Source organism: Salvelinus namaycush, chromosome 9 (assembly GCF_016432855.1).
Source record: "Salvelinus namaycush isolate Seneca chromosome 9, SaNama_1.0, whole genome shotgun sequence".
Classification (NCBI taxonomy): Eukaryota; Metazoa; Chordata; class Actinopteri; order Salmoniformes; family Salmonidae; genus Salvelinus; species Salvelinus namaycush.
Genome location: NC_052315.1, coordinates 54,923,584 through 55,067,762, shown reverse-complemented (window position 1 = coordinate 55,067,762; position 144,179 = coordinate 54,923,584). Strand labels below are relative to the sequence as shown.

Genomic DNA, 144,179 nt, shown 5'->3' with positions numbered 1-144,179 from the left:
AAACTAGGGCCTGTAGGACCTGCCTTGTTGTTAGTGCTGTGAAGAAGGTAGAGCAGCGCCTTATCATGGACATACTTCTCTCCATCTTAGCTACTGATGTTTCAATATGTTTTGACCATGACAGTTTACAATCCAGAGTATCAAGCAGTTTAGTCACCGCCACTTGCTCAATTTCCACATTATTTATTACAAGATATAGTTTAGTAAATCATTTGTCCCAAATACCATGCTTTTGGTTTGAGAAATATTTAGGACTAACTAATTCTTTGCCACCCACTCCTCAAAGCCAGTGGCAATTCATTAGCAAAGATTGACAAAAGTAATGGGCCTAGACAGCTGCCATGGGGAATTCCTGATTCTACCTGGATTATGTTGGAGAGGCTTCCATTAACTTCTTACGGGCAGGTGGGATGGTAGCGTCCCACCTGGCCAACATCCGGTGAAATTGCAGAGCGCGAAACTACAGAATTATAAATAGCGCAAACTACAGAATTATAAATATTTAACTTTCATAAAATCACAAGTGTAAGACATCAAAATAAAGCTTAACTTCTTGTTAATCCAGCCGCTGTGTCAGATTTCAAAAAGTCTTTACGGCGAAAGCACACCATGCGATTATCTGAGGACAGCGCCCTGCACAAAAAAGCATGAAAAACATATTTCAACCAGGCAGGTGCGCCATGAAAGTCAGAAATAGCGATATAAAGCATGCCTTACCTTTGATGATCTTCTTCTGTTGGCACTCCAGAAGGTCCCAGTTACATCACAAATTCTATTTTTGTTCGATAAAGTCCTTCTTTATATCCATAAAAACTCAGTTTAGCTGGCGCGCTTCAGTCAATAATCCACCCAGGGTCTCTCCATCAAAATGCATACAAAATGAATCCCAAACGTTACTAATAAACTTTTTCAAACACGTCAAACAATGTTTATAATCAAACCTTAGGTACCCTAATACGTAAATAAACAATACAATTTAAGACGGAGAATCATTATTGTCTTTACCGGAGAAAAATACCAAAGAACACGCTCTCTTCCATGCACTTGGAAACACTACAGCCAAAATGGGAGCCACCTAGAAAAACTTCAATTTCTGGCTCATTTTTCGAAAAACAAGCCTGAAACTCTTTCTAAAGACGGTTGACATCTAGTGGAAGCCCTAGGAACTGCAATCTGGGAGGATTTCGCCTTATAATAAAAGTGACAGCCATTGAAAACAGTGGTAGGCTGATTTTTTCTTTTTTTTGGGATGGTTTGTCTTCGGGATTTCGCGTGCCATATCAGTTCTGTTATACTCACAGACATTATTTTAACAGTTTTAGAAACTTTAGAGTGTTTTCTATCCAAACACACTTATTTTAACAGTTTTCTATGCATATCCTAGCTTCTGGGCCTGAGTAACAGGCAGTTTACTTTGGGTACGCTTTTCATCTGGACGTCAAAATACTGCACCCTACCCCAAAGAGGTTAAAGCACACCCTCTTTGGTCTGTTAGACAGGTAACTCTTTATCCGTAATATAGCAGGGGATGTAAAGCCACAATGCATACGTTTTGCCAGCAGCAGACTATGATCGATAATGTCAAAAGCTGCACTAAAGTCTAACAAAACAGCCCCTACAATCTTTTTATCATCAATTTCTCTCAGCCAATCATCAGTCATTTGTGTAAGTGCTGTGCTTTTTGAATGTCCTTCTCTATAAGCATGCTGAAATTTTGTTGAGTTGTTTACTGTAAAATAGCTGTAAAATGTATCTGGTCAAACACAATTTTACTAAAATGACAAGTTTACTAAAGGTTGGTAACAGGCTGATTGTTCAGCTATTTGAACCAGTAAAGGGGGCTTTACTATTCTTAGGTAGCAGAATGACTTTTGCTTCCCTGCAGGCCTGGGGGCACACACATTCTAGTAGGCTCAAATTGAAAATATGGCAAATGGGAGTGGCAATATCATCCGCTATTATCCTCAGTAATTTTCCATCCAAGTTGTCAGACCCCGGTGGCTTGTCATTGCTAATAGACAACAATAATTTTTTCACCATTGCTTAGTTAGGATGAAAATTATTATTATTGACCACACCAAGACATACTGTACCTCTCGATGACATTTAGGGTGTGCATGTGTGTGTGCGCCCCAGACTGCCTTATGTTGGCATGGCAACGGCAGCTGTCGAGTAGAGCTCAGGTGAGCGTCTGGTGTCTGACTGACCCGGTCACTGGTGACATATTAATACATATGGAACAGTATCAACAGATATCTCTCAGAAGAAGATGAGGATGTGATCATGCTATAGCTGGGTAACGTGCCTATTAATTTCTACACTCATTCTCCCCTCACCCACACAGAGGGGTATTACTACACTTGTGAGGACTTTTTGAGGAACAACAATTGATTCCCATTCAAAATCCTATTTTTCCCTAACCCTAAAATACTTACATTTTAGTCATTTAGCAGATGCTCTTATCCAGAGCGACTTACAGTATTGAGTCCATAAATGTTTCATACTGGTCCCCCTTCTGAATCCAAACCACAACCATGGCGTTGCAAGAGCTATGCTATAACAACTCAGCTACACAGGACAGCAAAATATATACAGTGTAAAATAGGCAAGCTTAGCTGACGTTTGTATTCAATATGCATTTAAAATATTCCATGCACCAAAACTGCTGAATACAGCACTGAAATAAAATATGTAATAAAATATATGTCACAACCATGCTAGCTAGCATCGACACTTGATTGCAAATGGCTAATGCACATAAGCATTACAAATGAATATACTTTCGGATATAGTAAAAATACGTGCTAAGTAACCATATTAATAATAGCCTTTTTTATAAGTGAGTGTAACGGTTGTTAAAATACTTTGTGAATTTCAGCAGGTTCATATTAATATAGCATGTTGATTTGTTATTATGCATGCCTGCATGCTGGGAATAGAGGAGTGTGTACTTACGTTTTGCCCTGCGTGCTCCTGGGAATAGGGGAGTGTGTATTTACGTTTTGCCCTGCGTGCTCTTGTACTTTTGTACTTTTTAGGATGATATTAACATTCTGAATTCATGTGTGTGAGCGGACCAAGTAATTGGGCATCACTCTAAAGTGGGAAGGTGGAACAAACGAGTCAGGAGTAGGTTTCTTGATTGAACACAGTTCTATATTGAGGGCATTTGGTCAACACAAACACTCCAACATAATCAATGAAAATCTTCTTCTCCAGATCAAACAGGAACACAATACGATTGTCTTTAACTTTTACCGAACCTCAACCCCGTATCCGGGATCACCCCCCACCCCCCACACACTGATTAGCATAGCTAGCATAGCTTCACAAGTAGATAGTAGCATCTAAATATCATTAAATCACAAGTCCAAGACACCAGATGAAAGATACAGATCTTGTGAATAAAGCCACCATTTCAGATTTTTAAAATGTTTTACAGGGAAGACAAAATATGTAAATCTATTAGCTAAACACGTTAGCAAAATACACCACTATTCTAACTCCATCAGTTTCTTACTCCTTCAGGTGCTATCACCAATTCGGCTCAACTAAGATATTGATAGCCAATAACCTATAAAAAAAACCATCAGATGACAGTCTGATAACATATTCATGGTATAGGATAGTTTTTGTTAGAAAAAAGTGCATATTTCAGGTAGAAATCACAGTTTACAATTGCACCGACCATCACAAATCGACTAGAATTACTAGATAGAGCAACGTGTATGACCAATTTACTCATCATAAAACATTTCATAAAAATAGACAAAGCATAGCAATGGAAAGACCCAGTTCTTGTGATTTCAGACCATATTTCAGATTTTCTAAGCGTTTTTCAGCGAAAACACAATAAATCGATAAGTTAGCATACTACATGTGCAAACGTTACCAGAGCATCGATTCCAGCCAAAGAGCGCTATAACGTCAACATCGCCAAAAGATATTAATTTTTTCACTAACCTTCTCAGAATTCTTCCGATGACACTCCTGTAACATCATTTTACAACATACATATACAGTTTGTTCGAAAAGGTGCATATTTAGCCATACAAAACCGTGGTTACACAATAAAAATACTAGGAAATCAAGCCTCAATATGTCTGACGTCATCTATCAGAGTGATCTAGTTTAATTGAAAGCTAATCATATACTTGACTAAAAAATACAGGGTTGACAGGAATCGAAAGACAAATTAGTTCTTAATGCAACCGCTGATTTACATTTGTAAAATTATCCTTACTTTTCAATACAGGGTTCGCCAAGTGAAGCTACACCAAACAAAATGGCGAAATATGCGTTTAAAATATTTCGACAGAACAACAATTTATCATATTAAATATTGCTTACTATGAGCTGTTCTTCCATCATATTCTTGGGCAATGTATCCTTTCTATGTTATAAACGTCTTTTGGTCGATAGATGTCCTCTGTCCTTCGAAATATCCACTAACGATCGAACGGGACCCCAAAACGTGTCCAAAGTTTCAGAGTGCACAACAAAGAAATTCCTCAAAATCGCACTAAACGGATATAATTTCCTATAAAACGGTTTAAATTAACTACCTTATGATGTTTCTAAGTCCTATATCGAATTAAATTACAGACGGATACATTTCAAGTTGATAACCGAGCCTGTGAAAATGGCGTCCGGAGGTCCCTTCCTGCGTAAGGGCGAGCGTCGAAAGGGGGGCTACTCTCACTCCTTGGTCTTTTATAACCTCTGAGAGCTACGGAGAAGGCCCATTCCACTTCTCATTGGTTACTGACATCCAGGGGAAGGCGGGTGCAGTTCGTGTCGTTCCATAGGATAGACAGAGACCTTAAAAACTGATCTGAAACCAGAGCTTCGCTCTCAGACCTTTCACTGTCTGTCATGGATTTCGCTGTAGAAAGAGTTCTGGGTCACCCACAGACATCATTCCAACTTTGTATGAAACTAGAAAGTGTTTTCTTTCCAATAGAATTAATAATATGCATATTGTACGAGCAAGAATTGAGTACTAGGCAGTTTAATTTGGAGACGACAAAATGCTAATTCGGAACAGCACCCCCTGTAGTCGCAAGAAGTTAAACTACCACAAAAAGTCACGACATTGTCACCGTCTTAATGGTCCTTCATAGATAGCTCCTCTCTCTCGGTGGCCATCTTCCAGAGATAGTTCTTCCCCCCTCTCTGCTAGTTCCATACTCTCTCTTATAGGGGAAGGAGAATATCTCATTAGTAGTGTCAGCTGTGCTTAATTGCCTCTGGTTACCTTGTCTCCCATGCCTTGTTGGGCTACCATCTGTGAGCCCAGCCTGCCCTCTGGTGGTCCTTCCACATGTGGTTACTAGCTAACTCAGGTATGTGCGAACGATGACTAGCTCCTCGACTGATCCCAGTCTTTTGTATTGTGCGTCTATTATGTAGAAAGAGGCGACATTTGGCAGAACATATGTGCTCTACAAATGTTTTCTTAAAAAAGAACCTGATCTCCGAAGTCCACGTCTATCGCCTAAATCACACAACAACACAGAGTTACAGCGGTGCAGTGCACATGAGGACTGGCAAAACTCCCTATTCCTTATTTCTCCTCTATTCCTCATGCTGCTGAATCAATCTGCTGTGTGTACATTGACCCATAGCAGGTCCTATTGACTTTCATGACAGAATATCTCATCCATCCCCTTTGCCTGTCTGTGAGCAAGGTCTTCATATTGTGTAATAGAAAAGATGTTGTCTGAGTTGAATGGAGGTGACAACTTAATGACTTTGAATCCAAACATTTCACACTAACGCTGCATTGACAGGTGGCGTCACCATTGCTAGTCCCTCAATTGATAGTAGACGTTGTGCTATATGACGTAATACTATGACCAACCCTTTAATCATTTAGAAATACAGTGCAATCGGAAAGTATTCAGACCCCTTGGCTTTTTAAACATTTTGTTATGTACAGTTGAAGTCGGAAGTTTACATACACCTTAGCCAAATACATTTAAACTCCGTTTTTCACAATTCCTGACATTTAATCCAAGTAAAGATTCCCTATCTTAGGTCAGATAGGATCACCACTTCATTTTAAGAATGTGAAATGTCAGAATAATAGTAGAGAGAATTATTTATTTCAGCTTTTATTTCTTTCATCACATTCCCAGTGGGTCAGAAGGTTGCATACACTCAATTAGTATTTGGTAGCATTGCCTAAAATTGTTTAACTTTGGTCAAATGTTTCGGGTTGCCTTCCACAAGCTTCCCACAATAAGTTGGGTGAATTTTGGCCCATTCCTCCTGACAGAGCTGGTGTAACGGAGTCAGGTTTGTAGGCCTTGCTCGCACACGCTTTTTCAGGGCTTTGTGATGGCCACTACAATACCTTGACTTTATTGTCCTTAAGCCATTTTGCCACAAATTTGGAAGTATCCTTGGGGTTATTGTCCACTTGGAAGACCCATTTGCGACCAAGCTTCCTGACTGAATTCTTGAGATGTTGCTTCAATATATCCACATAATTGTCCTTCCTCATGATGCCATATATTTTGTGAAGTGCACCAGTCCGTCCTGCAGCAAAGCACCCCCACAACATGATGGTGCCACCCCCATGCTTCACGGTTGGGATGGTGTTCTTCGGCTTGCAAGCATCCCTCTTTTTCCTCTAAACATAACGATGGTCATTATGGCTGAGCAGTTCAATTTTTGTTTCATCAGACCAGAGGACATTTCTCCAAAAAGTATGATCTTCGCCAACATGTGCAGTTGCAAACCGTAGTCTGGCTTATTTTATGGCGGTTTTGGAGCAGTGGCTTCTTCCTTGCTGTGCGGCCTTCCAGGTTATGTCGATATTGGACTCGTTTTACTGTGGATATAGATAATTTTGTACCCGTTTTATCCGGCATCTTCACAAGGTCCTTTGCTGTTGCTCTAGGAATGATTTGCACTTTTCTCACCAAAGTACGTTCATCTCTAGGAGACAGAATGCGTCTCCTTCCTGAGCAGTATGACGGCTGTGTGGTCCCATGGCGTTTATACTTGCGTACTAATGTTTGTACAGATGAATGTGGTACTTTCAGGGGTTTGGAAATTGCTCCCAAGGTTGAACCAGACTTTTTTTCTGAGGTCTTGGCTGATTTTCCCATGATGTCAAGCAAAGAGGCACTGATTTTGTAGGTAGGCCTTGAAATACATCCACAGGTACACCTCCAATTGACACAAATGATGTCAATTAGCCTATCAGAAGCTTCTAAATCTATGCCATTTTTCTGGAATTTTCCAAGCGGTTTAAAGGCACAGTCAACTTTGTGTATGTAAACTTCTGACCCACAGGAATTGTGATACAGTGAGTTATTAGTGAAATAATCTCTAAACAATTGTTGGAAAAATCACTTGTGTCATGCACAAAGTAGATGTCCTAACCGACTTTCCAAAACTATAGTTTGTTAACAAGAAATGTGTGGAGTGGTTGAAAAACTAGTTTTAATGACTCTTCTGACTAAACTTCTGACTTCAACTGCAGCAGTCTTTTTCTAAAATGGATGAAATTGCTTTTTACCCTCAATCTACACACAATACCCCATGATGACAAAGCAAAAACTGGTTTTTAGACATTTTTGCAAATTTTCTACAAATTAAAAACTGAATTATTACATTCACATAAGTATTCAAATCCTTTATTCAGTACTTGAAGCAGTGTTGAAGCACCTTTTTCAGCGATTACAGCCTTGTCTTCTTCGGTATGACACTACAAGCTTGGAACACCTGTATTTGGAGAGTTTCTCCCATTCCTCTCTGCAGATCCTCTCAAGCGCCGTTAGGTTGGATGGGGAGCGTCGCTGCACAGATATTTTCAGGTCTCTCTAGAGATGTTCGATCGGTTTCAAGTTCGGGCTCTGGTTAAGGACATTCAGAGACTTGTCCTGAAGCCACTCCTTCATTGTCTTGGCTGTATGCTTAGCGTCGTTGTCCTGTTGGATGGTGAACTTTTGCCCCAGTCTGAGGTCCTGAACGCTCTAGAGCAGGTTTTCATCAAGGATCACTCTGTGATCAAGGATCACTCTTTGCTGCATTCATCTTTCCCTCGATCCTGCTGCAAGCTAGCTTCACTGATAAACACAGGGATGAAATTCTAGCTAGCTAGCTAAGGATGTTGGACACTGCACTGATAAACAGTGTGTAGCTTGTCACTTATCACTTGTGTATAAAGCAGCTTCATTTCATTTTAAACCCCGAATCTATTTTGCATGAAGAAACAACCTGTCATTCATCCCAAACTTTGTGAATATCTGGGTTTTGCCTCTTCACAATGCAGAAAGACTGCATTTAATCAGTGGACACCACTCGTTTTTATTACAACACACCTGTCACAATTGTTTTCTTTACTAAAGTATTTATTATTATTTATTGTTTTTTGCTAAAGGTACTGCATAGGTGTAAACACATTTTTTTAGCAAGAGATGGCACTTGTATAGCCTAAGAAAGTAGCAGAAATGTAGTTTTGAATGCATTTTACTGAAGGGAAAGTCTTGAACTATCTTGGCAACATAGTGATATATTCTTATATACAGTACAATGAGGAATTCAACTACAGAATACTAGTCTTCTCCCATATTTTTTGAACCATTGCCACCACACACAAGGTCTATAAACAATAACAATAAATAAGAATAAAACAAGATAATAGATACAAAACAAAAATGTGAAGAACATAAATCAATCAACTCTAATTAGCACATGTAGGACAGTATGCGACTGTTTGCAGATGTATTTCTCACATGTGCAGCACATAGTATTTGTTTTACAGTCCTTCTTTAGGGGGGCAGAATTGGCATCTCCTCTTGCCTGTCCCAGCTGCAGCCTCAGGTGGATCAGGACAAGATTCAGCCCCCTGAACAGTTTTCAAAGGCGCTGCAGAGGCTGCTGTGCGGGGGAGGAGCTCCCTTCTTTGAATGTGTGGGGTTACAAGTGCCTTTCCCAGCTGCTCCTGGAACACCCTCCTCTTGTTCCGCTTATCAGGCATCCAGGTAGGGTTGATCTTGTTCCATATCACGAAGGCCTTGTATGAGGACACATCAATGATGTTATGGAAGATGACCAGGGTCCAGCGGGCAGTCATCCTCCTGCAGCTGTAAGTTCAAATCACCTTGTTCAGGTTGTCCACGCCTCCTTTGTTGTGGTTGTAGTCCAGGATGATGGCTGGCATCCTGTCCTCACGATCACTGATCTCAGCCGTTTTGTGCAGTGTGCTCAGGAGGACCACATTTCTCGTTCCTCTTTGGGAGGTAAGAAATAGAGTGGTGGTGGGGGTGAAGACAAAATTTGATGAGAAGGCCTCTCTCCCCCTTGTTGCGAGGAGTGCAGGGGGGAACTCAGGCTTGTTCTTTCTAACTGTGCCAGCCATGGTGATCTTCCTCTTCAGGAGCTGCTGGCTGAGTTCATAAGAGGTGAAGAAATTGTCACACTTGACATTGTGCCCCCTCAGGCCATCTGTCACATCAAGCACAACCCGCATCCCCTGGTTCTTCTCCAGGCCTCCACTGGTTGGATTCCCTGTGTAGACTTGCATCTTCCAAGCGTAGCTGGATTGTGCATCACAGGCCACCCATCACAGGCCACCCACCCATCATCTCCGGGATGATTGTTTTCAATGGCTGGTGTGATGAACATGTAGAATGTTAAAAGGCTTTGTCCTGGGCATGGGCAACTGCATGTCTTGTGGGCCTTATGACATTTTGTGCTACCATCCTGCCCTGGTTGTCATATGATGACAAGGACCATATTATTTTAATGTTCTTTGACAAAAATGTCTCTTTCAGCTTGGGGGATTTCTTCCCCATCTTCCTCTTCAGATACCTCCTCTTCTAAATTATTGTTCTCTTGTTCCTCCTGGACATCTGAAAAAATCAGATCTACGACCTGTTGGGCACTGAAACGTGCAGTCATGGCTTCAGCAAAGAGAGAACTGGGGGGACTGTCATCTGCAGCACCTTTTATAGCCTCTGACTGCATTCCCCATTAGTAAACAATGCTTTCAAGAAATGTTTATTTTGTCTGAAAAGTTGTTTGTCTGAAATCATGTTTATTTTGTTTGTAAACTTGAGTCGTGGGGTCGTGGAGGGGAGATGCTGCACGTGCACAAGAAAGTTTTAGTTTTGTCAATCAGTTCAATCAGTAGCACACACAATCTCAATTTCTCATTTTGTGTGTGTGTCTTTGTGGTGTGTAAATGATTTTAAAACTTCCGGGTCAAAAATGACCCTAAGACAATCTTTGTACCCTGGTGGTGTACAGCTTTAAGAGGTAGGTGCACAGGCACCGCACACCCTATCGCTCTGATGCAATACAGTTTAGATGGCAAGCTGCCTGTAACGGTCGTCGTAATCCTCCTCCTCGGACGAGGAGGAGAGGCGAGAAGGATCAGACCAATACGCGGAGTGATTTGTGTCCATGATATTTTAATGACTCGAAACTGAACACGAAACAAAACTAACATAAAACAACCGACAAACAGTCCCGTGTGGCACGAATGCAGACACGCGATACAACCACCCACAAAACACACGTGAAACCCCGGCTGCCTTAGTATGATTCTCAATCAGGAACAAACGATCTACAGCTGCGTCTGATTGAGAATCATACCAGGCCGAACACAAAAACCCCAACATAGAAAAACACACATAGACCAACCCACCCAACTCACGCCCTGACCAACTAAATAAATACAAGAAAAAAGGAAAACAGGTCAGGAACGTGACACTGCCTTTATCAGGGTTCTTCTGAAGATAAAGTACACTCTCTTCCCACATAACAAGCACCCACGCCATCCCTAACCCACATTTCTTGTGTATCACTAAAACCAAATAACAAGTTAAATAAGTGATGGGAGATGCTCATGCAGCTGGCAGTGTGTTCTGTAAATCTCCATTTGTATGCAAACATACTAACTACACAGACATAAACAAAGACTCACAGCATGAAACACACAGACCGTCACTCATTTGAAAATTGAATTTCTAATGAAATAGTAGGTTACTGTTGGGTTTGACATTTTGAACATTGCGATATTAAATACATGATAGAGAAGAAGCATAGAATCAAAGGAGAAAGTTAAGGGTTCTCTGTAGAAAGCCAGAAGGCTTCGGAATGTGTTTGATGGAGGAGAGGAGAGCGATGTGTTGATATAGGGAAGACAGATGGATATCTGTGGATTAGGTGAAGGAGGGGTTGAGGTCAGCAAATGAGGGGTGAGGTCAGTTCCCCCTAAGGGAGTAATCAGGGTTTAGTATCTGGTTACCCTCTTCCTGTTGGGCATAAACTGTAAGGATTGGAGAGAGGGAGTGTCTTAATAAGTGGGATATAAATATCTGGATGGGATAAATGTTGGGTTGTCTGATTACAGCTGTACAGAACCTTTGGGAAGAATTAAACTTGGTTAAAGCTTCTCTAGTGTCCGTGGGTTATTTACTCTGAAAAATAAGAACCTAACAGATGGCGAGCTAGCCAGGAGTTCACCACGATTTGTAGTCAAACCAAAGAGACCAGATCAGTGGAGCAGAGCTGGCAACGAAGAAGGTAGGCTAGTTCCTATATCTGTTTCCACTCATTTTGACAGCTTGGGGAGATGAGAATCGTTGGCTGAACTAATTATGGGATACGGACCTGGAGAGCCTAAGTTTAGTTCTATAGGCCCATTGTGTAAACGACGGGTCATAAATATATGGTGTCGGGTAGGTTCCATAAGGATAGGTCCCAGTGGAGGTTTTTCCTCTGCGAGAACCAGATAAAAATATAAGAGCCAGGCTAACATAAGTGAAGGGTAGGTTCCTTTTAAGGATAGGTCCCAAGTGGAGGTTTTCCTTTGCGAGAGCCAGGCTAACATAAGTGAAGGGTAGGTTCCTTTTAAGGATAGGTCCCAAGTGGAGGTTTTCCGCTGCGAGATCTTTAAAAAGTCCCCGTTGCAGTGAGTTTTAAGACGAGAGTTCTAGAAGATAGTGAGTTAAAAAACGAAAAGAAAACACACTGTTTGATTTACCTGTAGTAGCAGTATCAATATGGAGAGAGGTTGGTTTATGTCCTATGAGGAGAGGGCGCAGTGAGAGATGATGTGGGTTATAAATAATAGTGATATTTGAGGAAGTATTGGAAAAGGACATAATGTTCTGTCCGTATTCTCCAGTAATACATTTGCAGACGCTATGGTATTGGTTCTAATACAAAGTATTAAGTGCCGTGACCAATTAATTATTATCCGGCGAAGTGTGTAGTGTTATCTTAGAAAATAGTTAATAGAAGGTGTGTATTATAGACGGGATTGAAGAAATCTAAAACCCCCTGAACACCGTCGGGAGTGTTTAGGGAATAATAACTAGTGATATGGCGACAAACGGACCCGTTTCTCCCTTTAATATAGAGATAGCGGAATTTAATAAAGCCATGGAGGCACTAAAAGAAGCGCACGAGCATTCTACCGATTCGGCTGAAATATGGGAAAAATGTAGCAAGTAAGACAAAAATGGACAACATTTTCCTGCTGACGGTGAATTCAAATGAAATAAAGAATTCAGGGAGGCAATTATGAATTGGCACAAAGACATGAAACCAGAATCAAAAACTCAATATATCAGCGTTTTGATGTCAGCATTATATCAACAGAAAATGCATAACGATAAACCCAGAAAGTGTTACACCAGTACTTTACTACAGAAGACCTCGAACGGGAGTGTATTGATTTGCGCTTCTGCTTTTGATGACGGGGTTGAACCCTGTAATCAAAACGATAATTGCGGGAGTAGTAGATTTAATTCGAGACAATATTTTGAGAGTGGAATGTGACTCCGTTCGCCTCGCAGATGTGCGAAGGGTTAGTAGAGCCATAGAGGAAATCACTAACTATAGTTTCAATGGCCAGGATAAAACTATGAAACGTTGCAAAAAAATATTAAAAACGTAAGGAGATAGTCCCACATCTAAAACAGGGAGCCATCGGGCAATGGAAGAATGAGTGTAAGGTGATACTGGAACCTAGTGCATTAGCAGGAAATGCAGCTATACAAGAGTTTGCATCTTTTTCAAAAGAGCAACAACTAATCGTTTTGAGGTTAGCAAGAATGGAACTTTCACCTAGCGGTGTATAGTTTCTGTTCAATCGATAAGTGGTTCATAGAGATTACAGTTTCTATGTGATGGAAGACGTATTAGATCACGTTTTACCTGACTTTTAGTAGAGTACCGATGGGATTTACAAATAGTCCCACGTGGTATCATTTTGCATTGAAACAATCGTTAAAAGGGTGTCAATTGTAGGTTCTGTGTTGGTACAATACGTGGAGGATTTGTTATTAGCATCCGGACAACAGGCCCTCCGATTTGACACACTGAACTCTGAGAAGTAGTTGGTGAACCAGGCGAGGCAGTCACTTGAGAAACCAAGGCTGTTGAGTCTGTCGATAAGAATGCGGTGATTGACAGAGTCGGAAGCCTTGGCCAGGTCGATGAATACGGCTGCACAGTATTGTCTTTTATCGATGGCGGTTATGATATCGTTTAGGACCTTGAGCGTGGCTGAGGTGCACCCATGACCAGCTTGGAAGCTAGATTGCATAGCGGAGAAGGTACGGTGGGATTTGAAATGGTTGGTGATCTGTTTGTTAACTTGGCTTTCGAAGACCTTAGAAAGGCAAGGTAGGATAGATATAGGTCTGTAACAGTTGGGGTCTAGAGTGTCTCCCTCTTTGAAGAGGGGGATGACCGCGTCAGCTTTCCCATCTTTGGGGATCTCAGATGATACGAAAGAGTTTGAACAGGCTAGTAATTGCGGTGGACAATTTTAGAAAGAGAGGGTCCAGATTGTCTTGCCCAGCTGATTTTTAGGGGTCCAGATTTTGCTGCTCTTTCAGAACATCAGCTATCTGGATTTGGGTGAAGGAGAAATAGGGAAGGCTTGGGCAAGGTGCTGTGGAGGGTGCAGAGCTGTTGACCAGGGTAGGGGTAGCCAGGTGGAAAGCATGGCCAGCCATAGAAAAATGCTTCATGAAATTCTCGATTATCGTAGATTTATCGGTGGTGACAGTGTTTCTTAGCCTCAGTGCAGTGGGCAGTTAGGAGGAGGTGCTCTTGTTCTCCATGGACTTTACAGTGTCCCAGAACTATTTGAAGTTTGTGCTACAGGATGCAAATTTCAGTTTGAAAAAGCTAGCCTTTGCTTTCCTAACTGCCTGTGTATATTGGTTCCTAACTTCCCTTAAAAGTTGCAGAACACGTGGGCTATTCGATGCTAATATAGTACACCTCAGGATGTTTTTGTGCTGGTCAAGGGCAGTCCGGTCTGGAGTGAACCAAGGGCTATATCTGTTCTTAGTTCTACATTTTTTTGAATGGGTTATGCTTATTTAAGATGGTGAGGAAAGCACTTTTAAAGAATAACCAGACATCCTCTACTGAGGGTATCCTTCCAGGATACCCGGGCCAGGTCGATTAGAAAGGCCTGCTGGCTGAAGTGTTTTAGGGAGCGTTTGACAGTGATGAGGGGTTTTCGTTTGACTGCGGACCCATTACGGACGCAGGCAATGAGGCAGTGATATTTGAGATCCTGGTTGAAGACAGCAGAGGTGTATTTAGAGGGCAGGTTGGTCAGGATAATATCTATGAGGGTGCCCATGTTTATGGATTTAGGGTTGTACCTGGTGGGTTCCATGATAATTTGTGTGAGATTGAGGGCATCTAGCTTAGATTGTAGGACGGCCGGGGTGTTAAGCAAATCCCAGTTTATGTCACCTTATAGTACAAACGTTGAAGAAAATGGGGGGCAATTAATTCACATATGGTGTCCAGGGCACAGCTGGGGGCTGAGGGGGGTCTATAACAAGCGGCAACAGTGAGAGACTTGTTTCTGGAGAGGTGGATTTTTAAAAGTAGAAGCTCAGGCATAGACCTGGACAGCATGACAGAACCCTGCAGGCTGTCTATGCTGTAGATTGTAACTCCACCCCCTTTGGCAGTTATATCTTGGCGGAAAATGTTGTAGTTGGGGATGGAAATTTCAGCATTTTTGGTGGCCTTCCTAAGCCAGGATTCAGACACGGCTAGGACATCAGGTTTGGCGGAGTGTGCTAAAGCAGTGAATTTTTTTTTTTAGGGAAGAGGCTTCTGATGTTAACATGCATGAAACCAAGGCTTTTACGGAAACAGAAGTCAACAAATGATAGCTCCTGGGGAATAAGAGTGGAACTTGGGGCTGCAGGGCCTGCATTAACCTCAACATCACCAGAGGAGGAGTAGGATGAGGGTATGGCTAAAGGCTATAAGAACTGGTTGTCTAGTGCATTTGGGACAAAGAATAAAAGGAGCAGATTTCTGGGCGTGGTAGAATATTTTCAAGGCATAATGTACAGACAAGGGTATGGTAGGATGTGAGTACAGTGGAGGTAAACCTATGCGTTGAGTGACGATGAGAGAGGTTTCGTCTCTGGAGGCATCAGTTGACCTAGGTGTGTCGGGTGGAGCGACAGAGCTATCTAAGGCATTTTGAGCCGGACTGAGGGCTCTACAGTGAAATAAAAAAATAAAAACTAGCCAAGACAGCAGTAGACAAGGCATATTGACATTAGAAAGAGGCATAAAGCAATCACAGGAGAGCTAAGACAACAACGGGTAATTGGGGATGAATGGGCAGAGGGTGTCAGTTAGGTATATACAGGACCTGAGTTCGAGGCTGGGGCCGACATGTAAACAAAATGAGGTACCGTGTTACTGAAACATCAGCTGTGTAGTCGAGTGATCATAGGGTCAAAAGAGCAGGAATAGGGGAGTCAGGGTGCTGTTCGGTAGTCACTACTACGCTAGGCAATCAGGGGACACAGCGTTCAGAAATGCTAGCGGGCCGGTGCTAGTAGATGGTTCTTCGGCGATATCCCAACAGAATAGCCTGTTGAGACCACATCGAGTGATCACATCGGCAGTCCAGTCGTGATGGATCGGCGGGGCTCCGTGTCAACAATAAAGGGTCCAGGCCAATTGGCAAAGGAGGTATTGTAGCCCTATAATTAGCTGGTATATGGGCCTAGCTAGAGACTAGCTCAAGGCTAGCTGGTGCTTGCCACTCGTTTGCAGCTAGCTAGCTGCGATGATCCGGCGTAATGATCCGGTGTAATGATCCAGAGTTGCAGGAATCCGGTGATATGGTAGAGAGAAGCAGTCCGATATGCTCTGGGTTGATATCATGCTGTGCAGATTGGCAGGTGTTGTCTGAGCTAAGGCTGGCTGATGCCGGGGGGGGGAAAAGGCGAGAACCGTTAGCCATGGCTAACAAAGACTAGTAGCTAGTTAGCTGGCTAGCCCCTGATGGAAGTTCCAGTTATAAGGAATAAAAATAGCAGATCCGTACCACATTGGGTGAGGCGTGTTGCAGGAAAGTATATTCAGTTTGGAGATAGAAAGTGAGGTTAAGATATATACGAAAAAATACTATTTACACGGGATAAGACAAAGACAGATATACATGTGCATCTATCTTTCCGATGCACGGAAAACCCAGCCAGCTGTATTTGATCAATGTCGTCGTTCAGCCACGCCTCCGGGAAACATAAGATATTACAGTTTTTAATGTCCCGTTGGTAAGATAGTCTTGATTGGAGCTCGTCTAGTTTTTTTATCAAATGATTTCACGTCGGCTAATAGGACTGATGGTAGAGGCGTGTCACCCACTCGCCGTCGGATCCTTACAAGGCACCCCGACCTACGTCCCCGATATCTCCGACTCGTCTTCATGCGAATGACAGGGATTTGGGCATTGTCCGGTGTCTGAAAAAAATCCTTGCGTCCTACTCGTTAAATAAAAAATCTTCATCCAGTACGAGGTGAGTAATTGCTGTCCTGATATGCAGAAGCTCTTGTTGGTCATAACAGATGGTGGTAAAAACATTATGTACAAAATAAGTTACAAATAACACACACAATAGCACAATTGGTTAGGAGCCCTTAAAACGGCAACCATCTCTTCCAGCGCCATTGAAACCAGGTCTTGTCTCGGTGTCGGATACATTTGTACTCTGTCATGACTCAGTCTCTGACAGTGAGGACTCTAATTTCACCAGCTGAGTAAAGAGCTCTGAATTATCAGCTTACATTCAGTCAGCACATTAAACCGCTTTGCCCGGCCGAATATATACATATACTTCTTTCAAGAAACAATGTCTTAACAGCCTTATCTATTATAGACATGTTTGCGCAGTTGCGAACCTATAGGCCTTCCTGATTCTGAAAGGACAGCAACCGTAATACCAGAGCACTCATGTAGGAGAGTGAACTGTGGTGTATTAGAGGGTATACACAGTGATAAGCCATACACACTTTTTTCCGCGTTGGGCATTGAGTATACTCACTACTTAATCTCTACTGATGAGAATCAAAGTAGTGGAGGTATACGATGATCAATTATGTAGTACAATAGAGAAATCATGCACATAGTAACCTACACAATCGCAAAGCACGTGAAATATATTCACATGCGCACTGCACACACAGCCTAGTTTCAGCAGAATATAATCTGCAGGCAGCAAGAGTGTGCAGCTCTCAACTGGTTTTGGCATGGAGCAGCTCACAGAAGAATGACATCGGTAGCCGGTAGGGTAGGAAAGACGTTTAAACGTATGATATCTACCAGTAAATGCTAATTAAGGCAACAATGGGTATGTAAACCAGGTATTGAAAAAGTACAGTCCGAAGTGTTGGTTAGTAGGCTATTTGATGCACAATTGTCATCATGAGCTGGTTGCATCAGGGGCGTAGACATGGATGGGCCTGGGAGGACAGAGGAGCCAGGCCCTGACAGGCCCACCCAATCAGATTGATGTGATTTAAGCATTGTTGTGGACTTAGACCATCACATTTTTTATTATTTTTCTATTTTAAAAAAGTGTTTTCAGATTTTCACTCTCACAATCAATCTATAGGAAATATGATTATTCATACAGGGTTCCTTTCCTTCGCTAGGCTGGGAACTTTTTGGCAAAATTTGAGTATATTCACTTCTCCAGGCATCACTACACCACTGCATAGGGCCGATGGAAAGACAGCAGTCACATACAGCATGATGTTAAAGTATAAGCAGTCCATAAACTCTGACACAATAAGCCAGTAGGTCCCAATCATGAGAATACAAAAACACAACCATTAAGCATTTCCCTATCGAAATGTACAACTATTACTTCCCATTGCAAAAAAATATTTAACGTTTTGCACACAAAGTAACCGGTGACCTAAAGTTTAAAGTGTAACTGACAGTGTTTTAGCTACTTTGCAGATATGAGACAAACGGCTAATAGGCTAGCGTATCTATTTATGTAGCAAGCAAATTACAGAGCCAAATGTTAGCTGGATAGATGGCTACTGTAGCTGCTTGGAGGATGTCATGCCATTGGTGGAGTGGGTGAGGGATCGTTTTGCACTGGCTATACACAGCTAGAGATGCAGGTGTCATTTGGTTAGCTAGCAAGAACTTGAACGACTGTTACCCAGTTACCATATCTCACATTCACTCTGGCAATCTACTCCGATTTCAGAGCGCTCTCATCTGAGTGTGCCAGAGCGTTTACAAACACACAGCACACGTTGAATATGACCGGTGTCAGTAAACATAGACAAAAAAGTCATAGTTGTAAGAAGGCTCTAGATAACATGTAACCAGCTCTGCTACGACGAGTAAAATGTTCAGAGGTGTTCTCTCATTTGTGTCTGGAAGTATATAGCTAATAAGCTAGCCAACCTTAACCATTTAGCTTCGGTGATTGATTGGGACAGGCAGGCAAGCTGCAGAAGGATGAGGAGGCCCCATCGTTTATCAGTGCAATTTTGACGGCCAACTAGCTGAAAAAGTTGAGAGGGTTTATCTAATGTTCCTTTGTTAGATTTTTGCTCATCTTGCTCTGGCTAGCATCAGTTGTTGATCTTGTTGTTTAAGTGCGGCAGGTAGCCTAGTGGTTAGAGCGACAAAGGTAAAGACAGCTTCAGGTTGGATATTCAACAGATATTCGCGCTTTTAAACCTCAATAGCTTTCAAACCACTTGAATTAGTTAGGGACTTTTTTTAGTTACTTTTTTTACATTCAAATTTCAATAGCTCCTTGGTCATGTGACCTACTGACCTCAAACACGGTTCAGAGTGTACACTCAGTAGGCCTACACACTGCACACCCTTTTGTTTGTCAATTTTCATCTCACACATTTTTACATTGAATTTGTCAAACTTTCTAATTTCAATAGCTTCTTGGTCATGTGAGCTACTGGACTCAAACAAGGTTCAGAATGTCCACTGACTACCCTTCTGTATGCACACCCTTTTGTTTGTCCATTTTCATCTCACACGATTATGCATACATTTTTCAAACTTTCAAATTTCAATAGCTCCTTGGTCATATGGCCTACTGACCTCAAACAAGGTTCAGAATGTACACTCAGTGGACCTACACATTGCACACCCTTTAGTTTGTCAGTTTTCATCTCTCACGATTTTATAATGAGCTATTGAAATGAAAACATTTTAAATAAATAATTTTAAATAGTGTGAGATGTAAATCGACAACAATTGTGTGCAATGTGTGTCTATGCCATCGGGTTTAGCTAGAGACAGTTTTGAACATTTTAGGATTAATGGTTAAAGAGCTATTGAAAATTGAAAAATTTGATTTGTCACTATGTTGACGGTCCCTAACTGCTGTTGGTGGATGTAAGGAAAACTACAGGCGAATATCCATCAAATATCCAACCTGAAACTGTCTTTACCTCGGGATTAGACCACTGTGCCAGTAACCGAAAGGTTGCTGGATCGAATCCCAACGCTGACAAGGTAAAAATCTGTTGTCTGCCCATGAACAAGACAGTTAACCCACTGTTCCCCGGTAGGTCATCACTGTAAATCAAAATTTGTTCTTAACTAACTTGCCTAGTTAAATAAAGGTTACATAAATAACTAAGGGCGAGAGGGCCTACCTTTTCATGGTTGTTTCATCAATAGGATTATAAAGTTACCAAATGTAAGAGGACTCCTGTGGTGTTTACATATTTGCAGAAGTCCATTCAGGTGTATTTTGTGGCTTCTGGCGAATGCGTTCTAATGATCTAAAGTCGCTTGTTTGGATATGTGCCTACTGTAGCTTTGATTGGCTACAGCGCACTGGTCTGTGTAGACTACAGTCCTGGACAAGACAGATGTTTTATGTTTTATTTGCTGTTAATTTATCTGTTAATTGTCCAAATGCACGGCCGCTTTCCTACTCTATATTGCTATAGAATTTTCACATGCCTTACTATATCTAATTCCCAAACATTCTAAGAATTTATGAAACCGTGAAAATTACCATATCTAAGTGGTCACTTGTCAGAAAATGTTTTTAAAAAATTGCCATATTCTTCCTGGGGGGTGTTTATGAACATATTTTAACATGTCATGTTGCTAAGATGCTGTCAGTTCCATTTTAAATGCAACAATGTTTCACAAGTTATTTTCAAAGAGATGGCTAACAATAGCAACGTGATTGGTTGATTCCAAGCTAAAATGTTGCCCTAATACAGTTGAATGTCAGATGCCTTTATCTAGCTTCTGGATATTTTGAACTCTTATTATGGTGGTGATTTGACAAAATTACAATCATGGTCTTGAATTGGACTCACATTTTCCTGGTCTTGACTCGGTCTCGGACCCCCTCTGGCCTTGGTCTTGACTTGGACTCGATTTGCTCCTGTCTTGGTCTTGAATCGGTCACGCTTTAGGTGTTCTCGAACACAACACTGGCTACACACATGTCAAATTTATTCCCTAATAAATAACATAGCAATATGTTTGTATGGCGATTTATGATTTTTTCCCCCCTCAAAATAACAGAGGGCCTATAATTAAAAAATCTAATCTGCAAAGAGTACTCTACATATTACGGTAATGACATCTGCGCTCTGTTGTGCGTACTTTGCATTACTTTAAAGCATAGATTCGTCTGACCTGTGAGAAGAAAGCCACAATAAGGATTAGCCACAATAGTGGAATTTTTGTTTTGCCTGTAAAATAAAAGTCCCCATTGAATGTGACAAAAATGGATATAAACAGTGGAATCTGTTTACAATGCATATACTGTAAGTATGCCCCCAATACAATTCCGAAATCTAATAGTCTTTTGTTAAATCAACATTCCCGACCTTGTTTAGCATGATCTATTGCAGATATGGAAGGATTCCATTTTTGAATACGTTTGAATGACTTTCAATGCGGGACCTTTTATTTTGAAGGCACACCGAAGTTCCACTATTGTGTCTAATACTTATTGCAGCTAGCTTCACACGTCTCATTCTCCACTCCATTGCAAACCTGAACAGTACTGTCGCGATTTGAATATCGTGCTGCTTTTCAAATACAAGTGAAAGGGTAACTACTCTTCGGATTGTGGTCGCTTTTACACTGCCTGTAAGTAGCCAAACACATGAATTGTATTTTTTTATATATCTTTTTTATCCTGCTCAATATTTCTTTGCATTTAGTTTTTTCGGTTTTGAAGAGAAGTCATTTTGTGCGTTGGCATGTGGCTTATTTTTTTATTTATTATTATGCTGGAACTTCTGTGGATAAATAGCCAATACATTGGTAGATTGAGAAAAGTTAATAATGTCTAGCGTGTGGCAGAACTATTGGAATTTAGTCAATGTTTGATACTCATAGAATTTAAAGATCCACGCATATATAAATTCAACAGCGCCGCGCTCCACAACAAACAGCGTGTGCCCATTTGACGCTTCTGTGTAATGTTTATTCCTTGATGCAACGTTTTCACATCTGGGCGGAATGAGTCAACTGCAGCCTAGGCTAATTTTATTGCGTTTACTGTGAAACTTTGCCCAAACAAACTACTTTAGATCGAAAGGATAATCACAACATTGCGAATGTTTCTGTTCATCCTTCATATCTCCTTCAATTTTTTGTCTGGGGCGCTTGCAGCCCACCCAGTTCTACTATACGGGCAGCGTAGTGTAGCCTAAAAGGCAAACGTTTATGGAGTAATTTCATGGAGAGACATACATATTAATTATATGTTTGATTAATCCAGGTGATTAGAGTGGTAATTGTTTTCTATTTCTGTTCTCTTCTGTCCATCTCCGATGCTGTGTGCCCAGTGGTGTTGTGTTGAATGTGTTGCTGTTTTACAGGCTAAAGCACATTTCTCTACTAGATATTTTCTCTCAATGAATGTCTGTCATTCCTCTTCATGCTTCAATACGAACTGTGAGTGTGTGAACTGCAGAGGACCAACCATACGTAAAAGGATAAACCACCTTTTTCACAGATAAGATACAATGAATGCCCTTTTTCCACTATAGGGACAAACTATCACATCTGTTCAATTGAAATAATCCTTTTGAAATGCTTTAAAAGAGCTGGAACCAATCAAATGCACTTAACTTTTGACAGACTTGAGAATACATGGATTAAGGGCCCTTTCAGTTAGAGAGCGAGGGGGACTGAATGAGAAAAGGAGAATTATACTTTTGGCCATGTAGTGTACGTGGACACCCCATCAAATTAGTGGAACCGACTATTTCAGCCACACCCGTTGCTGACAGGTGTATACAATTGAGCACACAGCCATGCAATCTCCGTAGACAAACATTGGCAGTAGAATGGCCCTTACTGAAGAGCTCTGACTTTCAATGTGGCACCGTCATAGGATGCCCCCTTTCCAACAAGTCAGTTTGTCAAATTTCTGCCCTGCTAAAGCTGCCCTGGTCAACGGTAAGTGCTGTTATTGTGAAGTGGAAATGTGACTGACCGACTCGAAATTGGTCTTATGTAGCAAAATGTGAAATTGTGTTTTTACATTGGATAAAAGTAGAGACTCAGAGCTACAAAATGCTATATCATACACTACAGTTGGAACTATGGGAAAGTACTTTTGCTTTGAAAGTTGATTAACTTGTAAACTTACTTTTGCGAAAATTGCCTTTGAGTCTTTTGGTACTACTACTGGAGAGCCTTTTCTTTGTCCCTACCCACTCAACATCGTTCACACCCTCTTAAGCTTTAGCCCCACCCATCTCTTTAAGGGTTGATCTGAGCGTTCTGCTCTAACAAATCAAGCACCCAAATTCACTTTCTAGCTACTTCCAGACACGAATGACAGAATAGCTCACTGAACATTACGCGCCCTGGCAGAGCTGGTTAGACTTTTACATTATCCAGAGTGTTGGTGACTGCAACTGTGCTGTCAGATTGTCGGTTCGTAAATTCACAACGTGTCGCTCTCGGAGCATTCAGCGTGCACACCGATGCTCAATGCTCTGATGAGTAGGGTTGATCCGAACGTTCTGACCTCACAACGGCACTCAGGCACCCAAGCTAACTGGCTAACATTGGCTCGCTTGCTAGCTACTTCCAGACACATAATGAGAGAACACCCCACTCTGACCATTTTACTCACTCTAGCAGAGCTGGTTCGGCTGTTTTCATGTTATCCAGAGTGTTGGTGATGAACTGCTGCTGGCAACAATTTAATTAGGCTTTCTTGCCGACGTTTACTGACATGGGACATATTCAACGGGTGTTGAGTGTTGGTAAATTCATCAGTTATTCTGCACACTCAGATGAGAGTGCTCTGAAATCGGAGTAGATTACCAGACTGAATTTACGAACGCACCCGAAATGGTTACTTGCATAGTGGAGTCTTTTGTTAAGACATGTAGCTAGGTAAACAATGAACCATAATCCCAACTCATGACATTATTACTCTGCATGAATCTGCAGGTACCTAGCCAACCAGGTTCAATGTTAGCTAGCTAACATTAGGCTATAGCTAGCCAAGCAATTGGCTCTTTCTGTCAAAATTAGAAACTTGTAATATCTGAAAATGTAGCTAGCTAAACTATCTTACCGGCATACATCATTCACGGTTGGAAGCATATCCTGTCAGATGCCATGGTTGCCCTTAGTTTGAAGATGTAATCCGAAGACAGGTGTTTTCTCCATCTCCTTAGCTGTCATACTAAAATTCCACTGATTTTAAAACTCAGTCCTCCAGAAAGTGGAGAGCAACACTTCTGCAGCTTTAATACATGATACATTTAAAAAAAAAAGCAGTGTTAGACAGGATTACCTAGAGACATGGTGACCAGATCAAATAGATAGAAACGTGTTATATGGCAGACCAATCCAAACTCGTCTCTCGGCATCATGGCTAGCAGGAAGGTTGCTAACTTTTTCTTTGGCTAAACCAACTAGGCTCGTAATTTAAAAAATAGTATTTGTATTTCCAGACGGCATACAAGTTTGTTAACCTCTAATTCCTCCCAATCCGGGAGCACCCCCATCAGTAAAAAAGCTGACTAGCAAAGCCTAGCATAGCGTCACAAGTAAATACTAGCATCTAAATATCATTAAATCACAAGTCCAAGACACCAGATGAAAGATACACATCTTGTGAATCCAGCCATCATTTCTGATTTTTAAAATGTTTTACAGGGAAGACACTATGTAAATCTATTAGCTAACCACGTTAGCAAAAGACACCACTTTTTTTACTCCACCATTTTTTTCCTGCATAGGTAGCTATCACAAATTCGACCAAATAAAGATATAAATAGCCACTAACCAAGAAACAACTTCATCAGATGACAGTCTGATAACATATTTATTGTATAGCATATGTTTTGTTAGAAAAATGTGCATATTTCAGGTATAAATCATAGTTTACCATTGCAGCCACCATCACAACTCTCACCAAAGCGACTAGAATAACTACAGAGAGCAACGTGAATTACCTAAATACTCATCATAAAACATTTCTGAAAAATACACAGCGTACAGCAAATGAAAGACCAAGATCTTGTGAATCCAGCCGATATTTCAGATTTTTTAAGTGTTTTACAGCGAAAACACAATTTAGCATTATATTAGCTTACCACAATAGCCAGAAACACAAGCCATTTACCAGCAGCAAAGGTTAGCGATCGTAAGAAACAAGCAAAAGATATATAATTTTTGACTAACCTTCATAAACTTCTTCAGATGACAGTCCTGTAACATCATATTACACAATGCATATAGGGTTTGTTCGAAAATGTGCATATGTAGCGGCACAAATCGTGGTTATACAATGTGATTAGTGGCCAAACTTCAAGCAATCTGTCCGGCGCCATCTTGGAGAGGCACCTAATCTAATCATAAACTTGACTAAAAAATACAGGTTGGACAGCAAATGAAAGATACATTAGTTCTTAATGCAACCGCTGTGTTAGATTTTTTAAATTAACGTTACTACTACATACAGCGTGCGCTAAAGCGAGACCGCACTGAAATTCATGGCGGAATTATTGTTTAACATTTTTCAACATAAATACGAATTAACAGCATAAAGACTTCTTACTATTTGACGAGCTTCCATCAGAATCTTGGGCAAGGTGTCCTTTCTCCAGAACAATCGTCTTTTGGTTGAAAGATGTCCTCTTCTCCTGTAGAAATAGCAGCTAACGCTAGCTATGTGCCGGAGAGGTGTCCAACTCGTGATAGCGCGTGACAAAGAAATTCCAGAAAATCGCAATAAACTGATATAAACTGCTATAAGTCGGTTTAAATTAACTACCTTATGATGTCTTTAACTTCTTCTGGCTGCAAGCCCGACGTCGGTACACTTATGACAACAGCCAGCTCAAGTGCAGGGCGCGAAATTCAAAATATATATTTTTTTAAATATTTAACTTTCACACATTAACAAGTCCAATACAGCATATGAAAGGTACACATCTTGTGAATCCAGCCAACATGTCCGATTTGTAAAATGTTTTACAGCGAAAACAGCACGTATATTTATGTTAGCTCACCACCAAATACAAAAAAGGACAGACATTTTTCACAGCACAGGTAGCATGCACAAAACCAACCTAACTAACCAAGAACCAACCAAACTAACCAACAAACAACTTCATCAGATGACAGTCTTATAACATGTTATTCAATAAATCTATGTTTTGTTCGAAAAATGTGCATATTTCAGGTATAAATCATAGTTTACATTGCAGCTACAATCAGAAATTGCACCGAAAGCAGCCATAATAATTAGACACCAACGTCAAATACCTAATTACTCATCATAAAACATTTCTGAAAAATACATAGTGTACAGCAAATGAAAGACAGGCATCTTGTGATTCCAGACAATATTTCCGATTTATCAAGTGTTTTACAGCGAAAACACAATATAGCGTTATATTAGCTTACCACAATAGCCAAAAACACAAGCCCTTCCCCAGCAGTAAAAGTTAGCGATCGTAACAAACCAGTAAAAGATATATAATTTTTGACTAACCTTGATTTTCTTCCTCAGATGACAGTCCTATAACATCAGGTTATACATACACTTATGTTTTGTTCGAAAATGTGCATATTTAGAGCTGAAATCAATGGTTATACATTGTGCTAACTTAGCTACACAACGCCCAGATTTTTTTCGGACACTTTTTCTGACACATATTCTGACCAAATAGCTATTCATAAACATAACTAAAACATACATGTTGTATAGGAAATGATAGATCCATTAGTTCTTAATGAAATCGCAGTGTTAGAATTCTAAAAAATAACTTCATTACGACATCCAGCTTCGGTATAGCTAGAGTACCCAAAAGTTGGGCGCCCACGACTAGTTCACATGTACGACAGATATATGAAATAGCATCATAAAATGTTTCTTACTTTTGCTGATCTTTCATCAGAATGTTGGACAAGGGGTCCTTTGTCGGGAACAATCGTTGTTTGGATTTAGAACGGCCACTTTCCCTCTCGATTTAGCAAGCACACTAGCCAAGTGGCACGGATCTCTCCATCGTCAACAAAGTCAGAGAACGGAACACGGCAAAACTCCCGAAAAAATTTCAATAATCTGATTAAACTATATTGAAAAAACATACTTTACGATGATATGGTCAAATGTATCAAATAAAATCAAAGCCGGAGATAGTAGTCGCCTATAACGGCAGCTAAACAGAAGGCAAATCCAAGTCCCTCTTCGTGCTCTCCAGAAAACCGGAAATGGGGGACACGTCATACAAAGAGCTTGTATTCCACTTCAGACCAAGATAAACACTAAATTTCTTCTCTCACCGCCTCTTGACATCCAGGGGAAGGTCTATGAAGTGCACGTATACTAATACGTATCATGCCCATTTATAGGCAGGCCCTAGAAGAGAGCATCGATTTCAGACTTTCCACTTCCTGGTCAGGAAGTTTGTGCCAAATGAGTTCTGTTTGACTCACAGATATAATTCAAACGGTTTTAGAAACTAGAGAGTGTTTTCTATCCAATAGTAATAATAATATGCATATTGTACGAGCAAGAATTGAGTACGAGGCAGTTTAATTTGGGAACGAAATTATTACAAAGTGCAAATAGCACCCCCTACACATGAACGTTAATTTTGATGAAAAAAAAAGTTTACGTTCAAACGGCTCTCCTGTGAAGTAGTGACCCGTGACATACGCCTAGTTTCCTGAAACGGGTCACAAATGTTTAGGAGCAACAACGGCTCAATCATGTAGTGGTAGGCCACACAAGCGCACAGAATGGGACCACAGAGTGCTGAAGCGTGTAGCGTCTGTCCTTGGTTGCAACACTCACTACTGAGTTCCAAACTGCCTCTGGAAGCAAAGTCAGTACAAGAACTGTTCGTCAGGAGTTTCATGAAATGGGTTTCCATGGCCGACCAGCCGCACACAAGCCTAAGATCACCATGCGCAATGCCAAGCGTTGGCTGGAGTTGTGTTAAGCTCGCCGCCATTGGACTCTGGAGCAGTGGAAATGCATTCTCTAGAGCAGGTATTGCCGTCAAATAATTTGGGGTACGCCAAATAAAAATGTGATTTACATTTAAAAAAAAATAAAAAAAATAGTATAAAAAAATGTTTTAACATCTTCACATTTTCAAATAGTACATTTATATTTTCCAATGGGGCTATCCATTTGGGCGAGGTTTTTTTCTCATCTGAGTAGTCTCGTTTTACTGCCAAAATTAAACAATCTAGTGTTCAGCGAAATAACACAATGTCAAATACAGGTAACCTAGTCAAATAATTAACATCCAATCACATTAACCATTACTCTCTTGCGGGAAACCTTCACTCTTACGCAGACATTTAGAAACGAAACATGACAATTTGAAAAATAAGTCGAGAATAAAGACGACTTTCAAGTAGTAAGACATGTATAAAAGCAGCAGATACCATTTTAATAAGAAGTGGCTAGAAGAGTCTAATATGGTGAGCCACCGAGTGGCTAGGATAGGCAAGCCCCATACTATTGTGGAGGACTTATTTATTCCTGCTGCTGTGGATATGGCTGGGACAATGCTGGGGGATGAGTCAACAGACGTGACGGACCTGGCACAGCTCCTGGTATATGTCTTATGTTTATGGGGGGTCAATTAAGGAAGACATCCTCTTCTGCAAACCACAGGAAACCAGGACAACATGAGAGGATATTTTTAAAGTTCTGGACAGCTTTGTGACATCAAATGGACTTTGGTGGTCAAGATGTGTTGGTATCTGTAGTGATGGCGCAAAAGCCATAATAGGGAGATATAGTGGAGTGGTAACGCGCATGCAAGCAGTTTCTCCTGACGCCACTTGGATACACTGCAGCATCCACCGAGAGGCTTTTGCTTCCAAGGGAATGCCTGACAGCTTGAAAGACGGTTTGGACACTACAGTGAAAATGGTTAACTTTGTAAAGCAAGGTCCCTGAATACACATGTATTTTCTGCATTATGCAATGATATGGGCAGCGACCATGTAACGCTTTTACAACATACAGAAATGCGCTGGTTATCAAGGGGCAAAGTATTGACACGTTTTTTTTAAATTGAGAGACGAGCTTAAAGTTTTCATTTTTTGCAATTACGCAGGTACTTTCCCGAAACGGACGGCACAAACAACTGGATTCATTATCCTTTTCATCCCCTGCCTCCAGTCCACTTACCGATATCTGAACAAGAGAGCCTCATTGAAATTGCAACAAGCGGTTCTGTGAAAATTGAATTTAATCAGAACCTGCGCTCAGAGTTTCTTGCCTTGGCAAATCGCGCTGTTAACAGACTGATGCCCTTTGCAACCACGTACCTATGTGAGCATGGATTCTCAGCCCTCACTAGCATGAAAACTAAATACAGGCACAGACTGTGTGTGGAAAATGTTTTGACAGACTCTCTCCAATACAACCCAACATTGCAGAGTTATGTGCATTATTTCAAGCAAACCCTTTTCATTTATTCACAATTTTTGATTAAGAAATAAGGTTTTATATGTAAGATGGCTAAATAACGAGCAAAAATATTGTTTATTATTTGTGCCTTGGTCCTATAAGAGCTCTGTCACTTCCCACAAGCTGGGTTGCTGGAGGTCATTTTGCAGGGCTCTGGCAGTGCTCCTCCTTGCACAAAGGCGGAGGTAGCGGTCCTGCTGCTGGGTTGTTGCCCTCCTACGGCCTCCTCCACGTCTCCTGATGTACTGGCCTATCTCCTGGTAGCGCCTCCATGCTCTGGACACTACGCTGACAGACACAGCAAACCTTCTTGCCACAGCTCGCATTGATGTGCCATCCTGGATGAGCTGCACTACCTGAGCCACTTGTGTGGGTTGTAGACTCCGTCTCATGCTACCACTAGAGTGAAAGCACCGCCAGCATTCAAAAGTGACCAAAACATCAGCCAGGAAGCATAGGAACTGAGAAGTGGTCTGTGGTCACCACCTGCAGAATCACTCCTTTTTTGGGGGTGTCTTGCTAATTGCCTATAATTTCCACCTTTTGTCTATTCCATTTGCACAACAGCATGTGAAATTTATTGTCAATCAGTGTTGCTTCCTAAGTGGACAGTTTGATTTCACAGAAGTGTGATTGACTTGGAGTTACATTGTGTTGTTTAAGTGTTCCCTTTATTTTTTTGAGCAGTGTATATATAATATAATTCATGCCTTACCTTTGAAGAGCTTCTGTTGTTGGCACTCCAATATGTTCCATAAACATCACAATGGTCCTTTTGTTCGATTAATTCCGTCTATATATATATCCAAAATGTCCATTTATTTGGCGCGTTTGATCCAGAAAAACACCGGTTCCAACTTGCTCAAACATGACGACAAAATATCTCAAAGGTTACCTGTAAACTTTGCCAAAAAATGTCAAACTACTTTTGTAATATAACTTTAGGTATTTTTTTACGTTAATAATCGATAAAATTGAAGACGGGATGATCTGTGTTCAATACAGGACTAAAACGAAATGTTGCATGCCTTCTGTTTGATTGAAGCGCATGTACAGGACACCTGGAGTGCCTTGACTTCAAGATGGCCGTATTTCTTCATTACACAAAGGAATAACCTCAATCTATTTCTCATGACTGTTGATATCTAGTGGAATCCGTAGGAACTGCAAGCAATTTCTTTAGAAATCTGGTTTCCCAATGAAAACTAATTGAAAAGACAGTGACCTAAAAAAATAAAAAAATCTGAATGGTTTGTCCTCGGGGTTTCGCCAGCTAAATAAGTTATGTTATACTCACAGACATGATTCAAATAGTTTTAGAAACTTCAGACTGTTTTCTATCCAAATCTACTAATAATATGCATATCTTATCTCCTGGGGATGAGTAACTGGCAGTTGAATTTGGGTATGCTTTTCATCCAAACGTGAAAATGCTGCCCCCTACCCTAGAGAAGTTAATGCAACTGCTCTGTCAGATTTCAAAAACTTTACGGAAAAAGCAAACCATGCAATAATCTGAGACGGAGCTCAGAACAATAGTCAAATTAGCCGCCATGTTGGAGTCAACAGAAATTACATGATAAATATTCCCTTACCTTTGATGATCTTCATCACAATGCACTCCCAGGAATCCCAGGTCCACAATAAATGCTTGATTTGTTCGATAATGTCCGTTATTTATGTCCAATTAGCTACTTTGGTTAACGCGTTTGGTAAACAATTCCAAAGTCACAAAGCGCATTCACTAAAATGTGACAATGTCCAAAAGTTCCGTAACAGTCAGTAGAAACATGTCAAACGATGTATTGAATCAATCTTTAGAATGTTGTTAACATACATCTTGAATAACGTTCCAACCGGAGAATTACATTGACTTCAGTTGAGCGATGGAACGGAGCTGCCTCTCACGTGAATGCGCGTGGTCACCTCATGGCAGTGGTTACTCATTCCTGTCTCCTTCGGCCCCCCTTCAAAGTAGAGTCATCAGACAAAGTTATATTGACTGTTGACATCTAGTGGAAGCCGTAGGAAGTGAAAACTCATCCATATCTCACTGTAATTTCAATGGGAGCTTGGTTGAAAATCTACCAGCCTCAGAAAAAAATCCAAACAGGAAGTGGAACTTAGGTTTTTGCCTGCCATATGAGTTCTGTTATACTTACAGACATAATTCAAACAGTTTTAGAAACTTCGGAGTGTTTTCTATCCAATACTAATAATCATATGCATATATTAGCAACTATGACTGAGGAGCAGGCCGTTTACTCTGGGCACCTCTGTGCACCTTTCATCCAAGCTACTCAATACTGCCCCTGCAGCCATAAGAAGTTAATAAATGTATCGTATAGAGTGTGTGTGTGGCAGGCTTACAATGATGGCAAAAAAACAACATTTGAGTGCGCTGATCCTGGTGCTAGAGGGGGTACGCAGCTGGAGGTTGAATGTTTTGAAGGGGTACGGGACTAACACAATTGGGAACCATTGCAGAGTGATGAATCATGCTTCACCATCTGGCATGTAGTGTAAGAGGTTTGGCCAATTATAGTAGTCCTCCAGGCTCTTTCATGGGCAGAATGGTCCAAAATGTGCCTGGCATAATGTTGTGGTCTCTCCTGCAGAAGGAGGAAGAGGAGAAGGCAGTGTGTGTTGTGTGTTGAGAAAGAGAGGGAGTGTGTAGGTCCATGTTTGTACTTGGAGAGTTTTTGACTCTGAAGTCAGGATTATTTGAGGACATTTGGATGGATACCATGCATGAGAAGAAAGGTTCTACAAAGGGCTTCTTCCTGTCCCTTCCTTTAAATTAAGCTAATTGATTGCACCCAAATTGTCAATTTTTAAATGATAGGATAAATATAATCTGCTGCTTGGAGTATTGCTTCTTCTTTTGTGCTGTATTCCCTGTGAATTTGGTGATTGTTTTTTCCCCCCCTGTTCAGAGAAATCCATGTTTATTGCAAAGAAAATGTTGTGATTAATTTATGTAGTGGGCAAAACCTTGTATTTTCACACTAATTTATGCTATTGACTTCAATGGCAAATGTCTCTGAACAAGGTGTGGGGAAACTATCACCTGAATACAGGGAATACATAAAAAATGGTGAAGAAACAGTATTGCAAGCCGCAGCTCCATACTAATTGTCAGACATAGAGAACTGATACAGTAGACTGGTTGTTAGGGTGGGATTGGTGTGGAGGGTTCGTGGGTGGCTTTGTACCATTTTATTGGATTCCTCATGTCTTGTGCAATGGCAGGAAGAATTTCGGTCCAAATCGGCTGTTGAGTACTATATTTGTTGAATCTTATAAAAGGGTGAATTTGGATTAAATCAATTTGCTTAATTTCTGAGATTACATTTCAACATATTTCAGGAATGGTGATCTGTTTCAAACTCCAGAAATTATTTAAACAAAACAATTAATGAACATGCACCTGTGGAAGGGACGTTAAGACACTAACAGCTTACAGACGGTAGGCAACTAAGGTCACAGTTATGAAAACTTAGGACACTAAAGAGGCCTTTCTACTGACTCTGACAAACACCAAAAGAAAGATGCCAGGGCAATAAATTGCAATGTCCATACTGTGAGACGCCTAAGACAGCGCTACAGGGAGACAGGACGGACAGCTGATCATCCTCGCGGTGGCAGACCACATGTAACAACACCTGCACAGGATCGGTACACCCGAACATCACACCTGCGGGACAGGTACAGAATGGCAACAACAACTGTGCGAGTTACACCGGGAACGCAGAATCCCTCCGTCAGTGCTCAGACTGTCCGCAATAGGCTGAGAGAGGCTGGACTGAGGGCTTGTAGGTCCTCACCAGACATTACCAGCAACAACGTCGCCTATGGGCACAAACCCACCGTCGCTAGACCAGACAGGACTGACATGAAGTGCTCTTCACTGGCGAGTCACGGTTTTGTCTCACCAGGGGTGATGGTCAGATGCGCGTTTATCGTAGAGGGAATGAGCGTTACACCGAGGCCTGTATTCTAGAGCGGGATCGAGGTGGAGGGTCCGTCATGATCTGTGCGGTGTGTCACAGCATCATCGGACTGAGCTTGTTGTCATTGCAGGCAATCTCAATGCTGTGCGTTACAGGGAAGACATCCTCCTCCCTCATTTGGTACCCTTCCTGCAGGCTCATCCTGACATGACCCTCCAGCATAACAATGCCACCAGCCATACTGCTCGTTCTGTGCATGATTTCCTGCAAGACAGGAATGTCAGTGTTATGCCATGGCCAGCGAAGAAGCCGGATCTCAATCCCATTGAGCACGTCTGGGACCTGTTGGATCGGAGGGTGAGGGCTAGGGCCATTCTCCCCCCCTTACAGAAATGTCCGCGAACTTGCAGGTGCCTTGGTGGAAACATCTCACAAAAAGAACTGGCAAATCCGGTGCAGTCCATGAGGAGATGCACAGCAGTACTTAATGCATCTGGTGGCCACACCAGATACTAACTTATTTTGACCGCCCCTTTCTTCAGGGAACAACTTAATACATTTCTGTTAGTCACATGTCTGTGGAACTTGTTCAGTTCATGTCTCAGTAAATATATGTTCATACAAATATTTACACATGTTCATTTTGCTGAAAATAATGCCGTTGGCCGTTAGAGGGCGTCTCTTTTTTTTTGCTGAGATAGATAGATATATACAGTTGAAGTCGGAAGTTTACATACACTTAGGTTGGAGTCATTAACTTCTTATGGCTGCAAGGGGCAGTATTGAGTAGCCAGTTAAATCGTGCCCATTTCAAACGGCCTCGTAGTCAATTCTTGCTCGTACAATATGCATATTATTATTACTATTGGATAGAAAACACTCTCGTTTCTAAAACCGTTTGAATTATTTCTCTGAGTGAAACAGAACTCATTCTGCAGCACATTTCCTGACCAGGAAGTGGAATGTCAGAAATCGATGCTCTGTTCTTCTTCATGCCTATACATGGGCACAAGACCTATTAGTATACATACACGTCATACACCTTCCTCTGGTTGTCAAGAGGCTGTGAGAGAAGAAATGAGGGGATTATCTCGATCTGAGTTGGAACACATCATCTTGGAATCTCGTGTCCACCATTTTCGGTACTCTGAATAGCACGAGCTGGACAGTGTGATTGCCTTTTGTTTAGCTTCCGTTATAGGCGACTACAATCTCCGGCTTTGATTTTATTTGATACATGTCACCATATCATCGTAGAGTATGTTTTTTCAATATGGTTTCATCAGATTATTGAAATTTTTTCGGGAGTTTTGCTGTGTTCCATTCTCTTCCGTTTGTTGACATGGAGAGTGTCGTGGCACCCGGCTAGCGCGCTTGCTAAATGAAGAGGGGAAAGTGTCCGTTCTGAATCCAAACAACGACTGTTCTGGACAAAGGACACCTTGTTCAACATTCTGATGAAAGATCAGCAAAAGTAAGACCCATTTTATGATGTTATTTCATATATCTGCCGTAGTCGCCGGCGCCCAAGTGTTTCTGGCTATTGTGCTAAGCTAATATAACGCTACATTTTGTTTTCGCTGTAAAACACTTGATAAATCGGAAATATTGTCTGGAATCACAAGATGCCTGTCTTTCAATTGCTGTACACTATGTATTTTTCAGAAATGTTTTATGATGAGTATTTAGTTATTTGGCGTTGGTGTCTGTAATTTTTCTGTCTGCTTTCGGTGCAATTTCTGACTGTAGCTGCAATGTAAACTATGATTTATACCTGAAATATGCACATTTTTCTAACAAAACATATGCTATACAATAAATATGTTATCAGACTGTCATCTGATGAATTTGTTTCTTGGTTAGTGGCTATTTATATCTTTATTTGGTCGAATTTGTGATAGCTACTGATGGAGTAAATAACTGGTGGAGTAATGAAAAATGGTGTCTTTTGCTAACGTGGTTAGCTAATAGATTTACATATTGTGTCTTCCCTGTAAAACATTTTAAAAATCGGACATGTTGGCTTGATTCACAAGATGTGTACCTTTCATCTGGTGTCTTGGACTTGTTAATGTGTGAAAGTTAAATATTTAAAAAAAATATCTTTTGAATTTCGCGCCCTGCACTTTGAGCTGGCTGTTGTCATAAGTGTACCGACGTCGGGCTTGCACGCCAAACAGGTTAACACTAGTTTTTCAACCACTCCACAAATTTATTATGAACAAACTATAGTTTTGGCAAGTAGGTTAGGACATCTACTTAATTTTTCCAACATTTGTTTACAGATTATTTAACTTATAACTCGGCTTTAGAAACTTCTGATAGGCTAATTGACATCGTTTGAGTCAATTGGAGGTGTACCTGTGGATGTATTTCAAGGCCTACCTTCAGACTCAGTTCCTCTTTGCTTGACATCATGCAAAAGCAAAATAAATCAGCCAAGACCTCCAAGTCTGGTTCATCCTTGGGAGCAATTTACAAATGCCTGAAGGTACCACGTTCATCTGTACAAACAATAGTACGCAAGTATAAACACCATGGGACCATGGAGCCGTCATACCGCTCAGGAAAGAGATGCCTTTTGTCTCCTAGAGATGAACGTACTTTGGTGCAAAAAGTGCAAGTCATTCCCAGAACAACAGCAAAGGACCTTGTGAAGATGCTGGAGGAAACAGGTACAAAATGATCTATATCCACAGTAAAATTAGTCCTATATCAACATAACCTGAAAGCCCGCTCAGCAAGGAAGAAGCCACTGCTCCAAAACCACCATAAAAAAGTTAGACTACGGTTTACAACTGCACATGGGTACAAAGATTGTACTTTTTGGAGAAATGTCCTCTGGTCTGATGAAACAAAAATAGAACTGTTGGCCATAATGACCATCGTTATGTTTGGAGGAAAAAGGGGGAGGCTTGCAAGCCGAAGAACATCAAACGTGAAGCACGGGGGTGGCAGCATCATGTTGTGGGGGTGCTTTGCTGCGGGATTGACTAGTGCACTTCACAAAATAGATGGCAACATGAGGCAGGAAAATTATGTGGATATATTGAAGCAACATCTCAAGACATTAGTCAGGAAGTTAAAGCTTGGTTGCAAATGGGTCTTCCAAATGGACAATGACCCCAAGCAGACTTCCAAAGTTGTGGCAAAATGGCTGTAGGACAACAAAACCAAGGTATTGGAGTGGCCATCACAAAGCCCTGACCTCAATCATATGGAAAATTTGTGGGCAGAACTGAAAAAGCATGTCCGAGCAAGAAGCCATACAAACCTGACTCAGTTACACCAGCTCTGTCAGGAGGAATGGGCCAAAATTCACCCAACTTATTGTGGGAAGCTTGTGGAAGGCTACCCAAAACGTTTGACCAGAGTTAAACAATTTAAGGCAATGCTACCAAATACTATTTGAATGTATGTAATCTTCTGAACCACTGGGAATGTGATGAAAGAAATAAAAGCTGAAATAAATGACTCTCTACTATTATTCTGACATTTCACATTCTTAAAATAAAGTGGTTATCCTATTTTACCTAAAACAGGGAATTTTTACGAGGATTAAATGTCAGCATTTGTGAAAAACTGAGTTTAAATGTATTTGGCTAATGTGTATGTAAACTTCCGACTTCAACTGTATTTCAATATTTGGTTTGTTAAATGTGATTCGCCTCTCCGCCGTGTGTAAAGTCTGTTTTTCTAGTTTACTCCCTTGAGTCATCTCTCTCCTTCTACATGCCATGTTCCACCACACACAGCAATCCCCGCCCCCTGTCATTCAGCCATAACCATGGCCTAATGATGGATTGTGTTGAGGACCAATGATGTCTTTGATAACATTGCCTACCAAGGAGTCAATCCTGCTACAATGGGAATGCGATTCAATGTGCTTACTCACCTAAGTGGCACCTATGATAAGTTATATATCCTAAGAATTGCTGTCCTCGTCTGTTTCAGCTTGGTAGACAAGGTTACCAATGTGTCACAATAGGATGTGTTTTACGCGCTACCTTCTTGTATGAATGAGGTAACCATGGCCTTCTTAATGATGGATTCATTGTGTCCCTCTTCTCCTGAGTGCTTCTGTCTCTCTGAAAGCACGATCCAGCCACCTCAACCAACCCAGTAATTACCAATTAGACACTTGTGCTTAAAGTGGTTGTCCTTCGAGCTCATCACAATCTACCTAATGGGTTACATTTAGCATTTAAGGCATGGGCAACAATGGGCATGATATTATTGTGGCCTTAGGCAGCACAGAATAATCAATAGGTCTGACTGCACAGAGGTGCTGGCAAAATAGGTTACAGCGGGAGACCAGCGTATGTGTGTTGGGGGAAATCCAAGCTCCATCAGCTAGGACTAGGTATCGGTTAATCAAATCTTCCCATTCCTGCTCAATTTGGCATGCCTCCCTAAACAGCCAAACTGTATACGGATTCAGTATTCTCTCTAGTTGGGCTCGGTGATGGAATAACTACAGAATATTTTTGCTTTTGATTGTGTGGGGTGAGTCTATGCATTCCAGTTCTGTTGACAAACATGTAGATTTTTTTTCTTCTACTGCCAGTCCGTGTTATAGGTAACAATCCTTATAGGTAACAAGTGCTTATATTACTGTGCATATTTTTTGACAATTGTGGGAATAAATGAAGATCTAAATCCCTGACCTAAAACAGGGATTTTTTAACTAGGATTAAATGTCACGAATTGTGAAAATGAGTTTAAATGTGTTTGGCTAAGGTGTATGTAAACGTCCGACTTCAACTATATTTGTGGAAAAACCTCCCTGATTAATTCTTTAGTCATTTTCCGGTTTACCGATTTACTTATGGTCAAGTTTACAGTGAACGCTGAGGCTGTACCCTTACAGTTTTAGACGGTAGCCAATAGGCTATTGTGGCTATTTGAGCATAATGTAAGGCATGACAACTTTCTTACTTGGTCTGTAACACCATGGGCCAAATAAGTCACTGTAAATTGTGTTGAATGATGCAAGAAACTACTTTCCAAAGAATTTGAAAATGTAGGCTAGTCGTCTGCCTACTGGATTATTTGTATATTCAAGCCGGTCTCAAAACACAACACTGGCCCTTTAATTAAGACCTAAGCTTTTTACCTGACTGGCTTTTCAAAGACAACTTGAAATGTAGCCTACATATTTTGTCCTCTTGTAGGAAGCAGTAACTCCCCATTGCTTGCCTATACTTAGCCCAGTTATAGATAACTAGCGAAGAATATCAACAAATGTGTAAACGCGCAGCTCTGAACTGATCTGAAAAGCGCATTTACTTGTGTGTAAGTGAAAGACCACTTGTGGGCTACCCCTGACAATAGAATTGTCATTGAAAAGGAGTTAATATCATGTGGATTCCATCATAGAAAAAACATTGATCTATATACAAAGAAACTAATACTTTAAAACAAAAATAAATTATATAAAAAATGATAGTAAAAAGCTTTGGAGCATTTCAAATTAAGTTTAAGGGGAAAAAAGCTAACTCTGCTCCATCGTTCATTGAATCAGATGGCTCATTCATCACAAAACCCACTGATATTGCCAACTACTTTAATTACTTTTTCATTGGCAAGATAACCAAACTTTGGTATGACATGCCAGCAACAAACGCTGACACAACACATCCAAATACACTACAGGTCAAAAGTTTCAGAACACCTACGCATTCATTGTAGAATAATTGAAGACATCAAAACTATGAAATAACACATGGAATCATGTAGTAATCAAAAAAAGTGTTAAACAAAACAAAATATATTTGAGATTCTTCAAACTTTGCCTTGATGACTTTGCCAAGCTTTGCCAAGCTTTGCACACCCTTGGCATTCTCTCAACCAGCTTCACCTGGAATGCTTTTCCAACATTCTTGAAGGAGTTCCCACATTCTGAGCACTTGTTGGCTGCTTTTCCATCACTCTGGTCTGACTCATCCTTAACCATCTCAATTTGGTTGAGGTCGGGGGATTGTGGAAGCCAGGTCATATGATGCAACACTCCATCACGCTCCTTGGTAAAATAGCCCTTACGCAGCTTGGAGATTTCCAATTCTAATAATATTACTAAACAGATAATAGTGAGCCGGCAAGATGATGTTCACTAGCTGGTGAACAGGACACTTTAACTTGCAATGAAAACACTCCAATTTGCTTACCGCCCCAATAGGTCCACAGACGACGCAATCGCAATCACACTGCACACTGCCCTAACCCATCTGGACTACAGGGAGGAGGTGAGGGCCCTTGGAGTGTGGTGTCAGGAAAATAACCTAACACTCAACGTCAACAAAACAAAGGAGTTGATCGTGGACTTCAGGAAACAGCAGAGGCAGCACCCCCCGATCCACATCGATGGGACAGTAGTGGAGAAGGTGGAAAGTTTTAAGTTCCTCGGCGTACACGTCACGGACAAACTGAAATGGTCCACACAGACAGCGTGGTAAAGAAGGAGCAACAGCGCCTCTTCAACCTCAGGAGGCTGAAGAAATTCAGCTTGTCACCAAAAACACTCAAACTTTTACAGATGCACAATCGAGAGCATCCTGTCGGGCTATATCACCGCCTGGTACGGCAAATGCTCCGCCCACAACCGTAAAGCTCTCCAGATGGTAGTGAGGTCTGCACAACGCATCCCGGGGGCAAACTACCTGCCCTCCATGACACCTACACCACCCGATGTCACAGGAAGGCCAAAAAGGATCCTGAAAAAAAGAGAAGTCAATATTTGTACAGTCTTTGCTGCTATACTTGCAGAATCAGATGTGCAAACAGTGCCGGCTCTGGATGTTCTGCCGCCCTAGGCAAGACAAAAATATGCCTAACAGCAGCCCAATTAATAGGCCTGTGCTGCAAATTAAACACAATTTAACACATCTGGTTAGTAGGCTATATAATCAGTTCAATCTGATTACATTGATAAAATCACCAATGCCCTGGAACAGCAACAAAGTGCTTCCCTAAAAGCTGCCTGGGTTTAAACAAACATCTCTTTTCAGAAAGAGAAAGCTCAAATTATGGGCACAGAATAAATAGCAAAGTCAAATTTTTTTTTTTTTTTATCTCCTCGAATATTATAGGCTGCAGTTTGGCTTCAGATTGTCATAGAGGAATCAATATATCCCCATATGCATCGGAGTCACATCTTTTTCGCGGGCATTTTAGAGCGTGTTTCTACCACAAGGCATCACCGAGTTAAGCATTGTTATAGAATGCTTGATATAATCTGGATACGTTTTATGTATTTATTTCAAAATCAATTGTTATTTGTCACATACACATGGTGAGCAGATGTTAATGCTTGTGCTTCAAGTTCCAACAGTGCAGTAACTTCTAACAAGTAATCTAACAATTCCCCAACTACCTAATACACACATCTGAAGGGATGAATGAGAATATGTACATGTAAGTATATGGATGTGCGATGGCCGAGCGGCATAGGCAAGGTAAAATAATGGTATAAAATACAGTATGTACATGTAATGTAAGATATGTAAACATTATTAAAGTGGCATTATTTAGAGTGCATTGTATAAAGTGACTAGTGATCCATGTATTAAAGTGGCCAGTGATTGGGTCTCAGTGCAGGCAGCAGCCTCTCTGAGTTAGTGATTGCTGTTCAGCAGTCTGATGGCCTTGAAATAGAAGCTGTTTTTCAGTCTCTCGGTCCCCGCTTTGATGCACCTGTACTGACCTTATCTTCAAGATGGTAGTGGTGTGAACAGGCAGTGGCTCGGGTGGTTGATGTCCTTGATCTTTTTGGACTTCCTGTGACATCGGGTGCTGTTGGTGTCATGGAGGGCACGTAGTTTGCCCCGGTGATGCGTTGTGCAGATCGCACCACCCTCTGCACAGTTTCCTAAGGACTCGAAGCAAAGCTGGCATCTCTATCGGTGCCATCTTGCTTACATCAATCTGTTACCGACCGGCTCGATTCGGTCTTATGTAGCAAAATTTGACATGTTGCCTTTTACATTGGATGAAAGTAGAGACTCAGAATTAGAAAATGCTATATTATACACTGCACGTGAGAAACAATGGGAAAGTAATTCTGCTTTGAAAGTTGATAAACTTGTAATCTCACTTTTGAGAAAATGGCCCATGAATGTTTTGGTAAAAATACTGCAGAGCACTTTGTCTACACCCATTCAGCCTGGTTCATACCCTCTTAAGCCTTAGCCCTACCCATCTCTTTAAGGATTCACATGTGAGGTTGTGCTAAACAACAGAAGATTTATGACTAAAGGCTGGTTTAGACTAAAGGCTAAAGGCTGGTTTAGACTAAAGGCTAAAGGCTGGTTCAGTTGTCGCAGTGACATCATGAACATTCTATTGTCGTCTGACATCAAACTTGTTGTCGTTTAAAAAAAAGTACAAACACAAAAACTACAGGCTGCATGACATCAGCAGCATGGCGGTCCAAAATAGCATAACCAGTGTATTTTAACACCAATAAACCCGTTTTAAAAATGAATTTAGTATATGTCAATCTACTCTTAGTTGCCTGGTTTGCTAGCTTTCTAAACAATGTTTTGGTTTGTTTCTAACTTGTTAGCTAGCTAATGTTAAACTTTTTCACACTTGAGTTCCAAATATCTCTAATGGTCGCCCCAGTGTGTTTTTTTAATTTTTTTATGCACGTGATCTCAGAATGCACTCACTGTTCCAAAATGTCATTGTTACACAACAGGACAGTTAACATGCACTGCCTGCTAATTATCTATAGGCTATGTTTCAACTTGTCAATTTCAAATTCTTTCCAACAAGTTTTATTTTCTAACAACAGTTTGAATTGAGGTGTGTTCCACCACCTCATTAATTCACATAGAAGTAGCCCATTTCAGTGTTACGGACAATTTATGTTTGAGGCTTTACTGAGCAGGACAAACTTTTCTCTTCGAGGACAGCCCAAGCACTTCGCCAATGTTTCCACAGATCAAGTATGCAGACATTTGTGGAGTCTTGCATGAATTGGCACATTTTCTGGCTGGCGCTCGCATTGCCTTGTTGTTTTCCTTACAAATATTTACTATTGGACGTGTGCGTTCCTATCAAAGTAAATGGCTTATTTTCTGTATATAGTGTTGTCGTTTCTACTGTAGCATACATGTATGTATGGAGCATAATTTATTTAGTTTTATTCACATTTTTTTCAAGTTCTGGTGACAAATAATGCATTCCAATTATTGCATAGATTGTAATGGACACCTATGATGTGTGTAAAATACTTTTTGGAAGGTTGTACTGATAATAATGAGCTAATGCTAAGCTATTTACCAGATGTGTGTGGCGCCATGTTTGTTGACATTATATAATGCGTTCTGGTTGTCACGTAAATGTCTGTCAGACCAAAGATGTTATTATGAAGTGAAATGAAGGGACGTGAATGATCGTAGACGACATATAAATAGTAATTGCTATTTGCTAATTCATATTGTGGTTTCTTAAAGCCAAGCGTTATCTAAATATGACCGCTTTTGTTACGTCAATATTTCCTCAGTTGGCGCTAGGACTAATGTAGCCTACATTTTCCGGTTTGGATGATAGTGTATGCTGTCACTACTTCTGTGAATGTCGTAACATTGCATCCAAAAATGAACTGGTCACATTCAGGACATAACTTTGTAAGGACTGTGTTTGTAAAAAATGTCAATCGAAACTGGACGTTCTAAAAAAGTGTTATAATCACACCGTTTTGAATGTATGCTGCAGGGACCACTGTAGAATGATCACACATGTTTGTTGGTACGTGTGATAAGGTTCAGTTAGCTGCTTAGCCAGCTCAAATAAGGACCATATCATATAGTTGACAACGTCTTCACTTTAGCTCATTTGACTTAGTTATTACAGGAATATAAACTCACAAGATCATTATTTACAAGTTAATGGCGAGCCAATTACAGAAAAGAGTTTACGGTTGTGAGTGTGAGTGACGAAATAAAAGCAGGGCTAACGTTATCCTAATTTGCTAACGTTAAAATCATTGGCCTAACGTTATCCTAATTTGATTATTATCTTATTATTATTATCCTAAGTCTCTGGTAAACACATACTATATCAAATTAAAATCAAAGTTTATTTGTCACATGTACAGGATACAGAAGGTGTAGTGAAACAGTTACTTGCATAGTGGAGTCTTCTTTCGCTACAAGTCTAAACATCTAGCTAAGCAATGAACCATAATCCCAACTCATAACGTTACTTACCTGCAGGTAGCTAACCAACCAGGTTCAATGTTAGCTAGTTAGCTAACATTAGGATATAACTAGCAATGCAAATGGCTCTGAGATACGAATAATATTACTACACAGATCATACACGTAATGTTAGCTAGCGAGCCAGCCAGCTAACGTTAGCTAGCTAGCTAACAGTACGCTTTAACTTAAAATGAAAACGACTTTCTGACAAAATTAGGAAACAAATATCTGATACATGGGATGGATGCTTCTCGCTCTCTGTCACAGATGCCATGGTTGCCCTTAGTTTGAAGATGTAATCCGGAGACCAGTGTTTTATACAACAGGATTCTGTGTGTTCTCTTTCCAACTCTCGCTGCATGTTTGCTAGCAAATGGCAGAATTTTCTCCATCTCCTTAGCTATCATACTCGAATTCCACAGGGCATAACACTGATTTCCAAACGCAGTCCTCCAGAAATTGGAGAGCAACACGTTTGCAGTTCTACTACGTGATATCTTTTTTTTAAAAAGCACTGTTAGAAATGCTACATGGCAGACCAATCCGAACTCATCACCCGGCATGTCCAGCCCTTCCATTATCGCAGCCATTCATGGCTAGCGGGAAGGTTCCTGGCTTTTTCGATGGCTAAACCAACTAGGCTCGTATTTGAACAACTGTATTTACAGATAGACATCATTCTGGGCCCTCGTTTCCTGCGCCAGTGAACTCCAGACAAACACAGCTGTAGGCTATTATAAGGGATAGTAAGTAATCAAGTAGGCTTTTTTTTATGACGTTTCCACTAGATCTGAGCATTACATTTTTTTGCCTTTAAAACTTCTTGCGGATTAGTGGGATGCTAGCGTCCCAAATTAAATTACTATAAATATGAATCATTCATGAAATCACAAGTGCAATACATCAAAATAAAGCTAAACTTGTTGTTAATCCAGCCACCGTGTCAGATTTCAAAAAGGTTTTACGGCGAAAGCAAACCATGCGATTATCTGAGGACAGCGCCCAGCACACACATGCATAACAAATCATTTTCAACCAGGGAGTTGCGACACGAAAGTCAGAAATGGCGATATAATATATGCCTTTGAAAATCTTCTTCTGTTGGCACTCCAAAAGGTCCCAGTTACATTACAAATGGTCCTTTTGTTCGATTAAAGTCATTCTTTATATCCATAAAAACTCAGTTTAGCTGGCGCGTTTCAGTCAATAATCCACTCGGTTTCCCTCCTTCAAAATGCATACAAAATGAATCCCAAACGTTACCAATAAATTTATCCAAACAAGTCAATCAACGTTTATAATCAAACCTTAGGTACCCTAATATGCAAATAAACTCTAAAATTTAAGACGGAGAATCGTTATTGTTTTTCTGGAGAAAAATACCAAAACGCGCTCTCATTTACGCGCTTGGAAACACTACAGCCAAAATGGGAAAACTACAATTTCTGGCTAATTTTTCCAAAAACCAGCCTGAAACTCTTTCTAAAGACTGTTGACATCTAGTGAAAGCCCTAGGAACTGCAATCGGGCACTATTTTGCCCTATTATAAAAGTGCCAGCCATTGAAATCAGTGGTAGGATGATTTTATTTGGGGGGGGGGTTGTCCTCTGGGTTTTGCCTGCTATTTCAGTTCTGTTATACTCGCAGACATTATTTTAACAGTTTTAGAAACTTTAGAGTGTTTCCTATCCAAATCCACCAATTATATGCATATCCTAGCTTCCGGGCCTGAGTAGCAGGCAGTTTTACTTTGAGAACGCTTTTCATCCGGACGTCAAAATACCGCCCCCTATCCCAAAGAAGTTTATGCTGAGTGGTTATTGAAAGGGAGAGAGCTGCAAATATTTTTCAAGTAGGCAACGTTGAGGAACTATTGTCATTCTCAATGGATATAAAAAATACTTTGAAGTGATGGTGAGTTAAGACTCAGCAATAGTATCAGATACCAAAATAGGCACATTTTATAAGCCTACATTTGTGTGCAGGCAAAGTAGCCTAGGCCTGCTTCCTATGCGTAATCAAGTGCATTTCCTTACTCAAGATTGACAGGAGCGCTCCAAATAACAGACAATGAATACATTGACAACTCGTAAATGGACTGAAATAAACCCAAATATTTTTCTCGATAATGTAGCCTTGGTTTTGTGCTCTGAAAAAAAACAGGTCCACTCCTACAATGACAATGGTAAGACTGTAATAATATACTGATCGCATTAACATAAATTACCGTATCCAAACAAACATTGTACATGACAAATTAAGGTAATTAACGGTAAATGTACTACTGGTGATACTGGTGTGCCATCCCCATGGCCTCCGCAATTGATTAGTCCACTCAGATTGGCTTGACTCAAACAGGTCTTTTTAAATATTTGGCACTTCTCGTCTAAAAAATCTTGATCGACCAGTCGACTAAATGGAGTCATCCCTAGTAATGACCCTATGGATTTTAATGTGATGTTCCCACCATTGATTTGCTGTCTACCGGTGCCTTTAGTATTTGCTCTCTGCACTTAGTGGAGAATGATTGAGAAACCAATCAGAGAGACTGAATTGGAACAAGACGTGTGTGTGTGTGTCGTTTTTTTGTTGTTGCCTTCTGTAGAATGAATTCTGCCCGGTGACGGCCAATGACTTGAACAACTAATGACCGCCTCGGGCAACATGAAAACAACAACAATGAAACACTCCGATGAGATGAATTCTAGGAATGAGGTGCCATAATAGCTGAAAAGGAATCTAACAAATTGTCTTGCAAGGAAGCCATTCAAATCGCTAGACTGAAAGTTGTTTGAAAGAAAGCAGTAAAGTTGGTGTTGCCGGAAGAAAGATAGCCGAGTGAAACCGGAAACATGGGTCAAGTTCATCAGGTCACGCAACGGAAAACATGAAACATTTGGTCCTTTTTCCATCATTTGGTGCCTAATGAACACTATCCTTGCATTTCCGGATAAATCCCATTGTCCTGGTGCCATCACATGTGAACAGCTCACTAAACCAACAGCAAACACTTAACACTGATTTTATAGGGCATAAACTTGATTTGGACCATCTGTTTCTCGCCTTATTAACGTTATGGGTAGTAGAACCGAGTATTGGGAAATACACTACCGGTCGAAGGGTTTTGAACACCTACTCATTCAAGGGTTTTTATTTTATTTTATATATTGTAGAATAAAAGTGAAGACATCACAACTATGAAATAACACATATGGAATCATGTAGTAACCAATAAAGTGTTAAACAAATATGTATTTGAGATTCTTCAAATAGCCATCTGTTGCCTTGCTGACAGCTTTGCACACTCTTGGCATTCTCTCAACCAGATTCATGAGTAGTCACCTGGAATGCATTTCAATTTCAATTAACAGGTGTGCCTTGTTAATTTGTGGAATTGCATTTGAGCCCATCAGTTGTGTTGTGACAAGGTAGGGGGGTACACAGAAGATGGCCCTATTTGGTAAAAGACCAAGTCCATATCAGCTCAAATAAGCAAAGAGAAATTACAGTCCATCATTACTTTAAGTCAGTCAATACGGATTTTTTTTAAGTGTAGTCACGAATGCCATCAAGCGCTATGATGAAACTGGCTCTCATGAGGACCGCCACAGGAAAGGAAGACCCATAGTTGCCTCTGCTGCGGAGGATAAGTTCATTAGAGTTTCCAGCCTCAGAAATTGCAGCCTAAATAAATGCTTCAGAGTTCAAGTAACAGACACATCTCAACGTCAACTGCTCAGAGGAGACTGTGTGAATCAGTCCTTCATGGTCGAATTGCTGAAAAGAAACCACTAATGAAGTACACCAAAAAGAAAAAGAGACTTGCTTGGGCCAAGAAACACGAGCAATGGACATTAGACCAGTGGAAATGTCTCCTTTGGTCTGGATTCCAAATTGGAGATTTTTGGTTCCAACCGCTGTGTCTTTGTCAGACGCGGTGTGGGTGAACGGATGATCTCCGCATGTGTATTACCCATCATAAATCATGGAGGAGGTGGTGTTATGGTAGGGGGTGCTTTGCTGGTGACACTGTCTGTGACTTATTTAGAACTCAAGGTACACTTAACCAGCATGGCTACCACAGCATTCTTCAGCGATATGCCATGCCATCTGGTTTGGGATTAATCCCACTATTATTGTTTTTTCGACAGAACAATGACCCAACACACCTTCTGTCTGTGTAAGGGCAATTTTACCAAGAAGGAGAGTGATGGAGTGCTGCATCAGATGACCTGGCCTCCGTAATCCCCCGACCTCAACCAAATTGAGATGATTTGGGATGAGTCGGACCGCAGAGTGATCATGAGCACAGATTATTTTATTTTTTAATATTTGTATTTATTTAACCAGTGAAGTTGCATTGAAATTGACATGCTCTAACCAAAGGAAGGATATTTTACTAAAGCCCTAAGGCTCACTTTGTGTTCCCCTCTTCTTTTAATGAAAATTCAGATCAGGGTTAGTGACAATTGATTGAATTTTCCAAGGCTAGTAGTGTGACACAATTTTAAGGATAGGGGGCAGCATTTTCACTTTGGATGAATAGCGTGCCCAGAGTGAATTGCCTCCTACTCTGTCCCAGATGCTAATATATGCATATTATTATTACTATTGGATAGAAAACACTCTGAAGTTTCTAAAACTGTTTGAATGACGTTTGTGAGTATAACAGAACTCATATGGCAGGCAAAAAACCTGAGAAAAAATCCAAACAGGAAGTGGGAATTCTGAGGCTGGTCGATTTTCAACTCATCACCTACTGAAATTCCAGTGGGGTATGGATCTGTTTGCACTTCCTACGGTTTCCACTAGATGTCAACAGTCTGTAGAACGTTGAATGAAGCTCCTACTGTGATGTTGAGCCGGATGGGAGCTGTTTGAGTCAGTGGTCTGGCAGAGAGCCAGGTCCTGGTCATGCGCATTCCACATGATATCGACTTGCGTTCCATTACTTCTATAGACACAAAGGAATTCTCCGGTTGGAACGTTATTGAATTTTTATGATAACAACATCCTAAAGATTGATTCTATACTTAGTTTGACAAGTTTCTTCGACCTGTAATATAACTTTTTGAAGTTTTCGTCCGAAGTTCGCCTGGACCTGCACGAGCGTTTGGATATGTGTACTAAACGTGCTAACAAAAGTAGCTACTTGGACATAAATAATGGACATTATCGAACAAAATAACAATTTATTGTGGAACTGGGATTCCTGGGAGTGCATTCTGATGAAGATCATCAAAGGTAAGGGAATATTTATGATGTAATTTCGTATTTCTGTTGACTCCAACATGGCGGAGAAATGTTGTTTCTATCTGAACGCCGTCCCAGATTATTGCATGGTTTGCTTTTTCGTAAAGTTTTTTTGAAATCTGACACAGCGGTTGCATTAAGAACAAGTGTATCTTTAATTCTATGTACAACATGTATCTTTCATCAAAGTTTATGATGAGTATTTCTGTTATTTGATGTGGCTCTCTGCAATTTCTCCGGATATTTTGGAGGCATTTCTGAACATGGTGCCAGTGTAAACTGAGATTTTTGGATATAAATATGCACATTATCGAACAAAACTCACATGTATTGTGTAACATGATGTCCTATGAGTGTCATCTGATGGAGATCATCAAAGGTTAGTGATTAATTTTCTCTATGTTCCTGCTTTTTGTGACTCCTATCTTTGGCTGGGAAAACGGTTGTGTGTTTTTTGGACTTGGCGGTGATCTAACAATAATCATATGTTGTGTTTTCGCTGTAAAGCATTTTTTAAATCGGACACGATGGGTAGATTAACAAGATGTTTATCTTTCATTTGCTGTATTACACTTGTTAATGTGTGAAAGTTACATATTTCAAAAAAAGATGTTTGAATTTCCCGCGCTGCCTTTTCAGCGGAATGTTGTCGAGGGGTTCCGCTAGCGGAACGTGTGTCCTAGAAAGGTTAAAGATAATCTGTGCGCAGCAGTCGGGGACAAGATGCTTTGATGCCTTTGCTTTTCACACTTTCAGATGTATTAGTAGGAACTGAAGCTCAATGAGCTGTCAACAAGCTGCTAGGGCTGTGGCGGGCTGGCAGCAGCACACTTCCTCCTCAGGGGCTGGATGCCAACATATTTGTTGAGACTGTGGCTGCAGCTACAATCATTCCCATGGAAGTCTAGGTTTTTTAAAAACAGGAAAGATACAGCGGGGGCTCCTCCGCCATGACCCCCAGTCCTGTCAAAATTGACATGGCCGTGGATGTGAAACAAGTCATCCTCTCCCTGCCTCTTGGACTCGGTCTCTCTCAAATTAAAATTGTATATGTTTTGATGGTATAAATGACAAGGTCTGTGTTGCCAAATCGAAGTGATACATATACAAATTCTGAAAACAATAGCAAAAGCAATAAGACGAAGATATAATCCTAAATAATGTAATAAAATACAACAAAAAAATATATATACAGTGTTACTGCCAGGATTTAAAATTTATGAAATTGAGATTGTGGCACTGACCTACACACATACCACATAATGTTAAAGTAGATTTTTTTTCAAATTAATTAGAAATTTAAAGCTGAAATGCCTTGAATCAATAAGTATTCAACCCCTTTGTTATGGCAATCCTAAAACAGTTCAGGAAGGAACATTTGCTTAACATTGCATGTACTCACTATGTGTGCAATAATAGTGTTATAAGATGAATGACTACCTCATATCTGTACCCCACACATACAATTGTGGTGGGGGGGGGGAGCTTACATTGAATATCCCTTTGAGCATGGTGACATTATTAATTACACTTTGGATGGTGCAGGCATCCTTCCTAACTCAGTTGCTGGAGAGGAAGGAAACCGCTCAGGTATTTCACAATGAGGCCAATGGTGACTTTAAAAAGGTTACAGAGTTTAATGGTTGTGATTGGAGAACAATGAGGATGGATCATCAACATTGTAGGTACTCCACAATGCTAACCTAAATGACCAAGTGAAATGAAGGAAGCCTGTATAGAATACAAATATTATGAAACATGCATTCTGTTTGCAATAAGGCACTAAAATATAGCTGCAAAGAATGTGGTAAAGAAATTAACTTTATGTCCTGAATACAAAGCATTCTGCTTGGGGCAATTCCAATACAACACATTACTATGTACCACTCTCCATATTTTAAAGCATGGTGGTGGCTGCATCATGTTATGGTTATGCTTGTAATCGTTAAGGACTGGGTAATTTTTCAGGATAAAAAAGAAATGAAGTGTAGCTAAGCACAGGCAAAATCCTTGAGGAAAACCTGGTTGTTTGCTTCCCACCAGACACTGAGAGATTAATTCACCTTTTAGCAGGACAAAAACCTAAAACACAAAGCCAAATCTATACTCAAGTTGCTTAACCAGAAGTGAATGTTTCTGTTTTGACTTGAAAATATATGTCAAGACCTGTAAATGGTTGTCTAGCAATGATCAACAACCAATTTTGACAGAGCTTGAATTTTTAAAAGAATCAGGGGCAAATGTTGCACAATCCAGGTATGGAAAGCTCTTAGAGACTTACCCAGAAAGACTCGTATCTGTAATTGCTACCAAAGGTTATTCTGATGTGTAGTGACTCATGGGTGTGAATACTAATGTGAATTAGATATTTCTGTATTTAATTTTCAATATATTAGTAAACATTTCTAAAAACATGTTTTCAATTTGTCATTATGGGTTATTGTGTATAGACAGGTGTGAAAAATATATTTAATCAATTTCGAATTCAGGCTGTATCACAAGAAAATAAATTTGTTTAAATTCAGGACAGCACTTTTTCAGTTCTTCATGATACAGTATCTTTAAAAAAAACACATACTGAGCAACTCATGTTATAGACAGAAGCAAGCTACATGGCAGACCAATCCGAATTCATCTCTCAGCATGTCCAGCCCAGCCATTATCACAGCCAGTCATGGCTATAGGGAAGGTTCCTGTCTTTTTCCGTGGCTACACCAACTAGGCTTGTAATTAAAATGATATTTGTATTGTTAGGTAAAAACTAACGGACAACTACAAAAGCTCAAACCAAGTTTTCACCCAAAGGGTCAGACAGCTGAACAGACCAAGATATATTCACCTATGGCAAGTCTCCTCCTTACACCTCTGTATCTAGACAGAACTTTAGGAATATATGTTCTTCCTCAATTCATCTGACCTGACCTCTGCCCAAATTCCTCACTCCTCCCCAACTCATGGCTGTCATGTTGACTTGTACCAGACTGTGGCCCTAATCCTTCCCATAGGATTCCTGATGTCTAACAATATCATATTCTAACAGAATGTAAATGTTCTACATTTCCCCCTCTCCCTCAGTGACATGAGTAAGGATATTTCATATTTCACAGTCAGAATCCATCAGTCCCCCATTTTGAACATTACATCCATACTGTTTGTTCAACGTTATATCAACTTGGAAATTATTTATCAATTAACAAAGAATGATAATAAAACATGAACAAAAAATAAAACATGGTTAACATTCGCAGTTGATTATTATGTTTACAAATCCAAGACTTATGGCCTCTGTTCTATAATCACACTATGCACACTCTTATTTCCATTTCTCGCCGGAAAGCAGAATTACATTTCAGCTGGAGCTTTTGCCTTCTTCCATTTCAGCTTCTGGTTTGTAAGAGTAGTAGCACAAGACTTGATAAGCAAAAGTAAACACAAAACATAACAGTATTAATAATGTGTTTAAACTATGCATAATTATATGCAAAGACAAAACCAAAATTTGATAACATAATAACAATTCCCACTCTCTCTTTGCCTGACTCTATGCCTTCAGGATACTTTTGTGCTGGGTTCCACAAATGAAGGCCCTAAAAAACCTACTCCTTTCAGCCAGTCTTCCCCGTTCAGACCACAGGCTCCAAGAGGTGTTCCCAGGCCAGGTCATTTTCACTTTACTCTCCATCTTCTCCTTCCTCCATAGCCACCCGATATACACGTGCGGTGGCCTTAATCAACTTTACCTCATCTTGAGGTAACTCAGCACTGTATATACCTTTCAACATCAATGCATTAGTCTTTCCCCTGCTTCCAGGGAGTGGCCCTATAATGTCTATCTGTAATGATGTAAATCGTCCATCCGGCATGGGTTGCTGTCGGGCAGGAGTAGGCATTGTAGGTGCAATATTGTGTTGAGCACATATCACACCGAAATGTTCCTAACACCCCCTGTCCCCATCATGTCGCCTTGAATTGAGAGTACATGTTCACAGCCGATTGATGTTGTTGGCCCGTGATACATTTCAGAAAGAGTAACATGTATCACTACTTGGTGCCACGGGCCTCCCAGTGGTAGTATTATACCACAACCCCTCAGTGTCTACTTGTCACCCCTGCTCTAACCACTCCCACATTTCTTTATTGTTAATTTGCTGCTTTAAATCTTTTAGACTTAGAATCCCAGCCCTGGTATTCACAATATTTACATGTGGTTCCTTCACACCTTCTTTGACTAAGGCTGCCACCTTAGCCGTTTCGTCTGCTCGGCGAATCCCTATGTCTATTTTATCTGTATGACTAGTATGAGCTTCACATTTCACCACTGCTAATTTACTGGGTAGCTGACACGCTTCTAATAATGCATCTACCTCCTATTTATTATTGGTGTTCCTGTCACGGTTAACATGCCCTGTTGGGACCATACTGTAAATCATGCACTACCCCAAATGCATATCGAGAATCAGTGTATATTGTTACATTCTCCCCTTCAGAAAACCTACAGGCCTCGGCTAATGCATATAACTCCGCTCCCTAGGCTGACACAGAGGCTAGCAGTGGGTCAGCCTTTACCACACACCTGTCATCACACACAGTGTACCCCGTTACTCTCTTCCCTTTTATGGTCATGTAACTAGAGCCATCTGTATACAATAATTGTCCTAATTCCAATGCTGTCTCTTCCAAATCAGGCCTAGGCTTTGGCGTAATTTGATCTGGGTCACATGTATGCGATTCACCCTCGACAGGCAACGGCGTTAATGACGCAGGATTCAAAGCACCAACCTTATGGAATTGTAGACTTTCCCCATTTTAACATGAACTCCCATTTTGTCCATCTTGCGCTTTTGTCCTGTAACAATGGTTGCTACTGCGTGGAACATACAAATCCACTTTTTCCCTCATTGTAATCGAAGCTGTGTTATGCAACACCATTTCTGTCGCTTGTACCACTCTCACGCATGGTGGCATTCCTCTCGCAACCGAGTACTCCAGTACATTACTGGTCTCTCTCTTCCCCCATGATTTTGCGTAACCAGCACGCTACAATGTCCTTCATGTTCATGAAAAAACCCCAATGCTGTTGCTTGACAAAGACTCCAGCCAACCGAGTCCTTGACTGTTCTCTCTGATACTGCAAGGCAAGCGGTACCGGAGCGCCAAGTCTAGGTCCAAGAGGCTTCTAAACAGCTTCTACCCCCAGGCCATAAGAATCCTGAAAATCTAATCAAATGGCTACCCAGACTATTTGCAGTGCCCCCCCATCTACGCTGCTGTTACACTCTGTTATTATCTATGCATAGTCACTTTAATAACTCTACCTATATGTACATTTTAACTTAGTTAACCCGACACCGGTGCCCCCGCACATTGACTCTTTACCGGTACCCCCTGTATATAGCCCCGCTATTGTTATTTACTGCTGCTCTTCAATTATTTGTTATTCTTTTTTTTTGGGGGGGGGGGGGGGGTATTTTCTTAACTGCATTGTTGGTTAAGAGCTTGTAAGTCAGCATTTCACAGTAAGGTCTACACCTGTTGTATTCGGCATATGTGACAAATACGATTTGATTTGACACAATTGCTTCTTTAGCTCAACAGAAGCTTCCGCGCACTTGACTCCTCTATCCTTTCATGGGGACACTCCCCCCATTGGTGCCCACGTATACTGCTCCCCCTGGCAACAAAACCCAAACCAGTGTCGTGACTCCTCAGCTACCGGCACTGACAAATTCATTTTTCATGTCTAGCACACTGTACCATTCTGAGTCTGAGGGAATAGATGCCAATAGGTCTGCCAAATCCGCTACCACTGGTGTGATTTTCACTGCATGTTTGTTTACAGTGGTGTAAAGTACTTAAGTAAAAATACTTAGTTGTTTTTGGGGGTATCTACTTTATTATTTATATTTTTTTACAACTTTTACGTTACTACATTCCCAAAGAAGATAAGGTACTTTTTACTTCATACATTTTCCCTGACATCCAAAAGTACTTGTTGAATGCTTAGCAGGACAGGAAAATGGTCTAATTCACACACTTATCAAGAGAACATACCTGGTCATCCCTACTGCCTCATCTGTCAGACTCGCTAAACATTGTGAGTGTAGCAGTGTGCCCCTGGCTATCTGTAAATACATTTTTTTTTTAAATAAGAAAATGGTACCGTCTGGTTTGCTTAATGTAAGGAATTTTAAATGATTTATATTTGTACTTTTACTTTTGATACTTAAGTATATTTGAGCAATTACGTTTACTTTTGATACTTAAGTATATTTAAAACCAAATACTTTTTGACTTTTACTCAAGTAGGATTTAACTGGGTGACTTTTCTTGAGTCATTTTCTATTAAGGTATCTCTTTTACTCAAGAATGACTTTTAGGTACTTTTTCCACCACTGTTTGTTTGTTTATGCTGCGAAAATCCACATAATACGTCATTAGAGTCCCTTTTTCACTGGGAATAAAGGGCTGTTGCATCGAGCTGGTCCACGTACCACTATGCTGCGATTAAGTAATATTTGAAGATCCTCCAACACAGATATCTCAGCCTCCGGTTTAATAGGATATTGTCTCATTGGTGGTGGCGGTTCTTTCTCCACCACAACAACCTTTGATCAGACCACAATCTAATGCTGATTTTGCCCATAGTGGATGATCCTGAAACAGCAATTGTTCAGCTTTCGCCGTTCTTACTACCAATTTTAATTTGTTACCTTTCAGAATCCACTCTCCTGGCATCTTGCAAAGACTATCCAACCCAAAAATCGGTTCTACTCGCGTCGCCATATAAAATGATCCTGGTATTGTTACCCAACGACATGGGTAATAGCTGTATCACCTTAGATTGTGCCCGTGTTACCCGTTAAATGTGATACTTTATCCTGTCGCAAATTTAGCCCTATGAACCCCTATTGATCGAACCAAGGCCATACACAGCTATGTAAATGTTTCCTGCCCCGCTGATTTCAAGAGGTTTTGTTGCTGTTGTTTTGACAAAGAGTCAAAAGTTTGCATCGCAGCATTCCCTCCGAATACAGCAGGCTCCATTACCACTCTACACTCATTTTTCCAATGACCAACGGCCCCACATCTAAAAACAGGAATCTATTTCCCCACGCTTAGATTTTTTGTTGTTGTTGCTACGCTTCCCTCCCTGTTTATTTGTCTTTCTTGAGCCATTTAACCACTGTTAGTGACTTTCACTGTGGTGTCAGATTAGTACGCAACGCGTCATCCATCCGATCCACATAGTCGTGTATTCCTTAGTAATCCCAATTACAAATTTTACTCGCATCTGGTCGAAACAATACATTTCCAACTGTAGTTAAGAATCCCTCAAGTTCGTCGTTTGCTGTCGCTGGGTCACACACTTCGTGTCCCGAGGACCAAGCCAACGTTCGATATCCATGTGCGAGTGTTGGCAACATGGCCCTTGGCAAAAGCGAGCGTACAATATGATCAGAGTCACCAGCACGGAACCTAAAAATTCTATCCTGTCTCCTCAAGAAACTGATAAATTCCTGTCTCTCCCTTACTGGATCCAGTGCCTCTTTTCATAATACTACGCATTTGGCTGATGGTGATGCTGAATTTTTATCCGTACTTGGGGCTGTGCGTCATCTGGAATAGGGTTGTCCTCCCCTGGTATTATTTTGTCCCGGATAATATGTAACCGGGGTTGCATGTGTTCGTACTGGTTGCACATCTCTATGATTACCTGGATCATGCTGATCCACTATCCAGTCCGGCACTACTATGTTGGGACTCGTAATGTGCCTGTCCTCTTCCTCTCGCAACCCATATCTCTTTTTTTCCTCTTTAAGAGGGGGGTATAATGGTGGCCCACCAGATGTGAACTGTTTCACCTTATAGCATGTGTGCTTCTGTTAATCTAATCTATGCGCATGCCCTACGGATATGCCTAGTTTCTTATTTGCCGCTTATTGTCTACTGCCTGCTCCATTTTACCTCACAGGTCTCCATTTTTCTCTTTTTACAGTTTTATCCGCTGCTGATTTAAACTGCAGTGGTTAGAATGCCTACGTATTTTGGTCTAGATTAAATAGTACCCTCAAAACACCAGTCTCAACATCAACAGTGAAGAGGCGACTCCGGGATACTGGCCTTCTAGGAAGGAGAATTGAAGGTCCCCAAAAACACAGTGGCCTCCATCATTCTTACATGGATGAAGTTGAAGCAGCAAGACTCTTCCTAGAGCTGGCCTCCCGGCCAAACTGAGCAATCGGGGGAGAAGTTTCTTGGTCAGGGAGGTGACCAAGAACCCAATGGTTACTCTGACAGAGCTCCAGAGTTCCTCTGTGGAGATTGGAGAACCTTCCAGAAGGACAACCATCTCTGCAGCACCACTAATCAGGCCTTTATGGTAGAGTGGATGAAGCCACTACTCAGTAAAAGGCACATGACAGCCCTCTTGGAGTTTGCCAAAAGGCACCTAAAGGACTTTGACCATGAGAAACAAGATTCTCTGGTCTTTTGAAACCAAGATTGAACTCTTTGGCCTGAATGCCAAGCGTCACGTCTGGAGGAAACCTGGCACCATCCCTACGGTGAAGCATGGTGGTGGCAGCATCATGCTGTGGGGATGTTTTTCAGCGACAGGGACTGGGAGACTAGTCAGGATCAATGGAAAGATGAACGGAGAAAAGTACAGATCCTTGATGAAAACCTTCTACCGAGCACTCAGGACCTCCGACTGAGGCGACGGTTCACCTTCAAAAAAGGACAGTGACCGAAGCATACAGCCAAGACAACGTAGGAGTAGCTTCGGGACAAGTCTCTGAATGTCCTTGAGTGGCCCAGCCAGAGCCTTGAACCCGATCTAACAGCTCTGGCGAGACTTTAAATTATCTGTGCAGCAATGCTCCCCATCCAACCTGACAGGGCTTGAGAGGATCTACAGAGATTACTACCCCAAATACAGGTGTGCCAAACTTGTAGTGTCATGCCCAAGAAGACTCGAGGCTGTAATCTCTGCCAGAGGTGCTTCAACAAAGTAAAGGGTCTGAATACCTAACTTCTCTAGGGTATGTGGGACGGTAGCGTCCCACCTCATCAACAGCCAGTGAAACTGCAGGGCGCCAAATTCAAAACAACAGAAATCCCATAATTTAAATTCCTCAAACATACAAGTATTTTACTCCATTTTAAAGCTACACTTGTTGTAAATCCAGCCAAAGTGTCCGATTTCAAAAAGGTTTTACGACGAAAGCACACCAAACGATTATGTTAGGTATGAGCCAAGTCACAGAAAAAGACAGCCATTTTTCCAGCCAAAGAGAGGAGTAATAAAAAGCAGAAAAAGAGATAAAATGAATCACTAAACTTTGATCTTCATCAGATGACACTCATAGGACTTCATATTACACAATACATGCATGTTTTGTTCAGTAAAGTTCATATTTATATCCAAAAATCTGAGTTTAGGCGGGATGCTACTGTCTCACTTGGCAAAAAGCCTGAGAAAATACAGAGCGCCGAATTCAAATGAATTATTATAAATATTACTATAAATATCAAACTTTCATTAAATCACACATGAAAGATACCAAATTAAAGCTACACTGGTTGTGAATCCAGCCAACATGTCAGAATTCAAATAGGCTTTTCGGCGAAAGCAAACGATGCTTTATATGAGGATAGCACCATTGTAAACAAAGAGAGAAGAATATTTCAACCCTGCAGGCGCGACACAACACGCAGAGATAAAAACGAGCTTCTGTTGTTGGCACTCCAATATGTCCCATAAACATCACCAATGATCCTTTTGTTCGATTTAATTCTGTCGATATATATCCAAAATGTCCATTTATTTGACGCGTTTGTTCCAGAAAAACACCGGTTCCAACTTGCTCAAACGTGACTACAAAATATCTCAAAGGTTACCTGTAAACTTTGCCAAAAAATGTCAAACTACTTTTGTAATACAACTTTAGGTATTTTTTTTACGTTAATAATCGATAAAATTGAAGACGGGATGATCTGTGTTCAATACAGGATTAAAACCAACTATAGCTAGCTTTCTGGTCACGCTCTTCTATCTAACAGGACACCTCGAGTGACTCTCCTTCAAGATGGCCGTACTTCTTCATTACACAAAGGAATAACCTCAACCAATTTCTCAAGACTGTTGACATCCATTGGAAGCGGTAGGAACTGCAAGCAGGTCCCTTAGAAATCTGGTTTCCCAATGAAACCTCATTGAAAAGAGTGACCTCAAAAAACAAAACAAAATCTGAATGGTTTGTCCTCGGGGTTTCGCCTGCTAAATAAGTTCTGTTATACTCACAGAAATGATTCAAACAGTTTTAGAAACTTCAGAGTGTTTTCTATCGAAATCTACTAATAGTATGCGTATCTTATCTTCTGGGGATGAGTAGCTGGCAGTTGAATTTGGGTTTGCTTTTCATCCAAAATCCCGAATGCTGCCCCCTACCCTAGAGAAGTTAAGTATATGTGATATTTTCGTATTTTTTTGTTGCAAAAAGAAATCTAAAGTTTTTTTGATTTGTCATTATGGGATATTGTGTGTAGACTGAGGGGGAAAAAAACAATTTAATCAATTGTAGAATAAGGCTACAACGTAACAAAATGTGGAAAAAGTTGAGGGGTCTGAATACTTTCCGAATACACTGTATATTGTATATATCCCAAAATCAGCTGAAACTGTCAATAGTAAAACAAAGCTTAACTGTTTTAAGTGAACCCTGAATACAGAAAATGAATGGTGAAGTCCCTTCCGGACACAGTAGACGACTCTTCCTCACCACTCTTGGGATTGAGCCCTGGTGTTGGCTTTATGTAGACGGAGACTGAGCCTTGCTGCTCTGTGGGTTTTGAACAGTGGTCCAGTCATGTTGTTATAATGCAGGTTTAGTTAACAGGAGGTGTCTTCTGTCTGCTCATTGCGAGGCTCTGCTGAACTCCCGGGGTGCGTCCCAAATGGCACCCTATTCCCAAGGCCTGGTCAAAAGTAGTGCACTATATAAGGAATAGGGTTCCGTTTGGAGGTACTGAACTGTCTGCTCTGGGTTTTACTGTGTGTCTCCTGCAGTGAGATGATTCACACACAGTGTGGGCAGAGAGGGAAAGTGTGAGCTCTGTTTTCCTCATCCTGTTCCTGCTGCTCCTGTATAATCATTCCCACTGAGCCATAGACAGATCCGACCACATAGACATCACACTGAACCCCAGCCCCCCATACCAGTACAGACCATTCCCCACCCCAGTACCTGGACAGTAGTCAGTCAGTGTGCTAGTCATTCACCACTTACTGCCATGTGACTGAAGTTTTGGGAAGAGAGTGTGTGCAGGTTGCTATGGTACAAAGTGTATGTGTGTGGTACAAAGTGTATGTCTGTGGTACACACACAGTGAGCCACTACAAAACAGTGTGACTGCGTGAAGGAACATTTAGCCCTTCCTGTACACTTCCTGTAAATATAATATTCACTGTGTACAAAACATTAAGAACACCTGCTCTTTCTGTGACAAACTGACCAGGTGAAAGCTATGATCCCTTATTGATGTCACCTGTTAATTCCACTTCAATCAGTGTAGAAGGGGAGGAGACAAGTTTAAAGAAGGAGTTTTAAGCCTCGAATGGGCAAGACTAAAGTGCCTTTGACCGGGGTATGGTAGTAGGTGCCATGCACACCGGTTTGTGTCAAAAAACTGCAATGCTGCTGGGTTTTTCACGCTCAACAGTTTCCTGTGTGTGTCAAGAATGGTCCACCACCCAAAGGACATTCAGCCAACTTGACAACTGTGCCCCACAAAAAATTAAGTGGACAGGGGGGCTCGCTTCACACCATATGGTGTACAGTGTTCCTGTCTCAGTGTTGTGTGCAGAGCATGGTTGCCAGGGCTCGTACCTGTGAGCTGCAATGTGCTGTAGCCTGGTCAGACTGAGGGAATCCTCTGCCTTCCCCTTTGACCTTTGTTGATAAGGAGCTGTCATAGCACTGAGCATTGTGTGTCGGTTTTCTACTGTTTTCACTGGTGGAGCTCAAACACTAAGCTGTCTGTAAAGAGGTAGCCTGGTACCAGGTCTGTTTGTGCTGTATAGCCAACTCCTATGGTCGTTGTCATGACAAGACAGCACAGACTGGCCGACAGATATAAAAGGGATGCTGATGGTGGTGAGAGGAGCCGTGGAGCTTAAGGAAACCCTGATAGAGGCAGCTTGCTGTCGAAACGTTGCTGTCAAAAGAAATGTATGTAGTAGCTAGTCGGCTACTTTATTTTTCTTCGTGTTTTATTCTGCTGGCTGATTTACATTATGAAATATAATTTGTTGTTCAACCTTGCCTGCACCTCGTTAACCCAGGTGTGAAAATGTTCCCTTCATCCAGAGAACTGTGAAGCTTTAACACAAACGGGCTGTAATCAGATGGGGCGATTCTGTGCTTCCTGTCGATAATGAAGGTGTTCATTTATCACCTCTGATTTTGAAATCAGTAGTGCTGTGACTGCAGCACTCACTTTGTGTGTGTGTGTGTAAAATAAATACAAGCCACTTCAACCCAGTACCCCTTAGTCACAGTTCCTGTCCACGGCCACAGCCTCCAGGGCTTGCATTAACAGAAGCACAGTCAGCCTCTTTATACTAGCCAGCTCTCTAAACACTATGCTCCTAATGCAGCTTCTAACTCGGCCTTAAACACAGACAGCTCCTCCTAACCTGGTTAGGTCAGCTGGAATTTAATTCAGCTCCTAGGATGGCTGCTGTAATTCCATCAGTTCACATGAGTGTAGCTTCCTGTCACTCATCTACCCTCAGTACAGGCGCTACTGCTGGGAAAACGTACCAACAACCCACGTTGCCCCTTTAATCGTGTTGGCTCAAACATTAGCCAAGCGGCTAACTCTAACCATGACAGTTAATGTGTTCGCTAGACTAAATACACCCACTATCGGCTAACTAATCTGTCACTAGTCTAGCTACACCCCCAAGATTGGGCATCAACCAGACAAGATTTACAGAGACTGTGTGTGTCTTTGACTGTGTGCCTTTCTGTGGAGTGTGACGAGACGCTCAGTCGGTGAGTACGTTTACATGCACAGTAATAATTCGATATCAAACTGTCAGTAGGAAGATTATGCAATAGTCATGTAAACACCTTACTCTGCTTATCTTAATCGGCCTATGGTCAAAATCGAAGTAAGAATATGCAGATTAAAACATCTGGTTTTCTGAGCCATCTTTAGAATGATTAGGACATGTAAATACTTTAGTCGGTGTTCCAGCAGTGTATATTGATCTGCGCATGTGCTTGCACCAGACGAGCAAGCCTCCCTTTTTAGCGCGAGTGAAGTGAGTCTGAATGTATGCATCTTAGAAGTAGTTTTCGCATACAACCGTTATGTCTGAACTCCGAATAAAACATGCTTCCCAAAAATAACATGGTCACTGTGGTAGAACGTTTATTTTGATTGGGGATCTTCTGCATTTATCAGAGTGCCATCAGGTAGACTGATTTCAGATGAGATCTTTATTCTTGCAAAGCTTGTAAACATTTGAATCAAACTGTTATATTAATCTGATTATCCACAATAATCACATTATTTTGTGCATGTAACCGTATTCAGTAGCGCAGAGACTTTAATCTGGTTTTGGCACAGAGCAGCAATGCCAGAAGTCCCCAGCTGTGAGGGTGATGATTGGGGAAGTCAACAGAACAGTCGCTCTGCCTCTGAGACTAGACTAGTAGCTGGTTCCCCCGAGCTCAACTGAGGGTGCATCCCAAATGGCACCCTATTCTCTTTATAATGCAGGGCCCTGGTCAAAAGTAGTGCACTATGTAGGGAATAAGGTGTTTTTTGGTATGCAGACTTGAGACCAGTAGCTGGTTCCCTCAGACTCAACTGAGCGTGTAGGAGTTAGTGTACCGTGTGTTGGACCTTGCACACAGACACATGCCCACACACACAGATCTGAGTGAGAGATTTATTTATCAGCTGTCAAAAACAAGGATGGCGTTCCATCTCTGAACCCCTGAGTAAGAGTAGCCTTACAGAGAGGGTGGAGCGAGGGGGGAAGAAAGGGCTTTAGAGATAAAAAATAAATAGCTTGAGAGAGAGAGTGAGCGAGCTGAAGAGAGAATCTACTGTATTGTTTTCCCTTCACTCTTTCCCCATAATGACCTTACTATTCCCAGGTTCCACCAGTGTGATTTATGTTCGTCTCACAGTAGGCTTATTATGTTACGTTATCACAGTAGAGTGTATTAGAGCTCTCTCTCTTTCTCTCTGTCCATTATCTCCCTATCTCTTTCTTATTATAGTAGATCTTATTATGTTTTCTCCCTTGTGGTGTTTATTCATAGTCATGTATTTCTCCTTGATAGAGTCCCCCCCCCCCACACACACACCTTTGCTTACTTTCCCCTGGGATATGAAAATGTATTGCCTCTTTGCCAGGAGAGGGGAAATGTGTTTTGTCTCTTTAGGCTCTTTATATTAATAGTTGGATTTGGACTGGCTGTTCGAACCCTAAGGACAAATGAATACTTTTTCATTATCTTTGTAAAGCCTTCTAATCCCACTCTATGGATCAATGTTGTATCCCTACGCTATGACAGCAAACCTCTCGATTGGTTTGGGCTCTCCTCTCCATTGCATTCTGCTTCAGGTGAATTAGACTATCACTTTCTAAGAAAGTGTCATATCTACCAATTGAGTGCAGATATCCTATGTCTCTCATAGAAAGCCATACTCAGGACCAACTGAATGACGAAATCGAGAGAGCACTGCTCTCATAGCATAGTGATAAAATATTGATCATTGTAGAACGCTCTGAGATGCTTCCAGCTATAGGAACACATAAGATACCAGGACTCATACATTATGGGTTTCTTTAGCTGGGAGGGGAGCATTTAAAAAAATAAGTAATGTATATATGTATTGTGGCGTACAGCAGGTCAGGCACCAGGGGGAGACTCGTCGAGGCCTGGTGGCAGACTGAGTCTACATCACGAGGCGATGGCTCCCTCTGCTGGATGTGCCTGGTCTCGACGGGCTCTCCGGCCAGGACTAATTGGGGCTGATTGTGGTTGGTGGGTAATCAAGGGCTGATTTCTCACCAGCTGTTTCTCAGAGCTGCCAGAAGGGCAGCACCCAAGGAGAGGGACTGGGGGAAGAAAGGTGACTTCCGTATAGTTGGAGACGGTGCCCGAGCTAAAAGGAGGGAGTTCAGTTTTTGTGCCCGACAGGATACAGCAAGACCCGGAGCCCAGAAGACGGTATCCCGGAGAGGGTCTCATGGGGGAGACCTATCCTTTTCTTTTGATTTATTATTTAAATAAATACCCTTGAAACCGAGCTAATCCTTCTCTGTCCGTGTCTGATCTGTGTAAACGTATTGACCAAACCAGGCATTCTGATAACATAGTCAGATTAGGGTTGACGTTTACACAGCATCAGCATGGATGAGTTGATAGCTCAGTTCGTCCGGGCCCAACAAGCACAACAGACGGTTCAGGAACGAACGCTGGAGGTGACTACAAAACGTCTGCCTCGTTGAGGAAATCAGGAAGCTGCAAGAAGGAGCATCTCCTGAATCACATCCCAACCCGTTTTTAATCAAGCTAACGGAAGACGATGACATCGAAACATATCTCTGTACATTTGAATGGACAGCACTACGGGAAGGATGGCCAAGGCCGAAGTGGGCAAGTCTCCTGGCCCCATTCCCCTCTGGGAATGCCCAAAAGGCGTATTGGGACCTGAATGACGAACAGGCGGCTAACTACGATGGACTCAAACGGGAGATACTCAGCCACTACGGGTACAGCCTGGCCCATCAGGCTCAACTGTACCCGACACATCCCCCCGAGCCCAGATGAGCAACCTACTCCGCGTCACCAGGGCATGGCTCCTAACCGATGTATCCACCCTCTCCATCCTCGACAAAGTGGTCCTGGATCGCTTCTTACGGGCGCTACCCCACGACATGAATGCAGCGAGTCAATGCGCACCCCAGACCTTGGAGGGCCTCCTGGAAGCAGCGGAGACGCATCAGAACACTCAGGCCCTGCTGAGTGGGAGCCGGAGACCCGTTCGAGGGGACGGAAGGACAGCCCCACCGCTGTGTACCCCGAACCGACAGTCGACAGGGCCAAAGGACCGCAAACCCGTGGAGAGACGGCTGGGGTAGGGCAGACCCGCTACCGGCGACCCCAGGTAGATGGAGACCAAAGGAGGTGTTTTGAGTGTGGTGCCCGGGGGCACATTGCCTGGAATTGCCTGGCTCGAGAGGAGTCGATGCCATCAGCAAGCCCTGGAGGCGAGGTGGGTCACGCCGTGAACTATGTCACCTCCTGTTGGGCGCACCATGAATCAACTGCACCCATGGTCCCGGTGAAGGTTGACGGACACGACACGGAAGCTCTATTAGACTCCGGAAGTATGGTTACGCTCGTAACCACAAGCCTGCTGAACCAGGAGACCGAACGTGGTAGGGAGATGTCCATTTCCTGTGTTCACAGGGACACAAAGCGGTATCCAACCGTATGGACCAACATCGTGACGCCACAAGGGCGCTGCCAGATGATGGTGGGTGCAGTACCAGAGTTGCATATACCTCTCCTAGTGGGACGGCATTGTCCATTGTTCGCGGCCCTATGGGGGCACGAGCTGAAGAAAAAAAGATACGAGCCGTCCGAAGAAGAGAGCGGGGACGACCCATCGCCTGTGTGGCCCAGAAGCAACCGATTGACCAACCCGTGTCTACGGAGTCGGAGGTTGTGCCGGAACCCCCCCCCCCCGGGGAACCACTGGAGGAGCCGCCCAGCCTCCCCCTCCTCGATTTCGAGGGGCCAATCAAGACACCCGCTTGGGGCCAACTGAGGGGACAATTCGGGATGGCCCAGTGGGAGGATCCGAACTTGAAAGCTGCCGCCGCAACCAAAGTGATAGCGGTGGATGGACAGCTACTTTCAGGGATGAGTGACTGGCGATGCCTCCATTTCCAAATCAGGAATATCCTTTTGTATCAGGTGTTACCCCAACAGGGGGAACATCAAGAGGCATTGTTGCTGCCCCGACGGTACGTGGGAACCGTTCTTCAGCTGGCCCACACCCACCTGTTGGGGGTGCACCTGGAAATGGAGAAGACCCGGTAACGGATTGCCGCCCGGTTCCACTGGCCCGGGATGAGGAGAGCCGTGGAAGACTACTGTGGCAGCTGCCCGAAATGTGTCAACTCACTGCCCCAAAAGCACACATCCGAAACCCACTGGTCCCCCTAACAATCATCGGGGTGCCCTTTGAACGCATCGCCATGGACATCGTGGGACCCCTGGTAAAAACAACACGAGGACACCGGTACATCCTGGTGATAGTAGATTATGCCACCCGGTATCCTGAGGCCATTCCCCTACGGGCGGCGGTATCCAAGGGAATCGCCCGGGAGCTGTTCCACCTCTTTAGCGGGTGGGCATCCCAAACGAGATCCTGACAGACCAAGGTACTGAGTTTGTCCCGCCTAATGAAAGATTTGTGTGCTCTCCTGCAGATCAAGCAGATCCGGACCTCCGTCTTTCACCCGCAGACGGATGGGCTCGTCGAGTGATTCAATAAAACGCTCAAACAAATGCTGCGGAAGGTCATCAAGCAGGACGGGAAGAACTGGGACACTGCAGCAAATAAAACAGAATAAAAACAGCTGTCTTGTTCAGGACTGGCCTCTACACAGACGCGCTATAGCCAATCATAGTTTCAGTAGGCCTTTATACGAACAAGCCTTTTGCCTCATGGGCCTGCCATCATTCACTTTGTACTGGATTTGTGTTTACAGGTAGTTGCAACAGCACGACTTTAGATCATTAGAATGCATTCGCCAAAAGCCACAAATACACCAATGGATTTCTGCAAATATTTAAATACCACGGGAGTCCTCTCACATTTGAGAACTTTGCATTCCTATTGATCAAACAACCATGAAAAGGTAGGCTCTCCCTCCCTAAGTTTTGCACATCAACAACTGTTTGCCAGAGCAAGATTAGCAAAAATCTAACGAAGGAACATTCGATTAAGGCTCAACTTTTTCAGCTAGTTGGCCGTCAAAACACTGATAAACGATGGGGAATTATAGCCTCCTCATCCTTCTGCAGCTTGCCTGCCAATGCATGCTTGTCCCAACCAAGCACCCAAGCTAACTGGTTAAAGTTACTTCCAGACACAAATGGGAGAACACCTCACTCTGACCATTTTACTCGCCGTTGCAGAGCTAGTTAGGCTGTTTACATGTTATCTAGAGCGTTCCTGACTAAATCAAACTTTTTTTGGTCTACGTTTATTGACACCGGTCATATTCAGCGGGTGTTGTGCATTCATAGATTCACTCTGGCACACTCAGAAGAGAGTGCTCTGAAATCTGGGTAGATAGCCAGAGTGAATTTGCGAACGCAAGAGATAAGCTAACTGGATAACAGTCATTCAAGTTCTTGCTAGCAAACCATATGACACCTGCATTTCTAGCTGTGTATAGCCACCGAGGTGATAAAATCAGTCACTCAACCACTCCTCCAATGGCATGACATGACAACCATTGAAACTGAAACATCCTGCATCCTGAATGGAGGCAGCAAACAATGTAACAGGCCAGCTGTGATTTTACAACCTGATAGCAAATAAATTGGACTAGCAAGAAATGAATTGAATTATAGTAATTATGCATTGAACTGCATCCATCTATTCTGCCAACAATCCCTTAGTTGTAGTCATGGAATGTTGAGTCAAATTGAACATATTTTGAAAGTTTGTAGCATAATCTGGGAATTTTATATTTTTACTGATATTATGATGATCTGTTTGTTTTATATCTGCAAAGTAGTTAAAATGCTGTCAGTTCCAATTTTAAACTAGGTCACTGGTTACTTTGTGTGCTTAACTTAAAATATTTTTGGGAATGTGAAGTAATAGTTGTACATTTCGATTGGGAAATGCTTAAATCTCTCTGGTACAACAACAGCCAGTGAAATTGCAGGACGCCAACTTCAAAACAACAGAAATCCCATAATTAAAATTCCTCAAACATACAAGTATTATCAGCCATTTTAAAGATAAACTTCTTGTAAATCCAACCACAGTGTCCGATTTCAAAAAGGCTACTGCTAAAGCACACTGCTAAAGCACACCATGCGATTATGTTAGGTCAGCACCTAGTCACAGAAAACCATACAGCCATTTTTCCAGCCAAAGAGTGTCACAAAAAGCAGAAAGAGATACAATTAATCATTAACCTTTGATCTTCATCAGATGGCACTCATAGGACTTCATGTTACACAATACATGTATGTTTTGTTCGATAAAGTTCATATTTATATCCAAAAATCTCAGTTTACATTGGCGCGTAATGGTCAGAAATGCATTGTCTCAAACAAACATCCGGTGCAAGTGCAGAGAGCCACATCAAATTACAGAAATATTCATCATAAATATTGATAAACGATACAAGTGTTAAACATACGAATAAAGATAAACTTCTCAATGCAACGGCTGTGTCAGATTTCAAAAAGGCTTTACGGAGAAAGCACATTTTGCGATTATGTTAGGTCAGCACCTAGCTACAGAAACTCATACAGCCACTTTCCAGCCAAGGAGAGTGTCACAAAAGTCAGAAATAGCATTAAAATGAATCACTTACCTTTGATCTTCATCTGGTGGCACTCCCAGGTCTCCATGTTAGACAATAAATGTTTGTTTTGTTCGATAATGTCCCTCTTTATGACCAAATACCTCCTTTTTGTTTGCGCGTTTTGTCCAGTAATCCGAATGCTTAAGGCGCGTGCACTAATAAGTGCAGACGAAATGTTTTAAAAAATGTACAAGAAAAGTTAGTAGAAACATGCCAAACTATGTTTAAAATCAATCCTCCGGTTGTTTTTGTCATAAATAATCAATAATATTTCAACCGGACAAAAGCTTCGTCAATAGGAAAGGAGAAACAAAGGCGCGTTCCCGATCAGGCGCACGGCTGATGAATGGAAATTTCCACTGGCCACTGATTTGAAAGTGCTGTATCTCCCTCATTTTTCAGAGTAAAAGCCTGAAACAATGCCTAAAGACTGACCACATGTAGAGGAAGCCACAGAGCTTGTGAACTGGGTCCTAAGTCTTTGTATAGGCTTTCAATGGAAAAACAGCCTTTCAAAATAATAGTACTTCCTGGTTGGATTTTCCTCTGATTTTCGCCTGCCATATCAGTTCTGTTATACCCACAGACATTATTTTAACAGTTTTGGAAACTTGAGTGTTTTCCATCCAAATCTACTAATTATATGCATATCCTATCTTCTGGGCCTGAGTAGCAGGCAGTTTAATTTGGGCACGCTTTTCATCCAAAATTCCAAATGCATCTCCCTACCCTAGTTCAAATAAATTCTGTCTTTTGTAATTTGCATGAAATAATCTCAAACTTCATTTAAATTGCTTTTATAAAAAGTAGATGTCAATTATTTCATTCATGATTTGATTTAAGGCAGACACTGTAGAAATGTGAGATTAGATGCCAGTGTTTCAATTAAAATATTAGGACATAATTGGGATATCCATGAACCACTGTTATTACCCGATAATATGCTATTTCTGCTGTTAAGGCAATATTTACTGTAATCACTGCAATCCAGTCTCATTTATTGGTGATTAGTGTTGCACTGTATACTGTGACTTTGGTACTTTATGGATAGTAGAACATGGAAAACAGTTCTGTAGTTGAATTGTTTTTACTTTTGGTACTTCTGTCAAATGTGTCTCATGGATCAAACCTGTCTATATCAGCGCAGCCAACCCCTTATAGCGCTCACCGTGCCTGATCAATTTACTCATTGCTAGCCTGCACTGGGACTCTGGGCAGCATATTGTTAGCTCCCCACTCATGCTACACAGAAGTTAACACAATTGTATAATGCAACACGGCATGTAGGAATGTTGAAAGTGTTCATTACTGTTCACAAAACAATGTCCATACAGGCTAGAACTTTCCAATGCAAGAAGATACTGGTAGCTTCCGGCTATTGTAGGCTAACTTTCCTTGCTAGCTGACAGCTAAAAATAACAACATAAATTCACTCCCCAAGTACTTTGTTTATGATACCATAAAGCAAAGTATGCTGACTTCAAAGTTGTTTGCAACCAATGGGGGAAAAGCAGGGTGGTCACCGGAGTGGTCTGATAACTCGCTAAATATAGCGACAATGTCGCTAAATTGTCAACACTGCCCTTCTTGCCTTGACATCATTACTGGTTAAAAGGTACAGCGCACATTTGTTCTATGCAAATGTTGTTCATCAGTACAATAAGTCCCAAATGGAAGGGAAACAGTCAATCAATATCTTTAGTCAATCAATGCACACTTTCTTTTCCCTGTTGCAGGTCAAATGGCTCGGCAATTGAAGGTGTCCTCAGACCTTTTGCTTAAACCATGTTTCAGTCAGGCCAATCACATCAAGATTATCATCAGTGATTAGTTCATTGACTATAACTGCCTTTGAAGTGAGGGATCTAACATTAAGTAGCCCTATTTTGAGATGTGAGGTATCACGATCTCTTTCAATAATGGCAGGAATGGAGGAGGTCTTTATCCTAGTGAGATTGCTAAGGCGAACACCGCCATGTTTAGTTTTGCCCAACCTAGGTCGAGGCACAGACACAGTCTCAATGGGGATAGCTGAGCTGACTACACTGACTATGCTAGTGGCAGACTCCACTAAGCTGGCAGGCTGGCTAACAGCCTGCTGCCTGACCTGCGCCCTATTTCATTGTGGAGCTAGAGGAGTTAGAGCCCTGTCTATGTTGGTAGATAAGATGAGAGCACTCCTCCAGCTAGGATGGAGTCCGTCACTCCTCAGCAGGCCAGGCTTGGTCCTGTTTGTGGGTGCGTCCCAGAAAGAGGGCCAATTATCTACATATTCTATCTTTTGGGAGGGGCAGAAAACAGTTTTCAACCAGCGATTGAGTTGTGATACTCTGCTGTAGAGCTTATCACTCCCCCTAACTGGGAGGGGGCCAGAGACAATTACTCGATGCCGACACATCTTTCTAGCTGATTTACACGCTGAAGCTATGTTGCGCTTGGTGACCTCTGACTGTTTCATCCTAACATCGTTGGTGCCGACGTGGATAACAATATCTCTATACTCTCTACACTCGCCAGTTTTAGCTTTAGCCAGCACCATCTTCAGATTAGCCTTAACGTCGGTAGCCCTGCCCCCTGGTAAACAGTGTATGATCGCTGGATGATTCGTTTTAAGTCTAATACTGCGGGTAATGGAGTCGCCAATGACTAGGGTTTTCAATTTTCAGAGCTAATGGTGGGTAGCTTTGGCGTCTCAGACCCCGTAACGGGAGGAGTAGAGACAAGAGAAGGCTCGGCCTCAGACTCCGACTCGCTGCTTAATGGGAAAAACCGGTTGAAAGTTTCTGTCGGCTGAATGACCGACACCGGTTGAGCATTCCTACAGCATTTCCCTCCAGAAGCCATGAGAAAGTTGTCCGGCTGCGGGGACTGTGCGAGGGGATTTATACTACTATCTGTACTTACTGGTGGCACAGACGCTGTTTCATCCTTTCCTATACTGAAATTACCCTTGCCTAACGATTGCGTCTGAAGCTGGGCTTGCAGCACAGCTATCCTCGCCGTAAGGCGATCGTTCTCCTGTATATTATGAGTACAGCGACTGCAATTAGAAGGCATCATGTTAATGTTACTACTTAGCTTCGGCTGTTGAAGGTGCTGACGAACCATGTCCAGATAAAGCGTCCGGAGTGAAAAAGTCAAATGAAAAAAAAGTTGAGGGCAAAACTAAAAATATAAACGGTAATTAAAACGTAAAAACCGTAAAGTTGTCAGGTAGCAAAGTAAGGTTGGCAACAAAACGCACAGCAACACGTCTGCAACTTTCAAGTTCAAGCTAATGAGCTCTTTGCAAACATTTTATACAGTCTGACAAACTATATACTGAAAAAAAATATAAATGCAACACCTAAAGTGGGGACAATAAAAGGCCACTTCAAAATATGCAGTTTTGTCACAACAAAATGACAGAAGTTATTCAATATTTATATTTTTCTCCCCAATTTCATGGTATACAATTGGTAGTTAGTCTTGTCTGCAACTCCCATACGGACTCGGGAGAGGTGAAGGTCGAGAGCTGTGCGTCCTCCGAAACACAACCCATCCAAGCCGCACTGCTTCTTACCACAATGCCCACTTAACCCAGAAGCCAGCCGCACCAATGTGTCGGAGGAAACACCGTACAACTGGCGACCGTGTCAGCGTGCTTTGCGAGTCACTAGTGCGCGACGGGACAAGGACTCCGACAGGCAGCCAAATTACTAGCTTGTGGCTCAGTAAATCTGTGTAGAAACAAAATAATCTGTGTGCAGGTAGATAGATAACACTCCTCCTTTATTCATCCCTCTTCATCAAATCAAATGTTACTTGTCACATATGCCGAATACAACAGGTGTAAAACTTAGTGAAATGGTTACTTGCAAGCCCTTAGCCAACAATGCAGTTAAGAAAATACCCTTAAAAAAGAAAATAATAATAATTAAAGAGCAGCAGTAAATAACAATAGCGGGGCTCTATACAGGGGGTACCGCTACAGAGTCTATGTGCGGGGGCAAAGGTGTCGAGGTAATTATGTACATGCAGGTAGGGTTATTAAAGTGGCTATGCATAGATAATAACAGAGTAGCAGCAGTGTGGTGGGAGGGGGTGGGGGTTGCAAATAGTCTGGGTAGCCATTTGTTCAGGAGTCTTATGGCTTAGGGTTAGAAGCTGTTTAGAAGCCTCTTGGACATAGACTTGGCGCTCCGGTACCGCTTGCCATGCGGTAGCAGAGAGAACAGTCTATGGCTAGGGTGGCTGGAGTCTATGACAATTTTTCGTCCCATCCTCTGACACCGCCTGGTATAGAGTTCCTGGATGGCAGGAAGCTTGATCCTGGTGATGTACTGGGCTGTACGCACTACCCTCTGTAGTGCCTTGCGGTCGGAGGCCGAGCAGTTGCCATACCAGGCAGTGATGCAACCCGTCAGGATGCTCTCAATGGTGCAGCTGTAAAACCTTTTGAGGTTCTGAGGACCCATGACAAATATTTTCAGTCACCTGAGGGGGAATAGGTTTTGTCGTGCCCTCTTCACGACTGTCTTGGTGTGCTTGGACCATGTTAGTTTGTTGGTGATGTGGACGCCAAGGAACTTGAAGCTCTCAACCTGCTCCACTACAGCCCCGTCATTGAGAATGGGGGCGTGCTCAATCCTCATTTTCTGTTGTCCACAATCATCTCCTTTGTCTTGATCACGTTGAGGGAGAGGTTGTTGTCCTTGTACCACACAGTCAGGTCTCTGACCTCCCCCTATAGGCTGTCTCATCGTTGTCGGTGATCAGGCCTACCACTGTTTTGTCATCAGCAAATTTAATGATGGTGTTGGAGTTGTGCCTGGCCATGCAGTCATGAGTGAACAAAGAGTACAGGAGGGGACTGGGCACACACCCCTGAGGGGCACCCATGTTGAGGATCAGCGTGGCTGGGGGTGACCCATCAGGAAGTCTAGGATCAAGTTGCAGGGGGAGATGTTTAGTCCCAAGGTCCTTAGCTTAGTGATGAGCTTTGAGGGCACTATGGTGTTGAACGCTGAGCTGTAGTCAATGAATGGCATTCTCACATTGGTGTTTCTTTTGTCCAGGTGGGAAAGGGCCGTGTGGAGTGCAATAGAGATTGCATTCTGTGGATCTGTTGGTGCGGTATGCAAATTGGAGTGGGTCTAGGATCCATGGCTTCTGGTTGGGGTATGTACGTACAGTCACTGTGGGGACGACTTCCTCAATGCACTTTTTGATAAAGCCGGTGACTGATGTGGGGTACTCCTCAATGCCATCGGAAGAATCCCAGAACATATTCCAGTCTGTGCTAGCAAAACAGTCCTGTAGTTTAGCAGCTGCCTCATCTGACCACTTTTTTTTTATTGACCTAGTCACTGGTGCTTCCTGCTTTAATTTTTGCTTGTAAATCAAATCCAATCAAATCAATTTTTATTTGTCAGATACACATGGTTAGCAGATGTTAATGTGGGTGTAGCGAAATGCTTGTGCTTCTACTTCCGACCATGCAGTAATATCTAACAAGTATTCGAACAATTTCACAACAACTACCTTATACACACAAGTGTAAAGGAATGAATAAGAATATGTACATAAAAATATATATGGATGAGCGATGGCCGAACAGCATAGGCAAGACGCAGTAGATGGTAGAGTACACTATATACATATGAGATGAGTAGTGTAGGGTATGTAAACCTTGTATAAAGTGACATTGTTTAAAGTGACTAGTAATACATTTATTACATCCAGTTTTTAATTATTAAAGTGGCTAGAGATTGAGTCAGTATGTTGGCGATGGCTGATGGCCTTGAGATAGAAGCTGTTTTTCAGTCTCTCAGTCCCAGCTTTGATGCACCTGTACTGACCTCGCCTTCTGGATGATAGCGGGGTGAACAGGCAGTGGCTTGATGATCTGAGCAGGAATCAGAGTTATGGTCAGATTTTCCAAATGGATGGCGAGGGAGAGCTTTGTACACGTCTCTGTGTGTGGAGTAAAGGTGGTCTAGAATTTTGTTCCCTCTGGCTGCACATTTAACATGCTGATAGAAATGAGGTAAAACTGATTTAAGTTTCCCTGTATTAAAGTCACCGGTCACTATGAGCGCCGCCTCTGGTTGAGCTGTTTTCCGCTTATTGCGGAATACAGCTAATTTAGTGCGGTTTTAGTGCCAACCTCGCACTCTGGTGGAATGTAGACAGCTACGAAAAATACAGATCAAAACTCTCTAGGTAGATAGTGCGGTCTACAGCTTATCATGAGATACTCTACCTTAGGCGAGCAAAACCTTGAGACTTCTTTAGATATCGTGCATCAGCTGTTGTTTACATAAATGCATAGGCCGCCGCCCCGTGTCTTACGGGGCGGCTGCTGTCCCTCTCGCACTCTTTCGTTTCTCTCCCTGTAATAAAACCCAGCTGGGCAATTTGGCTTATGAATGAATCAAAAGTTTTTTTGCTTTCACTTACGGATATTTGTGTGTGTCTAACTGGGTTGATACACTTTCAATTGGACAAATGAAGCCCCTCTGATTCACTCACAATGCTTTGCTTTTTACGTTCTTCAATAGCAAATGGATCCTCTTTATGTGCCTAGCCAAGAGTTCGTTTTTTTTCTCGCAATTTCCTGTAGGGAAATCATTATTTTAAGAGGAAGAGAACATTCATTTCCCTCGCTTGTTGTTCATTTTCTTTGTCTGTCCGAAACGATTTGTTCTTATAGACAAATGGCAGCAGGGTGTTACAGAGAATATCAGACTTCAGTTCCATTGTCTGGAGGGCCGCATTGTATCTGTCCCTAAAGATAATCCACGCACTACTTGTCCCAGATTACTTGTCTGGAGGGTGACAATGTTGTCTCTGTCACAACGTTGGTTTGGAGGGTCACACTTGTCTCTGTCATCCCAGAGCGTTGGTCTGGAGGGTGACACTGAGTCTGATTCCCCCTTCATTACTCTGTTCTGATAATAGCCTGGTTCCATTCGGGCCTCAGTTGGGCCTCTAGCTCTATTCATTAGCCCTGATCAATAGGATCCCTACAGTGTGTCCTGTTCCTCTCATCAATGGTCCTTATGGATAGACGACTGACAGACAAGCAAGCAGGCAGACAGATAAACAGCCATCCATAGTCCTTATTCTCTGCATTGAGGGGTCCTCATAATGGACAGATATCCAGACAGGCAGGCAGAAGTGGCGAGCCTTTGTTGCTGCCGGCACAATGTGGGTGAGTGAGTGAGGTGTGATATGATACAGATTATAAAAGGTGATTTATGGATGATCAATTGATTTATTTAGTTCGCCAACGTGTTGAACAAGAGTCATGTTCATGTAAGAATGATGTGAATCTCACCTTTTACCTATATTTCGCACTAATCCACATTAGGACTCTCTCTGAACTAGGGATGGGCAGGAGTAATCGAATGGACGTCAAAACTTAGTCTTTAACCAGAGATAAAAATGTCTTGAAGACCACGTTCAGTTGCTTGGACTCTCATGTTCCATTTGTACATGTGCATTTGAAGGGCACAACAAAAAAGAAACCAAGCCAACCATCACAGTTCTCCCTAAAATCCTTTTCCCATCCATGTCTCACTCACTCAATTGCGTTCCGACCGCTCCCTCTGCACACGCGTGCCGAGTGTGCACACAAGCTCCCGTTAGGCCTACAGAAATAAATGCCTATAAGAATGTATCTAACTGATGGGGTACACAAGCTACACAGTTTGATCACAAATTCAAAATGGAATGGTTGACTGAAGTAGGGAAATGTGTTCCAACAATGAGCTGCAGTTTTGGAATAAATGCGTCCCGTCTATTTTCCGCTTAGGTTACCTGGTGAACTGCTAATGCCATTTTGGTTAGACTAGGCAAAAATCCACGTAAACAAAGACAGTGAAAATATTCAAATACTTTAGTTTGATAAAGACAAGTTTATTTTCATCAGAATCATTCAGCCTCGGCCTACTCACCAAACGTGTCGTGGCAGAAATTCATCCCCATGTAGTATTCAATGTGGAGTTGTTAATCCCATCACTTCTGATGTTGACAGTGGAACCTAATCGATCTAGACAGAGACACTTCTGCCTCCAGAGAGACAATGACAGACGGCTCCACTTCAAGGTGTGTTCAAATACTTTCTGACGAGCCGCCACCAGGTGGTAAGGTAGGCAACAACACATCTGCCATGCTGATCCTCAACACTGCGGCCCCTCAGAGGTGCGTGCTTAGTTCCCTCCTGTACTCCCTGTTCACCCACAACTGCGTGGCCAAGCACGACTCCAACACCATCATTAAGTTTGCTGACGACGCAACAGTAGTGGAGCGGTCAAGAGTTTCAAGCTCTTTGGTGTCCACATCAGCAACAAACTATCATGGTCCAAACACACCAAGAGAGTTGTGAAGAGGGCATAACAACACCCCTCAGGAGACTGAAAATATTTTGCACGGTTCCCCAGATCCTCAAAAAGTTCTACAGCTGCACCATCGAGAGCATCCTGACCGGTTGCATCACTGCCTGGTGTGCAACTGCTCAGCATCCGACCATAAGGCGCTAAAGAGGGTAGTGCGTACGGCCCAGTACATCATCCCTGGTGACAAGCTTCCTGCCATCCAGGACTTATATACTATGAGTGTCAGAGGAAGGTCCCAAAAATTGTGTAAGACTCTAGTCACCCAAGTCATAGACTGTGGTCTCTGGTACCGGTGCGTCAAGTCTAATTCCAAAGGCTCCTTAACAGCTTCCACCCCCAAGCCATAAGACTGCTGAACAATTAATCAAATGCCCCCCCCCTGTTTTTACGCTGCTGCTACTCGCCATTTATTATCTATGCATAGTCACTTTACCCCTACCTACATGTACAAATACTTTACCCCTACCTACATGTACCTCAACTAACCTGTACCCCTGCACATTGACTCGGTACCGGTACCCCTTGTATATAGCCTCGTTATTGTTATTCTGTGTTGCTTTTATTACATTTATTTGCTTTAGTGTATTCAGTAAATATTTTCTTAGCTCTATTTCCTGAACTGCATTGTTGGTTAAGGGCTTGTATGTCATTTCACGTTAAGCTCTGCACCTGTTGTATTTGGCGCATGTGACAAATACCATTTGATTGAGCTTGCCTGTTGCAAAGGAATCAATAGAATAGTCACAAAAAGTCCAAACCCTGCCCATCTGGCACTCCAGGCAGGGTAAAGCAAATGCTCAACCTATTTGAAAGATTTCAAAGACTATTTGTCATCGATACAGTGTTGAGTACTACCTGTATCTGCAGTATAGAGATACTGTACAGGTACTGACTGTATTGTATGGGCTCTACTGTAGGTTACCCTATGGTTGCTTGTCCTCATCTGTCCTATCTTACATAATGCTGGTGTTGCATAAGATACTGTACTCTCCACCTAGTGTTATTGGTACAGTATGGTTGTATTTTTGTCTGTGATATCTAAAGGCAGGAGAATGACATTACAAGGTTTTCTGAACACTATCTCACTCTCTCTTCGTCTCTCCCTATCCCTCTTTCCTCTCTCTGCCCTCTCCTCTCTCTCTCTCTTCCGTTTCTCTCTCTGCTTCATCTGTGCCCCCCCTTCACTCTCTCTCTTTCTCTCCCCTAAATTTCTCACTCTTGCCCCTCTTTCCTGTTGATCTTTTTACATGATTGTTCTGAATCGAAGGGCCATGCAAGCTCTGTATTATCCCCTTAAGTGCTAAGATGTGTGTTAAAACTCTCTCCCACTCTATCCAGGTTAGTGTACCATGGCTTCTAAGCCCCGTCCTCCTTTGATGAAGAAACACAGTCAGTCAGACCTGGTGAGCCGGCTGAAGACCAGGAAGATACTTGGGGTTGGAGGAGAGGACGACGATGGAGAGGTGCATAGGTCAAAGGTCAGTATAATTGATCTCCCAAATATACAGTAAGTGTGCACTAGCTCATTCTCCATCACGGTGAATCAATCCTTGACTTTGTGCAAGCATTGACTAGAGGGAGATTCTACCATGATTTAATTCAATAAAAGTAGTGTGGATAGAATGGAAAGTTCAAAGTAGGGTGACCCAAGTATGAACATTGACTGTAGCTGGTACATTGATAAAGTTTGATCATAAAGTTACTGGTCCCCTCCCCCCCGTGTCAAACACTTGGAGGCAGGCATTACCAAAGATTTACTTCTGGCCTTATGCAACGTCACATAAAGCCGGAAAAGTCATTAAAATGTCTTATCATCTTTACTAATTTAAATATGCACCACCTTAAAATCATCATCATGTGCGCTTACGCCTTTTTTGTAAACAAAGCCAAAACATGTGGACACTTGCTTGTTGACCATTGCATTCCAAAATCATAGGCATTAATATGGAATGGGTCCCCCCTTTGCTGCTATAACAGCCGCCAATCTTCTGGCAAGGCTTTCCACTAGATGTTGGAACATTGCTGCGGGGACTTGCTTCCATTCAGTCAAAAGAGCATTAGTGAGGTTGGACACTGATGTTGGGTGATTAGGCATGGCTCGCGGTCGGCGTTCCAATTCATCCCAAAGGTGTTCAATGGGGTTGAGGTCAGGGCTCTGTGCAGGCCTGTCAAAATTTTCCACACAGATCTCAACAAACCATTTCTGTATGGACCTTGTTTGTGCATCGGGGCACTGTCATGCTCTAACAGGAAAGGCCTTTCCCCAAACTGTTGCCACAAAGTTGGAAGCACAGAATCATCTAGAATGTCATTGTATGCTGTAGCGTTAAGATTTCCCTTCACTGGAACTAAGGGACCGAGACCGAACCATGAAAAACAGCCCCAGACCATTATTCCGCCTCCACCAAACTTTACAGTTTGCACTATGCATTCGGGCAGGTAGCATTCTCCTGGCATCCGCCAAACCCAGATTCGTCCTTTCGACTGCCAGAATGTGAAGCATGATTCATCACTCCAGAGAACGAGTTTCCACTGCTCCAGAGTCCAATGGCGGCAAGCTTTACACCACTCCAGCCAACGCTTGGCATTGCGCATATCGATCTTAGGCTTGTGTGCGGCTGCTCGGCCAAGGAAACCCATTTCATGAAGCTCCCAACAAACAGTTATTGTGCTGACTTTGCTTCCAGAGGCAGCTTGGAACTCAGTAGTGAGTGTTGCAACCGAGGACAGACTATTTTTACGCACCTAGGCACTCGGCGGTCCCGTTCTGTGAGGTTGTGTGGCCTTCCACTTCGCGGCTGAGCCGCTGTTGCTCCTAAACGTTTCTACTTCACAATAACAGCACTTAATATTTGACCAGGGAAGCTATAGCAGGGCAGAAATGTGACTTAATGACTTGTTGGAAAGGTGGCATCCTATGACGGTGCCACGTTGAAAGTCACTGAGCTCTTCAGTAAGGCCATTCTACTGCCAATGTTTGTCTATGGAGATTGCATGTCTGTGTGCTTGATTTTATACACATGTCAGCAACATGTGTGGCTGAGATTAGTCAAATACACTAATGGTGTGTGGATGTATGTGTGTGTGTGTGTGTATGTGTACATATATTATTATTATTAGTGTAGCTAGCTCAAGGAGAACGTACAACCGAAGATAGTGGTAGACTTTCATCTGTTGTGTGACTGTTGTGACTGGATGCCATAGTGTAAATTGAACGCTAATCCTGAAGACGGATGCTGTACCATTGTTGACAGTGTATCTTGCAAGCGCTGACCATAACGTAAGTATCAGAGTTGGATGAGTCTGACACTGCATTTTGGGGGAATCGGGGTGCTAACGTAAGATAATCTTGCTGTCGCTGCTTGGACGTTATATTTTCTGTGACACACCTAAACCCCCTACATTGAGTCTGAGAACTGGCAACACACAGCTGGCATGAAGGAATATTGTCCAGAAAATGAGTTTTTGATAGACATTTTCGGAAATTCAACATCTGCTCTGTCTGCAAAGCTTCCCAGATGCCCACCGCAGCAGGAATGCTGTGAGACAAAATCAGCATTCCCAAAGGCAAAGAAGGGGGAATATGCTGTGAAGACAAACCCAAGATGCTGTAAATCATAGTTAGTTATTAATTTAAAATCTGCATCAATTGAGCATTTCAGGCACACAAACATTTCCAAATACGAACATTGAAAAGTTTCACAAAAAAGTGCAGGACCAAATATTGCATATTTCAAATTGAGTACTTCAAAAACACAAGAAAACACATTGTAGAATGAGTAGATCACTAAATCAACGAATTGATAGCATCATAACTCAGAACAATAAATACACTGAACAAAAATATAAATGCAACACCATACACCTGCCGACCTAGTCACTGCGCCCGGCCCACCACAGGAGTCGCTAGTGCGCGATGAGACAAGGATATCCCTGCCGGCCAAGCCCTCCCTAACCCGGACGACACTGGGCCAATTATGTGCTGCCCCATAGCCTCCAGGTCGCGGCCGGCTGCGACAGAGCCTGGGCTCAAACCCAGAATCTCTGGTGGCACAGCTAGCACTGCGATGCAGTGCCTTAGACCACTGCACCACCCGGTGGTAAAACATTTCCCTTTTCAGTAACATTACAGGCTACTTAGACAGGATCCTGGATCACCTCTTCAATGAGGTCACCCTTTATCCAGCACCGTATGAGGGAAAGCTGTGCTTGCTCTCCATCCCAGGACTCCTGTCTGCCCAGTGTGAGAGCCTGACAAGGAGGCCATAGCTGGATTTGTCTCTCGCTTCAGTCTTGGGGGTGACTGAAGCCTGCTTGATGGTACATGGGTCTCACTCCTTTCCCGCTCCCCTCCCCATCAATCTCTGTAGTTGTTTGCATTTCTTAAAGCCTAAGTATTTAACTTTTACATGATATTTTGTTTCTTTGTATTGTTTTTTCAAGCATTCTGACGGGAGATGAGTGTTACAAAATGTATCACTCAATGGGTCCTGTGCACGGCTGCCAGGTGCCTATGTAACGGATGTGAAATGGCTAGCTAGTTAGCGGGTACGCGCTAATAGCGTTTCAATCAGTTACGTCACTTGCTCTGAAACCTAGAAGTAGTGTTGCCCCTTGCTCTGCAAGGGCCGCGGCTTTTGTGGAGCGATGGGTAACGACGCTTCGTGGGTGACTGTTGTTGATGTGTGCAGAGGGTCCCTGGTTCGCGCCCGAGGTCGGGGCAAGGGGACGTACTAAAGTTATACTGTTACACCTATATTAGGCTTATGGCTCTAATTATAATAAGAAGTGTATCAGTGAACAGTATTCTGTAATTAGTTACAAAACAATAGAAATGCAATTGTGTATTGCTGCTGTTTGTCTGATATCCAACAGTCCATGATCAACTCTGTTGACCACGAGTGCAATTTTCAGAGAAAATTGGGTTGAGGCATTTTATTTAGGCTTGGAATGACATGCTGTCCATTGTTTACCTTGTCATCAACGACATGTGGCCATTGTTTACCTTGTTACCTGGCAACGACCACAAGGGTGTTTCAAAGAGCTGTCAGTCAAGGCAAACTGTTTTGGTTTTTAGGGGTGTGACAGAATCTAGGGTATTACGCAAGGTTACATTTAGTTCCTCGGTTAGGTGGTTAACCGATTTTTGTACTCCAACGTCCTTGGGTAGGTGGAGGGAGTCTTGAAGGTCATTTAGGAATCTTTGTGTTATCTGAAAATGTATAGCACGGATTTTGATAATCCTTGGTTGGGGTCTGAGCAGATTAATTGTTGCAATTGCAAATGTAAAATGGTGGTCCGATAGTCCAGGATTATGAGGAAAAACAGATCCACAATATTTATTCCACGGGACAAAACTAGATCTAGGGTATGACTGTGGCAATGCATAGGTCCGGGGACGTGTTTGACAAAACTCACTTTGTCGATGATGGCTCCGAAAGCCTTTTTGGAGTGCGTCTGTGGACTTTTCCATGTGAATATTAAAGTCATCAAAAATGTGAATTATCTGCTATGACTACAAGGTCCGATAGGAATTTAGGGAACTCAGTGAGGAAGACTATATACTGCTCAGGATGTCTGTAAACAGTAGCTATAAAAAGTGATTGAGTAGGCTGCATCGATCATGACTCGAAGCTCAAAAGACAGTCTTTTTTTATTTTTTACTATTGAAATTTGCTGTCGTAAATGTTAGCAGCACCTCTGGTCACTATTGTAAACAGGAGGAGAGGCCTCGTTTACCACAGTAAATTAATCAGGCTTGAGCAATGTTTCAGTCACGCCACTCACATCAAGGTTATGAACCGTGGCTCACGGTTTGTTTGTTCATCACTTGTTGAGGCGTCTGTTCTTGCAGCGACAGTCATTTGTCCTCATGATTTTTTGTTGTTTTAAAGTTGCAATCTACCTCAACCAACCAAGGTTTTAGTGGTATTAAATTGAATTGATAATGAGGCAAATAGCAGTACTTTGGCTGTTAATTTTAATCCGTATTTGTGTAAAACGCACCAAACAAGCTGTCGACCTAACCTTCAATGGATACAGCGAGCCACAACTGCAGATATCATACACAAGCGATGTCCTGCTCAATCTCCGACCCTTTGCTGCAAGTCTACACTGCAATGGAATACCACCATTAATACAATGAACATGTTCCCAAGGAAAGGCTTCTAAACCAAGGAAACGTGGCAGTAGAAGAGGAATTCGGATTAAAAAACAGCCCTTCAGAACACCTCTTCCATCTATTATACATGGTGATGTACAAAGTATAAGGAATAAGACTGATGAGCCATGTGCTTGTACCCAATACCTCTGAGTACCGACAATCCTGCTTGATCTGTCTGAGACCTGGCATACGGAACAATAAATCAAGTCCGACTATTGTTTACATAGCCCCATCCGCTGACACCAAAATAGCTGCCGACTTAATCCATGACCTTCTTTCCAAGGCTGAGACAGTCACCTGAAGCAGTAAAGCTGAACATGGGAGAATTTAACATGTGCAATCTATCTGAACATTTAGAGAGAAGCATAAAATGGTGGAGATTTAAAAGAGGGACTCCTGAAGCCTTTCAGGACTGTTTTGAGTCCACTGACCGGGCGACCTTGACGGACAGCGCGGATGACCTGGAAGAGGCAGCGGATACCGTCTCCTGAGTACATCTGTTTCTGTGAGGATCTCATTAATCCCAAAAAGAAAGTCAACATCTTCCCCAATATTAAACCATGGGAAACTCGTGAATTAAGAGCTTCTCAGACAGAAAAGAATAGTGTTTTTAAATCATGTGGCAGTAAAGAGGGAAGGAAACATATTCAGAGGCGACTTTAAAGGAAAATCAAGGAGTGCAAGGCAGCATACAAAGACAAATTTAGAAAACCTTTTCAAGGACAGTAGTAAAGCCTGGCAAGGGCTACAAACCATCACAGACTACAAACCAAAGAGACATTGTATGACTGTCAAATGACCTTGCTTTTGCAAGTGATTTGAACGGTTTCTATTGTAGGTTTGAAGTGTGATTTTACGTCGCAGCAGAAAGTGGCCTTGGACAGTATAGACAGCATACCAACTGTTGATATACAGATCTCTGTGAATGACTTCAAGCAAAACATTCAACGTGTCAACCCACGAAAATCATATGGTCCAGACGGTGTCAGCAGCAAGGCACTTCAAGCATGCACAGACCAGCTCACATTACCGTTCCAGAAGCTGTTCCAGCTGTCACTGAACAGTGGGATAATTCCAGACTTATGGAAGAAGTTTCTAATTGTCGCAATACCTAAAAACAACAGGCCAAAAGAAAATAATGCTTTATGCCCTGTAGCCATGACATCTATACCTAATGCAATGTTTTGAAAAAATAATTCAAAAACAACTACTCTCTGGTCTCTCATCCCAATTAGCCTCAAACCAATTTTCCTGCTGTGCCTCCAAGGGTGTTGATGATGCGTTACTTGTGGATAAGCTGGTCAACTTGGGGGTTAACTCTCTACTGATCAAGTGGATTAATAGTTTATTTATGAACCGTACTCAACAAGTGAAGTTTAACTCTGCCATCTCTACATCTAGAACGGTGAATACGGGAGCCACTAAAAAAATCAAACGGCCTATGCACCCATGCTCCTCTTGCGAACGGTGGATAAAGAGTAACAGCAAAGCTTTGAAATGTGCGCAGTGGATTCATTTAAAATGCAGCGATTCTAGCTTTGGACATGGGGTCAATGAAGCCTACCGTTGCTGTCGGTGTGCTGTACCCACGGGGTGTGTGAGTACTGAAGGTGGAGTGGGACCAGAGGACTTACCGAGGGTGGAGAGTGCACCGGAGGAGGGGGGGGGGTTCACAGCGGAGCGGAGGCAACCAGAGGCGAGTGACGGGGGACACGGTGGTGAGGACAATGGAGGGGTGCTCCATGGCGACAGAGGCCACCGGAGGCAGGGCAGTGGGAAGATGGCAGCGCAGTGGGAGGCGAGTTACAAATGGATCGGGAATTCAATGAGGCCTTTGGGAAGAAGGGCTTACATTTTGTGCACCTACTACCGAAGATCGATGAGATACGCCTGTTGGTTTGCAAATCAGAGGTGGGTTTCTTATGTTTTACTGAGACATGGTTGGATTCATCTGTTTGTGACTCAGAAATTAAGTTAGGTAATTACTCTGTCATGAAGGATCGGAATCGGAACGGTAGGGGAATATGTGCATTTGTAAGATCAGACATTGCTTTTAACTTCAGATCGGATTTAAATGCTGATCTGGAGATTGTCTGTCTGGATATCTGCCTTCCCATGGATGGATGAAGCTAAGAGGGGTTACTTGGCTGAGAAAATAATTGAAAACAAAAATGACCCTAAAAAGCTTTGGAAATCATTTAAGGAACTAGGCTGTAGTAGTACCACCAAAAACAAACTAAACAGTATTGGACTGAACATCAAAGGGGAGATGGTATATGAAAAAGCAGAGGTTGCCAATGAATTCAACTCATTTTTTACTTTTTTTACTAGTATTATGTAGAGTTAGGGGTTCAGCCAAACTCTTTTTATTTTGCAAAGGTAGCAACAGCCAAAATAGGCAGTATGCTGGCAGAGCTTAAATGCTCCAAAGCCACAGGCCTGGATAATATTCCTGCAAGGTTTCTAATAGATTCTGCTGAGCAAATTGGCCCTTGTATTACGCATATTGTTAATCTCTTTCTTGAGCAAGGCACCTTTCCCAGGGACATGAAACAAGCTAAAGTTATATCTCTGTATAAGAAGGGGATAAAGTCTGACCCTGGGAATTATAGGCCTGTATCTATCCTCTGTGTAACATCAACGATCCTGGAGAGAATTGTACATGAGTAAATGTATGAATATGTTAACAAACAGGGTCTAATGTATGATTTTCAGTCGGGTTTTAGAAAAACATACTCCACTGATTCATTTCTACTTTACTTGACTGACTTCATCAGGAAAGAGATTGATGAGGGAAATCTGTGTGGAATGGTACTGCTTGACCTACAGAAGGCCTTTGATACAGATACTCCTAATTTCCAAACTGGAGGCACTGGGGTTAAGCAGTATCCCTCTAGGCTGGGTAAAGTCCTATTTATCAGGAAGGGAGCAAGTAGTAGAGGATAATGGTTCACTGTCTCAGGCAAAACCAATGAGTTGTGGCGTTCCGCAGGGGCTCGTGCTTGGGCCTCTGCTGTTTTTATTGTATATTAATTAAATGAAAGATGCTTGTTCTTGCCGTCTTTTTCTTTATGCGGATGACTCTACACTTCTGGTGTCTCACAAAAGTAAAACTATATTGGAGATCATACTTAGCACAGAGCTTACTAACATTAGCAAATGGCTTGGAGATAATAAGCTATCTCTGCACTTAGGGAAAACTGAAGCAATTATTTTGGGATCCAGACCTAAATTGTGTAGGTTGTCTGAAATCAGAGTGGAGTTAGGGGGTGAGGTGCTGACTACTAAAACCTCTGTTAGCTACTTGGGATGTATCCTTGATGGAAGCTCGGGAGGTGTGAGCATGGCCAATAAGGTGCTAGGGAAGGTTAATGCCAGGACTAAGTTTTGGGCTGGAAAGTCCAAGCTGCTTGATAAGGACTCCATGAAAGTGCTAGCTATTGCCCTCATTCAATGCCATTTTGACTATGCTAGTACTTCCTGGTTTGGGGGCTTATCGAAACATATGAAGGGGAAGCTCCAGATAGCCCAGAATAAGTTGATCATGGTAGTATTGAAGGTGAGTCCACGTACTCACATAGGCAGGAGCTGCTTTCAGGAACTAAACTGGCTGCCTGTTGAGGCTAGGGTGTCCCAGATTAGACTAGGTTTGGTTTACAGGAGTATTTATGGTCCTGCGCCCAGATATCTAAGTGATTACTTTCCTCGTGTTAGGGATGCACACAATCACAGCACCAGATCAGGTGTTGCTGATGTGTGCTTATACAGGTTCAGGAGTAATGTTGGGAAAGGTACTTTCTTGTATACTGGAGCCTCAGAATGGAATGAGTTGCCTCTGCCTATAAAAACAACGACCTCTCTGGACAGCTTTAAAAAATAAAGTAAAAATATGTTTGATGTCCTCTGTGCCGATATGATTAACCCCTATGATGTAACTGGAATGGTGAGATAGATGTTCTTCTTTTATGTTTTTGTTTTATTATTTCACTGCCATACTGTGTTCGATCTTGTCCAGCCATCTTGTCTCAAGAGGACCACAATAGAAATAAGTCTCAGACTTTATTGTGTGTTATCCTCAATGATTTTATTCATGTGCAGATATGGCTTTTAAGTTTTGTGTGCTTGTTTTTTAAAAATGGTTGAATTAATAAACTAAACTTAAAAGTTGCATACTTTCACCGATACTATACACACTGTACACAAACAATTGTCAAGCCTCTGACGCAGCCCACAAATTCTTTAAATATGCAAATGACACTGCTGTTGTGAGTTTCCTCCACTCAGACCAAGCCTCTCCAAGGTTTTGACAGAGAAATGGCTAAATTCATCCAGTGGTGCGCAGATAACTTTCTTGAAAAATATAGTAAGAGATTGATTTCAGAAGGAACATATTTCACCTTCACTTTAAATGTGTAGCTATAGCACTTTGAATTAAATCTATTGTGGCGTTTCTGTGTTATGTACTGTATTTTTAAACACATGACCAAATGAATTTCCCCCTGGTGGGATAATAAAGTTGATCTGAAGTTCTGAAATTTGTGGAATTTCTTTTATTAATGCGTTTGAGCCAATCAGTTGTTTTGTGACAAGGTCGGGGGGGGAGTATACAGAAGATAGCCCTATTTGTTAAAACACCAAGTCCATATTATGGCAAGAACGGCTCAAATAAGCAAAGAGAAACGACAATCCATCATTACTTCAATACGGAAGATTTCATTCAAGTGCAGTCACAAAAACTATCAAGCACTATGATGAAACTGGGTCTCATGACGACCACCACAGAAAAGGAAGACCCAGAGTTGCCTCTGCTGCAGAGGATACGTTCATTAGAGTTTCGAGCCTCAGAAATTGCAGCCCAAATAAATGCTTCACAGAGTTAAAATAACAGACACATCTCAAAGTCAACTGTTCAGAGGAGACTGTGTGAATCAGGCCTTCATGATCGAATTTCTGCAAAGAAACCATTACTAAAGGACACCAATAAGAAGAAGAGACTTGCTCGTGCCAAGAAACACGAGCAATGGACCATAAACCGTTGGAATCTGGAAGTGTAATGGTGTGGTGGTGCTTTGCTGGTGACACTGTGACTTATTTAGAATTCAAGGTACACTTAACCAGCATGGCTACCACAGCATTCTGCAGCAATAGTCCCACTAAGCCCAAACCAGAATGGAATTTTTTAACAGGACAATGACCCAACACACCTCCAGGTTGTGTAATGGCTATTTGACCAAGGAGAGTGATGCAGTGCTGCATCAGATGACCTGGTCTCCAAAATCACCCGACCTCAACCAAATTGAGAGAGTTTGGGATGAGTCGGACCGCTAACATACCGGTACATACGAACCACATAGCATATCATTACAGCAGTAAGGACAGCGTAGCTAACAAATTGTCAGCCAACATAACATGTAAGGTAACATATTTGAAAAGTTATAACTTTATAACATTGAGGAGCAAGCTACCCCTTGGTCGTTAGGGCAAATCTGGTCTGTGATAGGAGGGTGGGATTTCACACCTAGCTCGGCTATTAGACTAAACAATAGTACGAAGGTATAAACCGCTCAGGAAGAAGACGCCTTCTGTCTCCTAGAGATGAACGTACTTTGGTGAGAGAAGTGCAAATCAAACCTAGAACAACAGCAAAGGACCTTGTGAAGATGCCGGATAAAACGGGTACAAAATTATCTATATCCACAGTAAAACGAGTCCAATATCGACATAACCTGGAAGGCCGCTCAGCAAGGAAGAAGCCACTGCTCCAAAACCGCCATAAAATAAGCCAGACTACGGTTTGCAACTGCACATGTTGACAAAGATAATTTTTGGAGAAATGTCCTCTGGTCTGATGAAACAAAAATTTAACTGGTTGGCCTGTACTTGAATTGTAATGACCATCGTTATGTTTGGAGGGAAAAGGGGGAGGCTTGCAAGCCAAAGAACACCATCCCAACTGTGAAACACGGGGCTGGAAGCAGCATGTTGTGGGGGTGCTTTGCTGCAGGAGGGGCTGGTGCACTTCACAAAATAGATGGCATCATGGGGGGGGGGGGGGAATATGTGGATATATTGAAGCAACATCTCAAGACGTCAGTCAGGAAGTTAAAGCTTGGTCATAAATGGGTCTTCCAAATGGACAATGACCCCAAGCATAAAAAGTTGTCAAGTTGTGGCAAAATGGCTTAAGGACAACAAAGTCAAGGTATTGGAGTGGCCATCACAAAGCCCTGACCTCCATCCTATAGAAAATTTGTGGGCAGAACTGAAAAAGCTTTTGTGAGCAAGGAGGCCTACAAACCTGAATCAGTTACACCAGCTCTGTCAGGAGGAATGGGCCAAAATTCACCCAACTTATTGTGGGAAGCTTGTGGAAGACTACCCTAAAACAGGGGATTTTTACAAGGATTAAATGTCAGGAATTGTGAAACTGCATTTAAAAGTATTTGGCTAATGTTTATGTACACTTCTGACTTCAACTGTAAATATATGGATGAGTGATGGCATACGGCATAGACAAGATGCAGTAGATGGTATAGAATACAGTATATACATAAACTCAGCAAAAAAAGAAACATCTTTTTTTCAGGACCCTGTCTTTCAAAGATAATTAGTAAAAATCCAAATAACTTCACAGATCTTCATTGTAAAGGGTTTACAAATTCATTCCCCTGTCGTAACACTAGCTAGCTAGCTGGCTAATGTTAGCTAGTCAGATAACTTGCTAAATAACGATTTTTGTAAACTAACTTTATGACTAAAAAATATGCACAAACGTTTCTCTACACTAGCTAACATATTCCTCTCAATTGTACATTTTTTGCTTGACTCGTTATGACGTTATAACTACTTACATTTGGTTCCACCGTAAGGCTTTGTTAGCCATGTTTGTTGAAGAAAGCCACCAGGAACGGGTGGCTCGCGTCAAATTCATCATTGGAACCACTCGATATGATTGGTCATGTAAAAACCTTGGGACCCAAATGCATAATGAGTGCTATAACTTGTGGCGAAATCCTGCACGTAGCCTTCACCGTGCGCTGCCACTTTAAGAGCGCATCAGCAGTAAGGAAGGAGGAAATAAAGACGGCTCGTTCAGCTCTCTGGGGAGGAGCTCTTGGGTGGCGCGACAGTTTGATTGTGTGTGCTATGCTGCAGAAGTTTTGTTTGTTTTCAGCGTGTGTATATTATAAAGTTTTTAACTCAATCTACGGCGTGGTTGTTTTCGTTTGGGACCGCGCCGGTTATGGATCGCATGGATTAGTAGCAAACATTGTTGTGAAGCTTTGACATACAATCCATCGGACGGTCAGACAGTACACCGGCACGCCTGAAGACCACAGCTAAGATCTCTCTTGTTCTCTTTCTCTTCCCTCTATCGTTCCAGTGCTTTACCCTGCAACAGACTTTCTATTTTTCAGTTCATTAGAGCTGGACTATTATTCCCCTGCCAGAAGTATTTGGATGGACATTTTAGTTAAAAGGGAGGTTGCTTGCAAGTTGTGTATTGTTATTTGAACTGTATTGAGGTGGGGTGTACTAATGACATGTGGCCGAGAAGATTGTGGACATTTTTAAGGCCTTTGTTGTATCTATGAACACCCCCCACATTCATACCCTCTGCACTCCTCCACTGGAAGATAATACATATTACTGCAAATCCTCTGTTGATGACTGGGTTCTTTTTTGTATGAAGTTGCTGTTAAATTGCTCTGCCATTATTATTATTATTATTATTATTATTATTATTATTATTGTATGAGGTATTCTTGTTGGGGTTACCCCTGTGCTGTGATGTGGGTTTTATAGGGTGTGTATTCTCTTTTCTCTCCACTGGCTATCTGGTAAACAGGCTCCACTCTAGGCAGTCTCTTCTGCTGATGTGTGTGGGTCTGGTAATGGTACTCTATTCTACTCTTTTCCTTTCAGCATGGTTAATACCTGCCTGGCGCCGGAACAAAATCTTTATATTTACCCCTCTCTAATAAATACCGCTGCAAACTCCCCCTTGTGGTGGTCTGGAGCAATGAAGCCATGACGCTGGGTACCTCTAAGTCCCGCGGTGCAAGCTCGCAATTTTTAAAGGAGGAACCACTGTAGGTATAAGTCTACGAACCTAATTCATACAGTTTACAAAGCATTAAGAGCACCTACTCCTTCCATGACATGGACTGACCAGGTGAAAGCTATGATCTCTTATTGATGTCACTTGTTAAATCCACTTCAATCAGTGGAGAAGAAGGGGATTTTTAAGCCTTGAGACAATTAAGAAATGAATTGTGTTTGTGAATGGGCAAGACAAAAGATTTAAGTCCCTTTTGAACGGGGTATGGTAGGAGGTGCCAGGCGCACCGGTTTGTGTCAGAACTGCAACGCTGCTGGGTTTTTCACGTTCAACAGTTTCCCGTGTGTATCAAGAATGGTCCACCACCCAAAGGACATCCAGCCAGCTTTCCACACCTTGAGAGTCCATGCCTGACGAATTGAGGCCGTTTTGAGGGCAAAAGGGGGTGGGGGGTGCAACTCAATATTAGGTGTTCCTAATATTTGGTATACCTAGTGTATAATGCATGTCATAACAAGATGCTCATCAGCTTCAAGCCTCCTCTTCAACTCTATCTCGCTCTCTGCCACCACAACATTTTTGTGGCATCTTGCGCCATATAGGCTACACTTCTGTCCATCACGCATGTAAAACAAACTAGCTTGCCTGCTCTATCTGCACTGATTGGTGACATCATTTAATGAGCTAAATGTAAAAAACAGTATTTCATAAGTTAAAAAAGGAACAGAAAGTAACTATATAAATAGGTCATTTTGTTTGGGTTCGAACCGGTTCAGAACTTTAATTTGCTGGTTGGAACAGTGGAACGGGAAAAAAAAAGTGGTTCTGTAACGGTGTTCCTCCTCCTCTTCATACGAAGAGGAGGAGTAGTGATTGGACCAACGTGCAGCGGGGTGTGAATACATAATGATTTATTAAACAAGACACAAAACGAACTATACTTGATAACCTACAAAACAAATAAACGATGTAGACAGACCTGGACACGAACTTACATATAACACGAAGAACGCATAAACAGGAAACAGACTACATACAAACCGAACGAACGAACGATACCGAAACAGTCCCGTGTGGCGTAACATACAGACACTGACACAGGAGACAATCACCCACAAACAAACAGTGAGAACAACCTACCTTAATATGACTCTCAATCAGAGGAAACGTCAAACACCTGCCTCTAATTGAGAGCCATACCAGGCAACCCCAAAACCAACATAGAAACAGAAAACATAGACTGCCCACCCAAAACTCACGCCCTGACCAATAAACACATACCAAACAACAGAAAACAGGTCAGGAACGTGACAGGTTCTGTTCAGAGCGAACCGGTTGAGTCAGTATTGGTTTCTTAATTACTTGCTGACTGCGGCGCAATGCACTGAATGATTGCATTTTCTTCATGTTGGCTTGGTATTGGGTCCATTGACCCATCTTTCTCGATTTGTTCTATTGCGTTTATCCCCCATCACATCTGGATCACTTAATCATACCATAGTAGATATTGTATTGCATGCTGAGACTCTCCGCTGCATAATTCCTCTGTGATCCTCTCTCTCCTCGCTCACTGCTCACTCTGCACTTCCCTCATGTTCCCTCACATATGACGGATGCACACATGCATTCTCACGTGTGAGCTTACACACACATGCACCAATGAAGACAGGCACTGATGTACAACGCATACAAAGACACGTAGATCCTCACATAAAGAGGCATGCACACATTTGTTGGACTCATAAATACAGGATTATCTTTGTATTTCATCAAATGGCATTAGACACACAGACCAAAGTCTGGTCAGAGATGAAATAATAATCAGAAAGCAGGAGACCGGCATATAAGGTGAAGGTTGGCTTGTGATGAAACATCAGTCTGCATCCCCATCTTTCTCTTCCTCCAGTGTATGTGTTCTCTCCTGATGTTTTAGCAGATAGGCAGCTCTGATCTTTCTCTCCCTCATCTCTCTCTTTCTCCCTCCCTTCATCTCATCCCTGTCTCCTTACTGTTAGTGTTTTCGCTGGGAGGCAGCTCCCATATCTCTCTCTCCCATCTCTCTCTGCCTACCAAATCCTTTTCTCCCTTATCTCTCCATCCTCAGTGTTATAGTTTTAGCAAGGAGGGAGCTGAACACAATCTGCCGTATTTGATCCGTATTTGTTTAGTCTCTGGCCGCTTCCGAAATCTCTTGCCTAATACTTAAACCGCATACCGTGTACTCATCGTACTACATACTATTTAGAATGTACTGGTTAGTAAAAAGGTATGTAGTAAGCAACAAATCAGCATACTACTCATCCATACTGAGGAGTCATCGTCGATGCGTAATATTATTTGTTCCCCGCCATTCGTTCAATTATCAGCTGTTGTCAAACACAGGTGGGTGTGAAAAGACGATTCTCTTCCACAATCGTGTGCAGCGAATTCGACTAGATGAAAAGCCTAAATTAGTATGAAATCCTGACTTTTAAAGCATACACAATTTGTTTTATTTAACACTCAGGAGGAAGGGATGAGTTGAGGGAAGGGAGGGCGAGATATAGATGGGAGCGTCCTCTGCTAAAACGTCAGGTGAGAAAACATATACACATGAGCGGATTGTCAGGGGGCTGGAATATATTTACAAATATTTTGTAGATTGCAAATTGACCGCAAGAATCCAAAATATTTGACTAAAACATAATAAATTCCAACCTAACTTACTGTACATTTCCCTTACGATCACATACATCTCTCTACTATGCGTGGCAATACTTTGGAACATATTTCCTGAATTAAAATCCCTTGGAAGCATATTTGCTTGTGTTTTTACAGTCTCCAACAATTTATTATTATTATTTTGCTCCAAACACTGCAGGGCAAATAAAATCACCCGCGGTCAGTGGGCAACCTTGCCCAATTAGATAATGGAGATAAAGGAGAAACGCATACATTCATAATCACTCACTCTAGTCTTCTAATTAATTATTCTTTACCTCACATTTGTCTCATTCCAAACGTCGTAAATTGTTCGTTATCTGCACGAACCCAGTCTTTACTATGAATCATCCACACACCAATTGTCTTAATAATTTATTTACTAACTAACCAAGTAATCACATAAATGCATAAACACACAAACAGTAGATATGGTTACAAGGAAATGATAGGGGAGGTTCCCTAGTGGGCTCAGCCGGTATGACGACTTGGTGGACAAAGGGAAGTGGGTGTGGACTGAAAAAGGCGGGAAAGAAAAAAGGAGTCACTACACAATTAAAAATTATATTATTGAAATCCTAATCCTTCGGACATGAACGCTCACTCATTCTGGAATAATTGCAATCAATATATATATTTACGCCCAGTTTGTCGTCGTGATCTCTGTTGGAATCGTCCGTCCTTCTGTTGGAGAGTCAGTTCACCATCTCTCGCTCTGCCTCCCTGAAGATCAAGTCTTCCGTGGTTAGAATGAATACTTCAGAGTACCATTCAGAAATGTTCTCATAGAATCGATGTTTCAGCGGTTGTCGGTCTTCACATCCCAGGTTGACATAATTTCTAGCTGCAGACTAGTAACTACTATCGAAGATTTCCTCTTATTCTGTTGGGATCGATACTCTGAGTTTAACCATTTCCACCCGTGTAGCCAATGCTCCACGTGGTATGGTTAGGAATTCAACAACCATTGTAATCTTAGCGAACACTGAGGTTTTTGTGGTCTCTACTCAAACCTTTGCCCCCTTAGCTGACCGAGGTGCGCATGGTCTGAAGAGGATTTCCTCAGGAGGGGTTTTTATTCGTAACAGTAGAAAAGGGCTGTTCCATGATGCCCGATCGTGTCTGTGCTCACGGGGGCGGGCCAATGAATTGGTTAAACTTTAAAGGGAATAGAATTCTCTTTCCTTAAAGTTGTAACATCACCTTATATCATTTCACAAATAGTTTCATCTTTACTCATTCATTTTATACATTAATTAGATGCAAACCCCATAATTGAGAAATGTACAAATTCAGAGATAGTCATGTGTGTTTCCTGTCCTCTCTGAGGTCACCAAATGAAACACACTCATCATACCTGTCCCTTAAGTGTCCACTGACCATTCCCACAAGTGGACATTTTGTTTCATATTCTCATTTTGGGGATTTAGGAGTTCGCCATGTGAAATCCTTTGTTCTCTCTATGTGTCTCTTTCTGCATGGCCAGGGGGAAATAGTCTCCTCCAGGAATTTACAAACTGAGATAACAGAACCTGGGTGTAGGAGAGTGTTGATGGAATTTATAGCTTTAAAGGAATGATTAGAATACTCCACTCTGAAACCATATACTTGTAGAAATGGACTAGAATCATAAAGTTATAATTAATGCTGTGTGTAGTTTTAGTCAGTCAAACAATATGTCTATTATAGTGTCTTGAGCACAGACTGTCTGAGCAAGATTCGGGGCCGACCTTGGCTAGGGGCCACAGAGATTGGGGAGAGGACAGGGAGTGATTCTTGCGGTGTTCTCACGGTCCCTAATCTTTGTCGGCTGGGTAGCAGGACAGTGTGGGCGTAAGATACCTACTGTTTGTGTGCAAATGTATGTGCGTAGCTATAAAATGGATGTCTTTGTATTCTTGACTTTAGAGCGTTCCCGTGAATAAACCTTATTGAATATTTCAGCTGGGCCTCTCTCTGCTTCATTTCAATCAGTATCTTACAAATCCTGATCTAGCAGACTGAGTAGTTTGATTGAATTGATTTATGAACATTGAGAACATACTTCTCTTCACAATTGGTCCTTCGAGCCGGATCTCAATACCTGCCTCTGTCGTCCCATGGAACTGCTGAAAACCGTGCACGGGTGGATCCAGGATCTGTAAGACAAAGACCTGACCTCTGAAATTGAGGGTTTATTTCAGGCCAGTGGTGAACTGGTACACGACAGAGGTGGTGACGGGATCCAACCAACATTGCTTTTCCCAGTCTTCAAGACGAAGGTCAGTAATCTTTATTCATGAATTTGGGGGAATGATTTAACTTCTCTGGGATATGTGGGACGGTAGCGTCCCACTTGGCCAAAAGCCAGAAAAAATGTAGCGCGCCAAATTCAAATATATTACTATAAAAATCAATCTTTCATGAAATCACACATGAAAGACACCAAATTAAAGCTACACATGTTGTGAATCCAGCCAACATGTCTGATTTCAAAAAGGATTTACGGCGAAAGCACACCAAACGATTATGTTAGCTCAGTACATAGCCACAGAAAAACACAGCCATTTTCCCAGCAAAAGATAGTAGTCACAAAAAGCAGAAATAGAGATAAAATTAATCACTAACCTTTGATGATCTTCATCAGATGACACTCATAGGACATCATGTTACACAATACATTTATATTTTGTTCGATAATGTGTATATTTATATCCACAAATCTCGGTTTACATTGGCGCCATGTTCAGAAATGCCTCCAAAATATCCGGAGAAATTGCAGAGAGCCACGTCAAATAACAGAAATACTCATCATAAACTTTGATGAAAGATACTTGTTTTACATAGAATTAAAGATACACTTGTTCTTAATGCAACCGCTGTGTCAGATTTAAAAAAAACTTTACGTAAAAAGCACACCATGCAATAATCTGAGACGCCGCTCAAAAATAACAACGAAATTACATCATAAATATTCCCTTACCTTTGATGATCTTCAACAGAATGCACTCCCGGGAATCCTAGTTCCACAATAAATCGTTGTTTTGTCCATTACTTATGTCTAAGTAGCTACTTTTGCTAGCATGTTTAATGCACATGTCCAAACGCTCGCGCAGATGCAGGTGAACTCGGACGAAAACTTCAAAAAGTTATATAACAGGTCGAATAAACTGGTCAAACTAAGTAGAGAATCAATCTTCAGGATGTTGTTATCATAACTATCCAATAACGTTCCAACTGGGGAATTCCTTTGTGTCTCTAGAAGTTATGGAAAGCAAGACGATATCGTTTGGAACGCGCGTGACCAGGAACTGGCATTCTGCCAGACCAATGACTGAAACACCTCCCATCCGGCCCCACATCACACTAGAGGCTTCATTCCATGTTCTACAGACTGTTGACATCTAGTGGAAGGCGTAGGAAGTGCAAACAGATCCATATCTTACAGGGAATTGAATAGGCGATGAGTTGAACATTGACCAGTCTCAGAATTCTCACTTCCTGTTTGGATTTTTTCTCAGGTTTTTGCCTTCCATATGAGTTCTGTTATACTCACAGACATCATTGAAACAGTTTTAGAAACTTCAGAGTGTTTTCTATCCGTAATAATAATAGTAATAACAGTAATAATAATATGCATATATTAGCATCTGGGACAGAGTAGGAGGCAGTTCACTATGGGCACGCAATTCATCCAAAAGTGAAAATGCTGCCCCCTATCACAAAGAAGTTAATATATAGGAGACTTTAACTTTGTATTAGCAAAAGATCGATTGAGGGAGTAGGTCCGCAATGACCTGAGGTACATGTGCACTACCATAAATAAAAATAGCTTAATAATTGAGGTCTGTGAGGAATAGCCGAGAGGTTATTAGGTTATTAGCCAGGGATATAAATAGGTGCAGTGAGAGGACGGGGAGTTTGTGCAAATAGAACTTAAATGGTTAATTAACATGTGGTAAATTAGCCATAGATCCAACTCAAAAGACATACCTAAATAAAATCCTAAAGTGTGAGGATATTGCTAAGGTTTGTGTGAGAGGACGGTAATTCTATGCGAACAAATAACTTAAATGGCCAATTAACAAAAGTGAATTAGCCATAGATCCGATTCAAAAGACAATACTGAAATAAAGTACCCCAAACGAGATATTAACGTCAAAAGAACAAGGAACAACAGAAAAATAGGCTGCTGACTAGGGATTTATGACCTCTGGAAAATAGCTTATGGGTTGTAAACAGTGAGACCTAATGTCCGATCGAAAGACACCTCTATAGATAAAGTTTCAAGAAAGGAAAAGCACACATAGGTTAAGAGCGAGCGAAATACACAGACGGCATAGTGACATACACATCAATAGTGAGACACATAGGAAGAATTTTATCAGAATTTTAAAAGCACACGCAATAGTAAAGGAAGATAGCAATTGAGTAAGAGATTAAAGAGACACACACATAGATTGTGCAGGAGAGCAGATATAGTAATTGGATAACGGGGAAAAGAGCACAGTCGCATAACCAGAGCCCAGGGAGGAGAGGAGTAGCGGCTCTGGTTATGTGTGGCTGGAAGATGAAAGGGAGGCTAGTCAGTATCCTCTAATTGCCTTGCCCAACCCACGGGCTGGGGGCGCAGGACAGGATTTAGCAAACTTATTGAGAAAAGTGGATAGAGACAGTCAAAAGAAAGGAGGAGGCCTTAAAGGGAAGGGACCTAAGAGAGAAGGGAAAAAATGGATAGGAACCGAGAACAGAAAATGTTACAACTGTAGCAAGCCAGGACATTTGGCTAAGGAGTGTGAGGAACCATGCATGCACTGCGATACGGTGGGCCACAATCACCGAGACTGTAGAAAGGACAGAAAGGATAGGAGAGAGGGTCAAAGGCAAGAACAGAGAGAAAAAGGTCAGGCGCCTACAGCCGGACTCAGAGGAGGAATAGAAAAGAAGATCAGTAACTATCGGGGTAATTTTAGAGAAGCAGAAAGGGGGAATCCACTAGCTATACCCAAAAAGGGCCACGCCATGACACCTCTTATGTCCCCATTTGAAAGATCGAAATGTATTTTCAGGACAATCAGCTACTATATAAGAATGTGAGATAAGAAAGAAGGATGAGTTCCTGAAAGCAATTTCCTGCTTGTCTGCCAGCGTTACTATTCCATCTCCCCGGAGGAGAAAATAAAATGGTATTGCAATTACAAGTAATTGCTTTATTGAATGGCAAACACAAATTAAATGGTGTTGTTTTTGTTTCAGTTGAATTGTCCTCTTGCCGTATGTACCTCAGCAGTTAGTCCAACTCAGACAAAGAGACCCCTGGGATATTTTCATCAGGTTGCAAAAAGAGAGCAGAGTGGGAGTCAGAGGTTTGTGTGGAGGGAAGTGTTGTCTCAGGACACACACACAAACACATACTTCGTCACTGTAAACAATGTTTAATCATCCGTTTGTCATTCTGTTCTCCTGCCCTTCCATGGTCGGAAGAAAACATCCCTCGGTGAGGGACAGCAGTCTTTCCTGTGCTACGTGCCAAGCAGGGGCATAGGGTAGGTAGACTTGTGCCAACCAGAAGCATTGGGTGAGGGTGGGTGGACGTGCCAACCAGGATTTTGTACCCCGGCCTTTAGACATGTAGTCTACTATAGCACACTCCCCCAAAAATATATATTTCAAATGATATGTTTTATTGTCACATGCACTGGATATGTGCAGTGAAATGTGTTGTTTTACAGGTTCAGTCTTAGTAGTACGGCGCCCCTGGAGAAAATGAGGGTTAAGTGCCTTGCTCAACTGTACGTTGACAGATTTTTCACCTTGTCGGCTCGGGTATTCGAACCAGCGACTTTTTGGTTACTGCTAGGTTACCTGCCACCTTGTATGCAGGAAGTAAGAGGTCATTTTGTGAGCCATTGGAGCCAATGCTAACTACCGTTAGCGCAATGGCTGGAAGTCTACAAGAACATCCCATAGACATTTAGCGATTGCATAAAAACACTAGAAAGCAACTTCCTGTAAGCTGTACGCAGAGAAATAAAAATGAGTTCATCTGACTCTGGGGAAGTAAATAAAGGGCCTCATTGACAAAATCTCGAACTCCTGTTATATATTTATCAAGTCATACTGTTAAAATAACAACACAGGCATGTGTCATGTATGCTTAGGCTCCTACCAAGTTAGGGATACTGTTTTGGAGCCTAGTTCCTGTCTTTAAAGTTGTACCTGCTCAGTCAGGTTAAGACCAGTGAATTCCAGATACCCCAAAGCTGTCACAGACCGAGCCAACCAGACAGAGGAAAAGCTTCAGTTTCGCTAGACAGTGAAATACTGTGGGCTGGGCTGGCACAACAGATGGAGCTTAGAGACTCCATGCTGTACATAAGCTCATTTAGTATTTTCCGTCTTTCCACTGCAATTTAGACTCCTCATTTTTCCACTTCCTCCCTCTATTACATTGTGATTTGGACATCCTTAACATCCCAAATTGGATGGCTATAAAGCCATTTCAGCCTTTCTCTTCCTCATTAGATTGTTCGGTGTGTGTATGTGCCTTAGGTTGTGCCCCCACTGAGGTTCTGATGGTGGGGAGTCTGGGTACCTAATTCTCTGCTTGAAGCCATCTCCAGGCTCTAGAAACCATGGGCAGCCATGTGAAATGTTAATCTCATTATTTTATGCAAACAGTTAAAGGTCGGCATGTGTACTGTGACCTTCTCTCATGATGTCCTCCTGCCTTGAGCCAGTTATGACATACAGTAGGTGGAACATCTCCATTATATTTCCTTGATTCCTTGGCATTGCATACTTCTCTCTCCTTGCAGTCTTCTCTTAACGCATTAGAGGAGAAGGCCCGAGGGGAGGAACCTGAGATCTTCTCCTCCAATTTGATTTTGAGAAGGATGCGAAGATAGAGGAGTATGAATCTAATCAAGGATAAACAATTGAGGTTCACCCATAGACAGAAGGGTAAGTGCATGTGAAGAAAGGATCTTGGGAGAAATTAGGCTTGTGCTATTTCAGGGAAGAATCAATATGCCCAAAGAGAAACAGGATATAGAGAGGTGTGAGGTGATATTACCCATTTGAACTTGAAGTGTTAGTTTGAGGTTGTCTGTACGGTGTGGAAACTGCCCGGAACAGACAAGGGTTCAATGGAAAATCCCTTCTAGCCTTGTTCTAGGTTGTCTGTACGGTGAGACAAGGTTCACTGGAAATGCCCTTTTCTTCTAGCCTGGTACTAGGTTATACAGTTGAAGTCGGAAGTTTACATACACTTCGGATGGAGTCATTAAAACTCGTTTTTCAACCACTCCACAAATTTCATGTTAACAAACTATAGTTTTGGCAAGTCGGTTAGGACATCTACTTTGTGCATGACACAAGTAATTTTTCCAACAAGTGTTTACAGACAGATTATTTCACTGATAATTCACTGTATCACAATAGCAGTGCGTCAGAAGTTTAAATACACTAAGTTGACTGTGCCTTTAAACAGCTTGGGAAATTCCAGAAAATGAAGTCATGGCGTTAGAAGCTTCTGATAGGCTAATTGACATAATTTGAGTCAATTGGAGGTGTACCAGTGGATGTATTTCAAGTCCTACCTTCAAACTCAGTGCCTCTGTGCTTGACATCATGGGAAAATCAAAACAAATCAGCCAAGACCTCAGCAAAAAAAAATTTGACCTCCAATTGTAGACCTCTGGTTCATCATTGGGAGCAATTTCCAAACGCCTGAAGGTACTGTGTTCATCTGTACAGTCGTGGCCAAAAGTTTTGAGAATGACACAAATATAAATTTTCACAAAGTCTGCTGCCTCAGTTTATATGATGGCAATTTGCATATCCTCCAGAATGTTATGAAGAGAGATCAGATGAATTGCAATTAATTGCAAAGTCCCTCTTTGCCATGCAAATGAACTGAATCCCCCCAAAACATTTCCACTGCATTTCAGCCCTGCCACAAAAGGACCAGCTGACATCATGTCAGTGATTCTCTCGTTAACACAGGTGTGAGTGTTGACGAGGACAAGGCTGGAGATCACTCTGTCATGCTGATTGAGTTCGAATAACAGACTGGAAGCTTCAAAAGGAGGGTGGTGCGTGGAATCATTGTTCTTCCTCTGTCAATCATGATTACCTGCAAGGAAACTTGTGCCGTCATCATTGCTTTGCACAAAAAGGGCTTCACAGGCAAGGATATTGCTGCCAGTAAGATTGCACCTAAATCAACCATTTATCGAATCATCAAGAACTTCAAGGAGAGTGGTTCAATTGTTGTGAAGAAGGCTTCAGGGTGCCCAAGAAAGTCCAGCAAGCGCCAGGACCGTCTCCTAAAGTTGATTCAACTGCGGGATCGGGGCACCACCAGTACAGAGCTTGCTCAGGAATGGCAGCAGGCAGGTGTGAGTGCATCTGCATGCACAGTGAGGCGAATACTTTTGGAGGATGGCCTGGTGTCAAGAAGGGCAGCAAAGAAGCCACTTCTCTCCAGGAAAAATATCAGGGACAGACTGATATTCTGCAAAAAAAGTACAGGGATTGGACTGCTGAGGACTGGGGTAAAGCCATTTTCTCTGATGAATCCCCTTTCCGATTGTTTGGGGCATCCGGAAAAAAGGTTGTCCGGAGAAGGCAAGGTGAGCGCTACCATCAATCCTGTGTCATGCCAACAGTAAAGCATCCTGAGACCATTCATGTGTGGGGTTGCTTCTCAGCCAAGCGAATTGGCTCACTTAGAATTTTGCCTAAGAACACAGCCATGAATAAAGAATGGTACCAACACATCCTCCTAGAGCAACTTCTCCCAGCCATCCAGGAACAGTTTGGTGACAAACAATGCCTTTCCAGCATGATGGAGCACCTTGCCATAAGGCAAAAGTGATAACTAAGTGGCTCGGGGGAACAAAACATCGATATTTTGGGTCCATGGTCAGGACACTCCCCAGACCTTAATCCCATTGAGAACTTGTGGTGAATCCTTAAAGAGGCGGGTGGACAAACTAAAACCCACAAATTCTGACAAACTCCAAGCATTGATTATGCAAGAATGGGCTGCCATCAGTCAGGATGTGGCCCAGAAGTTAATTGACAGCATGCCAAGGCGGATTGCAGAGGTCTTGAAAAAGAAGGGTCAACACTGCAAATATTGACTCATTGCATCAACTTCATGTAATTGTCAATAAAAGCCTTTGACACTTATGAAATGCTTGTAATTATACTTCAGTATTCCATAGTAACATCTGACAAAAATTATCTAAAGACACTGAGGCAGCAAACTTTGTGAAAATGTAAATTTGTTTCATTCTCAAAACTTTTGACCACGACTGTACAAACAATAGTACGCAAGTATAAACACCATGGGTCCACGCAGCCATCATACCGCTCAGGAAGGAGATACATTCTGTCTCCTAGAGATGAACGTACTTTGGTGCGAAAAGTGCAAGTCAATCCCAGAACAACAGCAAAGGACCTTGTGAAGATGCTGGAGGAAACAGGTACAAAAGTATCTATATCCACAGTAAAACGAGTCCTATATCGACATAACCTGAAAGGCCGCTCAGCAAGGAAGAAGCCACTGCTCCAAAACCACCATAAAAAAGCCAGACTACTGTTTGCAACTGCACATGGGTACAAAGATTGTACTTTTTGGAGCCCCGCCCACATTCCAAGGACTGATGAACAGAGTGCTTCGACCCCACCAGCAGTACGCAGCGGCATATCTGGATGATATCATCATCCACAGCAAAGGTTGGGAAGAGCACCTGACACTCCTCCAGGCGGTGCTGGACGCGCTCAGACAAGCCGGGTTGACCGCAAACCCCAAGAAATGCAAGCTATCGTTCGAGGAGGTGGAGTACCTGGGGTATTTGATCGGACGGGGGAACATCAAGCCCCAGGAGAGGAACGTTCATGCGGTGCGTGACTGGCCCGTTCCATGCACCAAGACACAGGTCAAGTCCTTCCTGGGACTGGCAGGATACTATAGCCGGTTTATCCCCAACTTTGCGGCTATTGCTTCCCTCACCGATCTAACCAGGGCCCGCCTACAGAACACAGTGAAATGGACGGATGAGACAGAATCGGCATTCAACAGACTGAAGGAAGCGCTGTGCTCCCATCCGATTCTTGTAACACCCAATTTCCAGGTGCCGATGGTGGTCTAGATGGACGCATGTGATACGGGACTAGGGGCCATTCTGTCCCAGGTACACAAGGGGGAGGAGCACCCCATCATGTACATCAGCCGAAAGCTGATGCCTAGGGAAAATAAATACTCTATCGTTGAGAAAGAGTGTCTAGCGGTAAAGTGGGCGCTAGACACACTCAAGTATTATCTGCTAGGTATCCACTTCACCCTGGTCACGGACCATGCTCCCCTGGTCTGACCAGGGGAAAGAGCAGGGGAAAGGGGAAAGGACACGGGGAAAGGACACGAACGATCAGGTCACCAGGTGGTTCTTGTCCCTTCAACGCTTCTCTTTCTCTGTTGTGCACAGGTCAGGGGCGAAGCATGGAAACGCGGATCCCCTATCGAGAAGGGAGAACTACGTTGCACTGATGACAGTCCCCTCCCCGACAGAGCTAAGGGGGGGGGGGGGAAATGTGTGGCGTACAGCGGGTCAGCCACCAGGGGGAGACTCGTCGAGGCCTGGTAGCAGATGGCGTGTACATCACGAGGCGATGGCTCCATCTGCTGGACGTGCCAGGTCTCGAGGGCTCCCCAGCCATGACTAATTGGGGCTGATTGGGAGCTGGTGAGTAATCAAGGGTGGATTGCTCACCAGCTGTGCAAGGCCCATAAAGCTGCCAGAAGGGCAGCACACAAGGGGGACGGGGGGAAGTCAGGTGACCTCCGTGTAGTTGGAGACGGTGCCCGAGCGGAAACGAGGGAGTTTGTGTGCCAAACAGGATACAGCAAGACCCGGAGCCCAGAAGAAGGTATCCCGGAGAGGGTCTCATGGGGGAGATCTATCCTTTTCTTTTTTGAACTATTATTTAAATAAACACCCCTGAAACTGAGCTAATCCTTCTCTGTCTGTGTCTGATCTGGGTAAACGTCTTGACCATAGTGAATATATTGAAGCAACATCTCAAGACATCGGTCAGGAAGTTATAGCTTGGTCACAAATGGGTCTTCCAAATGAACAATGACCCCAACCATACTTCCGAAGTTGTGGCAAAATGGCTTAAGGAGAACAAAGGCATTGGAGCGGCCATCACAAAGCCCTGACCTCAATCATGTAGAACATTTGTGGGCAGAACTGAAAAAGCGTATGCGAGCAAGGAATCCACAAACCTCACTCAGTTACACCAGCTCTATCAGCAGGAATGGGCCAAAATTCACCCAACTTATTGTGGGAGGCTACCCGAAACGTTTGACCCAAGTTAAACAATTTAAAGGCAATGCTACACTCAACTAGGCATTAAAAGCAATAAGTCAAATGAGGACAATGTGTGAATAATCTTTGTCTTGGTCTCTCTAATGCTTTCTGTCTTTTTGTCTAGTGCCTCTTCTGTTTGTGACCATGGATACATTTAAACATACAATTGAGAGACTGGATTTAATTTTTTCCTTTTGAGTTGGATCAGATTAGGTTATGACATGGTGACTGGGCCAGGACACATCCAAGGCTAATGTCAGGATAATGTAAACAGAAAACGTTGCAAGTCTGATGTTGAAGAAAAGGCAGCTTTTCAGTTTGTTAGTGTAAATGTCGCAGGGTGACTGACCCAGGGTAATGTAAGGATATTGTAAGCCTATACGTTGCAGATCTGATGTCAAAGAAGTTAGGACTTATTGCACCAATATTTCAAAAAAACAAACTCATTTCACTCTTTCATGGGTCTGTCTTTTAAAGTCAACATCCGCTTTCTGCGTTCTGAATCCTAAACATCTATCCACAATGAATCATTCCAGGTTTATTTTTCAAATCCCAGATTTATAGGGTCAAGAATAGCCTGAGTGCCAGTCTGTTTGTGCTATCATCTCAACTCATTGTCACTCATTGGCAAGGCTTGACAATGAGCAATGGAGTAAGAGCACAAACAGATCTGGGACAAGGCTGCCAGTGTTGTGTTAAATAGCCTGTTGTAAAATGAAAGTTAAGCCGAAGACAGCCTAGCCTCTGTTTTAACTGTTCCAGAAAAACAAATGAATTAGGAATGATTCTGTTTCATTCACTTTGACATTTCACGGGCTTTTCATGCAGAAAACGACTTTGCGATTGATAGTGACTTCCTTCTCAACACCACCAACCATAAAATGATTAGAATCTTCCTCCTTGCAGATTCTTTATGCTCCCACTATCCTTCAGTTACATAACCACACACCTTGACAACCACAATTTGTGTGTGTTTGTGTGTTCTAGACCTGTTGTGAAGCATTGTGAAGCGTATAGCAATAAGACCTAGGAGAAAAGAATGGAACATGAAAGACTTTAACAAATCCACAAATTGTCTACAAACACACACAAATTGTGTTTCTGTTTGTTTTGCTCTCCACCGATGTGGAAAATGTTGTAAAAAGAAAACGACACAAAAAAACCCCAGAAGGAACAGAGTACTGAACACAGAAATAAATCACAGAAATCTTCTCATCCTCGAACAATACACCCCAGTGAGGCCAGACCATGTGTGTTCCAAATGGCACCCTATTCCCTATGTAGTGCACACATTTGAACCAGACCCTGGTCAAAAGTAGTCAACTATTAAGGTAAAAGGGTGCCATTTGTGACGTTGCCCAATATCAAAGGCCTTCATTGAGTCGACTCCTTGAAAATTCGGTCACAACATTAAATTATTTTTGGCCTTGGAATGCAGCTAAACTAACCTGCCACGCAGGACTCCCAGGGCAGTCATTATAGCTACAGTACAGTGTATGTGCGTGTGTGTATTTGTGTGCGCCTGTGTGTGTGTGTGTGACTCCCCTGGCTGCAGGGGACTGATATGGCCTTGGGGTGAGCCATGAAGAATTCACTGACTGGCTACAATGACATCTATCCAGGTAGCTCAGGCAAGTGATTCAATAATAGTGTGGGAGTTAAAGGTATGGGTTGTGTCTCAAATGGCACCCTATTCCCTATCAATTACATCCCTTTTAACCAGGGTCCATAGTGCCCCAGAGGCTGGTATTTTGTACTTCAGCCTGGTTGGGATTCACCCAGTTAATTGCATTATGAATTATCATGTTATATACACACAGAATATTATAAAGACTAATAAACAGACTAATATAATACCAATTCGTTTTCCACAGTGAAGTCACAAATAATGCTATGTTTACGTTTTTAAGAGATACTGTGAATTTAATTAGACACTCAAAAACATTGCATTTTAGATACTAACACATTTTTGCAGGGATGATACTAATATATAATATGCCATTCAGCATGACTTACATATTGGTGGTCCCGGGAATCAAACCCACTACCCTGGCATTACAAGCACCATGCTCTACCACCTGAGCTACAAAGGACCACACTGTATGATAATGTATAATATAATGATGATGATTTATATGGCATGCGTCTTCAGTTTTGAGGCACTGTAAGGTATGTGTGGTGTGGCATTAGTTCTGTGAATGTTGTTAGATATTAACTGTACTCAAATGGTGTTATTTATTGTATTGCACCATCTGTGTTGACACGCTGGGTTCTAGAATGCTGCACAGAATTGAGTTGATGGTTTATATACAGTGACACGTTGAATAAGCAATCATCTGATGTATTGCGCCATAGTGTGTATACTGTAACTCACACTAATTTTGCCGTGCATCATTCAGGTGGGCGCCGCACATTGGTGGTAGATGAGGTGAGTTTCCTCCCGTACTATGCAAAGTGCTTTGAATACCTCAGCTGGTAGAAATGCGCTATATAAAACCAATCCATTATTATTCTTAGGGGTTCATAGCTTAGACCGTTAAACTTCACTGCTCTGAAACCGAAGTTGGTTGGAAATTGACATTATCAGTGACTGAAAAGAGGGTGTTTCCAATGCTAAAATGTGAGCGACACTAACTTCAAGCCCAAAAACCTTCAGGCTTCCATCTACGGAATATCTGCCATATTTTGCATTGTGACCAATGGCAGAGAAGGAAAAATGCTTTCCATCAACATTCCATTTTCAGAAATAGACTGAGACAGCACTTTGTAGTGTGTGAAGTTGCTCATCGTCCGTCACCACCCAGACAGATTGTTCCCTTGATGTTACTAAGAAGATGGGCTTGTTACCAACACAACACTCGCCTTACTGCAGGAACAAGATAGGAAGATAGCAGCAGGTTATAGGTCGGAGTGGCGATGGTCGGAATTCCCATGATTGCAACCATGTTCAGGAAATTCGTTGGACTCCCTCCAATGAACAAGATGAAACTTGTGTTCATGAGGTTACCTAATGTCATAGTGTCATGGGTTGGCTGGCTTTTCCAGGTACTGGTGTGTCCTTAGGGAAAAGTTGGTCCAAAACAATGAGGGTGCCGATGCACCGGCACAGGATGACGCAACATGGCTGGGCACCGCAAACCATGTACCTCCAAAAGAAGGAAAGACAGGCTGCTCTCAAAGACCAGGGATGATCTTTGTTTTCCTGGTCTATGGTCTGCTCTCTGCTCTTCATCAACTCTGATATCCGGATCATCTTCCTCTGAATCCTCATCTGATGTCATCTCCCAGGTGGGATCTTCATCACCTGCATCTTCATCTACTCCACAACACTCAGCCAACTCTTCTACCGGAAGTTTCCTCTTAGGGGTGTCGATCTGGAGATTTACCTGGATTCCCCTAGACTATGTAGATCTTCTCCCAGGGGCCTGGCAGGATTGTATTACTACTGGTCATTTTGTGTCCCTTGGGTTCTGTGTTTTTGCTCAACCATATTATCATCCAAAGCAACATCCACTGTGTCATCCACAGCATTGTCTTGCCCAAATGCATTTGGAAAGTCTGGAATAGTAAAACATAGAAATGTGTAGTAGGATTCGTATGCACACAAGAAAACTGATTAGACTACACATTTTGTCTGACTATAGGCACCATTCCAGCTTTGCATTACGTTTTTGATTTGATTCATAAACTCAGCAAAAAAGAAACGGCCCTTTTTCAGGGCCCTGTCTTTCAAAGATAATTAGTAAAAATCCAAATAACTTCACAGATCTTCATTGTAAAGGGTTTAAACACTATTTCCCATGCGTGTTCAATGCATCATAAACCATTAATGAACATACACCTGTGGAACGGTCGTTAGGACACTAACAGCTTACAGACGGTAGGCAAGTAAGGTCACAGTTATGAAAACATAGGACACTAAAGAGGCCTTTCTACTAACTCTGGAAAAACACCAAAAGAAAGATGCCCAGGGTCCCTGCTCATCTGCGTGATGGTGCCTTAGGCATGCTGCAATGAGGCATGAGGACTGCAGATGTGGACAGGGCAATAAATTGCAATGTCCGTACTGTGAGACGCCTAAGACAGCGCTACAGGGAGACAGGACGGACAGCTGATCGTCCTCGCAGTGGCAGACCACGTGTAACAACACCTGCACAGGATAGGTACATCCGAACATCACACCTAGGAGACAGGTACAGGATGGCAACAACAACTACCCGAATTATACCAGGAATGCACAATCCCTCTATCAGTGCTCAGACTGTCCGCAATAGGCTGAGAGAGGCTGGACTGAGGGCTTGTAGGCCTGTTGTAAGGCAGGTCCTCACCAGACATCACCGGCAACAACGTCGCCTATGGGCACAAACCCACCGTCGCTGGACCAGACAGGACTGGCAAAAAGTGCTCTTCACTGACGAGTTGCGGTTTTGTCTCACCAGGGGTGATGATCAGATTTGCGTTTTATCGTTGAAGGAATGAGCGTATTCTGGAGCGGGATCGATTTGGAGGTGGAGGGTCCGTCATGGTCTGGGGCGGTGTGTCACAGCATCATCGGACTGAGCTTGTTGTCATTGCAGGCAATCTCAACGCTGTGCGTTACAGGGAAGACATCCTCCTCCCTCATGTGGTACCCTTCCTGCAGGCTCATCCTGACATGGCCCTCCAGCATGACAATGCCACCAGCCATACTGCTCGTTCTGTGCGTGATTTCCTGCAAGACAGGAATGTCAGTGTTCTGCCATGGCCAGCGAAGAGCCCGGATCTCAATCGCACTAAGCATGTCCGACCCCTTGGATCGGAGGTTGAGGGCTAGGGCCATTCCCCCCAGAAATGTCTGGGAACTTGCAGGTGCCTTGGTGGAAGAATGGGGTAACATTTCACAGCAAGAAATGGCAAATCTGGTGCAGTCCATGAGGAGGAGATGCACTGCAGTACTTAACTTCTTTGGGCTGCAAGCCCGAAGCCGGGCACAATATGACAACAGCCAAGTGCAGGGCGCGAAATTCAAAATATATTTTTTTGAAATATTTAACTTTCACACATTAACAAGTCCAATACAGCATATGAAAGATAAACATCTTGTGAATCCAGCCAACCTGTCCGATTTTTAAAATGTTTTACAGCGAAAACACCACATATATTTATGTTAGCTCACCACCAAATACAAAAAAGGACAGACATTTTTCACAGCACAGGTAGCATGCACAAAGCCAACCTAACTAACCAAGAACCAACCAAACTAACCAAGAAACAACTTCATCAGATGACAGTCTTATAACATGTTATACAATAAATCTATGTTTTGTTCGAAAAATGTGCATATTTGAGGTATAAATCAGTTTTACATTGCAGCTACCATCACAGCTACCGTCACAAATAGGACCGAAGCAGCCAGAGTAATTACAGACACCAACGTCAAATACCTAAATACTCATCATAAAACATTTCTGAAAAATCGATGGTGTATAGCAAATTAAAGACAAACATCTTGTGAATCCAGCCAATATTTCCGATTTTTTAAAGTGTTTTACAGCGCAAACACAATATAGCATTATATTAGCTTACTACAATAGCCTACCACACTACCGCATTCATTCATCAAGGCACGTTAGCGATAGCAATAGGCACGTTAGCGATAGCGAATAAACCAGCAAAAGATATAATAAGATATAATTTTTGACTAACCTTGATAAGCTTCATCAGATGACAGTCCTATAACATCAGGTTATACATACACTTATGTTTTGTTCGAAAATGTGCATATTTAGAGCTGAAATCAGTGGTTATACATTGTGCTAACGTAGCAACTTTTTCCCAGAATGTGCGGATATTTTTATGGCACTCAACTATTCTGACCAAATAACTATACATAAACGTTACTAAAAAATACATGTTGTATAGGAAATGATAGATAGATACACTAGTTCTTAATGCAATCGCCGTGTTAGAATTCTAAAAATAACTTCATTACGATATGCAGTTTACGTTATGGCGAGAGTGTGCCCAAAACCTGGCCGCAAACTACTAGTACACATGTACGACAGATATATGAAATAACATCAAAAAATGGGTCCTACTTTTGATGATCTTCCATCAGAATGTTGTACAAGGGGTCCTTTGTCCAGAACAATCATTGTTTGGATTTAGAATGTCCTCTTCTCCAGTCAATTAGCACGGAAAGCTAGCAAAGTAGCGCGAAGCTCTCCTTCCTGAACAAAGGCACACAACGCAACACGCCTAACGTCCCGAATAAATTTCAATAATCTAATAAAACTATATTGAAAAAACATACTTTACGATGATATTGTCACATGTATCAAATAAAATCAAAGCCGGAGATATTAGTCGTCTATAACGACAGCTTATCAGAAGGCAAAACCAGGTCCCTTCACGCGCTCTCCAGAAAACAGGAAACTGGTGACACGTCATGCCGAGAGCTTTTATTCGACCCCAGATCAAGTTATACACTCCATTTCTTCTCTCACTGCCTGTCGACATCTAGTGGAAGACGTATCTATACTAATAAATATCAAGGACATTTATAGGCAGGGCCTAGAACACAGCATCGATTTCAGATTTTCCACTTCCTGTCAGGAAGTTTGCTGCAAAATGAGTTCTGTTTTACTCACAGTATAATTCAAACGGTTTTAGAAACTAGAGAGTGTTTTCTATCCAATAGTAATAATAATATGCATATTGTACGAGCAAGAATTGAGTATGAGGCCGTTTGAAATGGGCATCTTTTATCCAGGCTACTCAATACTGCCCCTGCAGCCCAAACAGGTTAATGCAGCTGGTGGCCACACCAGATACTGACTTTTACTTCTGTTAGTCACATGTCTGTGGAACTTGTTCAGTTTATGTCTCAGTTGTTGAATCTGTTATGTTCATTCAAATATTTACACATGTTAAGTTTGCTGAAAATGAACGCAGTTGAACGTGAGAGGACGTTTCTTTTTTTGCTGAGTTTATCTGCATCATAGTATGCTTCTGAACAAAATCCAAATTCACTTGACTGTCTTGCCAAGAGAATAACCCCCCCCCCCCCCCCCCCCCCGGGAACGCTGTGCATCACGGACCTGCTTCTCTAGTCCCCAGATGAGGGTAGCCACCAGGCACGAGGTAGGAAGAATGGTCTCGGGGTCCGACGGAGTAGAAGCAGGGCATTGGTGGCGTGAAAGCACGTCCGGCTTAACATTCTTAGACACCGAGCGGTAAGAGATTGTGAAGTTGAACCAGGTGAACAACAGAGTTGAGACGCTTAGTGTTGTAGAGATATTCCAGGTTCTTGTGATCCGTCCACACTATGAATGGAAGTTCTGCCCCCTTTAACCAGTGTCTCCACTCCTCCAAGGCCAACTTCACTGCGAGTAGTTCTCGATTCCCCACATAATTCCTCTCAGTGGCGTTAAGGCATTGGGAGAAGGCGGCGCAGGGATGCAGCTTAAGGTTCAGGGCAGAATGCTTGGAGAGCATGGCCCCCACTCTGACATCCGAAGCGTCTACCTCCACCACGAACTGACGGGACGGGTCCAGATGGATCAATATGAGAGCTGTAGTGAAGTGGTGCTTAAGGTCCAGGAACGACCGGTCAGCAGCTGGGGACCACGTGAACAGGACCTTGGGAGAGGTGAGTGCTGACGGGGGAAGCCAGGGTGCTGTAACTCTGGATAAAACAGCGATAGAAATTGGCAAATCCTAATAAATGTTGCATTCTGGAAGGGGTTTGGGGCCAATCCACCACCGCTCTCACCTTTCCCGGATCCATCTGCACATTCCAAGCAGCGATGATGTATCCAAGGAAGGAGATGGTGGAGTGATGGAACTCCGATTTTTTGGAGTGGCTCGAAAGCGGGTAGCGTTTCTCAACCATGATGTCATTGAGGCTCTGGTAGTCGATGCGCGGTGGAGGCAGAAGGACGGATACCCCCTGCAGTCCTCAATGTATGTCTCCATAACCTTGGTCTCCAGACCCAACAGTGAATACAGCTGTCCCCGGGGTGGTGTAGTACCCGGGAGAAGGTCGATGCGAAGGAAGCCTCCCGGAGATCCTGGTACTCCGTGAGAACGGCGGAGAGGTTTGAAGCTTCTTCCAACCCCACAGGAAGATGTTCCGGGGCAGGCTGCGCTGACTTCAGGCAACAGGCATGGCAGAACGGGCTCCAGCCCACGATAGTACCAGCATTCCAGTTGATAAGGAGATGTGGCTAACATTTACGATAGCAAATTTCAAATTACAAAAAAAAAAGAAGTTTTCGTCTTTTGAGCTTCTAGTCATGAAATCTATGCAGCCTACTCAATCACTTTTTTTAGCTACTGTTTACAGGCCTCCTGGGCCATATACAGCGTCCCTCACTGAGTTCCCTGAATTCCAATCGGACCTTGTAGTCATAGCAGATAATATTCACATTTTTGGTGACTTTAATATTCACATGGAAAAGTCCACAGACCCATTCCAAAAGGCTTTCGGAGCCATCATCGACTCAGTGGGTTTTGTACAACATGTCTCCGGACCTACTCACTGCCACAGTCATACTCTGGACCTAGTTTTGTCCCGTGGAATAAATGTTGTGGATCTTAATGTTTTTTCTCATAATCCTGGACTATCGGACCACCATTTTATTACGTTTGCAATCGCAACAAATAATCTGCTCAGACTCCAACCAAGGAGCATCAAAAGTCGTGCTATAAATTCTCAGACAACCGAAATATTCCTTGATGCCCTTCCAGACTCCCTCTGCCTACCCAAGGACATCAGAGGACAAAAATCAGTTAACCACCTAACTGAGGAACTCAATTTAACCTTGCGCAACACCCTAGATGCAGTTGCACCCCTAAAAACTAAAAACATTTGTCATAAGAAACTAGCTCCCTGATATACAGAAAATACCCGAGCTCTGAAGCAAGCTTCCAGAAAATTGGAACGGAAATGGCGCCACACCAACCTGGAAGTCTTCCGACTAGCTTGGAAAGACAGCACCGTGCAGTTTCGAAGAGCCCTCACTGCTGCTCGATCATCCTATTTTTCCAACTTAATTGAGGAAAATAAGAACAATCAGAAAAAATGTTTTGAGACTGTCGCAAAGCTAACTAAAAAGCAGCATTCCCCAAGAGAGGATGGCTTTCACTTCATGAACTTCTTTGAGGAAAAGATCATGATCATTAGAAAGCAAATTACGGACTCCTCTTTAAATCTGTGTATTCCTCCAAAGCTCAGTTGTCCTGAGTCTGCACAACTCTGCCAGGACCTAGGATCAAGGGAGACACTCAAGTGTTTAAGTACTATATCTCTTGACACAATGATGAAAATAATCATGGCCTCTAAACCTTCAAGCTGCATACTGGACCCTATTCCAACTTAACTACTGAAAGAGCTGCTTCCTGTGCTTGGCCCTCCTATGTTGAACATAATAAACGTCTCTCTATCCACCGGATGTGTACCAAACTCACTAAAAGTGGCAGTAATATAGCCTCTCTTGAAAAAGCCAAACCTTGACCCTGAAAATATTTAAAAACTATTGGCCTATATCGAATCTCCCATTCCTCTCAAAAATTGTAGAAAAAGCTGTTGCGCAGCAACTCACTGCCTTCCTGAAGACAAACAATATATACGAAATGCTTCAGTCTGGTTTATGACCCTATCATAGCACTGAGACTGCATTTGTGAAGATGGTAAATTACCTTTTAATGGCGTCAGACTGAGGTTCTGCATCTGTCCTCGTGCTCCTAGACCTTAGTGCTGCTTTTGATACCATCGGTCACCACATTCTTTTGGAGAGATTGGAAACCCAAATTGGTCTACATGGACAAGTTCTGGCCTGGTTTAGATCTTATCTGTTGGAAAGATATCAGTTTCTCTGTGAATGGTTTGTACAAATCAACTGTAAATTTCGGTGTTCCTCAAGGTTCTGTTGTAGGACCACTATTGTTTTCACTATATATTTAACCTCTTGGGGATGTTATTCGAAAACATAATGTTAACTTTCACTGCTATGCGGATGACACACAGCTGTACATTTCAATGAAACATGGTGAAGCCCCAAAATTGCCCTCGCTGGAAGCCTGTGTTTCAGACATAAGGAAGTGGATGGCTGAAAACGTTCTACTTTTAAACTCGGACAAAACAGAGATGCTTGTTCTAGGTCCCAAGAAACAAAGAGATCTTCTGTTGAATCTGACAATTAATCTTGATGGTTGTACAGTTGTCTCAAATTTAACTGTGAAGGACCTCGGCGTTACTCTGGACCCTGATCTCTCTTTTGACGAACATATCAAGACTGTTTCAAGGACGGCTTTTTTCCATTTACGTAACATTGCAAAAATCTGACATTTTCTGTCCAAATATGATGCAGAAAAATGTATCCATGCTTTTGTTAGGTTAGGTTAGACTACTGCAATGATCTACTTTCCGGCTACCCGGATAAAGCACTAAATAAACTTCAGTTAGTGCTAAATACGGCTGCTAGAATCCTGACTAGAACCCCAAAATTGTATCTTATTACTCCAGTGCTAGCCTCCCTACACTGGCTTCCTGTTAAGGCAAGGGCTGATTTCAAGGTTTTACTGCTAACCTACAAAGCATTACATTGGCTTGCTCCTACCTATCTTTCCGATTTGGTCCTGCCGTACATACAAGACGCAGGCCTCCTAATTGTCCCTATAATTTCTAAGCAAACAGCTGGAGGCAGGGCTTTCTCCTATAGAGCTCCTATTGAGCTCCATTTTTATGGAATGGTCTGCCTACCCATGTGAGAGACGTAGACTCGGTCTCAACCTTTAAGTCTTTATTGAAGACTCGTCTCTTCAGTAGGTCCTATGATTGAGTGTCGTCTGGCCCAGGAGTGTGAAGGTGAACAGAAAGGCACTGGAGCAACGAACCGCCCTTGCTGTCTCTGCCTGGCCGGTTCCCCTCTCTCCACTGGGATTCTCTGCCTCTAACCCTATTACAGGGGCTGAGTCACTGGCTTACTGGTGCTCTTCCATGCCGTCCCTAGGAGGGAGGCGTCACTTGAGTGGGTTGAGTCACTGACGTCATCTTCCTGTTTGGATTGGCGCCCCCTTTGGGTTGTGCCGTGGCAGAGATCTTTGTGGGCTATACTCGGCCTTGTCTCAGGATGGTAAATTGGTGGTTGAAGATATCCCTCTAGGTGTGTGGGGGCTGTGCTTTGGCAAAGTGGGTGTGGTTGTATCCTGCCAGTTTGGCCCTGTCCGGGGGTATCATCAGATGGGGCCACAGTGTCTCCTGACCCCTCCTGTCTCAGCCTACAGTATTTATGCTGCAGTAGTGTCGGGGGGCTAGGGTCAGTCTGTTATATCTGTAGTATTTCTCCTGCCTTATCCGGTGTCCTATAAGAATTTAAGTATGCTCTCTCTAATTCTCTCTTTCTTTCTTTCTCTCTCTCGGAGGACCTGAGCCCTAGGACCATGCCTCAGGATTACCTGGCATGATGACTTCTTGTTGTTCCCAGTCCGCCTGGCCGTGCTGCTGCTCCAGTTTCAACTGTTCTGCCTGCGGCTATGGAACACTGACCTGTTCACTGTGAATACTATTATTTGACCATGCTGGTCATTTATGAACATATGAACATCTTGGCCATGTTCTGTTATAATCTCCACCCGGCACAGCCAGAAGAGGACTGGCCACCCCTCATAGCCTGGTTTCTTCCTAGGTTTTGGCCTTTCTAGGGAGTTTTTCCTAGCCACCGTGCTTCTACACCTGCATTGCTTGCTGTTTGGGGTTTCAGGCTGGGTTTCTGTACAGCACTTTGATATATCAGCTGATGTAAGAAGGGCTGGAGCCAAGAACCTCAATACCACGGGAACCTGAGGAGACTTGATGAGCATAAACTGTATAACTGTATTGACTCACTGTGGTTCCCGGACACACGCAGGTGGATAGGGCTAGTATTGTGGGTAAGCCTGCCTATAGAGCGCCCATCCAGTGCTTTAACGTCCAGGATACTGGAGAGTGGCAGAGTGGGGATACCTAGCTCAGACACCAGGGTGGCGTCCATGAAATTCTCGGCGACCTAGAGTCAATGAGAACCCAGAGAGATGTAGACTGGTCGCCCCACAGCAGGATGGCATAAAGAGGGGTGCAAGTAAGGGGAGAAGAAAAACTCTCCGTATGGCCCACCAGAGTACTCATACCTACTGATGAGCCTGGTCAATTTAAAGGACAGGTAGGCACATAATGACCAGCAGTTCCGCAATACAGACAACTCTTGGTTTTAAGTCTGCGTAATCGTTCGGCTGGAGACAGACTAGCTCTGCCGAGTTGCATCGGCTCCAATAAAGGCGAATCGGTAGACTTCGGGGGAACTCTGGTGAGCTCGGATCCTCTCGGGGACATCCGGAGTTCACCGGGGGCAAGCAATTGGGACTGGAATCAGACCTCCTCTCCCCCCTAAGTTCCCGTAGCCGCCTATTGATCCAGATGGTCAAGGCGATGAGCGAATCGAGATCTGTAGGCAGTTCCCGGGCTGCGAGCTCGTCCTTAACCTCCTCCGATAATCCATGAAGGAATGTGTCGAACAGGGAAATCCGTATTCCTGGCACTCTCAGCAGCTAACGTGCGGAAATCACCCGCATAGTCCGGCACACTGCGGGAGTTTTGGCGAAGCTGGTGTAACTTCCGGACAGCTTCTCTCCCAGACAACGTAAAATCTAAAACCTTTTTTACCTCAGCCACAAATTCCTCCAAGCTGAGAAACACGGCAGATTGTTGTTCCCACACCGCGGTAGCCCAGGCGAGAGTCCTCCCGGTCTGGAATCCGTCCATAAGACCTCGGAGTAACTCCTCGTGTCTCCCAATGGTGGCTAAGGAGATGGCGTTGCGGACCTGGTCCGAGTCTGCTGGGTCAGTCATGGCCAGTTCGTACGATCAGACCTCAGAATAAGACCCAGATGCAGGCAGTCGAAGTAACACAAGTTTATTACAAAAACAGGGGGCAGGCATACAACAGGTCAAGGGCAGGCAGAGGTCAGTAATCCAGAGCAGAGTCAGAAAGGTAAAGAACGGCAGGCAGGGTCAGGGCAGGCAGAATGGTCAAAACCGGGAAAACTAGAAAACAGGGACTAGAGAGAAAAACAGCAGTACAGGAAAAACTCTGGTAGGCTTGATGAGACAAGATGAACTGGCAACTGACAAACAGAAAACACAGGTATAAAAGCACAGGGGATAATGGGGGAAATGGGCGACACCTGAAGGGGGTTGGAGACAAGAACAAGACAGAAAGTATTCATACCCCTTGACGTATTCCACATTTATTTTTTCAGCCTGATTTAAAAATGAATTAAATCAAATTTCTCACCAGTCTACACACAATACCCCATAATAACAAAGTGAAAACATGTTTTTAGAAATGTTCTCTAATTTATTGAAAATTAAATACAGAAATATCTCCTAATCATAAGTATTCACACCACTGAGTCAATACTTTGTAGAAGCACCTTTGGCAGCGATAACAGCTGCGAGACTTTCTCGGTAAGTCTCTAAGAGCTTTCCACACCTGAATTGTACAACATTTGCCAATTATTATTTTCAAAATTCTTCCGGGTCTGTCAAATTGGTTGTTGATCATTGCTAGACAATCATTTTCAGGTCTTGCCATAGATTTTCAAGCAGATTTAAGTCAAAACTGTAACTCGGCCACTTAGGACCATTCATTGTCTACTTGGTTAGCAACTCTAGTGTGGATTTGGCCTTGTGTTTTAGGATATTGTCCTGCTGAAAGGTGAATTAATCTCCAAATGTCTGGTGGAAAGCAGACTGAACCACGTTTTCCTCTAGGATTTTGCCTTTACTTAGCTCCGTGCTGTTTCTTTTTTTGATCCAGAAAAACTCCCCAATCCTTAATGATAACAAGCATACACATAACATGATGCAGTCACCATTCTGCTTGTAAATATGGAGAGTGGTACTCAGTAATGTGTTGTATTAGATTTTTCCAGACATAACACTTTGTATTCAGGACAAAGTTAAAAATGTTTGTAGTAGTACTTTAGTGCAGAGGTCTCCAACAGGTAAAAAGTACAAACAATTTTCACGTGTTCCACTGCGAAATGTCATAAACAAATCTCACAAGTATAACAAGCACCCAGCTACCACCATGCTTCACTGTAGGGATGGTGCCAGGTTTCCTCCAGATGTGATGCTTGGCATTCAGGTCAAAGAGTTCAAACTTGGTTTCATCAGACAAGAGAATATTGTTTCTCATGGTCTGAGAGTCTTTAGGTGCCTTTGTGCAAACTCCAAGCTGGCTGTCATGTGCCTTTTATTGACGAGTGGCTTCCGTCTGGCTACTCCTCCCATAAAGGCCTGATTGCTGGAGTGCTGCAGAGATGGTTGTCCTGCTGGAAGCTTATCCCATCTCCACAGAGGAACTCTAGATCTCTGTCAGAGTGCCCATCGGGTTCTTGTTCACCTTCCTGACCAAGGCCCTTCTCCCCCAATTGTTCAGTTTGGTCGGGCGGCCAGCTCTTGGAAGAGTCTTGGTGGATCAAAACTTCTTCCATTTAAGAATGATGGAGGTCAATATGTTCTTGGGGACCTTCAATGCTGCAGACATTTTTTTTGTACCCTTCCCCAGGTCTGTGCCTCGACACAATCGTGTCTCGGAGCTCTATGGACAAATTCCTTCAACCTCATGGCTTGGTTTTTGCTCTGACATGCACTTTCAACTGTGGGACCTTATATAGACCGGTGTGTGCCTTTCCAAATCATGTCCAATCAATTGAATTTACCCCAGGTGGACTCCAATCAAGTTGTAGAAAAAAGTCAAGGATGATCAATGGAAACAGGATGCACCTGAGCTCAATTTCATGTCTCATAGCAAAGGGTCTGAATATTTATGTAAATGAGGGAATTTCTGTTTATTTTTAATCAATTTGCTAAAATGTCAGATCTGTTTTTGCTTTCTCATTATGGGGTATTGTGTGTAGATTGCTGAGGATTTTTATTTATTTAATCAATTTTAGAATAAGGCTGTAATGTAAAAAAATGTGGAACAAGTGAAGGGGTCTGAATACTTTCCGAAGGCACTGTATATTGACAGAAAAAAAAAGTGCTCTACTTTCTCTTATAGGGACCCAGGGGAGAGGAGAAGAATATGCTTTTTTAAGAAAGCTAAAAAAACATTTATTGCATTTAAGAAGCTCTCATGCCTTGTTGCAAACAGGATGCATGTTTTGGAATATTTTTATTCTGTATTCTTCCTTCGCTTCACTCTGTGGAGTAACTACAATGTTGATCCATCCTCAGTTTTCTACTATCACAGCAATTAAACTCTAACTGTTTTAATGACACCATTTCCTCATGGTAAAATCCCTGAGCGGTTTCCTGACTCTCCGGCAATAGACATTAACTAGCTCTAATTAGAAAATGTCTTCATGATGTTCTTTCCTTCCTCGTCATCTCTCTCTCTGTCTCTCTCCCTGTGTGTGTCTCTTTCTCACACACACACACACACACACACACAGCTCAGTCAGATGTTGGGGAATGACATCAAGTATCAGGTGCGAGAGCCTGTTGGACTGAGGGTCTGGATCCTCATCTCTGCAGTAGCCTTCACAGTCATGGCCTTGATGGTGAGTTGATAGAGTCTGAATGACACACAGTCACAACACACACATACAGGTAACTGCCAAAATAAAGGAAACAGCAACATAGTGTCTTAATAGGGCATTGGGCAACTGCGAGCTGCCGGAACAGCGACAAAGCGCCTTGGGGTGTATTCTACAAGTGTCTGTATCCGTTTTGGAGGGACGCAACACCATTCTTCCACAAGAATTTCCATCATTTGGTGTTTTGTTGATGGTGGTGGAAATAGGGCTGTGTGGCGGTCATGAAATGTTGTCAGCCGGTAACTGTCATGCAAATAACTGCCGGTCTCATGGTTGTTGACTGTTAATTACACATAGCATACAAGCCACTGATGCTGACCTTTGGAACATCAACATTTTAAAAAGCCAAAATCCATTTAATATAGCCTACACCAGGGGTAGGCAACCCTGTTCCTGGAGTGCCACAGATACTGCAAGATTATGTTCCAACTAGGCACCACACCTGACCAACTGAGCTAATTGATCAATTCAGTGATTGCCTGGTTAAATCGAAAACATGAACTGGCTGTGGCACTCTAGGACCAGGGTTGCCTGCACCATCCAAATAAATCGAAAGAAAAATTATAATATGAAGAAAATATTGCCTATTTCAGAACGACAGAATTGCAAATGAAATACTTCCTGTGGCATTATTGTATATTATTTAAAAGTAACAAGAATAGAATTGAACATAGCTGAATAAAATGGAAAGGATATTTTCCCCAAACAATTTCTGAGGTAGTGTGCACTATTCTGTGTTGAGCAGTTAACAAAGTGATCATTTCAAACGGGTCCTCCTACATGCTTATTTTAGAGTTATGTATGCTGCTTTAGTTGTGATAAAAAAAAACTTATGTTGAATGTTTTGATTTCTAATGCTTTCTCAGGCTGTATGATGTGACTAATGATGATTTGAAAAAAGTAGTTTGAAAAGCATGGACTCAGCTCTGGTTTTTGAGCACTTCCTCAGTCTCTTATTCACAAAATCCCATACCTTTAACTAGGCTATGGGCTCTCCAACCTTGTTCCAGGGGTCCTAGGCCTATAGGCTACTCTTAGATTTATTTGGCCACTTTAGTTGTGATACAAACCTTATCAAAACATATAGGCCTATGGGCTAGGCTACATTTTTACATATACTAAATCATGTACAGTACCAGTGAAAAGTTTGGACACTCCTACTCATTCAAGGGTTTTTCTTTATTTTTACTATTTTCTACATTGTAGAATACTAGTGAAGACGTCGACACTATGAAATAACACATATGGAATCATGTAGTAACCAAAAAAGTGTTAAACAACTCAAAATATATTTTACATTTGAGGTTCTTCAAAGTAGCCACCATTTGCCTTGATGACAGCTTTGCACACTCTTGGCATTCTCTCAACCAGCTTCATGAGGAATGCTTTTCCAACAGTCTTGAAGGAGTTCCCACATCTGATGCACCACTCCATCACTCTCCTTCGTAGTAAAATAGCCCATACACAGCCTGGAGGTGCGTTTTGGGTCATTGTTCTGTTGAAAAACAAATTATAGTCCCACTAAGTGCAAACCAGATGGGATGGTGTATCGCTGCAGAATGCTGTGGTAGCCATGCTGGTAAATTGTGCCTTGAATTCTAAATAAATCACACACAAGCAAAGCACCCCCACACCATAACACCTCCTCCTCCATGCTTCACGGTGGGAACCACACATGCGGAGATCATCTGTTCAACTACTCTGTGTCTCACAAAGACACAGCGATTGGAATCCAAAAATCTCAAATTTGGACTCATCTGACCAAAGGACAGATTTCGTGTTTCTGGCCCAAGCAAGTATCTTCTTATTATTGGTGTCCTTTAGTAGTGGTTTCTTTGCAGCATTTTGACCATGAAGGCCTGATTCACACAGTCTCCTCTGAACAGTTGATGTTGATATGTCTCTTACTTGAACTCTGTGAATAATTTATTTGGGCTGCAATCTGAGGTGCAGTTAACTCTAATGAACTTATCCTTTGTAGCAGAGATAACTCTGGGTCTTCCTTTCCTGTGGTGGTCCTCATGAGAGCCAGTTTCATTATAGCACTTGATGGTTTTTGCGACTGCACTTGAATAAACTTTCAAAGTTCTTGAAATTTTCCGGATTGACTGACCTTCATGTCTTAAAGTAATGAAGGACTGTCGTTTATCTTTGCTTATTTGAGCTGTTCTTGACATAATATGGACTTGGTCTTTTACCAAATAGGGCTATCTTCTGTATACCACCCCTACCTTGTCACAACACAACTGATTGGCTCAAACGCATTAAGAATGAAAGAAATGCCACTAATTACTTTTAACAAGGCACACCTTTTTAATTGAAATGCATTCCAGGTGACTACCTCATGAAGCTGGTTGAGAGAATGCCAAGAGTGTGCAAAGCTGTCATCAAGGCAAAGGGTGGCTGCATTGAATAATATAAAATATAAAATATATTTTGATTTGTTTTAAGACTTTTTTGGTTACTACATGATTTCAATTGTGTTATTTCATAATTTTTATGTCTTCACTATTAATCTACAATGTAGAAATTAGTAAAATAAAGAAAAACCTTTGAATGAGTAGGTGTGTACAAACTTTTGACTGATACTGCATGTGAAATTAGTTGATTTAGAATGGAACAGGGGCTGGGGAAAAAGGTGCCATCCATATTGCACTTGAATAGCGAATGGAGGGCGCTTTTCCTGCAGTTAATTTTTATGCCAGCCAGGTAGACTACCTTGGTTGTAAAGCAAAGCAATGTGCTTAATATTAGGAAATGTGAGAAGTAAATATAGTATGCCTAACCTATAGGAAGCTGATGGGATCCTCGTCTTTTTAAGAGGTCATTAAAACTCTGTTTTCTCACCCAATTTCATATCATAGCCTATAGAAATGTTGCGCCCCGTGGGCTCATAGGAACACTTATTTCATTCCATGCATCAACCAGCTATGAGGAGCTGGCTTTCGCTGCTCAAAAGATTATCCTATTCTGCGTAAACTCTGAATGCCAGGGCTCTCATGAAGTGTTTGATTTGATTTTCGATCGCATTTGCATTTATTAAGAGGGACAATAGAGCGCTGAGTACCAGGCCATTAGCACGTTTGGTAGGCTACTAATGACCATCGGCGACATCAAAGCGCAGTTTTGGAGAAGCCTAGTTACTGTGACTCAACTGTCATGTGGAATTTGACTGCGGTCACTACTCGTGACTGCCGGTGTGGCGGTAATACGGTCACCGTAACAGGTGACCGTATTAGGTGGAAAGGGAGAAAGCACTGTCTCAGGCGCCGCTCCAGCATCTCACATAAGTGTTCAATTGGGTTGAGATCTGATGAATGAGACACACACTCCTTTTAAGAGACCCATTTTTCAAAGTCATTGAGATCTCTTCTTCTAGCCATGGTAGAAAATAATGGGCAGCAGGGTATCTTTATACATGGCCCTAAGCATGATGGGTTGTTAATTGCGTAATTAACTCGAGAACCACACCTGTGTGGAAGCATCTTCTTTCAATATACTTTCTATCCCTCACTTATTCAAATATTTCCTTTATTTTGGCATTTACCTGTAGTAAAACATGATCCAGACCTCTGTAACCACGACTCACCTGAAGTGTTTCTATTCTCTGGCTTGACAGTAGGGTTATCTTTCACCGTTTAGAACTTTCGCAAGTGGTTTAGAACTGTACTGTACCAAAATATTTCACTAGGAGTTAAGGAAGCAGTTTGTCCACTCTTTCAGTCTCCCCTCTCTTTAGTGAACAAAGTCCCATACAGTTAGTCTTCACTACACTATCTCTATGGGACATCTGGGAGGAACAGCTCAGCCTTTGTCTGCCCCTAAATTTACTGTGTAGCTGAATGACCTTAGACCCTGTTACTATGTCTGTGAATGGTTTTACTGCGGGGGTACAGGAAGCCACATTGTTTATTGGTAAATTAAGTTATGCTCTGTCGAATGCTCTATTTGAGGAGCAACTGCCTGGTGATTTTGTCACAAACAGACCTAGCTTTCTTGGAGCAGTAGTTAGAACCGCTGCCCATGGTTGATCGAGCTATGCTCCGGGACCTCAAACTATCCCCCGAAGTATTGCTACAATGGTGCGTGTTGTGATTAAGATGATGAGTGTGCTGTGTTGTGTTCCCTCTGCAGGCCCTGGTGTTGCCCAAGCAGCTGTATGACATAGTGTTTGAAGAGGAGATCAACAACACCAGTGTCTCCATCAGACTCTATGGGGGAGCACTGCTCAGTGAGTGCACACATATTCTGGATGTACAGTTGAAGTCGGAAGTTTACATACACCTTAGCCAAGTACATTTAAAATACGTTTTCACAATTTCTGACATTCAATCCTAGTAAGACTTCCCCGTCTTAGGTCAGTTGGGATCACCACTTTATTTTAAGAATGTGAAATGTCAGAATAATAGAAGAGAGAACGATTTATTTCAGCTTTTATTTCTTTCATCACATTCCCAGTGGGTCAGAAGTTTACATGCACTCAATTAGTATTTGGTAGCATTGCCTTTAATTTGTTTAACTTGGGCCAAACGTTTTGGGTAGCCTTCTACAAGCTTCCCACAATAAGTTGGGTGAATTTTGGCTCATTCCTCCTGACAGAGCTGGTGTAACTGAGTCAGGTTTGTAGGCCTCTTTGCTCGAACACATGTTCTATAGGATTGAGGTCAGGGCTTTGGGATGGCCACTCCAATACCTTGATTTTGTTGTCCTTAAGCCATTTTGCCACAATTTTGGAAGTATGGTTGGGGTCATTGTTCATTTGGAAGACGCAATTGCGACCAAGCTTTAACTTCCTGGCTGATGTCTTGAGATGTCAATATATCCACATAACTTTCATCCCTCATGATGCAATCTATTTTGTGAAGTGCACCAGTCCCTCCTGCAGCAAAGCACCCCGAAAACATGATGCTGTCACCCCCGTGCTTCACGGTTGGGATGGTATTCTTCGGCTTGCAATCCTCCCCCTTTTTCCTCCAAACATAACGATGGTCATTATGGCCAAACAGTTCTATTTTTGTTTCATCAGACCAGAGGACATTTCTCCAAAAAGTACAATCTTTGTCCCCATGTGCAGTTGCAAACCATAGTCTGGCTTTTTTATGGCGGTTTTGGAGCAGTGGCTTCTTCCTTGCTGAGCGAACTTTCAGGTTATGACGATATAGATACTTTTGTACCTGTTTCCTCCAGCATCTTCACAAGGTCCTTTGCTGTTGTTCTCAGATTGATTTGCACTTTTCGCACCAAAGTACGTTCATCTCTAGCAGACAGAACGCGTCTCCTTCCTGAGCAGTATGACGGCTGTGTGGTCCTATGGTGTTTATACTTGTGTACTATTGTTTGTACAGATGAACGTGGTACCTTCAGGCATTTGAAAATTGTTCCCAAGGATGAACCAGACTTGTGGAGGTCTACAATTTTTTTTCTGAGGTCTTGGCTGATTTCTTTTGATTTTCCCATGATGTCAAGCAAAGAGGCACTGAGTTTGAAGGTTGTCATTTAAGCCAATCAGAAGCTTCTAAAATTTAAAGGCACAGTCCACTTAATGTATGTAAACTTCTGACCCACTGGAATTGTGATACAGTGAATGATAATTGAAATAATTTGTCTGTAAACAATTGTTGGAAAATTACTTGTCATGCACAAAGTAGATGTCCTAACCGACTTGCCAAAAACTATAGTTTGTTAACAAGAAATTTGCGGAGTGGTTGAAAAATGAGCTTTAATGATCCTAAGTGTATGTAAACTTCAGATTTCAACTGTATAGGCATACAGTACCAGTCAAAAGTTTGGACACACCTACTCATTCAAGGGTTTTTCTTTATTTTTACTATTTTCTACATTGTAGATTAATAGCGAAGACATCAAAACTATAAAATAACACATATGGAATCATGTAGTAACCAAAAAAGTCTTAAACAAATCTAAATATATTTTATATTTGAGATTCTTCAAAGTAGCCACCCTTTGCCTTGATGACAGCTTTGCACACTTTTGGCATTCTCTCATCCAGCTTCATGAGGTAGTCACCTGGAATGCATTTCAATTAAACAGGTGTGCCTTGTTAAAGTTCATTTGTGGAATTTATTTCATTCTTAATGCGTTTGAGCCAATCAGTTGTGTTGTGACAAGGTAGGAGTGGTATACAGAAGATAGCCCTATTTGGTAAAAGGCAAAGTCCATATTATGTCAAGAACAGCTCAAATAAGCAAAGATAAACGACAGTCCTTCATTACTTTAAGACATGAAGGTCAGTCAATCCGGAAAATTTCAAGAACTTTGAAAGTTTATTCACGTGCAGTCGCAAAAAACATAAAGCGCTCTAATGAAACTGGCTCTCATGAGGACCACCACAAGAAAGGAAGACCCAGAGTTACCTCTGCTGCAGAGGATAAGTTCATTCGAGTTAACTGCACCTCAGATTGCAGCCCAAATAAATGCTTCAGAGTTAAAGTAAGACACATCTCAACATCAACTGTTCAGAGGAGACTGTGTGAATCAGGCCTTCATGGTCGAAATGCTGCAAATAAACCACTACTAAAGGACACCAATAAGAAGAAGAGACTTGCTTGTGCTCCGACGCTGGCAAACTATTACAGATTACAAAGGGAAGCACAGCCGCGAGCTGCCCAGTGACACAAGCCTACCAGATGAGCTAAATTCTATGCTCTCTTCGGGGCTAGTAACATTGAAACATGCATGAGAGCATTAGCTGTTCCGGATGACTGTGTGATCACGCTCTCCGTAGCCGATGTGAGTAAGACCTTTAAACAGGTCAACATTCACAAGGCCGCAGGGCCAGATGGATTACCAGGATGTGTACTCCGAGCTTGAGTTTGTAATACCAACATGTTTCAAGCAGACCACCATAGTCCCTGAACCAAGAATACTAAGGTAACCTGCCTAAATTACTACCGACCTGTTGCACTCACGTCTGTAGCCATGAAATGATCCACTCCAATTTGCATACCGCCCAAAATGATCCACAGATGATGCAATCTATTGCACTCAACAATGCCCTTTCCCACCTGGACAAAAGGAACACCTATGTGAAAATGCTATTCATTGACTACAGCTCTGCGTTCAACACCATAGTGCCCTCAAAGTTCATCACTGAGCTAAGGACCCTGGGACTAAACACCTCCCTCTGCAACTGGATCCTGGACTTGCTGACGGGCCGCCCTCTGGTGGTAAGGGTAGGTAACAACACATCCGCCACGCTGATCCTCAACACGGGGGCCCAGCAGGGGTGCGTGCTCAGTCCCCTCCTGTACTCCCTGTTCACTCATGACTGCATGGCCAGGCAAGACTCCACCATCATCAAATTTACCGATAACACAACAGTGGTAGGCCTGATCACCGACAACGATGAGACAGCCTATAGGGAGGAGGTCAGAGACCTGGTCGTGTGTTGCCAGAACAACCTCCTCTCCCTCATGGTGATCAATACAAAGGAGATTATTGTGGACTACAGGAAAAGGAGGACCGAGCACGCCCCCAATCTCATCAAGGGGGCTGTAGTGGAGCAGGTTGAGTTCTTCAAGTTCCTTGGTGTCCACATCATTAACAAACTATTATGGTCCAAACACACTAAGACAGTTGTGAAGAGTGCAGGACAAAGCCTATTCCCCCTCAGGATACTGAAAAGGTTTGGCATGGGTCCTCAGATCCTCAAAAAGTTCTACAGCTGCATCATCAAGATCATCCTGACTGGTTGCGTCATTGCCTGGTATGGCAACTGCTCAGCCTCCGACCGCAAGGCACTACGAGGGTAGTGCGTACGGCCCAGTACATCACTGGGGCTAAGCATAACACCAAATTGATCAGAAATACAGTGTAGACATTGTTAATGTTGTCAATGACTATTGTAGCTGGAAACGTCAGATTTTTTATGGAATATCTATACATAGGCGTACTAAAAAAGGCAAATATTTCTGTTATGTTATTTTAATGGACAATAAAAAGTGCTTTTCTTTCAAAAACAAGGACATTTCTACGTGACCCCAAACTTTTGAACGGTAGTGTATATACAGTACCAGTCAAAAATTGACACATCTACTCATTTCAGGGTTTTCCTTTATTTTTACTATTTTCTACATTGTAGAATAAGAGTTTAGACATCAAAACTGTGAAATAACACATATGAAATCATGTACTAACCTAAAAAGTGTTAAATCAATCAGATTCTTCAAAGTAACCACCCTTTGCCTTTATGACAGCTTTGCACACTGCCAAGCCCAAAACACACTTTGGTGATAAATTGTCACTTCCTTATGTTATAAAATACATTTTACTAAGCCAAATATGATTATTCATGTTCTGATTCGTTCAGTGGTGTCTATCTAACATTTCATTAAAGATACACTGGTTCTTAACTTCTTATGGCTGCAAGCCCGACGTCGGTACACTTATGACAACAGCCAGCTCAAGTGCAGGGCGCGAAATTCGAAATATATATTTTTTAAATATTTAATTAACTTTCACACATTAACAAGTCCAATACAGCAAATGAAAGGTACACATCTTGTGAATCCAGCCAACATGTCCGATTTCTAAAATGTTTTACAGCGAAAACAGCACGTATATTTATGTTAGCTCACCATCAAATACAAAAAAAGGACAGACATTTTTCACAGCACAGGTAGCATGCACAAAGCCAACCTAACTAACCAAGAACCAACCAAACTAACCAACAAACAACTTCATCAGATGACAGTCTTATAACATGTTATTCAATAAATCTATGTTTTGTTCGAAAAATGTGCATATTTCAGGTATAAATCATAGTTTACATTGCAGCTACAATCAGAAATTGCACCGAAAGCAGCCATAATAATTAGACACCAACGTCAAATACCTAATTACTCATCATAAAACATTTCTGAAAAATACATAGTGTACAGCAAATGAAAGACAGGCATCTTGTGATTCCAGCCAATATTTCCGATTTATTAAGTGTTTTACAGCGAAAACACAATATAGCGTTATATTAGCTTACCACAATAGCCAGAAAGACAAGCCATTTCCCAGTAGCAAAAGTTAGCGATCGTAACAAACCAGTAAAATATATATATTTTTTGACTAACCTTGATATTCTTCATCAGATGACAGTCCTATAACATCAGGTTATACATACACTTATGTTTTGTTCGAAAATGTGCATATTTAGAGCTGAAATCAGTGGTTACACATTGTGCTAACTTAGCTACTTTTTCCACAACGTCTAAACAGCAACGATATTTTTCTGACACGTTTTCTGACACACATATTCTGACCAAATAGCTATTCATAAACATAACTAAAAAATACATGTTGTATAGGAAATGATAGATCCATTAGTTCTTAATGAAATCACAGTGTTAGAATTCTAAAAAATAACTTCATTACGACATCCAGCTTCGGTATAGCTGAGTACCCCAAAGTTGGGCGCCGGCGACTAGTTCACATGCACGACAGATATATGAAATAGCATCATAAAATGTTTCTTACTTTTGGGGATCTTCCATCAGAATGTTGGACAAGGTGTCCTTTGTCAAGAACAATCGTTGTTTGGATTTAGAACGTTCATTTTCCCTCTTGATTTAGCAAGCGCACTTGCCAAGTGGCACAAAGCTCTCCATGTCAACAAACGGAAGAGAACGGAACACGGCAAAACTCCCGAAAAATTTTCAATAATCTGATGAAACTATATTGAAAAAACATACTTTACGATGATATGGTCACATGTATCAAATAAAATCAAAGCCGGAGATATTAGTCGCCTATAACGGCAGCTAAACAGAAGGCAAATCCATGTCCCCTTTCGCGCTCTCCAGAAAACAGGAAATGGGCGGACACGTCATACAAAGAGCTTGTATTCCACTTCAGACCAAGATAAACACGAAATTTCTTCTTTCACCGCCTCTTGACATCCAGGGGAAGGTGTATGAAGTGCACGTATACTAATACGTATCATGCCCATGTATAGGCAGGAAGTAGAACAGAGCATCGATTTCAGACTTTCCACTTCCTGGTCAGGAAGTTTGTGCCAAATGAGTTCTGTTTGACTCACAGATATAATTCAAACGGTTTTAGAAACTAGAGAGTGTTTTCTATCCAATAGTAATAATAATATGCATATTGTACGAGCAAGAATTGAGTACGAGGCCGTTTGAAATGGGCACCTTTAATCAGAGCTACTCAATACTGCCCCTGCAGCCATAAAAAGTTAATGCAACCGCTGTGTTAGTTTTTTTTTAAATGCTGTGCTTTAGTAAAAAGCACAGCATGCAATAATCTGAGACAGCGCTCAGCCATTCTCCGCCATGTTGGAGTCAACAGAAATACGAAATTACATCATAAATATTCCCTTTGATGATCTTTCATCAGAATGCAGTGCCAGGAATCCTAGTTCCACAATAAATAGTTTTTTTGTTTTATAATGTCCATTACTTCTGTCGAATTAGCAACTTTGGCTAGCATGTGTCGTTCACGTGTTCATAGAACTTTACGCTAATGAACGAAAACTTCAAAAAGTTATATTACAAATCGAATAAACTGGTCAAACTCAGTTGAGAATCAATCTTCAGGATGTTTTTCTCATATATATCCAATAACGTCCCAGACGGAGCATTTCTTCATGTCTATCTAATGCATTGCAGACAAGGACATCACATGCGTAGTGTGCGTGGCCAAGAACTGGCAATATGCCTGACCAGTCACTCCAAAGACTCTCATTCGGTCCCACATCAGGCTAGACGCTTCATTCCACGTTCTACTGCCTGTTGACATCTAGCGGAAGGCGTATGAAGTGCATACAGATCCATAAATATAAGGCAATTGAATAGGCGATGCCTTTCACAGCGACCCATTTCAGAATTTTCACTTCCTGTTTGGAAGTTTGCCTGCCGTATGAGTTCTGTTTTACTCACAGATATAATTCAAACAGTTTTAGAAACTTCAGAGTGTTTTCTATCCAATAGTAATAATAATATGCATATCATATGATCTTGGACAGAGTATGAGGCCGTTTAATTTGGGCACCAATTCATCCAAAAGTGAAAATGTCGCCCCCTAGTCTTAAGAAGTTTTAACAGTCAAATAAGCACCTACAGTGCCCTCCACTAATATTGACACCCTTGGTAAATATGAGCAAAACAGGCTGTAAAAACAAGTATTTATTGTTTATTCTCTTGGTCTTTCATTCAAAATATTTACAAAAATCGAAAGAATTTTATCTGTGTGCCACAATTATTGGCACCCCTTCATTCATTACTCACTGATTCCAAGATGGCGTAGCAGTCAGACGTCTTTGTATTTGTCCCATCGTGTCCCTTGTATATATATTTTTATATATTTTTCTTCTCATATCTTTTAAATACATTTTCCGAAACGTCAACTTCTAAATACTCTCCCGCAACCCGCCTCACCCAATGTGGCGTGGATCAGTTTTTTTCTGAAGTAGTTCTATTTACTTCGGATCTGGAATCCCTCAACTGAAGCTAGCCAGCTAACTAGCTACCAGCTATCAGTCAGAAAACCACTGCTAGCGGTCATCAGCTAAACTTTAGCTCGGAAAGCTCTCACCAGTTCGTACAACGTGACTTAAACCAGAGCATAACGGACCTGTTTTTCTCTCCATATCCCCGGATTCCTATCGCAAACTCTGAACCTTTTCATCACAACTAGCTAACCGAAATCCCGGGTGACTACTCCTGGCTAGCGTTTCCATCCTGGAGCAAGCACCAATTATTCTGAAGCTAGCCCGGCTACTGCTCCAGGGATACCACCGAAGCCCACACCTGGGCTACAATATCCGGAGCCCTTCTACTGCCGGTACGGGGCACGGAACCCCGCCGATCCTCTATGACTGGAATACCGACATAATCTGCCCGAGGATTCCAACAGGCCCCTCAGGCGCGATTTCCGCTGAAGGCCCGTTCTGCTAACCGCGGCCTGCTAGCTATCTAGAGCAACATGGAACCCTACTAATTCACGACTGGTCTATCGACGTCACCGCATGAGGAGGCAAACAGACTTTCCTCCATCGCGACGTCCCCCAAAGGCCCTTCTGCTTACGTGCTAGTGCCGGTCTGCTAACTGCTAACTTGCTAGCCCCGGTCTGCTAGCTTGCTAGCCCCGGTCTGCTAACTGTCTGAATCGCCGTGTCCCCAGCCAGTCCAACCACTCACTGGACCCATATGATCACTTGGCTACGCATGCCTCTCTCTAATATCAATATGCCTCATCCATTACTGTCCTGGTTAGTGATTACTGTCTTATTTCACTGTAGAGCCTCTAGCCCTGCTCAATATGCCTTATATTTCAATATGCCTTTCACTGTAGAGCCTCTAGATGGCCAGGTCGTATAGCCTTTAGCCGTACCCTTATCCTACTTCTCCTCTGGTGATGTAGAAGGTAATCCAGGTCCTGCAGTGCCTAGCTCCACTCCCACTCCCCAGGTGCTCCCATTTGTTGACTTCTGTAAAAGTAAAAGCCTTGGTTTCATGCATGTTAACATTAGAAGCCTACTCCCTAAGATTGTTTTACTCACTGCTTTAGCACACTCTGCCAACCCGGATGTCTTAATCCTGGTTTAGGAAAACCACCAAAAACCCTGAAATCTCTATCCCTAACTATAACGTTTTTTGCCAAGATAGAACTGACAAAGGGGGTGGTGTTGCAATCTACTGCAAAGATTGCCTACAGAGTTCTGTCTTACTATCCAGGTCTGTACCCAAACGATTTGAGCTTCTACTTCTAAAAATGCACCTTTCCAGAAACAAGTCTCTCACCGTTGCCGCTTGCTATAGACCACCCTCTGCCCCCAGCTGTGCCCTCGACACCATATGTGAATTGATTGCCCCCCCATCTATCTTCTGAGCTTGTGCTACTAGGTGACCTAAACTGGGACATGATTAACACCCTGGCCATCCTACAATCTAAGCTTGATGCCCTCAATCTCACACAAATTATCAATGTACCAGGTACAAGCCCAAATCCGTAAACACGGGCACCCTCATAGATATCATCCTAACTAACTTGCCCTCCAAATACACCTCTGCTGTTTTCAATCAAGATCTCAGCGGTCACTGCCTCATTGCCTGCATCCGTAATGGGTCTGCGACTAAACGACCACCCCTCATCACTGTCAAACGCTTCCTTAAACACTTCTGCGAGCAGGCCCTTCTAATCAACCTGGCCAGGGTATCCTGGAATGACATTGACCTCATCCCGTCAGTAGAGGATGCCTGGTTATTCTTTAAAAGTGCCTTCCTCACCATCTTAAATAAGCATGTTCCATTCAAATAATGTCAAACCAGGAATAGATACGGTCCTTGGTTCATTCCAGACCTGTCTGCCCTTGACCAGCACAAAAACATCCTGTGGCGTTCAGCATTAGCATCGAATAGCCCCCGTGATATGCAACTTTTCAGGAAAGTTAGGAACAAATATACACAGGCAGTTAGGAAAGCTAAGGATAGCTTTTTCAAACAGAAATTTGCATCTTGTAGTACAAACTCAAAAAAGTTCTGGGACATTGTAGGAAACACTGTTACCACCGATAAATCCACTATAATTGATAATTTCAATAAGCGTTTCTCTACGGCTGGCCATGCATTCCACCTGGCTACCCCTACCCCGGTCAACTGCCCGGCACCCTTCACAGCAACCCGCCCAAGCCCCCACCATTTCTCCTTCACCCAAATCCAGATAGCTGATGTTCTGAAAGAGCTGCAAAATCTGGACCCCTACAAATCAGCCGGGCTAGACAATCTGGACCCTCTCTTTCTAAAATTATCTGCCGAAATTGTTGCAACCCCTATCACTAGCCTGTTCAACCTCTCTTTCGCGTCATCTGAGATTCCCAAAGATTGGAAAGCAGCTGCGGTCATCCCCCTCTTCAAAGGGGGGGACACTCTTGACCCAAACTGCTACAGACCTATATCTATCTTACCCTGTCTTTCTAAGGTCTTTGAAAGCCAAGTTAATTAACAAACAGATTGCTGACTATTTCGAATCCCACCGTACCTTCTCCGCTATGCAATCTGGTTTCCGAGCTGGTCACTGGTGCAACTCAGACACGCTCAATGTCCTAAACGATATCATAACCGCCATCAATAAGAGACATTACTGTGCAGCCGTATTCATCAACCTGGCCAAGGCTTTCAACTCTGTCAATCACCAGATTCTTATTGGCAGACTCGACAGCCTTGGTTTCTCAAATGATTGCCTCACCTGGTTCACCAACTACTTCTCTGATGGAGTTCAGTGTGTCAAATCGGAGGGCCTGTTGTCCTTACCTCTGGCAGTCTCTATGGGGGTGCCACAGGGTTCAATTCTCGGGCTGACTCTCTTCTCTGTATACATCAATGATGTCGCTCTCGCTGCTGGTGATTCTCTAATCCACCTCTATGCAGACGACACCATTCTGTATACTTCTGGCCCGTCTTTGGACACTGTGTTAACTTCTTTGGGCTGCAAGCCCGAAGCCGGGCACAATATGACAACAGCCACTTCAAGTGCAGGGCGCGAAATTCAAAATATATTTTTTAGAAATATTTAACTTTCACACATTAACAAGTCCAATACAGCATATGAAAGATAAACATCTTGTGAATCCAGCCAACATGTCCGATTTTTAAAATGTTTTACAGCGAAAACACCACGTATATTTATGTTAGCTCACCACCAAATACAAAAAAGGACAGACATTTTTCACAGCACAGGTAGCATGCACAAAGCCAACCTAACTAACCAAGAACCAACCAAACTAACCAAGAAACAACTTCATCAGATGACAGTCTTATAACATGTTATACAATAAATCTATGTTTTGTTCGAAAAATGTGCATATTTGAGGTTGAGGTTTTTTGTATTTGGTGGTGAGCTAACATAAATATACGTGCTGTTTTCGCTGTAAAACATTTTAAAAATCGGACATGTTGGCTGGATTCACAAGATGTGTACCTTTCATTTGCTGTATTGGACTTGTTAATGTGTGAAAGTTAAATATTTAAAAAATATATATTTTGAATTTCGCGCCCTGCACTTGAAGTGGCTGTTGTCATAAGTGTACCGACGCCGGGCTGCAGCCATAAGAAGTTAATGCAATCGCCGTGTTAGAATTCTAAAAATAACTTCATTACGACATCCAGCTTAGGTATAGCGAGAGAGTACCCAAAATCTGGGCGCAAACGACTATTTCACATGTTCGACAGATATATGAAATAGCATCATAAAATGGGTCCTACTTTTGATGATCTTTCATCAGAATGTTGTACAAGGGGTCCTTTGTCGGGAACAATCGTTGTTTGGATTTAGAATGTCCTCTTCTCCAGTCAATTAGCACGGAAAGCTCCTTCCTGAACAAAGGCACAACGCAACACGCCTAACGTCCCGAATAAATTTCAATAATCTAATAAAACTATATTGAAAAAACATACTTTACGATGATATTGTCACATGTATCAAATAAAATCAAAGCCGGAGATATTAGTCGTCCATAACGACAGCTTATCAGAAGGCAAAACCAGGTCCCTTCACGCGCTCTCCAGAAAACAGGAAACTGGTGACACGTCATACAAAGAGCATTTATTCGACCCCAGATCAAGTTATACACTCCATTTCTTCTCTCACTGCCTGTCGACATCTAGTGGAAGACGTATGAAGTGCATGTATTCTAATAAATATCAAGGACCTTTATAGGCAGGCCCTAGAACAGAGCATCGATTTCAGATTTTCCACGTCCTGTCAGGAAGTTTGCTGCAAAATGAGTTCTGTTTTACTCACAGATATAATTCTGTAGAATTATATTAGAAACTAGAGAGTGTTTTCTATCCAATAGTAATAATAATATGCATATTGTACGAGCAAGAATTGAGTACGAGGCCGTTTGAAATGGGCACCTTTTATCCGGCTACTCAATACTGCCCCTGAAGCCCAAACAGGTTAACTAACCTCCAGACGAGCTTCAATGCCGTACAACACTTCCGTGGCCTCCAACTGCTCTTAAATGCAAATATAACTAAATACATGCTCTTCAACCGATCACTGCCCGCACCTGCCCGCCCGTCCATATGTGGACAACTACAAATACCTAGGTGTCTGGCTAGACTGTAAACTCTCCTTCCAGACTCACATTAAGCATCTCCAATCCAAAATTTAATCTAGAATCGGCTTCCTATTTCGCATCAAAGCATCCTTCAATCATGCTGCCAAACATACCCTCGTAAAACTGACCATCCAACCGATCCTCGACTTCGGCGATGTCATCTATAAATTAGCCTACAACACTCTACTCAACAAATTGGATGCAGTCTATCACAGTGCCATCCGTTTTGTCACCAAAGCCCCATGTATCACCTACCACTGCGACCTGTACGCTCTCGTTGGTTGGCCCTCGCTTCATACTCGTCGCCAAACCCACTGGCTACAGGTTATCTATAAGTCTCTGCTAGGTAAAGCCCCGCCTTATCTCAGCTCACTGGTCGACATAGCAGCACCCACTCGTAGCACGCGCTCCAGCAGGTATATCTCACTGGTCACCCCCAAAGCCAATTCCTCCTTTGGTCGCCTTTCCTTCCAGTTCTCTACTGCCAATGACTGGAACGAACTGCAAAAATCACTGAAGCTGGGGACTCATATCTTCCTCACTAGCTTTAAGCACCAGCTGTCAGAGCAGATCACAGAACCTCTTTTTGCCAAGATAACAGCTCTGAGTCTTCTCCTATCATGCGTAATGAGGTTGGAGAACACATGGCAAGGTATCTGAGACCATTCCTCCATACAGAATCTCTCCAGATCCTTCAGATTCCGAGGTCCATGCTTGTGGACTCTCCTCTTCAACTCATCCCACAGGTTTTCTATGGGGTTTAGGCCAGGGGTCTGGGATGGCCATGGCAAAACCTTGTTTCTGTGATCAGTGAACCATTTTTGTGTTGATTTTGAGATGTGCTTTGGTTCATTGTCCTGCTGGAAGATCCAACCAAGGCCCAGTTCAAGCTTCCTAGCAGAGGCAGTCAGGTTTTGATTTAATATCTGCTGGTACTTGATGGAGTCCATGATACTATATATCCTAACAAGTTGTCCAGAGCCTTTGGAAGAAAAACAGGCCCACAACATCAAAGATCCACCACCATACTTCCCAGTGGGGATGAGGTACTTTTCTGCATGGAAGTCTTTCTGTTTACGCCAAACCCACCTCTGGTGTTTGTTTCCAAAAAGGTCTATTTTGGTCTCATCTGACCATAGAATCCGGTCACATTGAAAGTTCCAGTAACGCTTGGCAAACTGTAGGCGCTCGAGTTTGTTGTTTGATGACAGCAAAGGCTTTTTTATGACAACCCTCCCAAACAACTTGTGGTTACGTAGGTGGCGTCCGATCGTAGTTTTTGGAGACTTTCTGACCCCAAGACCCAACTAACATCTGCAATTCTCCAGCTGTGATCCTTAGAGATTTTTTGGCCACTCTAACCATCCTCCTCACTGTGCGTGGGGTCAATATAGACGCACGTCCTCATCCAGGCCGATTGTTAACATCTCAAGTTAAACTTCTTAATTATTGCACTGATAGTGGAAATGGGCATTTCAACCATTGAGCTATTTTCTCATAGCCATTTCCTGATTTGTGCAGCTCAACAACATTATGTCCCACATCATTACTGTTTTCTCAGGTCTTTCCCATAGTGATGGATGACTATGGGAACTTGGCCTGTATGTCACCTCATATTTATACCACAGTGAAACAGGAAGTCATGGCTTACCACTTAAGTATTCCTTATCACTCAGGTGAACTTAAGAAATGTAAAATATGAATGTGAATATACTTCAGTACACATAAGAATGTCTAGGGGTGCCAATAATTGTGGCACATGTTTTGGAGAAATGTTTTATTTTATTTATCTAAAAAAATGTACAGCCCATTTTGCTCATGTTTACCAAGGGTGCCAATATAAGTGGAGGGCTTTGTAACTCTGCTGACAGAGCAGTGCAGCATTCTTTGAACAACTTTGATGATTTTACATGTTGTGGTGGTCGTCTTCAAAGTTTTTTCTGCGGGTCACAAAAATCTAAATTAGCATGACATGAGCTGAGGTAAATGTAAAAGGCTTTGAAAATAAAAAGCTTGCTGTACGCTCAGTGCTCCGTTGACATTTCAGAAATACGGTTGTTTTTGTGAGAAATATTCTATCAATTGAAGTTTGGGTCTGTATTAACTTTTTGCGTCCCTAATGAATTCGTGGAGCTTGTTCCTGCTTCCTTTGTACGCGTTGGGCGCCATCGAGCCATCAGGGTTTGTTCTGCTTGCATTGAATGCTGCAGTACGGGCTCGCCGTATGGTAGGGATATCACCGTTCATTCAGGGGTTTTGGTTGGGGTATGTCTGGATTGTTATTGTGGGTAAAACATAATCAGCACATTTCCAAATGAAGCCTGTGACTGACGATGTATAATCCTCAATGTTGGTGATCCTGGGTGGATGAATCTTTGAACATATTCCAATCAGTATTCTTGAAGCAGTCGTGGAGCATTGAGTCTGCCTCTGTCCAGCGCCTCACTAGTCTCTATGTTGGTGGCTCCCTTTTGAGTTGCTGCTTGAAGGCGGGGAGTAACAACAGATAGACGTAGGGGTGGCGGATGGCTTTGTACGCATCACAGATGTTGGTATATACACTGAACAAAAATATTAATGCAACATGCAACAATTTCAATGATTTTAATATAAGGAAATCAATCAATAAATTCACTAGACCCTAATCTATGGATTTCACATGACTGAGAATACAGATATGCTTCGGTTGGTCAGAGATACCTTAATATAAAAGGTAGGGGCGTGGATCAGAAAACCAGCCAGTAGCTGGTGTGACCACCATTTGCCTCATGCAGCGCGATACATCTCCTTTGCATAGAGTTGATCAGGCTATTGATTGTGGCCTGTGGAATGTTGTCCTGTCACTTCCTGTTGAACGAGGGAGAGCTTGGTTTGTTGTTTTGAAAATATTGAAACGTTTCTTAGTAGCTACCTTTTTGAGTGTGGATCCCGCGATGCGGTTGGCATCAGTTGCTGGGACTGCTACTACCTGTCCAGTGATCCTGCCAACCAAGACCGGGTCTGAGGAGCTGTTTGGTGTAGCAGCTTGCCTAGCTGCTAGCTAGCTGCTTATCAAGCTAGCAGGGTTTTCTTGATGGCTTGAAAGCAGCCCGCGATGCGGTTAGCCCTTGTGGCTAGGACCGCGGATTGTCCTGAGGAATTCCCGGAAGCTGTGTGCCAGAAGAGGAAAGAACTTATCCCAGCCAGGAAAGCTGCCAGAAAGCATGGGACATGCTTATCGCTATGAAAGGCTCAATGTCCACCCTCCCTCCGAATAGCCTGGTTGGGATGAGAGAGCCAAGCCTATGGGTTCGTAGCTTCAACCCCACAGCACACACACACTTACACACACCAATTAATTAATGCTAAATGTATCCTTTTGCTTTATTTGCTCTTTTCCATATGTGACCCGTTTCAGGAAACTAAGCGTATGTCGCGGGTCACTATTTCAAACGAGAGCCATTTGAACGTAATGTTTTTTTAAAATCAAAATGCGTTTTTTGGCAGAAATGCCTTTTGGAAAAAGTTAACTTTCATGTGTCTTAATAACAAACTTGTATGACATTTGTAAATACGAATAAAATTGTTAAATTACTAGCCTAGTTGGTTTAGCCACAGAAAAAGGGAGCAACCTTCCTGCTATCCATGATTGGCTGAGATAATGACTGGGCTGGAAATGCCGAGAGATGAGTTTGGATTGGTCTGCCATATAGCATGCTTCTGTCTATTTGAGCTGGTAAGTATGTGTAGGTAATCCTGTCTAACGCAGCTTTAAAAAATATGCCGTTCTACTAAGAAATATATAAGTGTTGCTCTCCACTCACAGTTTTGAAATCATTGGAATTAGAGTATGATAGCTAAGGAGATGGGGAAAACACCTGTCTCCGGAGATTACATCTTCAAACTAAGGGAAACCATGGCATCTGTGACAGGGAGAAGCATCCAACTAGCTGGCTAGCTAGCTAACGTTACGTGTATGATCGTATTATTTGTATTTCAGAGCCATTTGCTTGGCTAGCATAATGTTCAAGTGGAGATAGGCTCGTTGCCCAACGCTGCAATCCTCCTCCTCCTCAGCCGAGTAATCTTCCTCCTGGTCACTCTGCTCTACTACTACCACCTGGGCAGAGGACGACCCAAGAAGATCTGATGGCGAGGGGACAGTTGCTTCCAGATGTGGGCTCATAGGGAGGTGGGGTGTATTGAGGGAGGCGGATAGCCTAGTGGTTGTTGGTTTAGCTTTCTGTAACTTTAGCAGGTACAGTCTGCATGTGTAGGTGCTTATTGCGTCATGATTGCAAGGGGTCCCGATATCTTTTCCAACTGTCCTGATAGAAAATATATAACTGTCCCGTTATCTCAATTTTTGTGAATTTCAGTGACATTGTGTGGCTTGAGGATAAAGTGATGAGCAGAGGGAGAAAGGGATGGTGAGGGCATGAAGAGGGAGAGATTGAGGGGGATAGGGTGATTGTAAATCTTCAGGGAGTGGGGGGAGGAGAAAAGAGCGAGAAAACATTAAGAGGGATAGAAAAGGAAGAGGGAAATGGAGAAGAGCGGAATACATTAATCAGGAGGTTAGGGTGATTTTACACACCACAGAAGAGAGGGAGGGAAAGAGTGAGAGGAGGAGAGGGAGATGGAACAGATGGATCCTGGCATGCAGGAAGGATATACATACATACTGCTAGCTCCATCACTCCACGGTCACACCATCCTCATCCCTCCATCCCTCCCACAGTCACCCCTCAGCTCAGCACCCCATCTTCTCCCACTTTCCCCCTTCCCATGTGGATGTGTGGGTGGATGAAAGGACTGGGATATACTGCTAGCTTCCTCATCACAACCACCCTCCTCCTCGCTCATCTCATTGTCCACCTCCACTCACCTCGATCCCTCGTCCTAGCATGTGGGGTGTGTGGGCAGACGAGAGTAATTAGAGATGGAAAATCAACCTGGAAATATGTCCAAGACTTCGATAAAAGCCCACATCCTTATTTGTCTGTACTTTCATGCTTGAATCTGAACCAGTAGGCCTAATAATTACATTGGCATACGTTTTACTCTGTTTCAGGAAGACCTCATTATCTACATTTTGGGTGATCTTTTTATTTTATTTGAGCCCTAAAATTAGGTATTTATTATATTGTAGATAGCTTGCCAAGGGGTTTTTGGAGTGTGCAATTTCCTCATTCACTGAACACTGCAGCTTATACAGCTTGCATTTAGATTTGGAATAGGAAAGCCTACATAACATTGGCCCCTCTCCCATGGCCTCTCTAACCCCTGACCTCTGACTTGTGATTCATGGCATTTCCTCCCTCAGGTCTATCCCTCATCTTGTGGAACGGGGTGTACACATGAGATCATCATTCAATGTGTTTACTCTAACCCTGAGCTCTAACTGACCCCTTCAGGTCTGTCCCTCATCATGTGGAATGGTGTCTATACACAAGAGAAGATCATCATCCAGTGGACTCTGCTCAGTGAAGCATGCTACTTTGCCATCCAGTTTTTAGGTGAGTGCTTAAGATTATAAAACCTTTCATATTTCTACCAATTCACATGTTTGACTGAGGGAGGCTCCTCAGACCTTCTGGCCGTATACTCTTTCCAATGCTGATAAAAAATAGTTTGATAGGTTTTCATGCATTGTTTTCATCTAGCTAGACTTTTTGTTGATATCAAGGACCTTGCTCCTGCTGTGCAATGCACTGTCTTCAGACTGTGTATGAGTTAACACTGTCCTCTAGTGGTCAAGACACAGTAGCACAGTTTGGAGTCTCATTGAGCTGCACATGTGGAAGAGTCACTCTTCAGTTTCATTAAATATGAAAGGGATATTTCCTGCTGACTGAGTGTCATACAATATTTTTTATTCTGAGTTATAACTGTTGTCTCATTCTGTAATTTCAGTGACGTCAGTCACTCTAGTGGAGATAGGCTCGTTGCCCAACGCTGCAATCCTCCTCCTCCTCAGCCAAGTAATCTTCCTCCTGATCACTCTGCTCTACTACTACCACCTGGGCAGAGGACGACCCAAGAAGATATGATGGCGAGGGGACAGTTGCTTCCAGATGTGGGCTCAGAGGGAGGTGGGGTGTATTGAGGGAGGCAGGTAGCCTAGTGGTTAGAGCGTTGGGCCAGTAAAGGTTGCTAGATCGAATCCCCGAGCTGACAAGGTAAAAATCTGTCGTTCTGCTCCTGAACAAGGCAGTTAACCCACTGTTCCTAGGCCATCATTATAAATACGAAATTGTTCTTAACTGACTTACCTAGTTAAAATAAAGGTTAAATTAAAAAATATATATTAGTTGAAAGTGTAGAAATGTAATGTGCAGTGGTGCAAAAAGGACTACATTTACATACTTGAGTAAAAGTAAAGACACAATAGAAAATGACTCAAATGAAAGTCACACAGTAAAATACTACTTGAGTAAGTCTAAAAGTATCTGGTTTTAAATATACTTAAGTACAGTGGTGGAACAAGTACTCAATTGAGTAAAAGTACATTCTATATGTCAAATGACTTATAATAAGCAAACCAGATGGCACAATGTTCTTTTTTAATTTATTTTACGAACGGACGGGCAGACTCCAACACTCAGGTCGTGCCTACACTTCACACTTACATGCGACTTCTGCTATCAGAATAAGAAGATGCATCGAAAAGACTGGTCTGATTGTGTTCATTCTGGCTGAATGCGTTGCGTGCGGGTTTCTCCTCAGTCTGGACACAATCAGGCTACTGAATTGCGCATACAGTGGGTGACGTGATCAGCATTCCTCTCGCAAGTCTCCAGAAAACGTGTGTATTGGGACCGAGGCACCTTTTCATTATAACGTTGGAGGAAATGCGTTCCTAGCGGGTGAGGATAGTGTTTGCTGGCCTCATAAATGCTAGCCAGATAGCTAATATTTAGAAAAACTGTTTTTGCTTGGCTAGAGTTATGCTAACCCGTTTGCAATCCCTTTAGAGTAGCTTGCTGGCTAGTTACAGAGGTTAGCTACAGTAGTTGGCTATTGCCAGCAGTTGTGGCGTTATTGTCCTATTTGGCCTATTCCACCGTTTGTAGAATGCATACTGGCATTTGAATATAGCGCGGGAAAAGGGAATTCGGAGACACTGTGGACAGGGTAGACGCATTTACATCTACATTCGGGAAGTATTCAGACCCCTTGACTTTTTTTCACATTGTTACGTTACAGCCTTATTCTAAAATGGATTAAAAAATATTAATCCTAATCAATCTACATACAAAACCCCAAACAGGTTTTAGAAATGTTTGCATATGCATAAAAAAAAAGTTTCATATTACATTTAGATAAGTATCCAGACCCTTTACTCAGTACTTTGTTTAAGCACCTTTGGCAGCAATTATAGCCTTGAGTCTTCTTGGGTATGACGCTACAAGCTTGGCAAACCTGTATTTGGGCAGTGTCTCCCATTCTTCTCTGCAGATCCTCTCAAGCTCTGTCAGTTTGGATGGGGAGCGTCG

At 42.4% G+C, this 144,179-nt stretch overlaps 1 protein-coding gene across 1 annotated transcript; it reads left to right on the top strand.

Annotated features, from left to right (window-relative positions):
• Positions 1-78,051: 78,051 nt before the first annotated feature.
• Positions 78,052-142,733, top strand: LOC120053556 (tumor protein p53-inducible protein 11-like). Its single transcript, XM_039000689.1, has 5 exons — positions 78,052-78,180; positions 120,468-120,575; positions 124,746-124,842; positions 142,098-142,199; positions 142,597-142,733. The coding sequence occupies exons 1-5, from the start codon at positions 78,052-78,054 to the stop codon at positions 142,731-142,733; spliced, it is 573 nt and encodes a 190-aa protein (XP_038856617.1).
• Positions 142,734-144,179: the final 1,446 nt, after the last annotated feature.

Bases quoted from the DNA above. Each gene is read 5' to 3' on its own strand.
- LOC120053556 (XM_039000689.1), top strand. From the start codon at position 78,052: ATGGCTTCTAAGCCCCGTCCTCCTTTGATGAAGAAACACAGTCAGTCA. The intron at 78,181-120,467 runs GTCAGTATAATT...ACACACACACAG, and splicing joins GAGAGGTGCATAGGTCAAAG to CTCAGTCAGATGTTGGGGAA. The intron at 142,200-142,596 runs GTGAGTGCTTAA...CTGTAATTTCAG, and splicing joins CTTTGCCATCCAGTTTTTAG to TGACGTCAGTCACTCTAGTG.